The sequence below is a fragment of the Myotis yumanensis genome, unplaced genomic scaffold (assembly GCF_028538775.1).
Source record: "Myotis yumanensis isolate MYYU_CA2020_CCGP unplaced genomic scaffold, mMyoYum1.0.hap1 SCAF_5, whole genome shotgun sequence".
NCBI classification, from domain to species: Eukaryota; Metazoa; Chordata; class Mammalia; order Chiroptera; family Vespertilionidae; genus Myotis; species Myotis yumanensis.
This window is the reverse complement of record NW_027223756.1, coordinates 45,807,887-45,952,065: the sequence shown is the minus strand read 5'-3', so window position 1 is coordinate 45,952,065 and position 144,179 is coordinate 45,807,887. Positions and strand designations below refer to the sequence as shown.

Genomic DNA, 144,179 nt, shown 5'->3' with positions numbered 1-144,179 from the left:
CTCAGAGACCCGCCCCGAGCAAGCCCAGAGGATTCGAGGGTTCGTAAAAAACCGAGAATCCATTTGCAGCCCGCGTGGCGTGTGACTGCGTACCTCTGGTTTTGGTGCCTCCGTAGCTCCCACTCAGTCTCACTGCGCTTCTTTCTTTTCTTCCAGTTGTAGATCTCCCACTGGGCCAACTTCCCCATGGTTCTGAGTGGCGGTTGTTTACTTCATAGTTGATAGTTTCAATGATGCTGTGAGAGAGCAGCACACACAGGTCCGCTCCCTATGCCGCCATCTTGGTTCTCTCCTGATGGGAATTCTAACTGAACCCATAGCCTCATGTGTACCTACTCTTTGAACTTGCCAGTTGTTTGTGTGTGCGCATATCTGTATGTACTGAGACAATAATCCTTTGATGATAGGATTATAGGAATGTCTGGTAGGTCTCGAATGAGTACTGTAGGCAACTGATATGGTTGATGTGAACCTTGGGGCTCACAAACAACTGTTTATAGATGATACAGAAGTATTTGAATATATTAAAATTTATAATGACTACACTTAGAATTAATTAACAGTAATAACAATTTACAGGCAAATATAAATCCTAGAGGAAGTGACTTTACCATAGCCATACAATAGTGTCAGAGATAGAATTTGACTCCACATCATTCAGATTCCAAAGTGAGAGGGAAAATTATCCCAAGTGATTTTCTAGTTTTTAAGAATGTAGTTAATTTCTGACCCATGGAAAATTAAATTTTATATAATCTTAAAAGATTGGAAGTGCATTAACTTTTATATTAATAGTGCTTATCTTTGAATTACACGTTCAAGGACACATTGTATTTATTTTATAACCTATATTTTTTCAAGTATTCTAGATGAATGATAATTTTACTAATCATGAATATAAAATGTATAATATTTGGAGTTGCTTCAACAGGGAGACAAACTGAGGAAAATATTCATTATATCTCCATTATTAGGTCCAATAACTATAATCAAATCAAAATACACCCCTTTTTCATTTTAACTCATGGTATGAAATCTTATCCATGCTCACATTAAAATAACTACAATTCTTATTTATATGAGGAAAGTGTTGGCCAATTTTAGAAGCAAGTATTGCATTATTGAAAAATACTGAATATTTTGTCTCGTGAGTGAATATATCAGCAACATAATTTTAAACTACATTTTAAGGCCATTTATTTGGTCTTGAACACTATTGACTTGTTTTGAGCTAAGCACCTTGTCAAAATCAATTGATCATATATGTATGTGGATCTATTTCTTGACTCTCATTTCTATTCCACTGATGTATATGGACAGCTCTACACCAATGCCATGGTATTTGTTTTCTGTGGAATTATAGTAATCCTTGAAATCCTTGAAAACTTTGTCCTTCTTAGTCAACATTAATTGCTATTTAAGTTCTTTATCATTCACATACATTTTATAATTAGTTTTGTGATTTTCTAAAAGTCCTACAAGATTTTGATTGATGTCATGTTGAATCTATAAAAATATTGCCAAGAATTTACATTTTAACAACATTTAAAAAACTGTGACCCAGCTGGTGTGGCTCAGTGGTTGAGTGTCAAACCATGAGCCAAGTGGTTATGGTTCGATTCTTGGTCAGGGCACATGCCCAGGTTGAGTTGGGTGTGCAGGAGGCAGCCAATCAATGATTCTCTCTCATCAATGTTTTTATCTCTCCCTCTTCCTTCTTCTCTGAAATAAATAAAAATATATTTTTAAAAAACTGTGATTCAGATATTCCTTGAATTTCAGCAGGGAAAAGTAGTAGTTTGTTGTATAGGTCTTGGATACATTCTGACAAAATTGTCTCTGGATATTTCAAATTTTTGATGCTATTTTAATAGCCTTTATCATTTTTAGTTTCCATCTGTTGTTGATAGATATAGATATATAATTGATTTTATATATCCTGAAACTTGCAAAAATTGCTTAATAGTTTTAGTGGATTTCTGTAAATTGCTAAGGGCTTCCTATCTAGACACAGGTTTCTTTATAGTGGCACTGTTGATATTTAGAGTGGGATAAGTCTTTGTTGGGAGGAACTGTCCTGTGCATTGGGGGATGCTTAGCAGCACGGCTGGCCTGTACCTACTGGATGTTAGTAAACATCCCCCAGTTGTAAGAACAAAATTCAACTAAAAATGTCTCCAGATATTGCCAAATGTCCTGGGTAGATGGAAAGAGAAGGAATTACCAGTGATGTACATAGACAATCACGTTTCTTCAAATACCACACCCCCAATAAAACATCATACATTATACTTCTACATCTGCTATAAATCCAATAATGCATTGTTATTACTACTCTAACCAGTACATTATAAATTTTATTTTAGACAGTTATTTAGAAAAAAAGGAGAAAGAGATTGATGGAAAGAGATTCATGATATAGTTACCCAGCTTTTAACCACTTCTGGGAACTTTTCATTCCTTTATATGTAGCTTCAGATTTACATTTGGTATCATAGTCCTTCTGACTGAAGAACCTGTCAGAAGACAGATTATTTTGGTTCCGACCCAGTATTACAACCCTTCCTTATTATTCTGGTTAGGACTTCCATACAATATGGCAATACTTGAAACAATGAGAGAATATTAGGCAACACTCATTTATAGCACAGTTTTTGACCACTACAAATAAGTGTTACCTAATATGTGTGCATTAAGAGAATGCTGTTGTTGTTTTTCCCCAGAAAGAGGCACTCAAATGTTATGTGTATTAAAAGAAATATTACAATGAAGGCGGCTTTGTTTGTTCTTCTTTTAGTAATCAATTTAACTAACTAACAAGAGAAGATTATTTTCTAAAAACATTCACCCTTACTTCACATAGTCACTGTAGATGGCTAGCCAGTGGGCACAATTAAATTAGAGCAGTTTCAAAGAAATATTTTTAATTTCTGTCCTCGTTATAAAGTTGATTTCTCCATTCTCTTATATTGAGAGAAAATTGGCAATGGAACATTAAAATCAGTTTGCTCCTCTGGAATCTCAGGGGGAAAAATACAAAACAAAAACCTTGAGGCAATATACCAGCATTGACTCAATATGCTGACAGATTTAAATTTGTGCTACTTCCGTATTCAATTTGTCTCTTGTTATTATTAACACATATTTTCTGGGTTTTATAAATTGGAGCAATATTAGCTATACAGGTGAAGCCATTTGCTTCTTCCTGGAATATATTTCACCATTTCCTTTTCATTTCCTGGTTTTCTGACTTAATACCCAGCTTAGAATACACTTTACAATAGACTCTATTTTCAATCTGCTAGGGATTCAGGGACGTGTCAAGATCAGATTTTTTAAGCAAAGGTTGAGTTGCATGTTTTAATAACTTTAGTTGCAAAAGTGATAAGCTATCTGCTACGGAAAATCAGTGGGTTCTCCATTCTGATGTGCACTCAAGGAACAACAGCCTTTCTCTGCAGATACCGGAGCCTCTCTGATATGGTGCATCAACTCCTTGAGTTTATTTGGTAGCAAAGTATTTCAAAGTCAGGGGAGAGAAGAGAACGTGAGCAAAGTATTACTTTTATACTTTGTGTGCAAGGTAAAGTAAGCCAAGAGTTACTCATTTAAGAATTATTTTTGATCAATCAAAAAGTAATATCACTGGAGATGATTTTTGAAATGATAACCTAAAAGGTGAAATCAATCTATTACAAATGGGAATATACTGTGAATCACCAGACATTTCACCTGATTCTAGGGTGATTTGGGTTATTTGTGTGTCCTTCCACAGCAGGGCATTGCTGTGGGCCTTGTAATGTAGAGCATGAAGAAAGCCCCAAAGCAGTGGCAGAAGGATTCCACTTAAAATATAACACATGGCAATGGCTTCCCTCAGCTCTATGATTTCCAAGTAGAAAATAAGTATGTGAGATTTTAGATTGAAAGAAGAAACTTGCACTATGGTATGATGTTATATAGTCCTCAGGTCAGTAATCATGAAGGCAATTCCTTGAAAATCACCTTCTGCTTTCTATACCCTCATACCTCAAGTTGTATCTTGTATTTTAGTTCCTTCTTTTCCTATGAAAGTGTGTCAGATAGAAAGCTTGCACCAGTAATCCTTAGCTCCAAAATCTATGTTTCATAGAGGGTCTGCTATTTTATCTCTCGCAACTGTCTCTTGGAGAAAATATGTCTATAGTTAGTTGTCCAAGGTGTGTGGCCACCTTATTGGAAGAGTTACTAGTTTTAGAATCAGTAGATTAAAGTTTGAGACATCTATAGGTTATTCTTGCTCATCCTTTGCCTGAATCTAAGTTTGCATTGCCATTAACTACTGAGAATTTCCTTTTTCCTTGGAAGAAACTAGTTTCCATTCTATATGACAGTCTATCCATATTTGGCCATACTTAAAGCAAAGGCTACGGTATATCCTTGAGACATTGTCCCATTAAGAATTGATAATTCCAATGCCTTTTTACTATGTAATGACTTTGAAGCCTATGTATTCTCCTATACCAACTTGTAGGCTTTGAGACATTGTCAAATTCCTTTAAAATTAAGTTTAAAATATAAAAGAATCTTAAAAGAGAGAGTAACTGGCATTTTGTTATTCTCATAAGGAGCCTTCTTATCTACACTAATAAAAGAGAAACATGGTAATTAGCGTACGACCGCTACCCTTCCCATTGGCTAATCAGTGAGTATATGCAAATTAACTGTCAGCCAAGATGGCGGCCGGCAGCCAGGCAGCTGATGCGAACAGGGAGGCTTGCTTCCTTCAGTGACAGAGGTCTCCAACGTTCCCCGCCGGCCTCTGAGCTTCAGTTGGAAACATAGTAACATTTACAGAAGATAAACAAAAGCCCAGAAACCTCCTGTCAGTCAGCCGGGATCTCAGAGCTGGAGTCGCAACATTGTTTCGAATACAGAAAACAAAGGCCAGAAACCTGCTTTCAGCCGAGCCTCAGAGAGAAAGCCGGCTCTCAGCTCCAGTGACAGCCATAGAAGGTAAATAAATGCCAGAATAAAAAAAAAAGAAAAAAAGGAGAGGTTTGGAGCTTCAGTCGCCCGCCAGCCTGAAAACGGCCCTCAGCCCCTCACCCAGACTGGCCAGGCACCCCAGTGGGGACCCCCACCCTGAAGCAACAAGATGGCGGCTAACTTGCATACTGAAGGCAGGCGGCAGCAGGCAAGGCTGTCTGCGGTCTGGGACCCGGATCTGTGACCCTGCCGGGCGGGATCAGCGGAGCCTCGAGGCCTCCCGGCACCGGGATCAGCGTGACAGGGGGCAGCGCCCCAACCCCCTGATCAGCCCTGCTCTGTGGGTGATAGAGGGCGGCGCCCCAACCCCCTGATTGCCCTGCGGCTCTGTGGGTGATAGAGGGTGGCGCCCCAACCCCCTGATTGCCCTGCGGCTCTGTGTGTGACAGGGGGCAGCGCCCCAACCCCCTGATCAGCCCTGCTCTGTGGGTGATAGAGGGCGGCGCCCCAACCCCCTGATTGCCCTGCGGCTCTGTGTGTGACAGTGGTGGCACCCCAACCCCCCCACGGGCCCTGCTCTATGTGAGACGGGGTAGAGCCATACCTCCCCATCGGCCCTGCCCTGAGTGTGACAGGGTGTGGTGCCTCAACTACCCGCCCCCCCCCCCCCCACGGGCCCTGCTCTGTATGTGACAGGGGGCGGTGCCCCAGCTCCCCTATTGGCCCTACTTTGTGCGTGACAGGGGGGAGCTCCTCAACCCCCTGATTGGCCCTGCTCTGTGTGTGACAGGGGGCAGCTCCCCAACCCCCTGATCGGCCCTGCTCTGTGCATGACACGGGGGAGCTCCCAAAACCCCTGATTGACCCTGCTCTGTGCATGACAAGGGGGAGCTCCCCAAACCCCTGATGGTCCCTGCTCTGTGTGTGACAGGGGGCAGCGCCCCAACCCCCTGATTGGCCCTGCTCTGTGTGTGACAGGGTACGGAGCCCCAACCCCCCTGATGGTCCCTGCTCTGTGCGTGGCAGGGGGTGGCGCCGCAACTTCCCTATCGACCCTGCCTTGAGTGTGACAGAGGGCGGTGCCCCAACCCCCCAATCAGCCCTACCCTGAGCGTGACTGAGGGTGGCATTGCAACCTCCCAATCCGCCCTGCTCCGTGCATGACGGGGCGGCGCCCCAACTCCCCAATCATCCCTGCTCTGAGCCTGACCAGGGGCTGCACCTAGGGATTGGGCCTGCCCTCTGCCACCCAGGAGCAGGCCTAAGCCAGCAGGTCGTTATCTCCCGAGGGGTCCCAGACTGGGAGAGGGCACAGGATGGGCTGAGGGACCCCCTTTCCCCCCGAGTGCACAAATTTTTGTGCATCGGGCCTCTAGTATTTTATAAAACAATAACTTGGGTGTCCTCAGAAATGTTCTAAAAAATCTATGGAATGAGGAGGCAGCTTACAAGAAAAGTAAGTGAGAGAACCCAGTACGTGAGTAAAATAAGAAAATCACTTATGGAAACTCAAAATAAAAGAGCAAAATGTATTCCATAAGCATGACAACAGGCACATTTTTTATTAACATAAAGAAAACAAAACCATTCTTCTTTTCTATACTACTAATATCAGACTAAAAATATCCAAAAGATCTTTGATAGAATATGAACTGAGTGAATTGATTTGTGGATGGAGAGAGAGAGGGCAGGGAAAACGTACAAACCAAGTATTTTTATGCTGTAGCAAATATACGATTCACATGCAAATACACAAATCCATACATTGCTGGCAATTTTTACCCATCATAAATATTTTAATTAACTGAGAATAAAGTAGAAATGTACCCATCAAAAGTGCATTTGTAGTATAGCAGTGTACCTTTATCATTAGAGAGCTATGCAGAAATAAATATGCACAGTATGCCCTGTATGCCTATAGCAATGACCTTGCTGGGTGTTTTTATTGGGCAAAAAGAAGAGGCATTATCAGAGTATTTCCAGGGAGACCACCTCCTCCATCAAAAGGAAAATCATCAAGGCTCAGCCAGGCGGAAAAGATTGGATGAAAATAATGATGATTATTATCACTATTATTTCCTTCACTAAAGATAGAGCCTATAATAAGGGCACTCTCTGATGAGGAAGGAGTTGGTGCCTTGATTCTCTAATTTGAATAGTATGTCATATATTTTTGCTCAAGTTGAAATAAAACTTTCTAAATGTTTCCTCCTATTATATGTGAAATGTGCTCTTAATTTTTAAAACTATGTAAAATACTATTTTAAGAACTATAAGTAGGATCTTATATAGTTTTAACAACTAAGAATATGATTGCTTAAAAATAAAGCTAGACCCCACTAATTAGTGAAGCAAATAAATTTGTTTAGAAAATAGGTGGACATAGAAGGTAGGCAATCAAGTAAAGCTTCTTTATCTTGTCATATGAGAATCTTTAAATGTAATGAATTGAGGTAAAAAAAAAATAAGTAATTTTCTGCACTCCATCTGTAAGCTATCACAAATGAGTAATTGGGCTGCTTACTCTAGTAAGTTTTGACAGTAATATGATTTGGCAAGCAGGCAAAGGATTATTTTTTCTTTGCCCAGAGGCGATTGTCTTTAAACACATGTTATTTCCAAAGGCTTCACAGATATATTTTAATTTAAATTTTTACTAAGTCTTAAATTTAAAAACTAGTGTCAGATGAGCATTAAAATTTTCTCTATGTGCTTTTCACTCAAGTCAACAGCTAAGGTCAAAGAAAGTCACAAAGGATTTATCAAGTTGAAATGGAACACATTCTTGGTGCTGTCAGTGTCTAGTTATCAGGTTATGTCTGATCACGATTAGTTTATCAAGTGTGAAAGTTCACATTCTGCTTCCTTCAACACCATGATTACAAATCATGTATATAATGTTAAATATAAATCCATGATTCTTCAGATGGTTAAAATTTTTACCTCGTATTCTCAATTTTATGATAAATCAAATATAAATAAATTCTAGAGTCTGCCTTAGAATACCTAAGATATACACATTTCAAGAAGAGCCTCATTTTAATGTTTCTAAATGGTGAACGCAATCCTATGTAATAAAAGTTCAGTGACTGAATGGTGGAACGACCAGTCAACCAGTCGCTATGAAGTGCACTTACCACCAGGGGGCAGACCCTCAATGCAAGAGCTGCCCCCTGGTGGTCAGTGCACTACCACAGTGGGAGTGCTGCTTGGCTGACTGGGATGCAATGCTGCTCCTGCTGAGAACCCCGGGGAGAAACCTGGACTGTGATCCTTGCCTCCTTACCCCAGGCTCCTCCTCACTCCCTGCTGTCTCCTCCAGACGCCCACAGGCTGTGCAGCAGGACCACTGCTGGGCTCACAGAGTTGACCCCGGAGGCTGGGAGGCAGGTTTGTGGCCACTGGGGGACTGAAGCCTACTCTACCACCTCTCAGTGCTATTGTCCCTGGGCCCAGCCCGGACTGGGTCCCCTGTAGAGGTGAGTGCTTCGGCTCCACGGAAGATGCCAGACCAGGGAGCAGACACTCAGAGGGCAGGTCCACAGCTGCTCCACATACTGGGATGAGCAACGCTCCCACAGCTGGCCATTCCTGCAAGCTACACCCCCCACCAGTGCAGGAATCCCATGTACCCGGCCTCTAGTATTTTATAATGAACTAGAGGCCCAGTGCACAAAATTTGTGCATGGGGGGTGGTCCCTCAGCCTAGCCTGCACCCGCTCCAATCTGGGACACCTTGGGGGGTGTCCGACTACCAGCAGTCGGACATCCCTCTCACAATCCGGGACCGCTGGCTCCTAACTGCTCGCCTGCCTGCCTGCCTGATTGCCCCTAACCCCTCGGCCTGCCTTCCTGATCGTCCTTAACTTGCTCCCCTGCCAGCCTGATTGCCCCTACCTTGCCCCCTTGCTGACCTGATCATCCCTACCTTGCCCCCTGCTGGCCTGATCACCCCTACCTTGCACCCCTGCCAGCCTGATTGCCCCCACCTTGCTCCCTTGCTGTCCTGATCAACCTTAACTTGCTCTCCTGCTGGCCTGATCTCCCCTAACTTGCTCCCCTGCCGGCCTGATCGCCCCTAACCACCTCTGCCTCAGCCCCCCACTTAAGCCGCAGTCTGGCCTCCCTCTGCGGGAGGCAACCTGGCAGATCAAGGGAAGGCACCGCCCCCATTTCCCTGATGCTGTTGCCACTGCTGGCCTGAGCCTCGGCCCTTGCAGCCGCTGCGGCTTTGTCTGGAAGGACATCCAGAAGACATCTGCCCTAATTCGCATATTACCCTTTTATTAGTATAGATAATATTTAATAGTAGATTCTTCAGGAAAGATGTGTGTTATATACCGACAATCCACATACTATTTCAGTATAGTAAGAAGCCAAGAAAACTCCTTGCAATGGGAAACTAAGACAGATGGTTGATACAACTGGCCTCATCTAGCACCCTGACTCACTTGCCTCCTTCTCCCTGGTATGTCCATTTCCTTTATCATTAAGCCCCGAGGACAATGAGGTTCTGATCAGCATCAAGTAATCTTAGGAACAAAACCTCAAGTCTGTTGATCCCAGAGACAGAGTTATGGTCAAACTAGAGATGACATCTAGGACTCAGTTTCAGTTCCAGGCCCAGAAAAGCAGCAAAATCAAACAATACAGCCCTGACTGGTATTTTGCTGTGGTTAAATCATTGGCCTGCACACCAAAGGGTGGTGGGTTCGATTCCTGATCAAAAGCATTTACCTGGGTTGTGGGTTTGCTCCCTGTCCCCTGGTTGAGGCAGGTGTGGAAGGCAACAAATCAATGATCAATGTATGTCTCTCACATCAATCTCTTTCTCTTTCTCTCTCTCATGTCTCCCTCCCACACTTCCACTGTCTTTGGAAAACAATGGAAAGAATATCCTCCTATGAGGATTAACAACAACAACAAAAACAGATGGTGATGCCATGACCAGATGCAATGGCCAACGACCAATTACTACAGACCGCAACCCTGACTCTAATATGCTCATTTTAATGAATCACCATATTTAAGGATACACCTGGAAAGCAGATGAATATTTTATTGAGATCCTCCCCTGAGACCTCCTGTAAAATTTCTGCTTTTAGAAAACAGATTAAACCCCTTAAGACAAAGGGCCCATTTCCCTACTTCTCCCTCGAGCACGCTCATGCCTTCTGTCTTCAGGCCTGGATCTTTGCTTTCTTTCTCCTAAGCTCTAAGTATCCCCAAGAGACTTGCAAGCAGCTCATCCAAGGCTAACCCCCTGAACCTGTCTCTATGGGACCTTCTTTTGCCTCTGTAACTTGTTTCCTGAGTCCATGCAGCCCAGCTGGTTCACTTCTTCTGGCTTTCTTTCTAAAAGTCCAAAGCAGCTCTTGGAGGACCCTGCACGATTCTTCCTTTTTACTGTACTTTTGATTTGCTTGCTAAGTAAGCTTCCTCTTATGCTGGAGTTTTTGGCTCTGAATTCTTTCTTTGCCAAACCCCAGAACCAAGATCCAACATTGCCACCAACATTTCAACTATTCTAATGCATTATCACTTGTTGGTTAAGATCTTGATCACATTTTTAAAATTGCAAATATCTTGGGAATCTCTGTATATTTTTCAGGACAACCTGAAAACCCCTTTTCAACTAATGGTTGAAAGGAAGTTTCATCCTCAGTGCTGCTCCATGAAACTCAGGTTCCATTACTTCTCTGTGTGGTGGTTACATTCGGCGACTTTACACAGAAGAGTAGAGATATAAGGAGACACATATCTATTAGCCAACATCTTTGATCGTCATAAGGTATAGGACAACCATTATTTTTAATTCAGAAAGGCCTCTTGAAGCCTATCTTTAACTCTGAAAGGCATACTACTCATCAGTTTTCCCAGAGTATTTCATTTTTCTCATTACACAAAAGTAGGGAATGAAAAAGTAACATAGGTCCTTCTAGGAGAGTACTTCCAAAGTATACCTTAAAATTCATTAATGGTTAATTAATGTAGCAAGGATTATAGAATGTAGAAATCATAATTATTTTTTAATTCAAATAGAAAAGACTATATTTTTAAAAAATAGTTAAATTCAGAATTCCATATTAGAAGGCATCACCCAAGGTAAGTATGCTTTGGTCCACTATAATGGTACTGTTATAATATAAAATATGTTCTCAATGTGGGCAATAGAAAAATATAGTAGAAAGCAAAGCCACTTGCTGAAACCGGTTTGGCTCAGTGGCTAGAGCGTTGGCCTGCAGACTGAAAGGTCCCAGGTTCGATTCCGGTCAAGGGCATGTACCTGGGTTGCAGGCACATCCCCAGTGGGAGATGTGCAGGAGGCAGCTGATCGATGTTTCTCTCTCATCGATGTTTCTAACTCTCTATCCCTCTCCCTTCCTCTCTGTAAAAAATCAATAAAAATATATATTTTTTAAAAAAGCCACTAACCTAGAACATGTAATGAGACAATTTAGAATCTGTTCTTAAAAGAACTGTTCACCACAATCAAGAGTGAACATACACACATAAAAACAGAAAGATACAAAAATATTTTCAAATTTAAATTTTCTATTGAAGGAATGAAATTAACTTTTACTGAATATCTAACATGGTGCAGATTATACTATAATGCTTTAATATGTTTACCCAAAATGTATTACGTTTTCAGTACTTAAGAATGAGGCCCAGCGATTTCGGTAGCTTATGCTTAACAGGCTTCCTGATTTTCTAAGTCAGAACTTAAACCTGTGCGTGTCCACCGATTTTACCACACTGGTCTGAAGTCCAAAGCACTTATTCTCAGCCAAGAGTTTTATCTTCTTTTTGGTCCCAAGCCCACCAACATCATCTGTGACCATCTTCTGTCAATTTAAAAATTTTAAATATAGCCCGATATAGTGAAACCAATGGAGTATTTTAGATGCATTTATAAAATATCACATGTGTGTGTCTAAATATGTATATACATAGATGCATATACCTATGTATGCAATCTGACTTAATTCTGTCTAGACTCAACTATAATCAAGGCATAGTCTTAGTTTAAATTATCAGAATCATCACTATAGATGGGCACATCATGGTGATTGCTCTGGCTCTGTGCTATTAAGGGAAACGACACCTGCTCTAACTAATTCAGAGAAGTATCAGGTAGGAGAAGGCAGGGGATTCACCAGGTGATGGTAATTAGAACCTAAGGCAGGCAATCACGCACTCAAGTGAATGTAGGCTGACTTCTAAACACAGCACGGAGTTCAGGACAACAGGGCCCAGCTCCCCACTTCTGCATTCAAACCCTACTCCCTCAAATTTCTTGAATTTTCTTCTATTTGCAATGTGTTTTTATATTCCTTTTAATCAGATCCCTCATTTATAGAGAGTGCAGAAAAAGAATAACCCAGAGTATGCTTGATATATAAGAGAAATTCTTGGCAAATAAACTGGGCGTTTTTAAAAAATATATATTCAGTTGGGTCCCCTTAATGTGCTGGTCCTGTTCTTTATTCCCCATGTCTCCTGCCTCTTGGAGATATTTTTTTCTCTCATCTTCCTTGAAAACTTCAATGAGAAGATCAGGGAAGATGACCATCTTGGGAGCTGAGCAGTTTTTCTCAGTTTACCTCTTGTCCATTGCTGTTTTGGCACAAAGGTATTTTTAAGTCTCAAAAATTCAGTCTCTTTTTCTCCAGTCTGTGGATATTTTGACAATGCACTTCTCATAGAAACATAGTCAGCTAGTCATTAATTTTATGAAACTAGCTGCATGTGCTAATTTTATGTCATATTTATATGTCCTTTATAGACATCATTCTGGCATTTGCTAAATTTCCTTATTACAAACATGGACCCCTCTTAACTTTAACATAGGCACATTAAACATATAAGATTTCATGGAAGAGCCACATAATTGTACAATTTACCTATGCATAGTCTCAAATTGTAAGATATACTGGTTGCCCCAACCTCAACAGAATTTAATCTGTTCAGAGTTCCCTAACAAACTCCGTGGCTCTGATATTTGCATGCAGTATTTTTGAGGAATACTGTAGGAAACAGCACCATTATAGTGGACATAGTAAAATTAAGTTAACATTGTAACCATACTACTCACCTTCACTCACACATCTAGAACTTTGTTCAACATTATAATAAAGAGCCTTTTCTTTCATGATCCATGCTATCTTTATGCCATCTCCTCCCCTCCTAATTGCTGTCAATTATTGAACTTCTAGTTATTATCCCAAATTTAAACAAATGTTTTGATAATTGGTCTGAAGTTTTCCTGTTCGTGTTATAGTTTGGCACCAGTGTATGTGATATGAGTAATATATGGCTTATCCATCCCAAACTATGGCCTCTTTGTTGAATTTCTCTTCTTTATGACAACTCATCTCCCAGCTCTCATGATCAGAGTCTCAAAGAAACTTCCTGATCCTAGTAAATTAACTATATCCTATATAATAAAAGGCTATTATGCAAATTGTCCCCTCCACCAGGAGTTCCACCAGGGGGTGGGGCCGGATGGCCAACTGCTCATGGCTCCTCCCCCAGGCCGACCCGGCCCAATCAGCCCCTATCAGGGCAGACCGGCCAGGCCCCACCTGTGCACGAATTTGTGCACCGAGCCTCTAGTTATTTATATAAAAGAGCAAATAGAGACCATCACATCACATAGGATTATTCTCCTACTTTCAGCTGCTATATAATGAGATCTGTGTCATATGTCCCTGTCCTATCCTTTCTCCTTTCTGAAAAGAGGAATTGTTGCTTCCCTAAGAAATTTGCTGTGTGCCATCCTTGCTCTGCAATCAAATTTGAACACACACACACACACACACACACACACACATCAATATCACTAAAGCCAAGATATGATTACCATTTCTAAATTGACTTTAATTCACAAAGTAATTGTAAAACTATTGTCCACTATAGTTTTTGAAAATACTGTTTTTGAATTTTGTTTTACCACATTTTACTGCTTTCTCTCCTACCTTCACAATCTACTTTGTATTTTCTCCCTCCTTTCTCTAGCTGTCACATAAAGGAGCAATACAATGATTGGTTCTAGGTCTTTTTCTCTTCTTACTTACTCATGTGTTCCCTAAGGAAAATGAAATTATGCTGGAACTTCACTACTTAGCAATATCAAATTGCTAATATTTTTTTTTATCTCTAGTCTGGACGTGGCTTCTGAGATTTAGTTGTATAAATCTATCTTTTTAATCACACTACTAGAGTATTTTACAGTCCTCTTGTTTATTATTCTCTCCTCAGCCAACATTGGCTCTCTTCCAAAGTGTTCTGTATCACTGAATTTTACTATCATGCATGCTCTTCTGTTTACCTCCCCATTTAGGATGTTCTTTACACCAGTGTATTTACCACTTAGAATTTTTAATGCTCTGTTCCCTTCCCCTTCCCTGATTTTTAATCTTTTCCCCAAGAACAAATTAATCCTGGACAAGACAGTACGTAAGTATTTATATTATTTATTTTGTTTGCTGTTTCTTTGTCACATATGATGGGTTTGTCATAAACAGAAAAGCTGCTCATTTGTCACATATGAGTTTGCCAAAAAATCACATACATTTGAAGACATCTTGCATCTGTATGATCATGTTCTTCTACTCCATAAAAAAAGAAAATAAGTCCTATTAGGTTAATATGTGTAGAAAACCTCTCTTATTGCCCAAGAAATGCTTCCCCACACACACAAATCAGTAGAGCCTTTTAACATTCCTGTGCAATACTTAATAATTTTTCCTACATGTTTTTAACCGATATTAAAAATATTTGACTCTAAAACAATTGAGTAGCTTACATTTTATAAGAAGATGTTTTCAATGTTTACCAAAAAACAATAATCTATGTACATTAGAAAATAAGCTTCGTATAACTTTTAAAAAATTAAAAATTGTTTTTTATTTCCTTTGCATATATACTCAGAAATGGAATTGTTGGCTCATTAGGTAGTTATATTTTTAATATTTTGAGGAACATCCATACTGCCTTCCATAGTGGCTGAACCAATTTGCATTTCCTCCAACAGTGTAGAAGGGTTCTCCACATCCTTGTCAACGTGCTATCTCTTGTCTTTTTATGATAGCCATTCTAACAGGTGTGAGGTCAGATCTTATTGTGGTTCTGATTTGCATTTCTCTGATGATTAATGATGTTGAACATCTTTTCATGTACCTGTTGACTATTGGATATCTCTTTGGAAAAAATATTCATTTAGTTTCTCTGCCCATTTTTTAATCATGTTTTAGTTTCATTGTTATTGTTAAGCTGTATGAGTTCTTAATATATTTTAGGTGTTAATCCCTTACCTGATATATAGTCTTTCTAAACTTTATAGATTATATGTCAAATATATTTCAATGAAAAAATTAAAACATAATTTTTATACAATACAATAGTAGCTATTAAGTGAAATAAAGATTAAATTAAATTAATAAAAATTAATGGAACTTTTTTTAAAAGGAAAAATCACTAGTTAATAAGCCTAAGTATTAATTTGAATTTTTCCAAATTTTTTATATAATGTATTTTCTAAAAGCATCTCAAAAATTAATTTTACCATTACAAACCATGGAAAAGTAGCCTGGAGACACCAATGGGTATAAATGTTAAAATACATAAAAATCTGTATAGCTAGAAGTGAGAAAAAAGATATAGCTAAGCTTTCATTTTGATAATGATAGTCTAACCATAATTGTTATTGTGAACAGGCCATAGACTTCACACTGTGTGGTTTAAGAAAATTATATTTTAATCGTGATGTGTAGTTATTAGCATACTTCTAACGAAGAACATAGGAAGAGTAGGATAAATTATATTTTAGGAATATCATTTCAATTTTCTTCATTCAGGAAACTCATTATTCATGGAACATGATTTGGAGCTTCTGTGGTATTTATAAAGCAGTTGGCATATATTTGAAGTAAATATATATGTCAAATTTCTTAATCTAATTCTGACAAGCAAGACTTGTGGATATAAAGATCCATAAAATTTATATATACATATATATATATATAAATGTGGACTCCACCCTCATGACTTCATCTAATCCTAATTACTTACCAAACACCTCATCTCCTAATACCATGACATTGTGGGGTAGGATGTTTACATGTGAATTTGAGGGGACACAAATTTTCAGTCCATAACATAAAGTGAACTTCCTCAGGGATATTTTTTTTCCTCCTCTGACTCACCTTTGTGTATCTAGAATTAAAAGAAAGTGTAGCACAAAGTAGGAACTCAAATATTAGTTAAGTGAAAGAATAAATGACCATCTGGTGATTATCTTAGAGCACTGTTATTCTCTTAAACAGTTTATAAGGATGTTGCCAGCCCAGGGATAAATAGAGCAATCATTGCTAAACAAGAATAGAGTATTCTGGGCACTGCTTGACACCTGATAAAATCAGAGTATATGGGCTTGGGTCTTAGAAAGCTACATTTTTTAAATGATAGAGTCTGAATGTTGAACATTATAGTGAAACTTACACATACTGGCTCTTGCATCACCATTCTCTTCTTCAAAAAATCCCAAATGATCCATTTTCAAGCCCTTTCAGCAAATTTATAAAAACCTAAATTCATTAGTGTTTCAAATAGCTAGAGTGAGGGTGCTGGCATTCTTAATTTCTCCATTCATATCCACTTCAGACTTGGCTTTAGCTTCTTTCTCCCATGAAACTTTAAACTTTCTAGGCACTGATGGGACAGATATATCATTGGTTCTCATCGTCATAGGCTTATGCCCACATATTCTCATTTTTTCCACCTATAGCATCTTCCTCTATGTTTAAAAATGACATGTTCTGCTTAGTCATGGGCTGTAATGTTCATAAAAGCACTATACTAGTAACTCCATTAGATTTGGTGAAAGATACATACTTCAAACCCATAGTACTTTTAAGTTTTCTGTATCTACTAGAAGGGTACCTACCTTGATTTAGGAATACATACTCTGACATAGAGATACATTCTTATTTAGTAGAGATTTCTATTATTCCTGGGAAGATCCAGCTCTTGATGTTTTAAAAGTAAAATTTACCAAAAAGAAAGTTACAAAAGATAATCTTCATGTAATCCTGACTCACTCACAATAACATTTAGCTTCTTCATTTTCCTGAATTATCCTCGATAATACATTTCACTTTTGGACAATAGTCAGTTTCTTACTCTGAGTCCAGATAATAATCTAAATGCCAGTATTCAAATACAGTCCGCTCCTTGCTAGCTGCATCCCATCAGGGTGGTTACTTCTGTTACTTGTGCTCTTTCTGTTTGTTTCCTCCTGATGAGTGGAGGATTTTATGGTCTGTATGAATTGATAAATAAAACGTGGTTAAGAAAGTGCTTGGCACATGGTATGAGCTCTTCAGATATTGTTATGTTAATAAGCTCACTATCAACTATTGTCACCTACACCATTTAGCTAGTCTCTCCATTTCTCTGGAGGAAATTCTAGTTATGCAGTACTCATTTATCAGTCTTTACCCCAAAATATCACATCCATTTTCTTCCTCCCTTTCTAAGCACTTAGCCATTTTCTTATCAAATTATATTCTCCTTTTCATATGCCCAAGATTAAGATCATAATATAGTTTTCTGAATTAAAACAGAGAATTCAATTTACGTTTAAAATTGTAAACATTTTAAATGCAGAATACATTTCAAATCAAATTCGACATATTTATAAGGATTTGCTACTAAAATTTGGGGGTTCTGGTTTCTATATGTGATCATATTTGTTTACTGTGTTGTTAAATGATCTATATACTGACTGATCTTGTGTGTGCACCTGGTTCGTGTCTCAATTCCTGAGTAAATGGTTTCTGGCACAGTTGTAGATTTGTCCATTTTATTTGTCATTATCTTAATTTTTGCTTTATATTATACTCAACTGTTTAAATATTAATTTGGGCAGTAATTTAAGAATATGATTTATCTCTAATATATATTTATCTTAACATCTACTCTGACATTATTAAAGTTAAATTATTTTCTGTTAATATTTTCTAACTGAATTGTTTTATATTTAATTTCCACTTTACCATTAATATGTTTGTATTGTAAAAGTAATAAGAGATATGAAAATTATCCTCTAAAGTCCCTCTTATAATCAGCTAGTTAAATCCATATATATTTATGATAATTACTGACAATTTAGATTTCTTGCTTCTGCTTTATTTTGTATTTTTTATTTGCCATGTCATTTTTGTGTCTTGTGTGTGGGGGGGGGGGGGTACAGAGGGGATTGGTTCTCATTATCTTTTTTTCCTGCTTTTAATTGTTTTGAGGGTGTTGTTGTTGTTTTTTAATATGTCTGAGGAAATATTTCTCTTTTCTACATTTTTAGAAGTTAAATATTTGAATGTATTTTATATCTCTTCTTATATGTTAGCATGTATTCCTGACTAAAAATATTGTAAAATCAACCAATCTCTCTGTTTTCCTCCCCAACAGTGCATGACCACAAGTACAACAGAATGCTAATTTATAATCCCTATATTCTCTTTCAATGTCATGTTATTTTTTATAATATATCAGTTATTATATTTAAGGTGATACTCTCATAACTATACAATTAGTAGTATTTGTTAAAAAGAAAAAAAATTGATTATTATTTAGATTTATCCAAACACTTAAATTTATTCTCCATCTCAGCATTATGTGTCACATCCTAGTTTCGTGGGGCTAGATTTCTGCTTTATTATTTTTTCAGCAAAGTTCTGGAAGTGTCAAATTCAGTGTTTGCTGAAAATATATATTTGCACGTTCTTTAATGATAATTTAGCTGTAGCATTGGTTACATTTACATGTTTATTTTTATTTGTTTTTTATCTTTTCAAGTTCTCTACAACATAACTAGTTGTAGATTTCCTTTTATTTCTTTGCTGATGTGTATTATCTTGCTCATAATTACTTCACTGTGCTCAACATAGGTGTGAAAACCTTTCTATAATTTTCAAATTCTACAGCAATTCTGGAACCTATCTTTTCGCTAATTTTCTGATGTTTAATCAATCTGATTTTAACTTTGAAGAATAAAATATCTCCAAACTGAGGTTTTATGTTTTATATTTAAGTTTATTTGATAGAACTTTAACCACACTTTAATGTTTCAAATTAGTTTATATGACTTGTTCCATTGTCTATTTTCATAATTTATGATATCCTTTTGATTCTTAATGTCATCTATTTGCACCATCTCTCCCTCCTCCTCTTTTTAAATCAATAACATTAGTAATATAATTAATGTTTACAAAAAACACTTGGGTTTTGATAACAACTTATATTACATTTTTTTCTATTTCCTGTATTTTTATGCTTACCTATAGTAATTGATTCCTTCCTCTTTTTTATAAGGTCTTAAATGTATGTCTTATGAATTCTCAGTGTTACTACTTTCTCATATAAGAATTTAAGGTAAAGTTTCCTCTAATCTCTACTTCATATGTATCGCACACCATTTGTATAGACTTTTTTATATCAAATTCTACTTAACGTCATTATTAAGGAGATAGAAGGGCTAGATAGAGACGGATGGGACCACAGGAGCTGGGAAATGGGGCGTTGCAGATGCTGACAGAGTACAACTTCCTGATCAAGCCCTGTTCTGACTAAAAACACAGAGACAGACAAAATCATCTAGAATTAGACCCAACAAGGCAGAAGTTACTAAGGCAACACAGCTGGGCAAGAAAAGAAGGGTACACAAGGGAGACATAAGCTTTAAAATGTACAGATATTACTAAGACAGGCAGCTTGCAGACAACTAATCATGAGGCTATGAGACTTATAACCAATCCCAAGGATGTTACAAAGGCAGAATTCTTTGAAAGGACCAACCAGGAGCTAGCAAAGCATGTATCTACCCCTAGACAAAAAGCACCTGCTCTCTTCTTCTCTCTCCGCCTCTCTCTGGAATACACTGGGTTCTGGGGATGTGCTCCCCTGGGCCCAAGTGGCTTACGGGCATGTAGGACTCCTCACATGGACCAATGGACTTCAATTAGCTTGGATGCTGAACTACACCTGGCTGCAATGTGGAACAGAAGCTCAGGACACTGGTCTGCTCCTGGAACCCCAGCTGCACCTTTCCCAGGACTGGCTTCTCTCAGTAATCTTTGCTTCCACCTACCATTTTTGTCCACAAATCCATTCTTCGGTTTTGCAAGTCAACAAACTTGGACACAAATACAACATTTTGGTTTTATTTTGACTTACTTGACTTATGAATATTGATATGTATCTTTTTTAAATTTTGAAGTGATTTATTTTTGTTTCTATTTCTATATTAGATATTTACATTCTGACCAGCCATCTAGATACTGGTTCTGCAAACTTTGTTGATATTTGATGGTTGGATATATGTTATTTTTTATATATATCCCCTAGGATGACTTGATGAAAACAACCTGACATTGTTGAGAGCAGTATTCTAGATCAAATTAGTTGTTCAAAGCTTTTTATATGACTGTTTTTGTTTGGTTTAATTGGAAGATAATTTATCTATTTCTAAGAGACATGTTAAAACTCTTTATGAAAATATATGTTCTGATTTCTAGTTTCTAAGAAAGTTGACAATTTGCTTTATAGTTTGGATGATTAGGCTAATATAGGTATACGTTATACATCCTTGGTAAGTTGAAACTTTAATCAGTATGTATTGACTCTCTCAATCTTGCAAAGTAGTGCTTTAAAATAAAAACCCACCCACTTTCATCTAAGTACTACTCAGAATAGAAAATTGCACGAATCAAAAATAAAGGCTCACAAATTGTAAAACTGTATTTTTTTTTTCTTTCCTTTTGAAAGTGATGGGTCTCGTGATTTCTCTACAGTTTGTCTCCCAAGTTGGAAATGCTCTGGGGAGCAGTCATCATACGGCCATTTGAATCACCTGGTGTGAAAGAATGGAAGCTGGCAATGAGAAGTCATAAGAGACCCTGCTACCTGAAGGCAGAGCCAATGCATTCATCTGACCTTGCTTTAGTTATGGTCAATAAAGTTTACTCTAGAGCCAAATGAAAATATTTTCACTGCTTTCTTAAGAATGTATGACGGGGAACTTTTAATGAATTTTTCTTTAAATTCTTGAAAACAGCTGGCCCCAGCAATGCAATCCTAATGAAAGCGGCATGATTTCTGGCAGCATGTACTGGTCAATTATGGATTGCTGTAAGCGGCCATTTTATCTAAATTTAAACCAATATAATATAAAAAAAAACCTGATAGTGGGTCATTTTTAATGTTTAAAAGAAAATATACACAATCAGACTCAAAGATGTATTATACCTTTTAAATCTTGTTAAAATATAATACTGCATATAATTTCAAGTTTAAAGATTTACCAAAATTACTATGAAATGATTTATGTTCACCAAGTCACATATTTTTTGATAAAATAATCACTATTTGAGAAAATAAAATTTTAATATATAAAAATAAATTGAGACCAAATTGATTATCTTCTCAGATACCATTCTTAAAGAAGCAAGTTAATGCCTTCAATAGATTAAACATGTGTTTACTTACATGACACTACCTGCTATTTCCTACTGAATTATGCAAATATGATTGCACATGATGAGCTCCATAAGTTCCCTCCTTTTCTTGGAATTTTTGCTAATGAAGATGTGAATAATAGGGAAAAAACTGAATTCATGGAATAAGAAAGTGGTAAGAATGAATTAGTTTTATTTTTAACTTTTTTTATTATTCTGGTATATGCACAACCGTAAGTTTTTAAAAAATATTTAAATATGGGAAAATGTTCCACAAAGCCCTTGTATCTCATACTGTATGTTATCAAAAAGCAAAAATTATAATTGGTGTTCAAGCTTTACAAATAAAATTACACATGTAAATGACCTATCACTCACCATATAAAATTTAAAGTTAAAAATAATGTGCCTCCTAAATTGAGGTCAACTTATAATTGGCAACTGACTGTTCACACCCTGATTTTAGATATATGCAGGCTCCACTCACAACACTTTCTGTCAAAATTTAAAATTGGAAGCAGTAACACTTCATAAATTCATCAAAGGGTATGTTGTAGGAAGGGTAAATTGTCACCAAAAAATAAAGACAGTATGGGTTTTATGTTTATTAGAAGCACATTCACATTTGTTTAATTGTGGAAAATAAGTTAATTTTTAAGTTAATACTGTAAAGAGCACTATGTCACACACTTGGTGCTGTACATTCATACAAATGATGGATTGCATTTATTGCTTCTCTCTCTTTTTCTACTTCTATGCCTCTACTTCTCTTCCTATCTCTATCTTTACTTTGAAAACCAGACAAGATAAGTAGGATATAAAATTGGGTATTAATGGATCCATCTTTTGAAAATACTAGCATATTTTTATGAGAGAATCTATTTACTACTCAATATATTTAGCTTTGAAAATATATTATGCAGTCTGCAACTTCTAAAAAGAAAATATTGTAGGTAGACATCAAGAAGACTCCTGCAATAGTCCTGGCCTGAGAAGTGTAGCTTCTCAAGGAGAAAGCTTTGCGGGGAATCGAGAGGGTGAGGGGAAATGGGAAATGGGTAGGAGGAATGGGTGGAGATCACCAGCCTTACTTAGTTCCAAATTCCCATATTTTTACTGTAGAGTTCGTATTTTCTTTTCACCACTAAACATGCTTTATGAACAGGCAGAGATTACAACATAAATTAATGCTTTCATGTATTCAATGCTGTTTTTTTTAATATAGCAGTTGCTGTACATCAAATGGTAGACATAAGTGGCAGAATGACGTTTATGAAGGAAGGTAGTGGGCAGGAGAAAAGAGGAATATAATCCCAGGAATATTATTGTGAAAAGGAGCTTCTAAATTTTGCAGTGTGCCCATTGGGTGATTCATGGACAAGCCATTATTTCAGTGGTTTCAGGCTCCAAACAAAAGAAAGAAATACAGGTATATTTTTTAAAATGGGAGAGAATATACCATTTGTCATATTTCTACTGGTTTCACTTAAATTCATGATGTAATGCTAACTATTATACTCAGTGATAAAACAGAGAGGCTAATCAGTAAATACTTCTTTTTCATAAAACTTTTCTAGCTTATGGAAATTATAGTTGTAAAATTGTGTGAATTTACTGTTTTCTGCTTCTCTTCTAATATATACTGCCAATAACCTCTTCCAAGTCTCAAATTATTGCTTAGTTTGAATTCATTTTAATTTATGTTTGTCACTCTGAAATTGTAGTGAATTATCTGTGAACTGTCATTTACTCTGAGTACCAAATAGTTTCTTTAGTTCACTGTTTTAATGCTTAGCTAGATTCAGTCTCATACCACAATATATTTCAATATTACTATTAAAAATGATAACACATAGCTTCTATAATCATATTATTTCAATAGATAGCACATTAAATTGAACTTACTAAAGTCCAAAAACTAAAACTGAGATAAATTTTAAAAACAATTAGAAACTTTAATGACATAAACTTTTGCTCATTTACCTACTAATTGTGAATTAAAATTATTCTGCTACTTAATTTTAGGAATTCATTAGTAGTGGTATGAAATTGCTATCTAGCAGCATCAGTACAGTATTAAAATTGCCTTAATGAGTACAAATGAAACAATCTATTTTCTATACTTAGTTTTATATTGAAATAATAAATCATAGAATAAATTATTGTTTATTGGTTCAAAAGATATTAAAGGTAGGGCAAGTTAATGAAAGAAAAAAATTAAAAATGAATATTATATTAAAAATTATGTCCTTATGAACAAAAATTATTTTCATATTTTTTGGAAATAAACTACTTTCAGTTATAAAATTATCAATTAATGATTATATAATGGTTCACTGTTCCAATAGACTGTTTTCTGTGTGTAGCTATTAATATGCATTATATGCATACATGACCAACTTTTACTAAAAAATATTTCAAGCAGTATATAGTATATGAGGTGAACACTGTATAAAGTAAGATTTTGTCTTTTAATAATCTAAAGGTGAAAACAAATCACAGAATCTATTAATCCACTGAATCTATTGATAATTACTTCCTAGTCCCAAGAAAAATAAATAACTATTTAAGATGTATCTATTCCTATGGCATTGTACTTTAAAATTAACTTTTAGGGAATGGACAGATTAGTGCTCATGTGAAGTTAAATACTTAACAGAGCTCTGGCCTCAAGGTTTTCCCTCCCAGAAGGATATCTGTACAAAATTGGTAATATGGGGAGCACTGTTCGCAAAAAATTCTGATGTGAGGCTGAAGATAGACATTTTCCTGGAGATAAGCAATGTCTTCGAGGCAGGGAAAGCGGTGAGCCTGGATCCTGGGCATTGCTCCCCCTGAAAAGCTGGATGGGTGTAGACTCATTTTGGTTGTGTGGGTTGCCGTGAGTAATTTTTTTCTCAAAGTGGGAAAAGGAGATCCTGTTTGTCAAGGAAAATATCTGCATGAATAATCTAAAATTTAATATTGTAGTTGGTTTTCTTTCTAAGGGTAAAGCATCTGTTGATGACATAACTGGCACCATCCCCATAAAGACAAATTTCCTGAAAAGCATGTCTTACATATGGCACTAGCTGATAGTGTGTGGAAGTCCATAGAGCTCTCTCCCTGATACTGGGAGAGGAGCAAGCAGCAATGGCAAGTAAAGGAAGTTCGTGTGCTATGGGATACACTTAAGCTCTCATAATAAAGGCATGACTCAGTGGTTGAGCATTGACCTATGAACCAGCAGGTCATGGTTCAATTCCCAGTCAAGGCACATGCCCGGGTTGTGGGCTCGATGCCCAGTTGGACATGCAGGAGGCAGCTGACCAGTGAGTCTCTCTCATCATTGATGTTTCTATCTCTCTCTCCCTCTCCCTTCTTCTCTGAAATCAATAAAATACGTTTTTAAAAAATCATGCATAAACTTAATTGTTCAGGAGATTTCATTCCAGGTCTGCATCCTCTTCCTCTGGGACTCATGAGACTGAGCAGTTCTAAGGAGACAGGCCATTGCATTCCGACTCCTGTGTGAGAATCTGTAGCATTTGTCATGAGGATGACTGATGTTTCAGCCGTGATTCGACAAGATTTTACCAGTTTCTTTGGAAATGTTCTCTATCTTAACTATATCACTGTCAATATACAGGTTGTGATAGTGATACAGTTTAGAAAGATGTTATCTTTAGGGGACACTGTTAGGGACATATGAAATCTCTTTGTATTGTTTCTTATAGGTCCATGTGAATATGCAATTATCTAAATAATTTAAAAACAAAAAAAACAAAAAAAAAAAACGGTATCCAAGGCTTAGCACTTTTTGAACAAGCAGTCAATATCCTACAAATACCAAACAATCAGGCCCAGTCCCTTGTCATGCTTGCCTCTAAGGCAGCGGTTCTCAACCTGTGGGTCGAGACCCCTTTGGGGGTCGAACGACCCTTTCACAGGGGTCGCCTAAGACCATCAGAAAACACATATATAATTACATATTGTTTTGTGATTAATCACTATGCTTTAATTATATTCAATTTGTAACAATGAAATTGGGGGTCACCACAACATGAGGAACTGTATTAAAGGGTCGCAGCATTAGGAAGGTTGAGAACCACTGCTCTAGGGTGTAAGCCCATGCAGAAGAGCCTTGACATACCTTGTTGCCTGTGTAGCTGCAAAAACTACTCAGCAGAAGGAGACGTGTAACCGTGTACTCTGGCACACTCACAAGATGTGCAGAGATGCTCATGGCCTTGGCAGAGTACCTCTCCCAAAGCTCTATATCTTTCAATGTACTATTTGCTTGAGTTATAAATATGTTTCTGAAATGTGTCCTTTAAAAAGTTTTTGAATTTGCTTCAAATCCAAAGAGGCTCTGCTTTCTTTGTATTTTTGCCTGGCTGCCGTGGCTCAGTGGTTGAGCATTGACCCACAAACCAGAAGAGGTCAAGGTTCCATTCCCAGTGAGGGTACATGCTCAAGTTGAGGGCTCAATCCCCAGTGTTGGGCGTGTAGGAGGCAGCTGATCAATGATTCTCTCTCATCTCTCTCTCTCTCTCTCTTTCTCTCTCTCTCTCTCTCTCTCATCATGCCAGCACAGCCAAGGGTTTGGTTCGGTGAGCCTGAGGGGGGGCGGCGAAGGATGTAAAAAAGACAGATAGAGAGAATAAGCTGGTGGATCTCCTGTGCCTAGTTGAGGCCACAGAGAGAGATCCAGACAGCAAGCTGAGCCTTTATTTTATAGCCAGAGGTAAACAAGGTAGTGGTCACCATAATTACAATGTTCTTGTGTGTTTCCCTTGTTTTGGCAGCACTTGCTGCACCTCCCACAGCCCATTAGCTGCCCAGATAAGATCTAGGGAGCTCATAAGGTCAAGCCTAATTATGCTAAGAGGGACGTGCCCTCTAAGCTGGGACTTGTTTGTGGCTTTGCCAACAGGTCAGTCCGAGGCTTAACCCTGTAGCCGCTCTCTACACTCTCTCTCTCTGAAATCAATAAAAAAATATATTTTAAAAAATATTTTTGTATTTAATTTGGTGAATAAATTCTCAGTCTGACCTTTGTCAGACCACCTTGGTTTTGTGCATGTTGATAGCCCTAAAGTCTCAGCAAAGTACCTTTTTTTATGACCCAGCACCGGAGTTTATAATTGGCCTCCTCTTAGAAGGCGCACTTCTGTTTTACTGCACAGTGAGAGCAGGTTGTTTGGGATCACAGATTCACAGAGGTAGGACTTCTGTCAGATTTTCCACCCAAGCCCAGGGTTTTGTATCCTTTTCTTCACATCTTGTGGGACTTAAACACTAAATTTCAATTCCACTCATTTTGGAGATGCCCTGAGAGCAAAGGCTGCTGCTTATCTTTCTTAATTCTTGGCTTCATGGTTTTGCTTATTTTATTTCTTTTGTCTGTACATTACTTGATATTTTTCCAGTTTATTATTTAAAAATACATCTTACTTAAAAATGTTAGTCGTTATCAAAGAAAAAGTAATTCAAGGCTTCTACCTCTCATAATATTGGTATAGATGGCACTCCTGTACTTATTTTATAAGATATTGCAAAATATAAAGCCTGAAGAACTTCTCATAACACAGTATTAGATTTAACACCATGGGAGATTTCATGGTTAGTTCATTTTTCTCTCTCTAACTCACATAAGTGATTCCACAAGAAAGGAACAATATTATCTTTGTTTCATATGCTCTGCTACTGACAGTTTAGCTAGGACATAAGTTTATAGATTAAGGAAGCCATGGAACTGGTAAAATACCAACAATTTTCCTTTTCTTCCTTCCCAGGATTGTCTAAAGTTTCTTGGTGTAACTGCATGTGAATTCCTGATCATTTTTCTCTTATAGGCTGTTTAGTAGTTAGAATGTGTGTTTATGTATTTGTACACAAAGAGGGAAATCAAATAATTTATATTAATGTTGAAATAAATTCAGTGAAGGTTTTGTTAGAAGCCTTTTTTGTCTATTACAGTTATTATAAGGGCAAAATAAAAAAGGGACACTTTTTAAAAGTTTAGTCTTCGAGCTACTTGCTGTTTAACTTGTTTAAACTTTGGAGAAGCACGTGGAAGAAAAAGACTTAAACACTAGTAAGAAATAGACTAATTATTCTAAATCCAGAGATGGCAAATTAAGACTATGCAAAATGTATTCTGCTGAAGAAGGACAATTTCATAAGATATAAAATCCTTTTAAATGAAAACAATAATTTGCAAGGAAAAGAGAAACATTTTCAAATACTTTGGATCCAAACAAAAAAGGGCTTGGAATCTTTGATCCATGCCCTATGAGCTAAATTGGATTTGACAAACAATATAAACTCTATGATGTACAGTTTTCTTACCTTTAAAATGTGAGTAATGATACCTAATAGTTTTGTTATAAGGATTTTTTACAATAACACATAAATACTTAGTAAACACTGTAAGACCTTAGTAAATAGTAACTGAGATGTATTATTTTAATATTTCAATTATTATGAATATCTCATAGTGTTGCTGAAAGCAAAAATTAAATGTGTCATTTAAAGTATAGCCCTAACCGGTTTGGCTTAGTGGATAGAGCGTCGGCCTGCAGACTGAAGGGTCCCAGGTTCGATTCCGGTCAAGGGCATGTACCTTGGTTGCGGGCATATCCCCAGTAGGGGGTGTGCAGGAGGCAGCTGATCAATGTTTCTCTCTCTCTCATTGATGTTTCTAACTCTCTATCCATCTCCCTTTCTCTCTGTAAAAATAATCAATAAAATATATTTTTTTAAAAAAATAAATAAAATAAAGTGTAGCTCTTTTTTCTTAAATATATATTTTTTCTTTTATTGTTCCTAATTTGCCTATATTTATCAGTAATAATATCATCCTCTATAATTAGCAAAAAAACTTTTATGGAAAAAATATCATTAAAATAAAATGTGCTTGATTTGTTTTAGGATTGAATTTTAAATTACTACAGACATTAGGACCAATTTTATTTGTCCATTTTTGAGGTGTAGAAAATTTAGGTAACTTGTATGTATGTACACAATTAATATGTGAAAGATGTGGAGTACACACTTGAAAAAACTCACAGAGCTTGCACTGTTCAACTGAAATGTTACAGCTCTCTTGGCTTGCAAGCACCCAAATTGAGGATGTAAATTATAATGAAATCCTTAGTAGTCAGAATATAGTCATCAGCATGTTCCTGTCAATCTGGCTTTAAAAAACCTTTTGCTAATTCATTTGCATATTCTTGGTTAGTCCAGAATTTTGTCAGTTCTTTTCATTATTATTGCACATGTTCTTGATGGTGAAAAACAACTTTTAAATGCTTTTAATATCACACACTTTAAAGTAGAATTTCCCAATTTCATAAGATAAAATGTGTATAATTCTAGGCCAGTCCTGATTAGCTTGCATATCAGAACATGAAATTTATCTAATAATTTAATGTTATAACTGGAGAAATTAGATATACATTCCAAAACAAGTGGGGTGTTTGTTTGTTTTTTGTGTGTGGTGGTGGCTTTTTAAAAATATTACTTACTGATATATTAGTGTTCTCATTCCCATTTATTCTCAAAATTTATTTTTCCCCCCTATAAGCAGCAAGATATTCCTTGAAAAGTCAGCAGTATGATTCTTCAGTTACTGCTTGTATAGTGTCTAACTTAGGGACCTTGCTTTCTAACTTACTCAAATGAGGAAATAAAGATTTCCATAGGATAAGCCATCTTGAGAAAGAAAAATTAGTTTATGAAAGTCTGGGGAAAAATATTTTTTTTATTGACTTCAAACATAGAAGTTATAAGTTTTTGTTTGTTTGTTTTAAATATATTTTATTGATTTTTTACAGAGAGAAAGGGAGAGGGAAAGAGAGTTAGAAACATCGATGAGAGAGAAACATCAATTTAGCTGCCTCCTGCACACTCCCTACTGGGGATGTGCCTGCAATCAAGATATATGCCCTTGACTGGAATTGAACCTGGGACCCTCCAGTCCGCAGGCTGACACTCTATCCACTGAGCCAAACCAGTCAGGGTGAGTTATGAGTTTTTGAGTTTTGTTTTGTTTTGGCTTCTGAGGAAGTAGTTTTTAAAAATGTAAGTGAAAAGAATATCTAAATTGTGGATAATGCATTACTTCATATTTGCAAAATCCTTAAAATGTAAAATGTTGAGGAATTACTTGATTTTTAAATTAGTTTGAATAAATGGTAATTGACTTGTTTAATTTCATGCTATTTAACGTAAGCAGTATAATCATTATTGATAAAAAGTAAACATGTTTTATACTCATGAATTATGTTCAGTTAGCACAAAAATCACTGAGTTCCTTCTATAACTATAAAGCACATTGGGGTTATTCTGAGATTAATTTCCTTTGGTGGAATAAATATAGCAGTGACGTCATAAAGAATACTTTAAGGACTATAGACAGACCATTTGGTTGAAGATATAACTGAGTTAACTGTCAAGTCCTCTCTCTTTTTTAGTTGCTGGGTAGCTATCAAAGGCTCAGTAAATTTCCATCTATGGAAAAGTATAATCTATTGATTTATACACACTCATGAGATAGGAAGACTCACAGATGGGAAAATTGAGACATTACAGATTTAGATGTGCTTTTTTCTTGAGTGGAAATATAAGGAGGCTACAAAGTATCTGATATTATGCCAAAAAATAGTTCTTGAAAACTGATTTAAAAATTAAGAATCTGCTTATTCTCATTTTTAATTTAATGAAGAGACTTAAATGTATTCTTAATGATATTTTAATGTAAGAAACTTTTTAAAGTTTTGAATTTTCAATTCTAATGTCTTATAGTTTGATTTGCGTTTTCCTGATGCTTTTTTTATCCTGAATTCCACCTCATTTGATGGACTACAGATTAGATAATAATGTTGTATCGATATTAGTCTCCTGGTATTAATTGTTCTATGATTACTTATGAGAATGTCCTCTTAGAATGAACACATTGAGGAATTTAGAAGTAAAGGATCACATGAAAGTATTATATAGTCAACAACTTGATCTTAATGTTTAGAAATGTAATCTTTATATGCATATATTATTTTATGATTCCTTTATCTATAAATAGCTTTAGCTGATACATAAGAGATAGAATAATAAAGCGAAGGAGCTAAAATACAGACAATTTGTGACTCTGGTAAAAGACATGACCATAAAGGTCTTGACATGTACTGCAATTTACTGATGTTTGTGAACTCAAGCTTCTCATCATTGCTGGATTCTGATGGTTTTAATTTCTTGCCAGCTCATATTCTGCCATAGTTCCCAAATATAAAGTTAAAATTTTTACTTAGAATAGTGACAACTGAAACAAATAAATTAAATATTTGACCATATAATTTAGTAATCAAATTATATTTAGCTATACTTCCTTTTTTAAAAATATTTTTTATTGATTTCAGAGAGGAAGGGAGAGAGAGAGAAACATCAATGATGAGAGAGAATCATTGATTGGCTGCCTCTTACACAACCCTATACTGGGGATCCACCCCGAAAGCTAGGCGTGTGCCCTCACTGGGAATTGAACCTTGACATTCTGGTTCCTAGGTCCACACTTAACCTCTGAGCCACACCGATCAGGTTAGCTGTACTTCCTTTACTTATTAATCACCATTTTATAGTTTTATTTTACACTAGAGGGTCCCTAGGCCTGGCCGCTGATCAGGGTCGATCGGGGCCTTCCTTCCCCCAGCTGCTGACTGCCAGCCAGGGCCTTCCTTCTTTCCGTGCCACCCCTGGCAGTCAGCCCACGTCATAGTGAGCAGTCGAACTCCTGATTGGTCGAACTCCCAAAGGGACAATTTGCATGTTAGCCTTTTATTATATAGGATTAGGTGATTTTTTTTCTCAATAATCTTTTGAGCTAAAATATTCTATGGGGTTTTTACAATTAAATTATATATGTTAGTAGGAAGCTGAGCTATCATAGAAAGAATAAAATTTGCAAATTGATATAGTATTATTTTCATTTTTTACTAAGCACACACACATATGTATATAATTTATTAACTATCATTTTTCTCACTATTTGGAATCTTGCTTTAATTTTAAATAACCACTTTAATTATTACTTTCCCTTATTGATCTTTCCTCCTACAAGCAAAATTAAGTAGGTTTACTAAATACTAAAGTGGACAAAACCAAAGATTTGATGTTAACACTATATATAGGGTATTCCTCCAAAATGTATATACATACTTTGAATAATTATAAAGGTAGTATTTATTAAAATACATTTCAGTTTCAAAATTCAACTACCAGCTGTTACAGTGTGTGTGTGTGTGTGTGTGTGTGTGTATTATTAGGACACCCTATATATTATAGTCTTCATTCTCTTATATATCATGCGAATGAGAAATGAATAAGAACAGAATAAAAAGCCAAAATAAAGAAAGTGAAATATGGCCACAGATATTTAGCATGTTTTATTTGAAAGTATTAATGCCAGCCAATCCTGTGTAATAAAGTGACTTAAATATAGTGTAAGGATAAAGCAAAAAAAAAGTCATACTTTAAATTATAATTATAAGCAAAAGAGTAAAGCATGGAGATTTGATTTGTATCAAAAATTGTGTCCCTTAATAAATAACACACAGAGTTAGAATTTTCAACCAAGCATAAATGAATCAGGAGGCTTTGGGTAGAAGTAACTGATAAAGATTTAGTCAAGGACCTGAGGATTTGCAAACCATAATCATAGCTAGACAAAAATCCCAATGTGTGTCAAAGAAGGAAGAAAAGTTAAAATATTTTAACATAAGAAACTTTTCTAAAGTTTCCAATTTTAGATCATAACTTTCTTATAATAAAAGGTACATTCTTAAAATTAATCAACCCTGCATTCTTTGTCTTAATATTGGTTCATATCAATTAGATATCAGGTTTTCTGGATGATAGATACAAGGTGGTCTGGAAGTGGGTACCAGGAAGTCTTGTCAAGTCCTGTGGTCTGGGTAATGGATGTCAAGTTGTCTGGATATGTGAGTGTTTTAGGGGGTCATGAGAGGGTTATTTGGAGGTCTGATGTATAACTAGGCAATGATGCAGAAAAGGAAAGTTCAAAAGTTTAAGTTCTCAGGCTACTTTATACAAGAATAGAATATTTTTCTCATAATTCAACCTACTCGATTTAGGTAATTTAGCAGCTTGATTATAGTGACTCTGTTTTATTTCTTCACTCTATCAGAATTTTCTTTATATAGATTTAAACTGTATTTATTTACTTATTTATTGTTGACCCTATTATAAATATCCCCATTCACCTCACCTTTGACCCCTCTACCCAACCTTGGCTCCTCCCTCCCTCTGGCTTTTATCACGGTTGCCCATAGTTTAATCCTTAATTATTGTGATAAGCTTTTTGTGATTTGATTATAATTATAAAGGTATGTTTCTATTGGGAAACATTACTAATTGAAATTTCCTATCTATATTTGAGAGTAAAATTAAAATAATTTTACATTATTCCATACCTGTTTTTTCCTTACATAATTAATCATGCAAATAAACTAATAACACTGAAAAAGAATATGTTATATTTTTATACACAATATTACTGAAAATAGATGTATGTTTTTATTTTTTTAATATATTTTATTGATTTTTTACAGAGAGGAAAGGAGAAGGATAGAGAGTTAGAAACATCGATGAGAGAGAAACACGGATCAGTTGCCTCCTGCACATCTCCCACTGGGGATGTGCCCGCAACCCAGGTACATGCCCTTGACCGGAATCGAACCTGGGACCCTTCAGTCTGCAGGCTGACGCTCTATCCACTGAGCCAAACCAGTTAGGGCTAGATGTATTTTTTTTAAATATATTTTATTGATTTTCACAGAGAGGAAGGGAGAGAGACAGAGAGTTAGAAACATCGATGAGAGAGAAACACCGATCAGCTGCCTCCTGCACACCCCCTACTGGGGATGTGCCCCCAACCCAGGCACATGCCCTTGACCGGAATCGAACCTGGGACCCTCCAGTCCACAGGCTGATGCTCCATCCACTGAGCCAAACTGGCTTTGGCAAGATGTATGTTTTTAATCAAACATAATATAATTTTATTTTTAAAATCTTGGACTATTCAAAAAATTGGGAGGCTTCCAAATACTGTCTTATTTTAACTTTGATTTTATATATGCAAATTCATATGATAAAGACTATGTTAAACTCTATATACATATACGTGTCTGGAAAATAATCTATAATAATAAAAGGCCAAAAGCATGACGACCGGAACGACCGATGACCGGTTGCCTGCTGGGCCAGCTCCTACCCTCCCCCCACTGGCGGCGCAGCAGAACCCGGGCCAGGCAGAGGCCGGAGAGGCACGTCCCGCACCCCGCCAGTTTCTCAGACCCCCCCGCCAGCGTGGAGGCCACAGATGCCAGTGCTTTGTTTTCTGCCACATCTCCGTCGTGGCCCTGCGCTGCCCGGGCAGCAGTTTTGCATGCCAGTTTCTTCGCCTAGTCTCCACCCGAAGCCCGCCCGCCGCTCAGATACCGAGCCTGGGACTCGCTGCGGGGCAGGCCCAGATGCTCCTTTCCGCCCCCAAGGGTCCGGTGGCCCCTGCAGCACCTGAGCATGCGACCCGCCCCTGGGAGGGTGGGTCTGGGCTGGGGATCCACAGCCCCTCCCCCGCACCGTCCCACCCCGCAGTGGGGGAGGGGGTGCCTCGCTCAGTTCCAGGCCCTGTCCCCACCCCCAACACTGGCACCTGGCCCCATGAGTGGCTGCTGCTCCCCTCGGCCTTCTGGCTGCTGGCCCAGGAGGAGAGGAGAGGAGAGGAAGAGGGAAGCAGCTGGCCTGCCCCAAAACTCTCCCTCCCCCTGAGCCTCCTTGCCCCCCTCTGCCGAAGGGACCCCGCCCCTGACACACCTTTGTCTGGATTGCCGCCAGGCTGACTGCCAAGGCATCAGGCAGTAGACGACCCAGGGTCGCCATGACAAAGAGGTCATGGAGGGTCAAGACACCGCCTCTGGTTGAAGCAGGTGCTGTGGGAGCAAAGGGACCAGAAGAAATGGTTGTGTCCAACAGCCATCCAACTCCACACGTGGTGTGCGCATTAGTCATCGTTAGAGCCGGATTTAGCACTGGTGTGCCCCGTTTTAAGCAGACCCCCCAAGCAGACGTACCGTGTTGATAATTCACTTTACTACAGAAAGAATGCACAAAGATTCTTGAAATAAGCAAAATATTTTGCAACTCATAGTACTAAACGTTTAAACATCATTAAAAATAATCGCTATGAGTAAAGGGAATTGATATTAGCAAAATTGAATATACCCAATTCAAAATGTCATTCAGAAATGCATCCACTATGTAAAATCAAAGTATGGGATCTAGGGTTTGGAAAAAGCAACTTTACTCCACTCTACCTGCGCATCCCCTCAGCCTTATGCTTTGCACAAAAGTCTCAATAAAGAGATGGAGCAGCAGGAAAAATAATGCCTCATGGCACTGAAATTTATCAGTTTCTTCAACAAATATTTATAAAAGTTGTATTAACTTTGTGCCTGTATTATAGAAACACAATATCTTCAAAGGGCTTACAGTCTCTGTGCGTTCCCGGTAGGGTAAACCCGTGAACAGCCAAAGAGGGAGCAGGTTCCAATACAATTCTTATTATAAAAATTACTGAGTAAAAAACTGTCCTCACTCTCCCTCTAGAACAAGAATTAAAAGGAGCAAATAAATATAATGAATGAATCCGAACTCCTTTGGGGACCCCAACCTTCAGGAACTAACACAGGTTTTGTGAGGCCTAAAGTTTACTGAAACTGAAGGTCTAATTTTTTGGGGGGGAGGGGGCGCAGTTAATGAGGTTGAAAAATGACTTTATTTAGAATAAGAAAATAAATTAGAAATAACTGTAGGCTTGGGGAATCTGTCCCTTTCTCTTTTAAATCATTTCAGGCAGATTATCCAAAATGCTGCTGGTTGCAACTTGCTTGCTCTCTCCCCCAGAACAAATCCAGCCCTCACAGGGGCTCTGAAGCTTCCTTAGCTTTACCATAAAAATAAAAATAAATAAATAAAACATTTCAACAATACTCCTTTCTGGACAAAATCCTTTCTTTATAAATTTTTAAATTTTATCAAAGTAGTAAATACATAGTTCATAATGTATCCTTTATTTTCCCTAATAGGTGTGTGGTGTAGTGGTATATCATTGTTGTTTTTATTCTACTGTTGACAGTATTATAGATGTCTCCCATTTCCCCCCCTGTACCCTCCTCCATCCAGCCATCCCACCTCTAGCCATCACCACACTTTTATCTATGTCCATCCCCCTCCCCTCTGACCTCTGTCAGTCCCTCCCATCCTATATAATAAGAGGCTAATATGCAAATGGACCAAATGGTGGAACAACCGGTTGCTATGATGCACAATGACCACCAGGGGGCAGACAATGCAGGAGCTGCCCCCTGGTGGTCAGTGCACTCCCATAGGGGGAGTGCTGCTCAGCCAGAAACCCTGAGCTGGGCTCACGGCTGATGAGTGCGGCAGTGGTGGTGGAAACCTCTCCCGCCTCCTCAGCAGTGCTAAGGATGTCTGACTGCCAGCTTAGGGGAGCAGGCCTAAGCTGGCAGTTGGACATCCCCCGAGGGCTCCCGGACTGCAAAAGGGCACAGACCTGGCTGAGCGACCCCCGCATATGCACGAATTTTGTGCACCGGGCTTCTAGTTTTAAATACAGATTAAAGCTTTAAAAATATAGAAATACTTTGATAAAAATGAAATCATTAAAATACTTTATTTAAAATACTTTACCAATAAAATAAATCTTTAGTGCTGTTGAAAAAGAAACCTGCCCAACGTGGGGTCACTTGCTTCCAAAAAAACAAACCAAGACAATACAGTTTCAGCCTCTACCAGGAGTGGAATTTAAAGTTGAGATTTTCTGATCAATTTTAGTGAAGTAATCGGCCTGCTAAGACCTCTGCAGCCCTTCCCCCAAAGATAAGTGATCTTACCTGAAATAATTGTTTATTTTCTCTTGCTAATAATTTTCTTGTTCTTCCTATAAAAACCTTCCCCAGTTTTGTCCAATTCCTTGGAGCCCCTCTCTGTTCACTAGATGGGATGCTGCTTGTTTCCTGAATTGTTGCATAAAGCCATTTAGATCTTTAAATCCATTTAGTTGAATTTTATTTTTTAATGGTGCATAGAATTGTAAAAGCTTTTATTTATTTATTTATTTATTTATTTATTTATTTATTTAGTGTGTGTGTGTGTGTGTGTTTGGGGATATAATTTCTAATGTATTTCCTGTAAAAACGAAGGAAACCTTATTTAAAATGGAATCTAGAAGTCCTAGGGGGGAGCTGTCACCCACTAGCTATTCCTTGCTACCCCTACCTACCAATATGGAAGAAGGAAGATAAGAATTATTTTGACAAAGAAATACATGTTTCCCATAGGAATTTCGTCTCTTGCTTTTAAGCAAAGGAGGAAGATCCCTTCCTGCTTCAGCAGTGCACCAAGCACCTTTCACAACAAATGAGAAACTACCACAACCTCAAACTCTTATTCTCTACTAAACTTTTGTTCAAAACAACCCTCCACAATTGTATCCTGAAACCTAATGAAAGGTAACCTTTCTCCTTGTCTCTTTGAACTTGCCTCTGGTTTGCAATGCCTCGCTTGTCCCCGATTGCAATTCCCTGCTAATCCTGAATAAACTGACTTTGCTGGTAAAATAACTGGCTATTTTATATTTGATGTTGACATTCTATATACTGACTATGGCCAGCCTGACTTATTTGGAGAGGCTTATAACTGAAAATTATAGTACATCTTTTTTTGAACAAATAAAAGCAACTTGGACAAATTCTTTTTTCCTCTCAAATGAGATATTCAGAGTACTCCCAAAGAACAAGAGAAGCACTTTTCTCCAAGGAAGCTACATTTAACATTGCCTTTTAAAGACCAAAGGGACATTCTTTCTAGTAATACAAGTTGATAATAAAATACAAATAGAAAAATCACTCCAGGCTATTACAAAATATACCAGCATGGAGTGATGTTGTTTTTCCCATAGCTTATAAAAAGTCAAAATCCCACTTGTTTCCATTTTTTTTCAAAGACTTAATAAAAACCAAACAAAGTCTGCTCAAGTTTATTTCCTTCTCTGCATTATCTCCCACAATTGTCACAAACTGCAGTCTTCTAAACTCTTAATCTGAAAAACAGAACTCTGGAATATTTATTTATAAGTTTAAAAATAAAATAAAGCAATTTATTTATATTCTATCAAATTTATATTCTATCAAAAGGATCTGAATTTAATCGGTTAGTTTTATACAAAGTTAAAAAGTGTGTGCAGAGATAATGAATATATATAAGCAATTCAAAAATACATAAGAATATTAACATGCATATATGAAGGTATATATGACATGAAATCATAATGATCAATAAAAATGTTTAAATTTAATCTCCTTAAATATATAAAGTTATTATCTATGTATATAAAAGCCTAAGCGACTGGCTGACCAGCCAGTAGGTATGATGCATACTGACCACCAGGTGGCAGACACTCAATGCAGGAGCTGCCAAGCTGTGGTCACTTGGCAGCAGTGGTTCTCCGATGACGCACCCAGAACCAGAGAGGAGGTTGTCCGATTCGAGGTGCATCACCTGAGAACTGCCCTCTCACAATCTGGGATCCCTTGGGGGATGTCGGAGAGCTGGTTTCGGCCCAATCCCTGCAGGCCAGGTCAAGGGACCCCACCAGTGCACAAATCCGTGCACCAGGCCTCTAGTTAACTTAGAAAGGTAGAGTCAATATGATAATACATTTAATTATGTTGCCAATTACTTTTTCCTATTGTGCATATTTGATGTTTAGCCTGATATATACTGACATGATTCATGAAGAAGATTAAATTGTTATTGTTTTATATAATTTCTCATGTAGATTTATGTTGTTATTCCTGTTGCATAAACATTTTAATGAATTTGTGTAGGGTAAAGAAATGAAAACATTTTAACCAATCAAGACATAAAAACGTAAAATCTAAATCCATTTTTCTCTGGTGGATTTATGGGCCACCTTAATTGTGTTCACTGTTTTTAAAGGCAATAATTACTTTCTTGGCAACTAGATTGAATATATCTCAGATCAAACTGATAATTAGAAGTTATGACAAAATATTTTTTATAACTTCCTGCCACATTGGTAGCTTCTGTTGAAAAATTACATAGAGGCCTGGTGCACAAAATTCATGCACGGGAGGGGGGTCCCTCAGCCCGGCCTGCACCCTGTCCAATCCAGAACCCTTCGGGGGGATATCAGACTGCCGGTTTAGGCCTGATTTCACACCAGCAGTCGGACATCCCTTGCAATTCGGGACTGCTGTCTCCTAACCACTCACCTGCCTGCCTGCCTGATTGCCCCTAACCACTCTGCCTGCCAGCCTGATCGCCCCTAACTGTCCCCGCACTGGCCTGATTGCCCCCAAATGCCCCCCCTGCCAGCCTGATTGGGGTTGGGGGGCAAATTTGGGGTGGGGCCGGCCATGGGGAGGGGCTGTGGTCCGTGGGCCAGCCATCCATGCCCCCAAATGGGGTGGGGGGTGCCGGTCGGGGGCCAGTGGCTTGGGGGAGGAGCCATGGGTAGTTGGCTGGCCAGCCCAGGCTCTGATTGGGGTGGGGGAGGCCTATCTGGGGTGGGGCCGGGCAGGGGGAGGGGCTGCAGGAGATTGGCTGGCCATCCCTGCCCCCTATTGGGGTGGGGGGATCAGGTGCAGGGCCAGCCTGGGGACGGGCTGCAGAAGGTTGGCCGCCCAGCCCCACCCCCTATTGGGGTGAGGGGGTGCGATCAGGGGCAGCAGCCACAGGGAGGGGCTGTGGGCCTATTGTGGTAGGGCAGGCTGATCGAGGGCGGGGCTGGCTGGGGGCACGTTTTGACTGCTGGCCCGCTCTATTTTTTTTGGCAACTTCACGACTTTTATTTGTGGTGCCTGTACTATGTCTCAAAAATACCTTCTCCCCCTGCCCGGGACAGTGTTGGGGAGGGGGAAGCAAAAAATAGAAGATGTCCCTCTCTATTGCACACGGACCCTATATACAGGCCCACCTGGCCCAGGCCAGTGGGATGTTTGGCATATTCTCAGATCCCTCCTTAGGGGCTGGAGGGGTGACTGGTGGCAGCACACGTGGGAGGGGACCTCTGCCTGGCCACTCTGGTCCTGGCTACTGGTCCTGGCACTTCCTGCTCTTTGGTTCCTTCCTGGTCCTGCCTGCAGCCCTGATCCCCCTACTGGCTCAGCCTCCCATCTCCATCCTGGCCTCAGATGGCCCGATTGGCTCCTGGGGGCTCTGTCCTCCCCTCCCAGCCTGGAGGTCCCAAGGGGAGGTTATGGCTTCTCAGAGACTCCCCAGCAGCCCTGTCACTCGTGTTCACATAGGGGAAGGAGTGCATGTGGCAGAAGCAGCTGTATAAATGCGGGTGCAGGGGCAAGTCCTCCGGGGTCACTTGGACAGTTTGCTGCTGACGGGGATCAGGGCCGCGTTCTCCTGCTTGAGATGCTAATTGTCAGCTCGTAGGTTGGACAGGCCCTTCAGCTCCTCTTCCAGCTCAGTGGCCTTGCGCTCCAGGGCCCTTCGCTCAAATCTCTCCAGCTCCAGGAGGGCCGGCCTCTCTGCAAAGTGCTCCTGCCTCTGCGTGGTGCGCTCCTGCTCCACCTTGAGCTGCGCCAGCCCCAGTGTGGTCTGGGTCAGGTCCTCACGATGTCTCTAATTCTCAACACACAGCTTTGCGTAGAGCTTTCTGAAGCCTCCCTAGGGCTCTTCTGATTCAGGCTGGGGTTTAGGTCTTGCTGCCTCTGGAGGAGAAGGACTGGATTCTGGGCTGACATCGGCTGGCCTTGCCACCTCCCCCTTCGCAGGCCCTCCTCTCTTTGCCAACTCTGTGGTGCTCCCTGGAGGCCTGTGGTTCCTGTCCCTGCCAGTCAGGCGCCTCTACTCTTTGGGCAGGGCCATCAGAATTCTCAACCCCATGGACTCGGGGCTGGCAGGAAGGGTCAAGGCTCTGTGCACCCTACTCTTGATCAGGATGGGAGAGTCCGATCAGGGGCAGGCTGGCATGTGGGGGGGGGGCTGTGAGGTTGGCTGCTGGCCCCAACCCCTGATCAGCAGGTTAGCTGGCTACAGAGGGCATCAGAGCAACCAGCTCATCAGGGCCATCTTCTGTGTCTGTGGGGCTGGGGCTGGGTTCCAGACCCCCTGCGGGCTTGTGTCTCTGCTGGCTCCAGCCCCAGCAGCCCAGTGCCACAGCCACGGGGCTGGGGCTGGGGCTGGGGCTGGGGTCCAGATCCCCCTGCGGAGTTGTTCTCTCCAGCTCTGGGCCACACCTGCATGTTGTTCTCTCAGGCTCAGGGCCACACCTGGCCCCGTCTTCCTGAGTTGGTCGTGACCGTTATGGCGTCCTGACCTAATTTGCATATTATATATCTATATCTATATCTATTTTTTTTTTTTTTTAAATATATTTTATTGATTTTTTACAGAGAAGAAGGAAGAGGGACAGAGAGTTAGAAACATCGATGAAAGAGATCAATCAGCTGCCTCCTGCACGTCCCCTACTGGGGATGTGCCTGCAACCAAGGTACATGCCCTTGACCGGAATCGAACCTGGGACCCTTGAGTCCGCAGGCCGACGCTCTATCCACTGAGCCAAACCGGTTCGGCTATATCTATATCTATATCTATATCTATATCTATCTATATCTATCTATTTTATTGATTTTGGAGAGGAAGGGAGAGGGAGAGAGAGATAGAAACATCAATGATGAGAGAAAATCATTGATTGACTGCCTCCTGAACGCCCCCTACTGGGGATAGATCCAGTAACCCGGCCATATGCCTTTAAGAGTAATCAAAGCTGGGACCCTTTAATCGGTAGGCTGACACTCTACCCACCGAGCCAAACTGGCTAGGGCATCTATTTTTTGTCTTTTAAAACTAAATTTTTTTAATACAACTGGCTTTTACAGACATCAGTCTAAAAGAGATACTACATTACCATTTTAATCTATTATTTTTATACTAGAGGCCTGGTGCTCAAATTCATGCACAGGTAGGGTCTCTAAGCCAGGCCAGCGATCAGGGCCGATCGGGGCCTTCCAACTACCGGTCATGGCCTTCTTTTCTTGGCTGCAGGTTGCCGGCTGCTGACCGGGGCCTTCCTTCATTCTGCGCCACTTTCCCCGGATGCCGGCTGCCAGTTGGGGCCTTCCTTATTTCCACATCACCCCTGGTGGTCAGCACACATCATAGTGAGCGATCGAACGCTTAGTCTCTGGTCGAACTCCCGAGGAGACACTTTGCATATTAGCCTTTTATATATATTGATTTTTAATATTGAGGTAAAAATAATTTAGAAATGGTTTACATTTATGCATGCAATAAACATCACTATATGAACTATGTATAAATTTAAAAATATAAATGGTATATATATATATATATATTTATATATACACACATATTTTATATATATATATATATATATATGTATATTATTATCCTACTAGAGGAAGTGGATCCCTCAGCTGGGCCTGTTCCCTCTCACAGTCTGGGACCCCTCGGGGGATGTCCCTGCTAGCTTAGGCCCACTCCCCAGGGGACTGGGCCTAAGCTGGCAGTCAGACATTCCCCTGGCAGCCTGGGAGCCCTTGGGGGGTGTCCAACTGATGGCTTAGGCCCACTCCCTCAAGCCACAGTCGGACATCCTTAATGCTGTAAGGGAGGCAGGAGAGGCTCCCACCACTGCTGCTGCGCTGGCCAACCATGAGCCCGACTTCTGGCTGAGTGGCGCTCTTCCTATGGGAGTGCACTGACCACCAGGGGGCAGTTTCTGCTTTGAGCATCTGCCCCCTGGTGATCAGTACATGTCATAGAGACCAGTCATTTCACTGTTAGGGTCAATTTGCATATTAGCCTTTTATTATATACTAGAGGCCTGGTGCAGAAAAATTTGTGCACTGGGTGGGGGTCCCTCAGCCGAGCCTGTGACCTCTCAGAGTCTGGGACCCCTCGGGGGATGACCACCTGCTGGTTTAGGCCCGCTCCCCGGGGGATTGGGCCTAAGCTGGCAGTCAGACATCCCTCTGGCAGCCCGGCAGTCCTCGGGGGATGTCCACTTGCCAGCGGGGAGCAGACCTAAGCTGCAGTCGGACATCCTTAGTGCTGCTGAGGAGGCAGGAGAGGCTCCCACCACCACCACTGTACTGGCAGCCGTCAGCCTGGCTTGTGGCTGAGCAGAGCTCCCCCTGTGGGAGCGCACTGACCACCAGGAGGCAGCTCCTGCATTGAGCATCTGGCCCCTGGTGGTCAGTGTGTGTCATCGTGACCAGTCATTCCTAGTCGTTCTGCCGTTAGGGTCAATTTGCATATTACCCTTTTATTATATAGGAGGATATAATAAAAGGCTAATTTGCAAATAGACTGAATGGCAGAACAACTGAACAACTGGTCACTATGATGTGCACTGACCACCAGGTGGCACGTGCGGAACATGGCGGGCCGGCAGCAGGTGGCAGAGCACGGAACATGGCGGGCATCGGCCATGGCAGGATGGTGGAACAGGTGAGCGGGGGCGCCAGAGCAAGGTGGGGCACTGGTCGCGGTCATTGGAGCAAGCCTCTGGTGGTTACTGAAAATTCTTTGCTCTTGTGTACCATGGCCCTGCCCAGCGCTGCCAGCACAGGACCCACTCACACCGGCCCCGATCGCCCTTGAGGGCTTCTCTAACTCCCCCTGCTCCTGAGGGGTGATTAGGGCAGCAGCCACTGCTTGCACCCACTGATGGTGCCAGCCCCACTTGCACCCACTGCTGGCGCTGGCCCCAATCGCTCCACACCATCGCGGGTGCAAGTAGGGCTGGCACCATCAGTGGATGGGAGCAATGGTGGTGGGAGCTGGGCTGCTGGAAGACAGGGGACTGGAAGCTGCCATGGGAGGGGCCAGAAAGGGGAGTAGAGGATGGACCAAAACCCACCTCTCTGCCCACTGCAGCCTTGCAGCCTACAGTTCCTTTCACGGTGCACAAATTTGTGCACTTGGCCCCTCGTATATGTATAATTAATGGGAGAAGAATGTGTACCCTCAACCTTTTGGATTATGATAGAAAAGTGCAGGAAGCCTGGGTATTGCTTTTGATTTTATTTATTTGTTTCTTCCCCCCCGCCCCCCCAACAATAGTCATTTCTCTTTGAAGCTCATTATTCAAAGTTCAATATATTAATAATTTTTATTAGTTTTGTGTAATATTTTTTCACTATTTCTATAAAATGAATATATTTATAATATTTAGGAAATTTCAAAATACCTTCCAATTTAGTAGTTCCTTTGAGATATACTTATTATTCTTCATTAAATTTCTATCAATTCCTTGGATAATCTAATACAACATATTCTAAGCCTCAGAGGATTGTCTTATCTTCATATTAAATTTGTTTAATCCATCTTTGGTATCCAATATAATAAAAGCCTAATATGCAAATTGTCCCCTTGACCAGGAGTTTGACTGCTCACTATGACGTGCGCTGACCATGAGGGAGCAGCATGGAACATGGCAGGTGTCGGCGACGTGGCGCCGGCAGCGGGCGGCAGTGGAGGCGCTGCTGGCCCCAATGGGCTCCGATAAGAGCAGGACCGCGGCAGGATGGTGGAGCAGGTGAGCAGGCAACAACAGGCCTAGGCAGGTGCAAGTGGGGCCCAATTGCACTGCCAATCACCCTGCAGATGTTGACCAGTGGCAGTGGCGTGGGGCAGGGCCACTGCCCAGCTCCCGGGAGGGGGGCACGTGGGGTCCTGGGGGCCCAGGTGCTGCCCAGAGCCCAGAGGTCAGCTGGGACCTGCCCTTCCATGTGAGACGCTCACTCTTCCATCACTGGCCAGACCTAGGGACCACACCCATGCAGGAATTTCATGCACTGGGCCTCTATTATTTATATACCAGTAAAAGCTTACCCACATGCCTTGCTTTTTTATAGCAATTCATCGTACACTTATAGGATATCAGATATGGAAATTAATTGAGAATATCCTGCAGGCATCTTTCTTTCTAGTAAGACAGAGAGAAGAATTTATGTCCAAATATTATTTCTGCAATACCTTTCTGAATGAGTTGGTTAGTAAAACATACGTTATCTATGAAAATTCTTACACTTTTATCTTTGTGATCTAAATGACTTTTTTCTATGTGGCAAATATTTCTTTTGCAAGATGAAGAAACATCTGTTTTATTTTGATTTTATGTTTCCTGTGCTAAAATGGAAGTTTCAAATATATTAAAAAGGATTGAATTACTGGTGAAATTTTCATAATAAGAGGATTCACTAAAACTTAATTTAAACCTCATGCTGTTACCAGGAACTTCTTAAACAAAAGTAAAGACATGGACTTGCTTAGTGAACAGCAGCCTTTGGCTTTTGAACAATGATTTAGAGGGAGCAATAACATAATAGAGTTTTTAAAAAAGGTTTTAAAATAGGAAGTCTGCATTTAACAAGAAACTCATCAGAGGAAGAAAAGATGTGTATTGTATGGAAAGAATCCTCCCATAAAATATCTGTAATTCTAAATAAGATGATGAAAAACATATGCTGTTAAATAGATATTTGTGCTAAAAAAAAAAAAAGCAGTTGAAAAGAAAACCACAAGAGCCAGTTATAAAGAAGAAACAAAAACCATAAAAATCTTAGAAGAATCCATAGGCAGCAAAATATCAGACATATGTCATACTAATATCTTTACCGATACAGCTCCTAGGACAATGGAAACTAAGGAGAAAATAAACAAATGGGACTACATCAAAATAAAAAGCTTCTGCACAGCAAAAGAAACCATCAACAAAAACAACAAGAAAGCCCACTGCATGGGAGAACATATTTGCCAATGTTATCTCCGATCAAGGTTTAATCTCCAACAGTTATAGGAAACTCATACAACTTAACAAAAGGAAGATAAACAATTCAATAAAAAATGGGTAAAGGACCTAAATAGACACTTTTTGAAAGTGGATATACAGAAGGTCAAGAGACATATGAAAACATACTCAAAGTCACTAATCATCCAAAAGATGCAAATCAAAATGACCATGAGGTACCATCTCACACCTGTCAGAATGGCTATCATCAACAAATCAACAAACAACAAGTGCTAGTGAGGATGTGGAGAAAAAGGAACCCTTATGCATTGTTAGTTGGAATGCAGACTGGTGTAGTCACTGTGGAAAACGATATGGAATTTCCTCAAAAAATTAAAAATGGAACTTCCATTTGACCCAGTAATCCCACTTCTAGGAATATATCACAAGAAAACAGAAACACCAATCAGAAAGGATATATGCAACCTTATGTTAATAGCAGCACAATTCACCATAGCTAAGATTTGGAAACAGTCTAAGTGCCCATCAGCAGACGAGTGGATTAAAAAGCTATGGTTCATCTAAACAATGGAATACTATGCTACTGTAAAAAAAGAAAGAACTCTTACCATTCACAACAGCATGGATGGACCTGGAGAGCATTATGCTAAACTAAATAACTCAGTCAGAGAAAGATAAATATCACATGACCTCACTTTATGATAAATACTAGAGGCACAGTGCACGAATTCGTGCATGGGTGGAGTCCCTCGGCTTGGCTGGCAATCAGGGTCAATTGGAGCCGTCTCGCCCAGTCCCAATCGTGGCCAATTGGGCTGGTTGCCTGGCCGGGGAAGGACCATGGGAGGGCTCCAGGTGTGTCTGGCCCTCTAGCCCAGACCCGATTGGCTGGACCCCAGAAGGAAGCTAACCTACTGGTCAGAGTGTCTGGTGGTCAGACACTCTGGTGGTCAGTGTGCGTCATAGCCATTGGCTGAGCGGGCGACCGGTCAACCGATCAGTTGGACAGTTAGCATATTATGCTTTTATTATATAGGTTCATAATAAACTGATGAACAAAAATAGGTCCAGAGACATAGAAGCATTGACCACACCATCAAACCTCAGAGAGAAGGCAGGATAGGGTGAGAGGAATGGGAATAAGAGGTCAACCAAAGGACTTGTATGCATTCATATAAGCATAACCAATGGACACAGACAGTGAGGGGATGAGGGCTTGTGCTGGAGGATGGAGTGAGTGGGGAAAGGTTAATAGGGGAAAAAGGAGATATATGTAATGCTTTCAACAATGAAGAATTTTGTTAAAAATGTCAAAGAAATCAGAGTTGGGTTCATTTAATTTGGGGGTTGTACAGCCAGAGAGAAACAATACATAAGACCTTGGTCTGTTGATGGGGAATTATGATATCCCTGCATGAGGCCAGACTCTAAAAATTATACATCTTAAGGGGAAGACTGAGTTAGAAAAAGACTCTTACCTAGCAAAGGGAATAAGAAGAAAACTTTCTGCCTGAACCCCAGTACCAGGTGGGAGAAAATTTAACTAAAAATGCATAACCAGTATCCTACAGTCATAGGATTAATATAAGAGAGGCTCTGGGATGCTAGTCTTCCTAAGAATAAAGCCAAAGCAGCATGCGTCCTCTCTAAGGAAAATTCCCTCCACTAAGGTTCATGAGGATTCCCAAAAAGAATGATTAGCCAAATATGAGCACATAATTTAAAAATCACAAAGCACATTGTGAAAAATATATTATTTCTAGACTAGAGGTCTGGTGCATGAAAGTCCTGCATGGGTGGGAGGTCACTCAGCCCAACCTGCACCCTCTCACAGGCCAGGGCCCCTCACTCCTTATCACCGGCCTGCTTGCTGCTCCTTAGTGCTGCAGAGGAGGTGGGAAAGGCTCTCGCCACAACCACTGCACTCACCAGCTGTGAGCCCGGATTCTGGCTGAGTGGGGGAGCACACTGACCACCAGGGGGCAGCTCCTGCATTGCGCATCTGCCCCCTGGTGGTCAGTGTGCATCATAGCAACCAGTTGTTCTGGTCATTCTGCCATAACGGTCACTTAGGCTTTTATTATATAGACTAGTAGCCCGGTGCACGAAATTCGTGCACTGGGGTGGGGGGGGAGAAGGGGCCCCTCAGTCTGGCCTTCACCCTCTCCAATCTGAGACCCCTCAGGGAATGTCCAACTACCTGTTTGTGCCCGCACTTTTAACAGATAACAGCTCCATTGTTGTTCCTTTCTTATGCTTAAAACCATTGGAATTAGTAGGTATTCAAAGTGTGTATACATTTTGGGGACACACCCTGTATATCTCTAGTCAGTGGTGAAAGAAACCAACAGCATATTTGGAACCCCCAGACAGGGAACCTTGCTCATTCCCCACATGTCTCCCCACTTCACTTTCCACCTTCGTGGGCAGCAGGAGAATCAACGTTTTCTCTCATTAATTCGGGAAAGCACGTCCTGTCACCCATTGCCCGGCAGGAGTGCACTAGGCCCCAAGGAAGCGAGGCTCAGTCAGGGCAGCCTTCACTCATGGGTGCTGGCACCCAAAGTGCACATTCCTCCTCTACAGTCGCCCCGACTATCCCACTGTTTCACTGAGAGGACGGAATTCCTCTCTGCCTCTGGGCTCTTGATCTTGAACGCTGACAAAAGGCACCTCAGAGAAGGCCGCCCACACCCACCAGGTGTGTCTGTCTGCACCTGCTCCTGCCTCAGCACCTGCATTAACTCCCCAGAGGTGATCTCATAGCTGCACTGGCCTCCATGGGAACAGGACATCACCACTCCGCCCTTTCACTGTCATCTCACAGGCGCCCACTCTCAGCACCCAGAACACCCAGACATTCTCCAAAGGATGTGAGCGCATCAGAGGGGATGTGTGCACATCCTGTGGGAGTATTAGGCATGCCGGGTTGATGACAGTGCGGTAGAGAGGCGGGGGGAACTTGTGCACGCCTTGGTTTGCAACTGTTGCAGGCGCCGGAGGGTGACAGTGTGCTGGAGGATGTTCGCACACCAGGGGGGTATGTGCACACCGGAGCCCTCTGGCTTTGCAGATCCGCAAACCCCCATGGTGCGGCCAGGAAGACATCAGTCTGGCCCGCCACAGTGGCTGTCCCTGCTATCCTGCACCTTCTGGGCTAGGAGGCGGATCTTGCGCAGTCACTCCTGGGTGCTCATGGCTGCCTCCCCGCCGTGAAGGGTCACGGATTCGAGTCCTGGGACCTTGCACAGCCTCAAGCCCTGCCCCCTGCCTGGCAGGGTCACAGATCCGAGTCCCAGACTACAGACAGTCTCCCGTGGTGCCCCCCACCCGGCAGGGTCACAGATCCAGGTCCCGGACTGTGGACAGCCTCCTGCGGTGCCCCCTGCCCAGCAGGGTCACAGATCCAGGTCCTGGGACCACGGACAGCCTCAAGCACTGCCGCCCCACTCTCGAGGACATGGATCCAGGTCACAGACCGCAGACAGCCGCAAGCACTGCCCCCCGCTTGGCAGGGTCACAGATCCAGGTCCCCGGACAGCGGACAGCCTCAAGCACTGCCCCCACCTGGCAGGGTCACAGATCCGGGTCCCAGACCGCAGACAGCCTTGCCTGCTGCCGCCTGCCTTCAGTATGCAAATTAGCCGCCATCTTGTTGCTTCAGGTGGGGGTCCCCACTGGGGTGCCTGGCCAGTCTAGGTGAGGGGCTGAGGGCTGTTTTCAGGCTGACGGGTGACTGAAGCTCCAAACTTCTCCTTTTTTTCTTTTTTTTTATTCTGGCATTTATTTACCTTCTATGGCTGTCACTGGAGCTGAGAGCTGGCTTTCTCTCTGAGGCTCGGCTGCTGAAAGCAGGTTTCTGGCCTTTGTTTACCTTCTGTATTTGAAACTTTGTTGCGACTCCAGCTCTGAGATCCCGGCTGACTGAAAACAGGTTATTGGGGTTTTGTTTAGCTTCTATATTTGTTACAATGTTTCAAACTGCAAGCTCAGAGGCTGGCAGCGGCAGGCGGGGAACATTGGAGTCCTCCGTCACTGAAGCAAGCAAACCTCCTGTTAGCTTTAAGCTGCCTGGCTGCCGGCCGCCATCTTGGCTGGCAGTTAATTTGCATATCGCCCCGATTAGCCAATGGGAAGGGTAGCGGAGGTACGGCTAATTACCATGTTTCTCTTTTATTAGATAGGATAGGGTCTTGTCCCAAAAATTAAAAACAAAAAGTCATTGTTGGATATTTGAATGAGGAGGATTTGGAAAGAAAGTCAGGGCAATGTCATTGTTGATTTCCGGGGAATTATTATTGATATGAAGAAATATATTTGAGAATCACTGGATTGGGAATCATGTCTGCATGTTTGTGGCTTGCTCTCAGAGTGTCAGGAGAGAAAGAGGGAGAGGGAGAATAAAGCAGCAAGAGTAAAAAGGAAAAATATGCCAAAATGGTGAATCCCTGTGAGGAGTATATGACAATCCTTTTTACTGTACTTGTAACTATTCTAAACATTTGAAATTACTTCAAACTAAATTATTTTTTAACAAAACAAAATTAACAGTTAGTATAAGATCTCAGAATTGTGTTTATCCTTAGGGAGATAAGGATTAAAAAGAGCATGAGGAGAGCTTTGGGGGTGCTGGTGATGTTGGTATTAGTCTTGGTAACAGAAGTATGTTCAATTTGTGAAAATGCATCAAGCTGTATGCTTATGACTAGTATAATTTATATGATTATTAACATTATAAATTTATAAAAATAAAAAATGTCTTCCAATCATTTTACTACTAAAGGAAAATTTATTTAAGACTTGGGACCGTTTTTTGCCCTGATTCTTTCATCATTTAAATGCTTTAATCTGGATCTTACATCTCTCATCACTGGTATTGCTTAACATATGTAATAAACACCAGTCAGCTTCCGTGAGGATAATCTGGAGAGCTTGCTGAGCTATTTAGACATATTAGAGTAGTACCAACTAATTAATTGCTCTCAGTATCTGACTTGACTTTATTTTTTTGGCCCTGGCACTTGATTTAATTGGAAGATACAAGATGAAAAAATAAGACAGAATATATATGACCTGATTTATATTGCCTGGATTGATTTGATTAACTTTTCCAACTAGGTGGAACACCTTTTATCCCTCAGCACTTTATTTACATAATTCTAAAACTGGCAACCCACTCAAATTGGAAATTTTCCTTAGGAAATGTGGAATCTACATTCAGCAATCTCTTGTCCAATACATGGGGTTGTGCATTGAAATTCCTTGTAGCTGAATATTGCTTAATTCAAGACCAACTAGAACAATCCAATAAAATACAGGAATGGTATGTTTGTTTGGAAGTAATTCAGCAGATATATATTTACTAGGGGCCCAGTGCATGAATTTGTGCACCTTGAAAAGAACTGTAGGCCACGAGGCTGCGGTAGGCATAAGGGTGGGTCTCACCCATCCTCTGGGTCCCCTCCCGGCCCTGCCTACCATGGCCCCTGGTCCCCTGTCTGCAGGCAGCCCTGCTCCCGCCACCATGAAGTATGGGCACAGGAAAATGAGGACATGCTATTTAGCAGCTGCCAGTCATCTTAATGATTTTAATATCTCTCCTGTGATATATATATCATATCTTAGCATATATAAGCTAAGGTGCCATTCATCATTAACCGTAATAGTCTATAAAACATCTTTTGACCTTTGCTTTACATTGTCATTTTCATAATGATTAATTCATAGTTCAGATTAGCCTTTATTTTGGTCACCTGAAGATTTTAAAAATTCAAGTTAGCCTTTGTTTGTTTTTTTACAGGATCAATAAGACTCATAAAATTTTTTAAAACTTAATCATTTTATTGTTACTTTTTCTGTTTTACTATAAAACAGAATATTTTCTGATGAATAAACTGGTTTTGCAGGTTTTTCCATTAATTGTGACAATGACATAAAGTAGTGAGGATGCAACTTCATCACTGTCACTGTTAATGCTACCAGAGCTCTGTGATAAGCACGTCCTCACTGAATAGAGCATTTCAGTTGTAGAAAGAAATGCTTGCCTGGTTTCTCTAATTATTGGTCAATAAACTGAACTCTTTTCTTCTGCTATGAATAAATATTGTGCTATTTTCTTTGAAATAGATTGGGTTCATGAGTAGTCAAAGGGCTTAGGACCAGTGATCTACTTTGGATTTCTGCGGAAGGATCATCTATTAGTCCTTCCTAAGGGAGTGTCACCGTGTATGCATGAAATAGGTTTTATATTGCCGAGGAAGCAACTTTATTTTCAATGATTTTATTTTTATTTTATTTACTGATCCCTCTTCATTTTCAAAATTAATCATAACAGACTCCTACTGATTTGAGTAGTTTTCCTAATAAAACATACATGTATTATTTTGGTTTTTACTTGAAAGAAGTGCAAAACACTATTTTTGAGGAACTTACAATATACATGTGTAAATGAGCAATAATACATGTCAGAAAGATTACAGTCTGCATAATTATAGTGTCCTTTGAAAATGTCTCTATGAAATTATTTTCCTTTCTAATGAGATAAGGATTAAAAAAAAAGAATTCTTAGTTTATGTGGTGCCTGCCTGATAATAAGGTTCTGTCATTACTACAGATAGTTATCATTTTGGTAAATTATTTCTCCCTTCTTGCATGTGTAGATTTTTTTCAGTGGATGCACCTGACTTATGAGTGTCTTGTAAAGAAAAAGAAAATGACACAACTTCAAGGGTCTGTTAGCTGGAATATTTTTTTCCAATTATCTCTGTCAGCACAGAGAGAAATAATGTTAATTCTGACCTGAAGATATGGTTCAAGGATCTTCTCTTCACTCACTCTCTCCCAAGATTCTCATTGATCTTTTTAAAGTGAAGGACACTTAGCAAAGAGTTTCTTCAGTAAGTCCATATTTTTTTCAAGTTTTCAAATTCCAAGTACATTTTTTTGCTGTTAGTGATACTGGAAGCACCAGGTAATTGGCATTGTTGTGCTTGTCCTCATTATCACTGTAGATTTTGAAAAACAACTTAGCATAAGTGGAAGATTCCAAGTTAACTGTCAATTATATTCTTATTGAACAGAAAGAACATCTGGCTTTCTAAACTCCTGATTAGAGCCTTAAACCTGAAATGAATATGTTAAAGTACATGGCCATTTCACAAACTTGAGTGCAAATATTAAATGAGATACAATATCAATTTGCAATTTCTTATGCAAAAAAGCTTTTTGTGGGGAGGAAAAAAAAATTTTATTTGTAAAGAATCACTGTTACATGAAAAATGCATAAAAATACTAACTTTATAATGACAACTTACATATGCTTTAAGACTTCTCAGATATAATAGAATTTACAATTACCATTGATTATACATCTGTGAATGGGAAGCCATATGTTGGACCTGCTTATTCTAGTAAATTAAACATTATAAAGCCCAGGGCCATTACAAAATCTGTATCAAAAATCATAAAAATGAGCACACTGTCTGGTCCCAGAAACAAATAAGGACGTGCACAAAAACACAGGCCTAGGATATTTCATAATATCATTTATAAAAGTAATATTTGTAAAAAGGCAAAATGTTTGTAATAAATGACTACATATGATTTTTAGCACATCTATATGATGCAATGTATACTTTATATTTGATTACCATCACCTTAACTTATTTTGTAAAAGTACATTTAGCATGAAATATCAACATGATATATTATGTATAAAAAGTTACAAATAACATGTATAAAATATGTTTCTGTGTAATTTTAATATTTATTTTTAAAATCTGGAGGATAATATGCAAAATATATTTTCAGAAGTAGCAATATTGTTGATTTTAACTTGCCTTTTGATTGTGTATTTATGAACTTACAATAGTTAAACTAAGATTCAGTAATAATGATAATAATACTTTTATTACAATTATATTAATGACTAGGGGCCCAGTGCATGAATTCATGCACCTTGAAAGGAACTGTGGGCCGAGAGGCTGTGGTAGGCACAGGGGCAGGTCTCGGCCCATCCTCTGCACCCTGACCTGGACCCTCCTGCCATGGCCCTCAGCCCCCTCTCTGCCATCAGCCCTGCCCCCACTGCACCACTCCCACGTGCTGATGGCACCAGCTCCGCTCACATCTACTGATAGTGCAGAGAGATTGAGGCCAGCACCAGCAGTGGGTGCAAGCGGGGCCAGCTCCATCAAAGGGTGCGAGCACTGGTTACTGGCCCCAATCACCCCTCAGGATCAGGGGGAGTTGGAGAATCCCTGAGAGGCAATTGGGCCGGCAGCCGCTGCTTGCACCTGCTGATGGCGCCGAGCAATCGGGCCAGTGCCGGGCACCAGCAGCTGGTGCAAGTGGCAGCTCCGGCACTGGCAGTGGGTGCAAGTGGGGCTGTTGCCAGCAGCAGGTGGGGGCACCAGGCAGGACCGCGCACGTGGGAGCAAAGAATTTTCAGTAACCACCAGAGGCTCGCCCTTATGAGAGTAACCTGCACCCCACCTTGGTCTGATGCCCCAGCTCACCATCCCCCTGCGGCCGATACCCGCCATGTTCTGCGCTCTGCTGCCTGCTGCTGATACCCGCCATGTTCTGCACGTGCCCCCTGGTGGTAAGCGCATGTCATAGCAACCAATTGTTCAGTTCTGCCATTCGGTCTATTTGCATACTAGGGTTTTATATATATTGACTAGAGGCCCAGTGCACAAAAATTTGTGCACCCAGGGGGGTCCCTCAGCCAGGCCTGTGCCCTCTCCCAGTCTGGGACCCCTCTGGGGATGTCCACCTGCTGACTTAGGCCCGCTCCCCTGAGGATTGGGCCTAAGCTGGCAGTCAGACATCTCTCAGGCAGCCCAGGAGCCCTTGGGGGATGTCCACTTGCCAGCAGGAGGACATAGAATAGAGGCCTGGTGCATGGGTGTGGGCCGGCTGGTTTGCCCTGAAGGGTGTCCCGGATCAGGGTGGGGGTCCCACTGGGGTGCCTGGCCAGCCTGGGTGAGGGGCTGAGGGCAGTTTTCAGGTTGGCCACAGCCCCTTCAGGGTGGGGGTCCCCGCTGGGGTGCCTGGCCAGCCTGGATGAGGGGCTGAGAGCCATTTTCAGGCTTGCCACACCCCCTTCAGGGTGGGGGTTCCTGCTGGGGTGCCTGGCCAGCCTGGGTGAGGGGGTGATGGCTGTTTGCAGGCTGGCCACAGCCCCCAGCCACCCAAGATCCCAGTGGAGACTGGCTGGAAGCAGGTATCTGGATTTATTTATCTTCTATAATTGAAACTTTGTTGCCTTGATCGGAGGCCATAGCCAGCCAGGGCAGGCAGGAAGCTTGGCTTCCTCCATCACCGAGGCAACCAAGCCTCCTGCTTGCTCCAGCTCCGTGTCTGCTGGCCGCCATCTTGGTTGGGTTAATTTGTATATAGTTGGTCTGATTGGCTGGTGGGCATGGCTTGGGGCGTAGCAGAGGTGCAGTCAATTTGCATGTTTCTCTTTTATTAGATTAGATAAGCACACAGCTCTAGTGCTCTTAATTTTTCTAGTATTTCCCAATCATTTTTCTGAAATGCACACAGATAAAATATAGTAACTTTAGAACAGTCTTAGTTAAGCTGTAAAGATTTCCAAACATCAATGTAGGACAAGGAGAAAAATTATCTTACCCTTTCACAATTCTATTCAGATTGATTAAATACACATTTCAGGGATGATTTTAAATATTAAGTATTTAGATACTTCAAAGAAAAAATATTTTCAAATCTTATGATGATAAATTTGAGCTTGCTTCTATAAACATAATTTTTTAGTATTAAGTTTTGTGCTTATAATGGTTACACCCAACTGAAGCTTTTAAAATTGTTCACATTCTGAGAGACTAAATTGATAAGAAACTGTACATGTAGATAGGTGATAGCTAATGACAAAAGAATATCAATCAGTTTTCCCCTAACTTACATAAAGTGTTTTTATCTCAATTAGAATTTTGCCATCTCTAGTTCTTAAAATTATATTTTCAGGGTGAAAAATTTCCATAGTTCTATCAGCCTTTTTATCTCCTTAATTGAACACCATAATGATGAAATTAACTATGATAATACAAATTAAAATATGAATACAAGTAATTTTCCACCAAAAATTGAGTAATGAAATAAAGTTCTTTCTTTAAGTGTACATAGATACTGTTATACTAGTTTTAATAACTCATCTTTATAAATGAAATTATAATACCATTCAAAAGATAACATTGGAGCTTTTTAAAACTCACTCAAAGTTGATTTTTGCTCTGAATCCATAAAATTTGTCAGACATGTTCCTATATTTTAACACAGTAGTTTTAATTACATTTATTCAAGCACTCAAATTTTTCACTTTACGAATCTTTTTGGAGACAAAAAACTATTTTTCCTGACCTATAAATTAGTCATTCTCAAAATATTTTAAAATATTTTGATTATAACCTTTTAATAAACCTTTTCCTGTGGATGGCAATGAACTTTAGCAGAAATTGTAGAGAGTACTAGGTAATTTTTTCTCATCAAACTGAAAACTGTATAGGCTATATAAAATTAAATGTTGATATAATTAACTCATATAACATCATTTAAATCATGACATATAAGAGCTTCTCTATGAATAAAACTATGTTATACTTTAGCTAGAGGCCTGGTGCATGAAATTTGTGCATGGGTAGGGTCCCTAGGCCTGGCAGTCAATCTGTGGGGCATCCAGTGGGGCAATCTGGGGGCCTCCACTAGCACCCACCTTAGCCAGCCTGGCATCGCCTGCTAACTGGCCCTGCCTCCCCCTCCACCGCTGCCAGTCACCTCCCTCTGTGAGGTTACCAGCGGGGTGATCGGGGGTCCCCCGCTGGCACCCGCCTTGGCTGGCTTGGGGCCTGAGGGCTGGGGGCAGCTCCTGTGTTGAGCATCTGCTCCCTGGTGGTCAGTGCATGTCATAGTGACCGGTTGCTCCACTGGTTGTTCCAGCGTTTGGTAGATTTGCATTTTAGGCTTTTATTATATAGGACTAGAGGCCTGGTGCACAAAATTTGTGCACAGGGGTGGGGTCAGTCCCTCAACCCAGCCTGTAGCCTCTCGCAATTTGGGACCACTGGCTCCTAACTGCTTGCCTATCTTCCTGACTGATCACCCCTAACCGCCTCTGCCTGCCGGCCCGATGCCCCTAACTGCTCCCCTGCAGGCCTGATCACCCCTAACTGCCCTCCCCTGCCAGCCTGATTGCCCCAAACTGCACTCCCTGCTGGTCTGATCACCCCTAACTGCCCTCCCCTGCTGGCGTGATCACCCCTAACCACCACCAACCTGCTGTGTGTGTCCTGGGTGCGGGTATCTGGCTACCTCCTCCCTCCTGTCAGAGTCTGGGGCACGCCGCGGGACCCAGAGTCAAGTCCCCGCCCACCTGCGTGTGCCTTGAAATTGCGTGAGACCCAGACCTGGCCGGCCCCACCCCCGTCAAGCCCCGCCTGCGCATCAGGTCCCTGGTCAGCACCGGGCGGGGATGCAGCATCAGTCACATCCCCGGCTGGCACTGGGCCTCTACGCAGCCTCCTGCTGATCGGTTGTTACGGCGTGAAGGCGTGATGTCTATTTGCATATTAGCCTTTTATTATTATAGATATGAGTTTTATTTTTTTCAGGACTAAGAGTACTTTAAAAGAGAATAGGTTCTGCCCACACACCCAGTCATGTATGTATAAGGGTTGGAGTAAGAGATACTAAGGAAAACCTAGCTTCTCTAGTAATCTATATATATATAAAACCCTAATATGCAAATAGACCAAATGGTGTGACCTTAGAACTTGACTATTATTGACTCATCAGTTGGCAAAGGTAGATGTCAGTTAGTATTAGACTATGTTCTATATCCAGGAACAACATTTGAGTTTTACCCATTATGCAGGGTATTCAGTGCCACAATTAGAAACCCATGTATTTAAATATATATAATATACAAAATTTATATATAATATATACATACCATGTTTATATGTATATAAACTATATACATACTACATATAACATTTATAAACACTCTGCTACACTCTCACCATTCAGATATAGAGTTCTTATTTCTACATGTGCAACATCTAAAATATGGTATATAGTAGGTTAATAAAAAGCAAGTTATCCCATTTAACCTGTGACAGGCACACATATGTCATAAAAGATGATCTTGCTCAACACACCTCCATAGGAAGTGAATAATTATTAACAACATTCTCCAATTGATCTTGATTATTGAGTGAGGCTGGCCATCAGTTACTGCTGCTGCTCCTCTCCCAGGGATCTCTCTCGCACTGGAAAACAGTGATTACCAAAATCTTCACATGCTCCTTTTAAAAATGTGGCCTCAGAATTAGATATTCAATCAGTGAAACTGGTGATTGTATTTAAAATTTGAACAATACCAACAAGACAAACACATGGCTTTCAAATTTTAACTTAAAAAAATATTTCTCAAGCCCGGCCAGCAAGGCTCAGAGGTTGAGCGTCGACCTATGAGCCAAGAGGTCAGGATTGGATACCTGGTCAGGGCACATGCTCAGGTTGTGGGCTTGATCCCCAGTGTAGGCTGTGCAGGAGGCAGCAGCCCATCAATGATCCTCTCTCATCACTGATGTTTCTATCTCTCTCCCTCTCCCTTCCTCTCTCTGAAATCAATTAAAACAACATTAAAAAAATACTTCTCAGAATTATAGACCTATACATAAAAATAATTAGTCCAACTTTAATATTGTCTATCTGACCATCATAGAATCTTAGAGCTGTATAGCTTTCAGAATAATTCTAATTATCTCATTTGTATAGATTCAAAGTCAATAAGATTAAGTGAATTCCTCAAGGTCACACAGCTCATTAGAACCTGCTCTTTGACCCAGATCTTGTCTTTGATGAATAATCTTTTAACATCAAACCTCTTTTATAGCACTAAGCCATGCATTGTCCTCATTTCATTTCCTACAGTTAAACACCACCCAAACATCTCTACCATAGCATAAAAAAACTAGATTTATCTAACAAATTTATTTATATAAAAATTATAGTAGAGCATAATAGTGGATATTTATTATGTACAGTTTATATGCATTTCAATTATATTATATTTGTTCTTATTCTCTCTGTCATAAAGAGATTAAAAGAAATAAAGATAACCTGGTTAAGTTAAACTAACAGAAACTGAGTATCTTTATTATACTCATCAATCTCTAAAGCCTGTTAAGTTAGTGCTTCTTTAGAGCTGGACTGGTTGTAGAGGATAGATAGTCATTGGAAACCACTCAAGAGACTCTGTTTTGCCCTTGTTAAAACTATGTAAGACATTTTTCACAGTTCAATGCAATATTATAGCATCAAGTTTGTTTACAAAACATAAGACTCAACATATTAAATGTGATGTTACGTTCACCTTCACGAGTTTGGTCATATCTAATTCATTACAGGGAAAACTTTTTTTTTTTTTTTATGGCTGAGGAAAGCAAATTGAAGTAGATAAGTAAAAATGAATGCCTTCCATGAGGGTATGATTTCTATAGGTCTGGCATAATAAAATGCCACAATCTAGTTGGCATAAACAGTAGGGATGTATTTTCTCAGTTTTGGAAGCTAAAAGTCTGAGATGGAGGTGTCAGCAGGTTGGTTTCCTCTGGAGGCCTCTCTCCTTGGCTTGCAGTTGGAACTCCTTCTCACTGTGTTTTCACGTGACCTTTCCTCTGTGCTTGGGCATCCCTGGTGTCTCTTTCTGTGCGTCCTAATTTCCTCTTCTTAAGTCAAATGGATGAGAGCCCACCCTAAGGACCTCATTTTAACTTAATTAACTTCTTAACAGTCCTGACTCCAAATACAGTTATATTCTAAGGTACGGAAGGTTAGAGTTTCAATCTATGAATTTTAGAAATATAATTCAATTCATATCAACCAATAGATTGTTCTTTATAATATACATGAGAAACAATTATATCTTGAATATAAAATAAAATTTACAATAAGGTAGCTAATTATATCCAGGCTATTTTTAATCTAAGTTCACCTTATTTTATATTTTTATGTTAAAAAATATAGCATGTAAGGAAGGAAAAGAGAAAATCCAGAAATAAAAAGCTTGTATCATTGACCTGTTTTCCAAAACTTTTAACCTGAAAATGCTGGTACTAGTATACCATTAATTACCTTCATCTCAGTGGCAGAAATGTAAAGACTGCAGCAAATGATAAGGGCTTTGGAATTTTCCACCACTCCTTGTGATATAAATTAAACTGCTAAGCAAGAAAGTATTTTAACATTATATATTTTTTCAAATAAACAAAAGAAGTAATGAATATTTACCTTGCCACTGACATTTTCAAAGAACAAACAAATGACCCAGAAACTGAGGGGAAAAAAGAAGTTGCTGAATAACTTTTATCATCTTTTTTCCCCCACACATTTTCAATATGGCATTACAGAGATTCCTTTGTTGCCTGTCACACAACTTGACCTAAGCCAGATCATAATGCATGAGGATGTTAGTATTTCAAAAGCACTTTGTCATTTCAGATAATATATTGGAAAAGATGTATAATTTTCAAAGGTTGCTAGCCTTTTGATATGTTTCAGCAGTAATGCTGTATTTATTTGATCAATAGACTGAACATTATTAAAACGAGTTCATACTTGAATGCTTCAGTTTTTCCCACTATTGTGATTATTCATTAATATAAAATTATAGGAACACTTTTGAATTTCAGCTGAAATAGTTGCTCATATTCCAGAAATAAGAAAATATAATGTTATAATTTAATATTCTTAGATTAATATAACTTTATGTAAATAGGAAAATATATAATTGCCAGCTTTTATTATAGTATTTATTAGCTAGTAACTTAAATGTCAGTAAAATCACTTCTCCATATCTTTCTAAATGTTTATTGGGTTATCCTTTTTAAATGTTGCATTAATCATTAGTAAAATTGTCTTTATAGAAACCTGATATTTTAAATATTTTGATGGATTGTATAGGACTCCACCAGTTCTCATAAAAATGTAGTAAAATTATTATTGCCTGTCTTAATAAAATATATTTGGTAAATTATCAACTCAGTTATAAAGTATTCATAAGGGTAATGATTCTTTTGGGGGAAACTAATGTGATATCTGCTATCTTTCTTGATCATTCTAAGATATTTTAAGAAAAAGTTCCGGTATTTTGTAGGAATTTAGTTTTGTAATTTTAGAAATGCACTCTATATACAACTGTACATTTAAAAACATGCTGGGTATTAAAGTTATTTCACTATATTTTTTATCCTGTTATTATAATTTTTTCATCTTGTTTCTACAGTTTACCTTTGAAGTAATGAGATGACTTTGTTAAACAAACAGAAACAGGTGATCCCAGAATAAGACCATATCCCATACACAAAAAGTGCATCGTAGCATCCTAATCCCTACTGGGACTTTATGCTGCTACTTCCTGAATCATAACTCTAGTGCAGATTTGTGACTAATAGTAATCATTTTGTTATTTTCATCAATAATTCATTATCTAATTATATATATATATATATATATATATATATATAATGGATTTTTTGTTAACAGTATAATTTTAGAAGAAAAATTATTCTCATATATATTCAAATAAAAGCCAACATCTGCAAATATATGGAATCTCACTTTTTTTTTCTTTTCTCTATCTTGCACTCATTGCTTTTGTCTCTTTACTGCTTCAGATTTTATTTTCATTTATTTTCTCAATTTCAGTTTGTTTTTCCTCACAGACTCTGTTTTCCTCAAAGGAAATATGTTATCTTGGCATATTTCCCCTGTGTCTCTGGCAGGTTCTCTTGCTGTCTCATTTGGGGAAGCTGGGTTTCCCCCTGGGCTCTGACTGTTTCATTACCTTGCCAAGATGTTCTTTGCTCTTTCGCTCTTCCTTTCTTTATCTCTGAGGAGAAACTGTTTTTAACCTTTTTCCTTTGTCCAACTCTTAACAATGAACCACATATTTTTGGGCATACAAATAAGAATATCACCTTGAGAATCATAGGGAGATGACTTTCAGTAGCCAACACCACACTGGACATAGTACCTGTAGTCTTCTTGAAGAAGTCTCCATTAAGATGGTGACATCTCCCCTTGTCCTTTCTACCACATTTCAGTGATTCTTGAGAGAACCCACAATCTTCCATTTACTTTTGTGTCTATGTGTGTCTGTTTGGCTCTATGAAAATGCACTCATATCCCAAGCCTAAAAATTAAATCTTAGAGGCTATACAATCCAATACATGGAATAGAGAAGATACTGACATCATTAGGCAAAGGCATTATCATTTGATTCTGTCACTTGAGGACACTAACAGGGTTCATAAGGAAGCAAAGAAAGACCCTAATTTCCAATAAACGTTTCCTGTTTGCTACCAATCAGCATGATATCATCCAATCAGCATGATATCACCAATGTCATAGACCAGTGATGCCTTTTGTAGTAAATAGGCAATTACAATTCCGGCAGCAAGGGTTGGGGAACTAATGTGGTCCCGAGTAGGACAGTGAAGATTATTTCTGGTCAAACTAGAAGAGGGAAAACTGCCCGGCCGGCGTGGTTCAGTGGTTAAATGTCAACCACCTAAGAGCCAGGAGGTCTAGCTTTGGTTCCCCGACAGGGCACACGCTCGGGTTATAGGCTCAAGTGCAGGAGGCAGGAGGCAGCTGATCAATGATTCTCATCATTGATGTTTCCGTCTCTCTCTCTCTCTCCTTTACTCTCTGTAATCAATAAAAAAAATTTTTTTTTTAAAAAGAGGAAAAACTGCCTTTAATGGTTTTTACTAATAGGCATAGGGGGGAAAAACAACACATTTACCAGGTTAATATCTACACATCAGATATCAGGAGCTTTGTTAATTTGATCCAATACTAAAACCACATTTAAGACAATAGCTGCAATTGGTTTGACCAATTGAATTTTCAATAATCCACTTTCATTCTCTAATATCCATCTGACTTCTGCACAAGTCAAAGAGGTGAATTGAATGAACATATGAAGGGATTCACCTCCTCTGCTTCCTGATTGTGGCACAGTCCCTGTAATCCCTCCAGTAACATGGTCTTACCTTTGATTGACTGGCCAACCGTAGCAGTCATTTGATCTTTTCTGCTGTAACAGTTTCCACTCTGTGAATCAGGGAATTCTGTCTGTTGCTGGATACATTTATTCCAATTATGCATTATGAGTAGGAAATAGCCACAGATTGCATTCAGGGTCCTACTGGTCTCATGGTTAGGTAGTCTCAAATCAAACTCTTTTGATTATCTGACTTCCATAAGTCTCTACTCTGACAGATGGACTATAGTGGCATTTGGGATTTCAGTTTAGAATGCTGTAAGGTATCCTCAAATATTTTTTTATTTTTCAGTACACAACCATCCTGGTAAATAATGTCAGGTTCCTTAGTGGAAGGCTAAGGAAAGATTTACATTATAATTTTCTTTTCCGTGTAGCAGGGTACTTCCTCAAGAAGACCATAGAATCTCTATGGTGTTAATTGTCTTAAATCTGGAAATAGTTTGGTGGGCAGTGACTCACTATTGTTGTGATTTAGTCATACTTCTCCAGTTCAATAGCTTGGAGCTTTTCCACTTATATAATTTTTTTTTTTAAAAAAGCCTCAGTAAGATGCCATCTATCTCAATTTTAGGGACACTATGATTAGTTAGCTAATTCTATAGATCAAGTCATCACTACTGCATGTACCTACTTAGCCTTGCATTAATCACAACTACCATATCTTTAGCAACTAAATATTGCCTCTTGACCCTTGTCACCCTGGGACTGATCATCTGAGTTAAATTCAATGGCAGAGTTTTGCACTATAATTTCTGACCTACAGACAAGAGCCAACAAAGAGTTTTGAGGATGTTGGGACTCCCTTTACAAATATATTTACCAAAGCCTCATAAAGCAATAGTCTCTGGACTTTTACAAGGGACATAGTTTGGGAGAATTAGAAGATAAATCTACTCTAACATTCAAATGCCTCTAATCCTATGGATAACATCTTTAGGATATACCAAGGAAGTTATAGCTTTTTAAATTTCATTTAATATAGGTTACCTTTGAGTCTAGATTTTGTTCAACATACCAAGAAAACTGTTAGAGCCATTTCCATTCACCCTAGCGAACATATTAAGCTTAGAATTCCTTTTAATATATCCCTATTAGTGGCTGCAGCCTGATACAACACTGTGTTTCTATCATTCTGACACAAACTATTAGTATCTATCCCAAAACACCAAAACGTTTGCTCCACATTTCTACTGATGTAATTTGACATAACCTTGCTATTTTGGGTGTGTATTTGGTACACTTTTTACCTTTTCCTCTGGAACATGGCAGTACTTGAGTCTGATTATAGGTCTAGCAGGAAGAGGCTATAGAAATGGGTCCTGAGATGATCAGAGGTCTCCTAGAAGACAACTACCCCAGGGAAGGCAATTAATGACTTTTCAGACTAGCAGAGACATTCCTTAAAGAAGAGAAGAAAGTCTGGTTCTACAGGCAAAGAGAATCAGAAGGAATTTGGGAGTTCATTGCCTCCAGCTTCATGAGATTTTGCTCATATGCCTCATTCCAATTTCCAGGGCCTCATTTTTCCCCCAATTCATGTCCTATCTTCATAATAATAAACCCTACCAAGTTATAAATTACATTTGTGTTATGATCCAGCCACTCACAGATTTAGACTCTGTGTTTAGCATTCAGAAATAGCAGCCCTGTAGCTACGGGAAACATGATTATTTAGCACGATCGCAGAAGCTTTCTTTTTTCCTACCCAAGCCTTTAATCTTGGCATTTGAAGCATTTGAAGCACTGAGCTTATGAGGAGTCTTTTGTCCCCCAGGTCTCCAGTGCTCGTAGTAGCAACCAAATAATTGCATTACCTTAAATCTTCTAACTAAAATATTCTATGACAGTGACTATTTGTTTACCCCAAGTTTTACTTTACATAATAATTTAATTGTATCTACCTATAATTAAATGAGAAATTTGTGTGTAAATTGAAAAGTTACATGCCACTATTCGTTTCTTTTCTCTAACATTACCTATTGCATATTTAGTCACTTTGCTTCATAATTAGAATATTACTTAAATAAAATATCTGCATATTTTATCATCATGAATGATTTTAAAAATTCAGGGTGAGTAAATAAACAAATAGGAAAAAGCTAATTTTCAATTAATCTGTGCCTGGTAAAGAAAACCTCATTGGTAAGGAGGATCTACTACCAAAACAATAAAAGTTATGACCTCTCAGTTCTAGTTTTCACATATTTTTACATATAAATTTTTTGACTATGACTTCATGCTTTAAAAAAAAATGCTTATACATTTTTACTTGATAACCAAGAATGAAGGAATTGAAACATGACAACCTAGTTCTACCTAATCCGTGGAATCTGATAGACTTATAAATCCTGAACTTTTTTTTCCCATGATGATCATGGTAATGAGAAGGCCTACAAAACATATAACACATTGAAAGCAATTTCACAAACATTTCTGGGTAACATACTAGTAGTGATCATACAAATCATAAATACCTGGATGGCAATGAGTGGTGATAGTTGATTATGCCTTTCCACTTCCACAGAAGGAAAATCTCAGTTTTAGTTCTTTCTTCAGAGTATTATCAGTAGTTAAAGGCTATGATGACTTCATTACAAGTATCCTTCATTGTTTTACATACACATGCAGATAGAGATAGATTGTGGCTTAACTGACATTAGACAAACCTATTCAATAATCTGAAATTAGGCATTATATTTTAGAAAGCACCAATTGAAATTTTAATGCATTCTGCGTTTATTTTCTTGACTATTTCTATTATATATCCAAGTGTTCTCTGTGTTACCTCATACTCCATTTGAGAATTACATTGGAAGTTAAGCTTTAGTCAGTTTCTGTAGTTTAATTAATTAGTTGTTAAACTTAGTCATTGCTGCTTCCCCAATGAATTACCAGATTTTTTAAGGCTGTCCAAATGGCTAAATGTATAATAAATCCTACATTTCAACACAGTTCACGTAGGTAATTATGCTACTTTATCAACCTTGTTCTTCCCAAATCATGGAAAATTTCCGCTTATTCTCATAGTCATTACATTTTTGAACTTTAAAGACTATATTACCTTATTGGTATTGAGTCCAATTCTGACCTTTCCAGTTAATGTAATTTTAACACAAGGAGCTGTGTAATAATCTTTAGTTATTTTGCAACCATACCAAAATTGTGAAAATACACATTATTTAAGTGTTGCCTTCTGTTGTTTCAGTAGTATAGCCTAGGTTGCAGTTATTACCAATGAACCTCTTATTTGCTAGAATGAAAAATGAAGCATATTTTCTGAATTGTAACAATGTAAGAAGACTGTAAGAACAAAACATTAAAATACTAGAAGGTGAATGATTTCTGTGGTCTAACTGTCCCAGCTGCAAGCTGTGAATATGGATTGTGTTACTTAACTATATAACCAGTAGGCATCCAACCTTTTGCTTCCTTGTTAAAAAATATGCCGTTCAATATGCAGAGGGACAGCTGGAAGCAGGTTCCTCCTTCCATCACTTGACTTATGTTTACCTTCAAGCCTCAAAATCAAATAATCCAGGGTGCCACTGTTATTGATATTTCCTCTTTTCAAATATTTCTTTCTTTGTTGTTGAAGACACATATTTCCAAATATTTTTAAGATAGTCATACAGAAAATCCTCTGTGAATTTCCTCAATGTGTGCAACCTTTAGCACTTGTCAGTTTAAACAAGGGCAAAGTTGCATTGATTCTTGTTTGTTATAATTTTCATGCAAGTAATCAGGTGTTACAGAATATTTTACATACAAATGAGCCCACTCCTAATAGAAACCAGGAATTCTGTCAATCAAGAGGCGGGGTGAAAGGGAAATCTTTCAAATGTGTTGGATACTCTTCACTGAATTATACAATAAGTGATTGCAGAATGTGAGAGTAAGCAGTAACAGCCTGAATTGAAGCCAGTGGTAGATAACAGAGTTATATGCGACATTTTCAGTGAATGGCAGTCAACATATTGGATAATGTCATGAATGAAATGTTGATGTAGACTTTCATTTTCCAAGTTGCTCAATCAAGCCAAATGCAATAAGAAAGTTCTCATTACATTGTTTAAAAACCAGTTTTTGAAAACAAAATAAAAGCAAGCTATGTCATTTTTCTCAAATCCATAAATAAAAGTGAAGGATATTACAAATAAATACAAATGTTTTCTTATATTACTAAATATATATCACTAATATAAATTTTAAATATGAATAAACAATAACCTTATTAAATTTATGAGTGATGGAAGAGAAAAATGGTCATATGCCGGGGTTCTTGTTCCGGCATTAAGAAGGGCTCAGGAATCTGGAGAAGGCTGTGCGTAGATTAAATAGAAGTCCAGAGGCGAAGCATAATTTTGAAAGGCATTTGGGGGTCAGAGGAGCCTAGTTTAAAGGAAACTAAGATCTAAGTTCTAAGTTCTCCTCATCTCAGGACCCTGTGCTTTTTATTAACACAAATTTTCCTGAGGTGAAATGGAGATATACACTTCAAAGGGTATACACAAGCATTGTCAGATTTGGGGGAATTAGCCTACTGCTGTTCAGGTGTTTGGCCAGTAGGAGGCAATAACATGTAGATTAAGATGCCCTGAGCTGTCTGGCAGCCAGCAATCAATTTAATGTACCCTATTCAGGTTTGGGGAAATGCCCTCTCAGCCATTCCCAACAGGTGACTACATGTGTGACTCAGCCCTTGTTGAGTCCCCAAGTTCCATCAACCTTTTGAGGAAACTCTTGAAATTATGACATGCTAGAATTGGCTTCTGGCAGTCAAATTCACTTCAAAATAAGAATTGATAGTAACACATACTTAAAAATTGTTATAAAATTCATTTATATAGTTAAATTAAATGTATCATTAATTGAAAGTAAAATTATGAAGACATTCAAAGAAATTTTATTATTATACAAATCAGAAAGCACAGCCCTAACTGGTTTGGCTCAATGGATAGAGGATCAGCCCTCAGACTGAAGGGCCCCGGGTTCCATTCTGGTCAAGGGCATGCGCCTTGTTTGCTGGCTCCATCCCCAGTAGGAGGCATGCAGGAAGCAGCTGATTGATGTTTCTCTCTCATTGATGTTTCTAACTCTCTATCCTTCTCCCTTCCTCTCTGTAAAAATCAATTATATTTATATATATATTAAAGCACCAATAAATGCTATAGAAGATAAGCAAAATTGTTTTAATTTTTACCTAGAAAGGGGCTTCTGTGGGTGTGTTGCTGTTAGGACAGCAGAGACCAGTACATAAGCTACATAAAGGGAGGAATACAACCTGTTGTGTGAATTGCCATGTTTAATGAAATAAGAAGTTTCAACCTTTACATATAATGAGAAGAATGTTGATAAATGCAGTTTTAGTGTCCAGTCATCCAGTATAATTAGAAGATGTTCTTTTAAAATTACATATTGTTCCTTTGTTTTCATTTCCCTTTTTAAAAATCATTATACTAGTATGTTAGCCTCCAGTTGACAGAGCCTTGTTATTTTTAGGTGAGCGGGAAGATAGTAAACAGGAAGTGAGGTACTATCTGAAAAATAGAAGGAGTATGGAACCTCATTACCCAACACCCTGCCATGAACTAGATGGAGTTCTTCATTATGTGACTCTACTGTACAAAGGGCTATCCATTTAGTTGTTTACTATTAGAACTATTAAAATATGGTAGTTAAAAATTAAATTAAAATTCTCAAATAAGGTTCACATTACTATCAAACAGGTGTATGAGTATACATACTGGAAACTTATTGCATTACACTAATTATAATTAAATTGTAAGCTGTTACCACCATTAATAGTAAATCATAATATTCAAAAGCATACTGATGAAATGGTAATAATATTTATGTTTTGACTCATAAAATATATATATATATATATATATATATATATAATCATTTTTCTTATTCCCACCAAATACGTAATAGTAAATTCCTTACTTAGCAAAATGAGAGATTTACCAGGGATATAAAATTGAATAAAACAATATCCCTGTTCTTAATACAGCTGTATGTACTACAGGAGGCAGATATGCTAAAAAAACAAGTTACAATATTTTGTAATAACTTTTCTAAGAGGATAACAGGGCTATAAGCAGAGTGTGATGAACAAGAGGGAGTGGTCGGCTCTGGGGCAGGTCTGGGGCTGTGGTTTCGGGGAAGTATTTGGGGAAGTATTAGAAGGATCCATGTTTCTAAGCAGTGTGGTGAGGAAAGCCGGGAGAAAAGAATTTGAATTTGGGACCCTCTAACTTATGGCTGTCAAAGGTCCTTTTAGAATTGTAACTACTTTGGTAATCTTTATCAGTACTGAATAGCTATTCGCAGTTGCTATATATTTCACTCACGCTGAATCCTGATGGCGTAAGAACCCCATCATGTAAGAGAAGTCAAACTTTTAAACCTAAGTACAGAGAAGATTTCTAATAGTCTTTGAATTGTTTGGCAATGAAATCTGATTCAGTTAAACTAAATATAGCTAAAATGGTTATGTCCTGTTAAATATATGTAGTCTTAAGTGTATTAATATGATTTAGAAATAGAAGTTTTATAATTTATCAAAACCAGATTATATTCAACACTTGCTCAAATAATTCCTTCCAAAATCTCTGGCAGTTAGTAAATATTTACTTTGTTGATAGATGGCAGAACTAGAAAAGATAAAAGAAGTCCCTATATCATGGGACTTACAGTTACAGTGGAAAATGTAGAAATTAAGTCTATTATAATAAAAATGAATAAAATATATTTTATAAATCTACCAAGAATAATAACATGATATGTGGAGAGTATATGATATAGGGGGGAGGGAATGGCGCTCAGGATTCTTCAGCAGACTCCTCCTTGGGTCTTTTTTCTAAGAAAAAAGAGGATAACAGAATTCTATATTTATGTGAGAGTCTTCAGGTAGAAAGAAGCTGGAGGCTATTGGAGGATCCATTTAAGTCAGTTCTTTAGGAAGCTATGTGTTCACCTAAAAACAGAAAGCCAGAGTGAGAAGTGACAAGCATTTGAGACAAAAAAGCAATAAAAATAAATAAATAAATAGAACTATTTTATCAATCAATGCCATTTAATTATTGTTTGGCATTGTTAAATGTAAAATGAGACCTTTATCTTTCAATAGATTTATTTACCTTAAAAATCACCTACTTAAAACAACAAATGTAAAAACATTACTATAAAAAGAATAATAAAGAACTCTAATTGTATAAAATAATAGACACTACTAGTAAAAGGTTGTTTATATACTAATTTTAAATTTATAAATGATCCAAAATTACAGTTTTTATTTATTTATTTAATCTTTATTGTTGAGATTATTAAAGATGTCCCTCTTTTTCCCCCCATTGCCCCCCGTCCACCTGGTTCCCACCCTGTCTGTGGTCACCCTATTGTCTGTGTCCATAGGTAATGCATATATGCATAGAAGATCTTTGCTTAATCTCTTCCCCCCTTCCTTCTGAGAATTATCAGTCTGTTTCATTACCATAACTATGATTCTATTTTATTCACCAGTTTATTCTGTTCATTAGATTTCTTATTCATTTATTTTTATTTTTAGATTCAGTTGTTGATAGGTATGTATTTGTTGCCATTTTGTTGTTCATATTTTTAATCTTTCTTCTTTCTCTTCTTAAAGAATACCCCTCAACATTTCATATAAAACTGGTTTGGTGGTGATGATCTCCTTTATAACTTTTTCTTGTCTGTGAAGCTCTTTAACTGAACTTCAGTTCTGAATGATAGCTTTGCTGGGTACAATAATCTTGTTTGTAGGTCCTTGCTATTCATCACTTTGAATATTTCTTGCCACTTCCTTCTGGCCTGCATATTTTTTGTTGAGAAATCCGCTGACAGTTGTATGGGTGCTCCCTTTTAGCTAACTAACTGCTTTTCTCTTGCTGCTTTTAAGATTCTCTCTATGTCTTTATTCCTTGGCATTTTATTTTGATTTTAATATATTTTATTGATTTTTTTACAGAGAGGAAGGGAGAGGGATAGAGAGTTAGAAACATTGATGAGAGAGAAACACCGATCAGCTGCCTCCTGCACACTCCCTACTGGGGATGTGCCCACAACCAAGGTACATGCCCTTGACTAGAATCGATCCTGGGACCCTTGAGTCTGCAGACTGACACTCTATCCACTGAGCCAAACCGGTTAGGGCATATCCCTTGGCATTTTAATTATGATGTGTCTTGGTGTGGTCCTCTTTGGGTTCCTCTTGTTTGGGACTCTCTGTGCTTCCTGGACTTGTAAGTCTATTTCTTTCACCAGGTAGGGGAAGTTTTCTGTCATTATTTCTTCAAATAGGTTTTCAGTATCTTATTATCTCTCTTCTTCTGGCACCCCCATAATTCAAATGTTGGTACACTTGAAGTTGTTCCAGAGGCTCCTTACACTATCTTCATACTTTTGGATTCTTATTTCTTTTTGTGCTCTTCTGGCTGGGTGTTTTTTGCTTCCTCATATTTCAAACTGTTGATTTGGTTCTTGGAATCCTCTACTCTACTCTTGAATCCCTGTATATTATTTTTTATTTCAGTCAGTGTATGCTTAATTTCTGATTGGTTCTTTTCTATTTTTTTGGCAATCTTACTAAGATTCTTGAAAGTCTCACTAAGTCCCTTGGAGGTTTCTGGAATATTCTTGAGTAACCTATAACCATGGTTTTGAACGCTATATCCAATAGTTTGCTTTCTTCCATTTTTTTTCATTTGTGTCATGTTGTGTGTGTGTGTGTTTTGTTTTTGTTTCCACATTTTGGCTGCTTCCCTGTGTTTGTTTTTATTTACTGGGTAGAGCTCTATGTCTCCTTGAGTTGATAGAGTGGCCTTGTGTAGTTGATGTCTTATAGGGTCCAGTGGCTCAGCCTCCCTAGTCACCTGAGCTGAGAACTCTAGGTGCACCCCTTTGTGCACAGTCTTATAGTTGAGACTTGATTGCTGTTGGTGTCACTGGGAGGAATTGACCTCCAGGCCAATTGGCTGTGAGGACCAGTTGCAACTACAGTGGGAGAGCTCCTATGCAGGAGACAGCCCTATGGAGCAGGACTTGCTTCAGTGGGGCTTTGGTGTTCACTGAGTCTTCCCCTTGCATGCATCTCTTATGGAAGTGTAGAATTGTAATCTGGTATGGTCTGACACTGACCACTGGGTACACTGGTTCTTGAGTCTCCAGGGAGGTATAAAGTCAACCACTGCCTGGGGCCACCCAGCAGGAGCTAAAGAGAGATCTGCATATTCCTCCTTTTTATTTTAGGTTTGAAAGTGCCCAGATGAGGTTCAGCTATGAAACAAATCAGGCTGGTGCCGGGTCTTGGGCCTTTTATTGATAGGTTTGGGGCTCCCTGACCCAGCTGCAACTTGTCTGAGAGGTTTTAGCCTGAGCAAGGACAGGCCATTCATATGCAAATGTCACTGCACACAGCTTAGGTGGGGTTGTAAATTGGTAAAGGCAAGGTCTTAGGAAATCATCAGGGTGAAGCAAACAGAAATGGCTGCCAGTCAGCCCTGCTACCAGGGAGGTCCCAGCGTAGGAACAATGATCCCTATGAGCAATTCTGTCTGAGAGAAAGTTGCCCCCAATATCCTGCCCTGATGCCAGACAATCTAATTCCTCCTCATATGTGTCTCTGTCCCCCAAAGCCTTGCCCTGGTTCTGGAGCTCAGAGTAAGCAGGCTTTTTACATTTAGTTCATGATGCTAGCCTTGTAAGAGGAACAACTGAATGTCCAGCAGCCTCTGTGTCACTGAGCCCCAATGCACACTAGTTTTTGCAGCCTATAGTTACAGGGACTTCTCTTCCCAGCTCTGGGACCCTGGGTTGGTGGTCCAGGGTGTGGCAGGGACCCCTTGCTCTTTTGGGCAGCATCCACAGAGGCAATCTCCCTTCCAATTAAAAAAGTGGCACACGTCCGTACCAGACCAGCTGCTTCCTCGCCTCCGCACCTTGTACCAGTCTCAGTGTGCTTTCTTCTCTACTTTTCTACCACTACTTGTAATACTTCCATTCAGCCAGCTTTCTGGTGGTTCTGGATGATGGTTGTTCTGTATTTTAGTTGTAATTTTGATGTGGTTGTGGGAGGCAGTGAGTACAGTTTCTTACCTACACCACCATTTTGGTTCCTCCATATAATTTTTATTTAAATGTATTTATTTACATTTTAGAATGTAATGTAATAAAATTATTTAAAATTTAAAAAGAATTATTTTAAAACCAAAATTTAAAAATTACATTGTTCTAAGACATAATTATAGTTTATTCAATTAAACACCTTATTTATTTTATTGTTGTGGAAATTTAAAGATATATATGCAGCAATATTGATTTTCTGCATTGGAATATGTTAATTAACTCCTTATGTCACAATCCTTTCTATTTTCTTTTGCAGTCATTCTTCACTTATTCTTTTTTGTTTTTTTCTTTTATTTTTTAAAAAATATTTTTACAATATATTTTTAGTGATTTCAGAGAAGAAGGGAGAGGGAGATAGAAACTTTAATTACAGAGAATCATCAATAGGCTACCTCCTGCATGCCCCCTAATGGGGGTAGAGTCTGCAACTCCAGCATTTGCCCTGACCTGGAATCAAACCATGACCTCCTGGCTCATAGGTCAACACTCAAACACTGAGCCACAGAGGCTGGGCCATTCTTCACTAATTCTGAAAAAATAAAATTCAATTTTCAACTTCCAATTCATTTAGGGTATATATCTTGCATTACTATTATTATTATTTTGTTGTTGTTAATTCTTGCTTGAGGATATGCCCTTCATTGATCTTTAGAGGGAGTGGAAAGGGGATAGGGAGAAGAAATGAGAGAAAGAAAGAGAGACACATCAATGTGAGAGAGACATATCGATTGGTTACCTCCGACTTGCACCCCAACCAGGGATGGGATCGAACCCACAACCCACGTAAGTGCCCCTGACCTGGAATCGAACCTGCAACCCTTTGGTGCCCAGACCAATGTTCTAACCATTTAGCAACACCAACTAGGGCCTGACCATATTATTTAATGATACATCTTTGTGATGTGAGTGTATATATGTGTGCATGTGTGAGTATAAGATATATATATGTACCTTGATGTAGGCATATATGTTTCTATACCTTGATGTAAACATATTTGTTTACAAATATGTATCCTATATAATAAAAGTCTAATATACTAAGTGTCCAGTTGTTCGATCGGCCATTCAAAGTGTAATATGCTAATGGTATGCTTAGGCCGCTCAACCTCTCGCTATGACATGCACTGACCACCAGGCGGACAGACAGTTGACTGGTCGACCAGTCGCTATCACGTGCACTGACCACCAGGGGGCAGGCAGTCAACCAGTCGACCAGTCACTATGATGTGATCTGACCACCAGAGGGCAGATGCTCCGACTGGTAGGTTAGTTTGCTGCTGGGGTCTAGCCTATCAGGACTGAGCAAGATAGGCCTGACACGCCCTGGATCCCTCCTGCAGTCCCTCCCTTGCTGGCCAACCACCTGCATCCCTCCTTGGCCCTGATTGTGCACCAGTGGGGTCCCTCGACCTGGCCTGTGCCCTCTCACAATCCAGGACCCCTGAAGGAATGTCAGAGAGCTGGTTTTGGCCTGATGGTGGAACGACCGGTTGCAATGACACATCACTGACCACCAGGGGCCAGATGCTCAGCGCAGGACCTGCCCCCTGGTGGTCAGTGTGCTCCCACAGGGGAAGTGCCACTCAGCCAGAAGCTGGGCTCACAGCTGATGAGTGCAGCGGCAGTGGTGGGAGCCTCTCCTGCCTCCACGGCAGCGCTAAGGATGTCCAACTGCGGGCTTAGGCCCCCTCCCCGCAGGCTTAGGCCCCCTCCTAAGCCATCAGTCGGACATCCCCCAAGGGCTCCTGGACTGTGAGAGGGCGCATGCCAGGCTAAGGGACACCTCCCCCAAGTGCACAAATTTCATGCACCAGGCCTCTAGTATAAACATAATAAGCTATAGATGTTCAATTTTAAACCCTTGTATTCTATATTAATTTTTTTTTCTACATTAATTTTTTATTCCAGAATAGCATAGCACTACCAACTAGGTACTTAAATCAATACACATTTATCTTACCATTTCTGAAGGTAAGGAAATAGGGCATGAGTCATCGCTGGGTTTTTTGCTCTAAGTCTTACCAGACAGATGTCAAAGAGTTGGCTGGGGCTGTGTTCTCATCTAATGTGTGTGTTCCTCAAGCGCATTTAGTTGTTGCAGTTCCCTTGTAATTGTAGGAATGAAGTCTCCATTTGTTTTTTCCCCCCCGAGTGTCTGCTGTGGGCTGCTCAGCTCCTAGACCTTGCTCCTTGACTCTCACAGCACGACAGTTTACTTCTTTACAACCAGGAGGAGAATCTCTCTCTAGTCTGGTGTGATGGACAGTCTTTCTGACATAATCATGTAATAATCAGAGGAGCTTTTATTCCATTATATTTACAGTTTGCCCTCATACCCAAGAAGTGGAAGTTATTCAGTTGCATACACCAGATTAGAGAATCCCAGAGGAGAAAATCCCAGAAGCCACCTTAAAGTCTACCTATTTATGTGACTGGAGATGAGTCTTTTTATATAGAAGAAAGTGGCTCTCTAGGATAATGAAATAATCTTTATAAACCTCCCTGAAAAAAATTTAAAGCCATATTATGGCTATTATTTTGCACTATATTTCAATATATTATTACATATTAGTCTATTAATCATCTACACAAAAGAAAATGAGTGGTATTATGGGCTTCCTGAAGTTACTCTATTTTTCATGGATTCTATAGTGCAGATCAAGTGAATCAAAGCAAATAAATAAATAGGGTTATTTTTCTTTGCTTTTTTGTAAAAAAAAGAAAATGCTTTCCAAAATTCCTGTGGCAGATTCTGACTGTGTCTTTTTCTAAGCCCTCTGCAATGGAATTGATTTAAAATTCTTTTGTGGCAACAAATCCCAGCTGCCTGAAACCACCTGCCTTTACAGTTGAAGAGAGCTTAGGTGAATGAGAGGATACCTGAAAGGAATGTTTTGTTATGAAAATGCCAATAATTTTAATGTAAAATAATCCAAAGCTATCAACATGGTAATACAGTACATATGAATTTTTTTAAAAAGACAACTAGAAAGGGGTTATTAATATGTAGATACTATTAATTCATGGTACTCTAAGTATAAAGCATCATATATTTCAGTTTTGTATTGCTTCTCTTTAAGGGGATGGTGATTAGAGTTCCATTATGCCTAAAAGTGACTAAAAATATGCTACTGTCAAAGTAACCCCAGTTCATTAAGAAAGTGTAATATAATTAAGTATAGGATAATATGTTAAAAGCACCAGACCTAATACTAGAATGCTTATTGCTGCTATTTCTAGTCATGTCTATTTTTTTTTTTTTTTTTGCCTAAATGAATGTCCTAGTTTAGTAAGAAATAGCCAGACAACATCAAAAGATCAAAAGTATTTGAAGCATTGACTGATGTCAGGGCAGACATACAGGGCAGATCCAACAGGTTAGTAAAAGATAAAAGCTGCATGAGAGTTTATAATTTTTAAAAGCTAAAGTAATACAATAATCTAAAAATGCACTTGTTCTCTCCATTTATTTGTGCACCATGATGATAGGTAATGTAAGAGACAAAAAATTTGAGAAAAATATATTTACATGTACATGCTTGGAATTCAGAAGAATTAAGACAATATACACTTATAATTTTCACTAATGTAGCAAGTTTATTTTGAATATCTCTGCATATTTTGATATCTTATACCTCTCATAAACAAAATATTATTTTAGTTTATTATTCTATTCCTCAGACAGTGTTTGTTATACATGATCAAAATGTATCTCATTAGAGAGTGACACTGCTTTGCATTAGTTGTACTCAAAGCCTCCTTGGGCATTATACAAAAGAAAAAGCAAATGACAGTTGGTGTCAACACTAAACAGCTTAGGGCAAACTATTTCCTCAAAACCTATGTAATTTAATTGAAATGCAATATTTCATGAATATTAGAAAAGTAGGCTTTATTAAAAATGGCAAGGAAAAGTGAATGCATGACTGTTTAGAGTAACAAGCAATACAAATTTATTCATTCAATACATCACTGAATTATTTAAAACTCAGCCTAAGCACAAGGTCATGGAATAATTTTGGCAAGTAGGCATTTTGCATGATGCATTTCCATAATTCCCCTGCATCTATAAAGTTAATCACAACTTTGGCATGGAGACCTTTTTCTTGTAGTCAGAGAGCCAGATAAAGACTTCAATTCAAAATTAAAGCCAAACCAAACTATTAACACTTGACATAGAAAAAATATGTACATATGTATGAAGAGAAAGACTCTTAACTAGTAACTTTAAGACCTGTAAGCAAAATAAAAGAAAGTTGATCTTTCCATAACTCTAAATTTTTATTTTACTTCAGCAGAAGTGATGTGTAGAATAAATATTAAATTCTCAGACATTAATAGAATCTACATATTTATATAAAAGACTTTAAATAAATCCTCTTAGTAAGTCACTGCAGGAATAATTGAAGTTCTTCATTACTGTTGCAGTGTTTTTGATCTGCTGCATTTCTTTCTGATCCTCAAGCATCTCTTTCTTTCTGCTTATAGTACCAATCTGTTCTTGCATAGTGTTCACTTTTTTCATTAGAGTCCTTAGACATCAATCATAGTTATTAAAATTCCTGGTCTCCACCATCTCGGGCATATCTGTGTCCAGTTCTGTAGCTAGCTGAGTCTCTTCAAAATGCGCTTGTTTGCCTTTTAGTGTGCCTTTTACTTTTTTTTTGGTTGAAAGCTGGATATGAAGTGCTGGGTTAAAGGAATGGAGGGACATAGGCCTGTAGTGTGAGGTTCTGTGTTTATGGGGCAAGAAATTATAAGCTGTGTTTGCTGTCAGCTGTAGCTGTAGGGGTCAGGACTAAAAGGTTTCCCTGTGTGCTTGTTTTTGTCTCCCTATTATATTTGGGTTCCCCTGTAGATGTCTTAAAGAGAGACTGAAAAGTGCAGCTCTTCAGCTGTCTTCTGTTGTTATACTGTAGCACTATTGATGCGGTAGCAAGGCCTGGGGAATGGAAAGCATATTAGGATCCTATGGTCAGCCTTTCAGTGAGCTCTGCCCCTGGGCTGTGATCTTCAGAAGCACTTCTCACCTTAGGGGAGACAGGAAGACTGGATAGGGCTGGAGTAGGGGATTGCCCTTCCCCAGGTCAGTCAGGATCTGGTAAAACCCCAGTTGGTTAGGCTCTGATAAAATAGTTTCTGTGGAGGGAAGCCTCGTTAAAAAGAACAAAATGCTTTATTTAGGCTTACCTCAAAGTGGCTACTTTCCCCTTTCCTGTGCAAGAAATAGGGAATTTTTCCTCAATCTTCACCGCAAGATCATGGTAGTCCTCTTAGAAGTAAAACTTACAAAAGTATGAGGCCCGAAGATCAGATGCCCCCTGGAATGTCTACCTCCCAAACTTGCCACACTGGACCACCAACATTTCATCAGTTATAGATTGATATTCTTTCCCTTTCCACCAATTCAGATAAGGTTCTGCTAAAGTAGTTTCCCCAGAAGTGTTAGCACTTGTTACTTCAGGAATGTTTCAGAATGGTTCCATTGCCTTCCATTCTGATGGAGGAGTTGCAGTCTCCTGCTATTTCTCCTTGCTGTTCTGTCAGCTTTGCCTTATGTAGTTTGATACTGTGATGTTAATTCATACATTTTAAGAATTGTCATGCCTTCTTGGAGAATTGACCTCTTCCTTTATTATAATATAATGCCTTCTTTATTCCTGATAAATTTCCTTACTTTTATGTCCATGCTGTCTAAACTTAATATAGCTGTGCCTGCTTTTTTGTGATTAGTGTTAGTTAGCATGGTATATTTTTCTGCATTTATTTTTAATGTATATATGTCTTTATTCTTAAAGTGAGTTTTTTATATATCATTGGGTCTTTCTTTGGATCCACTTTTATAATCTGTCTTTTAATTGGTGCATTTATGCCTCAGATATTCAGAATGACTATTGGTATACTGGTAGTTGAAGTAATATTATTTTTGTTACTATGTTCTATTTATTTCCCTTGTTCTTTACACCAATTTGTTGTCTTCCACTTTTTTGCCTTTTGTGGTTTTAATTAAGCATTGTATATAATTCAGTTTTCTCTCTTTTCTTAGTATTACAGTCATACTTTTTTTTAGTAGTTGCCCTAGAGCCGTGGTCGGCAAACCAAGGCTCGCGAGCCACATGTGGCTCTTTGGCCCCTTGAGTGTGGCTGTTCCACAAAATACCATGTGCGGGCGCGCACGTACAGTGTGATTGAAACTTCGTGGCCCATGTGCAGAAGTCGGTATTTTGTGGAAGAGCCACACTCAAGGGGCCAAAGAGCCGCATGTGGCTCACGAGCCGCGGTTTACTGAGCCGCAGTTTGCGGACCACTGCCTAGACTTTGCAATATACATTTACAAGTAAGCCAAACCCACTTTCAATTAACATTACACCACTTTAAGGGTAGTGTATCTTATAATATCAAAATAATTTTAATTCCTTTTATTCATTGTAGCATTGTTGTCATTCCTTTTATATATAAGAATACATCAGCATATATGTATGATAAACATAAGCATTCATAAACAAATACATTGCTGTTATTATTTTGAACAAATTGTTATTTGTTAGGTAAATTAAGAATAAGAGCTCAGCCAACATGAGTCAGTGGTTGAGCATCAACATATGAACCAGGAAGTCATGGCTTGATTCCCTATCAGGGCACATACCCAGGTTGCAGGCTCAATCCCCAGTAGGAGTCATGCAGGAGGCAGCCAATAAATGATTCTCTCTCATCATTGATGTTTCTATCTCTCTCTCTCTCCTTCTCCCTTCATTTCTGAAATTAATAAAAATATATTTTAAAAAAGAAACATTCAATTTTAAAAATAGTTGTGCTATTAAAAATTATGACTCTGAAAAGATTTGCTTATAACATCGGATCAACATTTTAATTGGGGGGTATCTATTATAGGGTTATCATGCATAAAAATGTCCAGAATAGTTATTTTAAGAAGTACATTATTGGTTACTTACTAGTTGGAATTTGCACGGTAGTATATGTGTATATTTTTACACATATAGATACATATATTTTTTTAAAATAATGTTTGTGCATTAAACATTCTGGAAACCTAGTCTTTGAACTATTCATTCTAGCCTAAATTATCTACTTATATCAGTATGTGACTGAGGTTACTTTTTAAAATATATAGCTAAGTATGTCTACATGTATTGTGAAGAAACATACTTAGCCACATGATATTTAAAAAAAAATAAATTAATTTTAAAACAATTATACATATATCTCAGTAAATACATTGAAAACTTTGCTTGACGGAGAGTATTTACTTGGCTTAAATCTAAGATAAAATGGTTAGTATTTTCAGATCATTTCAGCCCAAAGTATGCTGCGTTGGCATATTGATTACTTGGAGTTAAAGGCACTTGAGAAATAGCATGTATGAAAATAGTTCTCTGACCCTGCCTTTCTTCCTGAGAGCAGGAGATAAGACTTATGTGAAGATGCTCTCCCTGTACTGGCAGGAAGGAAGACATTACCAGAAATGGGGATTTGGGGCTAATAAATCTGTAAAAGCAAATCTTGTTAAGCTAACCTTTATCTTCCTAGTTACTTCTCCACAATTTACTACCTCTAGCCCAAACCCGTTGTCCTGTCATTTCTCTACAAACGTATTATTCTTTGTTGAAGATGCTGTTAAAGCTGGAAGTCTAAGCCACCATTTTGAGTTTCTTTTGGTTTACATTTCTCCTGTGAGATATGTACTACACACTATTTGTTTTTCTCTTGTGAATCTGCCTTTGTGTTACAAGAGTCTCAGCCAAGAAATCAGAAGAGTATAGGGAGAATTATTTTCCCCTGCTACAGGAGAACCCACAGAGGCAGACAGCACGCTAAAGCACATTTGCCTTAGGGTAACTTACAGAATTGGTTTGGGCTTTGATTTTCCTTGTTTTTCAGGCTTCTGGGAATGAAAACCAAGGGGAAGGTCAAATAGGAGACAAAACCCTTATAGCTGAGATCCCACAGATATATCCCCTTGGAAGCAAGCAAATGCCACCTCTCAATCTTAAGTAACTGCAAGGGAAGTGGTACTGCACCATCATGAACTTAAATTAATTATCCATGTGAAGTTAGCATCATAAACATTCCCTCATGTGGTCCTGGTCTAATGGTTGCCTGTAACTAATATCTAGAATTTACAAATGTATAAGTTAAAGCCCAGAACATATTTACCAGAGTAGGTACTATATTATTTATAGATTCCTCAGTTTGGATAACCAAGGAAGAAAATGATTATATAACATTAGACTTTTACATCATTTTTATAATGAGATCCAACTTTTTGAAGCCATAAACACCATTAATCTTCATATTATACAATGTTTAATACTAAAGCTGTTCTGATTATACAATGAGCAAATACTAACTTTATAAACAATAATAATAACGAAGTAATTTAGGAAATGTAAAAACAAAATAGCACTAAAACACTGATGAAAGTCAGCAAATGGTGTTATTATTTGGAGGAGGAAAAAGAAACTGACAAATGTTAGATTTTGTTAAATTTATTTTGGTGAAAAAGTGTAGTTATGTTTTATTTGATTTAATTATGGCATTTCAGTTCTCCATAAAAAGATGTTTCTAAATGTGTTTTAGTTGGTAAAGAAAAAAAAATCGCTGTTACACAACAGTAACTGGTATGGCAAAGGGAAGTTTTAAAATAGATTGCTGATTCATATTTTAAGTATAGTTGTTCATTATGATTTATGTTGAATAGAAACTATGACTAAAGTGATGTTTTAACACTCAAAACATATATCTGAAAGCTCTCATAAACCTATTTTCAATAAACTTACTGAAGATTGTGCTCTTAATTTGTAAATGAATAAACTGAAACTTGCTTATTAAATCATGATGCTAAAAATGGCAGCAAAGATAGTCAACTTTACCTTCTAGTCACGGTTTTAAACTTTGCATGATATTTCAAATGATTATTTGAAAAATAATTGGAGTAGTGTCATAAATGTTATTCTTTGATTACCATTAGTCTTGCATCAATAATTTTAAGCCCTAACAGGTTTGGCTCAGTGGATAGAACACCAGCCTGTGGACTGAAGGGTCCCAGGTTTGATTCTGGTCAAAGGCATATACCTTGGTTGTGGGCACATCCCCAATAGGGGGTGTGCAGGAGGCAGCTCATCAATATTTCTCTCTCATCAATGTTTCTAACTCTCTATCCCTCTGCCTTCCTCTCTGTAAAAAAATCAATAAAATATATTTAATAATAATAATAATAATAATTTTGAGAAAAAAGTTTTATTGTGTTATTACAAAAGTGCATTAATGATCAGATTTAAAAGCAGTTTTTAAAGTATCAATGGAATGCAATCTACACTAATAAAAGAGAAACATGGTAATTAGCGTACGACCGCTACCCTTCCCATTGGCTAATCAGCATATCCTTATGCAAATTAACTGTCAGCCAAGATGGCGGCCGGCAGCCAGGCAGCTGGAAGTGAACATGAGGCTTGCTTGCTTGCTGCAGGGACTGTGGGCTCCGCTGATCCCGTCTGCAGCGCTGCGCTGCCGGCCTCTCAGCCGGCAGTTTGAAACTTTGTAACAAATATAGCCAGCCGGGATCTCAGAGCTGAAGTTATACATTGTTTCGATTATAGAACGCAAACAAACCAGCAGCGGAGGCCTCAGAGCTAGAGCCAGAGCTAAAGCTGGTCCAGAATAAAAAAGAAAAAAAAAGAAAAAAAAAGAAAAAAAGGAGCGGTTGGGAGATTCCGTCAATCGCCAGCCTTAAGGCAGCCCTCAGCCCTCACCCAGACTGGCCAGGCACCCCAGTGGGGACCCCCACCCTGATCCAGGACACCCTTCAGGGCAAACCAGCTGGCCCCCAGGCCTCTATCCTATATAGTAAAAGGGTAATATGCCTCCCAGCACCGGGATCAGCGGAGCCGGGAGGCCTCCTGGCACCGGATCAGCGTGACAGGGTGCGGCGTCCCAACCCCCTGATCGGCCCTGCTCTGTGTGTGATAGGGTAGAGCCATAACCTCCCCATCCGCCCTGCCCTGAGTGTGACAGTGGCAGCGCCCCAACCCCCTGATCGGCCCTGCTCTGTGGGTGATAGAGGACGGCGCCCCAACTCCCTGATCCGCCCTGCTCGGTGTGTGACAGGGGGGAGCTCCCCAACCCTCTGATGGGCCCTGCTCTGTGCGTGACAGGGGGCAGCGCCCCAACCCCCTGATTGGCCCAGCGCCCCAACCCCCTGATTGGCCCTGCTCTGTGCGTGACAGTGGGTGGCGCCGCAACCTCCCCATCGACCCTGCCTTGAGTGTGACAGGGGCTGCACCTAGGGATTGGGCCTGCCCTCTGCCACCCGGGTCTGGCCTAAGCCAGCAGTTTGTTATCTCCGGAGGGGTCCCAGACTGTGAGAGGGCACAGGCCGGGCTGAGGGACCCCCCCTTCCCCCCCGAGTGCACAAATTTTTGTGCACCGGGCCTCTAGTCTATAATAATAAAAGCACAATATGCTAATTAGACGGGACAGCCGAACAACCTTCTGGACATCATTTGGGATGTCCTTCCTGATGAAGCCGTGGCAGCAGGGGCAGAGGCAGAGGAGGTTAGGGGCAATCAGGCAGGCAGGCAGAGTGGTTAGGGGCAATGAGGCAGGCAGGCAGAGTGGTTAGGGGTGATCTGGCAGGCAGGCAAGTGGTTAGGGGTGATCTAGCAGGCAGGCAGGCGAGTGGTTAGGAGCCAGCGGTCCTGGATTGCGAGAAGGTGCAGGCTGAGTTGAGGGACTCCCTCCCCCCCCCCCCCCCCCACCTCCAGTGCATGAATTTCGTGCACTGGACCTTTAGTTAAGGAAATAAAAATCATCAGTCTAACAATATTAAGAGAATTCAGGCAGAGACCCAGTAAGGAGAGTAACTGGAAGCAATATGAAACGGTTGGCTAAAAAAACTAATAGTATATATTCTACAATTCATGATTTTCCCCAAACTCTCACATGAGGAATTTAAGTGATTATGTTTTACAGATTATGAATTTAAAATATCTAAGAAATTGTAGGGAGAGCTAGTATAGGAAAAGTAACCATTTGTTGAACATTCACAAAATATACTTATTACTATAAATACTTTATAGTACCTAAACTAAAAATCAGTTTTATAATATAGCCATTACATTATTTATTCTAATGTTGCTCTAGTTCTGATTCAAAATATTAATTTTCCCCATTTGGTTAACCAGGGGAGCAGCCCTGCACTTCTTCAAACTTTAGGTACTTAGTTCACAGAGAACTGGACACAGCAGAAATTGAACTCATGTTATCTGTCTTTAAGTGGATTATACTATAGAAAGAGAGAATTATTGATCAACCATCTTATAATGTAATCTAACTGTTCTCTCCTTTGACCATGTTCTTATCAAACCACAAGAGGATGAAAGGGAATATGCAAGGGATTCCCAGAAATGAGTGTGGATATGAGTAGTGTTCAAAATGTAAACATTTATAGCAACTTTCAGGAGAATATTGATGTTGGAGTAAGTTTCTTCTTGATCCTGTTCGACTACACCAACTGTGGGGTCTCAGTTTGCCTGCCAGGAACTGGACCTTCATGGATGCCGGGTATTAAATGGAGAAGACAGGAGAAGTCATAGGCATATAGGAGAGTCTTTATTACAGACCAAGTAGCCATTGCTAACAAGGAGCCATCAGACAAAACAGTTCAAAGTAGCTACACAAAGGCAGCGCTTGCTAATATAATAGCAAACACAGGAGCCATCACATAAAGCAGTCCAGCAAACACAGGAACCATACCAAGCAGTCGCACAGCAGCTGGTCAACAACACATCTTTATACCAACCTAGACAAAAGAGGCTTCTTGCCAAATAGTGACATCAATATTTGGGTTATAGAAAAGTATGCCCGCACAATGCATACAGTACAATTGCTCTGTCCTTGTTTTTGCACCTGCATGTGACAACTTGGCCTTGAACATCCGGCGTACTTTGATTAGGGTTCCCACAATTGAGAATGTATTTATTCAATACTGCAGGGAATCTTTTTTATGTCTATATTTGAGTTATCCATGTATAACTATGAATTAATATCAATGTCAAAAACTTCATTAATGTAAAGACAGTTGTCTACATTAAGAAAGTATATCTAAGAAATAGTTTTTTGTGCTTTAAATAACCACGATGATAAGTAAACACATACTAAATATAATTTAAACCATATCTAATTTCTCATTGGCTCAAGTTTATCATAGCATATAAAGAGTGTAATGGTAGAGATATAAAGTATTTTTAAAAGAAAATACAATAAAGGAAATAAGTATTGACACCTAACAAACTTCTCAAAGAAGAGCTTATAAATGCAAGTGTATGTAACCAGAAATGATGTCTGAAGGTAGGAATTGGAGCATTTGAATTTGTTTCATTTTTAGGGAGTGAGAAAAAATTACATGTGTATCATGAGTTTATAAAAATCATTAAAATCATCTGCCTGAAACAAATCTTAATATACTTTATTAATTGGCTTTGGTTGGTTAGTTTGCTGTAATTGCATGAGCTGGTAAATCTCCTTCAGAAATTGGTGATTTGCCTAATATTTCTGCTTTTTATTACCTTATTTACATATAATTTGAGGGGAAGTTTGTTTCATAATGTACCTCTTTACATGGGCTCTAATTACTGATTATCTTTATTATTATTATCATTATTATTGCTTAGTTTCTATGTTTGCTTATTTTTATTACATTTCATAACTTCTTTTTACCTTATTTTCACAATATCTTGCTTGCTTTTGTAAATTTTTAAACAGAATATATCTTGTCTGTAGACTTAAAGAACTTAGTACCTTTTATTTTTACTTTGCAACTATTGTAAGACCTTAAGCCAGAATATAACCAAAATGGAGCCTGTAAAGTAATTTAAATAGCTAAAAGTATATTTGTCTTGATGCCTGTACTCTGGGGAACCTGTAGGCAGCAATAGATGACTTCCTTACACAATAGTAGCCACAAGGACAGGAGGTCACAGAGAGTCTGCTCATGCCAGTAGTTAGGGGCTTTAGATTTCACATCCCATTACTTCTTTGGCAAATGTTTCATTTTCTCCTTTTATCTCTATCTTATAACAAATAACCGTTAGAGAATTTCAGAAGAATTTCATACTTACTTTAGGGGCAGGATGGTAAAAAATAACCTATGAGAAAGTAAATTAACTTTTATAAGAATAGATTAATACAGTAGAAAGAAAAAGGATACATCATTTAAAGGGATCTGCAGACATATAGGTCCGGCCACTGTGGTTCAGTGGTTGAGCATTGACCTTTGAACCAGGAGGTCACAGTTCAATTCCTGGTCAGGGCACATGCCCAGGTTGCTGGTTCGATTCTCAGTGTGGGGCGTGCAGGAGGCAGCCATGACACTCTCTCATCATTGATGTTTCTATCTCTCTCTCCTTCTCCCTTCCTCTCTGAAATCAATAAGAAAATGTTTTGTTGTGTTTTTTTTTTTTTTTAAAGAAAAGAAAAATAGGAAGATAGTCTTGGAAATGCAGAAGTTGTTAATATTTATTAGTCAATAAAAGCCTGTCATATTTTTTCCTCCTACTTAAATATGATCAGCTAAGTTCATAGTATGCTCACGAATATCATTAATGTGGGGATTCTTCTTCCCATACCAAGGTTCCAGAAATGGGTTCCAAATAAGACTTTCCCAGGGAGCTTACCAGTCTTCATAGAACTAATAGTACTAATATCTAATTGCAGATGGAAAAATATGATTTTGTTTGGGACTATAAGAAAAATAAACGTGTGTGTGTGTGTGTGTGTGTGTGTGTGTGTGTGTGTTCATGTCCGTGTGTTAATAGGAAAATAGATCTGAGCTCCAAAAACTTATTAAGAAAGGATATATGGGGTACAGCCATTTGGTCATTAGGGTCAATCACTACCAACTTTCATTATATCTAGTAAATAATCCAAGGCTACTGGTCAGAATCATACAATTTCAAAATTGGAACTTGAAAAATAAAAAAGGATATTCTCACAAATCTATTAATTTACATATACAAGTTTTAAAACTTAACTGATATTTTAAATTATTTCATGGATTTAAAGAAAATACATATATATAAAATATGATCCAAATCCTCTGGCAATTATATTTCCTTATTTATTATTAGTCACTTTATTAAAAAATAAGAAGAAATTGAATTTCCAGACAATTCTTTAAGTATTTTAATTATAGGAATTATAAAATTGCAGACAATGATAGGAATATTAAGTATTGTAGGAATTATATATATATATTTTTTGTATCTAAGGGGGAAATATTTTATGAAATTCTTATAAAAGAAATCCTATAAATGGCATTTTAAAGTCTAATTAACCTTTATTAATCACAAATCATTAATAAAAAATCCAGACCTATTTATATACAATCTTCCCACAAATTTTTGGCTACACCACTAATGAGAGGCCATGGAGCTCAGTTTAAAAATCACATCTCAAATCGTAAAAAATTGAAAATTAGTTTAGCAGTTTCTTTTTTTTTTTAATATATGTTTTATTGATTTTTTTACAGAGAGAAAGGGAGAGGGATAGAGAGAAACATCGATGATAGAGAAACATCGATCAGCTGCCTCTTGCACACCCCCTACTGGGGATGTGCCCGCAACCAAGGAACATGCCTTTGACCAGAATCGAACCCGGGACCCTTGAGTCCGCAGGCCGACACTCTATCCACTGAGCCAAATCGGTTAGGGCAGTTTAGCAGTTTCTTAATGCAAAGGACGTTTCAATATCTTCAATGTAGAGGGTCATGGGAAACACATCAGTCTTTCCAGTGAAGCCATAGCAGAACTTTGCCTTATAGGTAAAGACTCATTATGAATATATGGGCTCAACCAAAGACTAAGAACAAAACTGAAACAGACCCACTCTAAAGCTTTAAATTCAAGACTATAAGTTAAAGGTGTGCAGCCAAAAGTCTGGCTGTCTGCTTGAACAGAAATAAATTATCTTCAGTGAAAGATAAAAGAGTAGTTTTAATAATATATCATTCAAAATATCTAGTTAGCTATAAAAATGACTAGATGTATAAGGGAGTAAGAAAATATGACTAATGGACAGTAGAAAATGATTAAAAAATTTCAAGATAAACTAGAGATAGAAATTAGCAGGCAGAGAGTTTGAAGCAGTTATTGTAAGTATGTTCAAATACTGAAAGGAAAAAAATCTTCATTAAAAAATAGAAAAAATTTAAAAACAACAAAATGGAAACTTTAGAAAATTGAAATTAAAATTTATTGGATGTGACTAATAGGATATTGATGATAGGGGGAAAAAAGCATCAGTGACACTGTACATAGATCAATAGAAAGTATTCAGTATGAACTATATAGAGAAAAACAGATTAAAAATGAAGAAATTAGATGTCAGTATACAGTAGGTCTATTATATGTGTAATTGGATTCACAGGAGAGGAGAGAGAAAATATGAGATAGAAAAAGATTAATATATATTTTTCAAATAAATAATGACAAGATGTCCAAAATATGAAGGAAAACATAAATATATATATTTTCATAGCTCAGGAATTCTAAAACAGGCTAAATGAAAATAAAATCACAATTAGATATATTATAATTTAATCACTTAAAAAGAGATAACAATAAATATTTTGAAAGCAGCAGAGGAAAAACACATTATATATAAAAAAAATAATATAAATGCCAATGACATTCTCACAAATAAAAAATAATTTCAGCACCAAATGGACCAACATTTTTAATGGATGCATAGTAAAAACAAACAAAAACAACAATGCTATATATAATAATTCTGAAAAATTAATTTCAGGTAGGTCCATTTATTTTCTGTTGAACCTATTCACAATAGTACTTCTAATTGAATGGTGAGAGTAGGATTGCAGGAACAAATGAAAGGTGACGGATTCTATATCTTCACTACCAGGTTTAGCTGCAGATGACCTTTTGTTCTTTCTCTGCTTTCCCATTGTTCCACAGAGCTTGTGCCGATCAGAACAAGAACTGTTAGGTATCTGTCATGTAGCATTAATAATATCTCATCTCTTATGACATTGACCTACAAACAAATGGCAACTAAAAACTACATAATTCAGGCTTAAACATGTGATTTCAATAATGACAGTCAGATACCTAAAAATATTGAATCCATACAAACCCTAGATCAAGAACAGTCTCTGTCATGGGATAATAATAGATACTCTGAATATGTGAGTGATGATTGTTGGTAAGCCTCAATTGAAAAATAGTCTTCAAAAATGTTTTTAACCTTATATTAAGTGTACCTTTTTATCTCTTATAATATGGCTTGTCTTAAAGTTTATTTTATCTGATATTAACATAGACACACTAGCTTTATTATGTTTAATGTTTGCATGAATGCACTTTTATATCATTTTACTTTCAAACTATTTGTGTCTTTATAATTACAATGCTTATAGCAAAAAGAATATTGGTGTCTAGCTTATTATTATTTTTAAATTTGGGCTAGTAATCTGTACTTTTAATTGAGTTACTAATTCTATTCATATATGCTATAATTATAATGTAATTGGAGTCATGTCACCATTCTTCTGTCATCTATCTAAATATCTATCTATCTTTTATCTATATTTTTATTCACTTATTTATTTTTGTTTGTTTATCTCCTTTTCTTTTTTCTCTTGCATTGATCAAATATTTTTTAACATTTCACTAAATTTCCTTTCTGTTCTACCATTCTGTATCTATTTCCTGGTTGCTCCTGGGATTATTTATGTACTCTTAACTTATCACAGTTAATATTTTAGTGTTTTAAGCAAAATGTAAGCAATAGTATTTATTTACCTTAAATTTGTTGTGTCATATATTTTACATCTATATTATGTGAAAAAAAAACTAACCATAATTTATTATATTTTTTATTAAATTATTAGTTGTATATTAAAGTAGAGAAGAAACAAAAAGTTAGCATTTCTCATTTATCCAACGTATTATTCTATCTAGTATCTTTTTTTTTTTTTTTTTTTATTGATTTTTTACAGAGAGGAAGGGAGAGAGTTAGAGAGTTAGAAACATCGATGAGCGAGAAACATCGACCAGCTGCCTCCTGCACATCTCCCACTCGGGATGTGCCCGCAACCCAGGTACATGCCCTTGACCGGAATCGAACCTGGGACCTTCCAGTCCGCAGGCCGACGCTCTATCCACTGAGCCAAACCGGTTTCGGCTTATCTAGTATCTTTACTCTGTCCTCTGGTCAATTCCATCTGGGGTCATATGCAGTGGTTCCCCTTTCTGTTTGACATCAAATTTCCAATGCCTCATGGAATGTCATTTTCCTATGACTGTCCCTTTTGGATAATCCCTGCCATGATAATTCAGCAAAGAAGTCTTTTTGTTGTTGTTGTTTGGGTTTTGTCAATAGAAGGGTATTGAAATGAAGCAAGACCTGAGAACCACTATTCTACCCTGGAATTCAAAATTTACAATGCATTCCTTCTTTTTTATCTTCCTTTATTCCATCCTTTCATTGCTTTTCCCTCTTTCTTCCAACAAATATTTATACTACATTTATTATATATAAAATATAATTCTGATAATAGAACAGTGAGCAAGAGAATAACAAACTCTCTGTTGTCATATAGCTTTTTTAGATGGGAGGTTAGAATTAAATAAGAATAACCACAACAAACGGTATTGTGTGTGTGTGTGGGGGGGGGGGGGGCGGAGGGCGGTTGTTAAATTGAAGTTAAAATTGTGAATCTGCACTTGGACCCCAGAGTGGATCTGAGGTTGAAATGCGGATGAGAAGAAAGGAAGAATAAAAAAAACAGGATGAGGTGAGAGTTGATAAGGCTGGTGATTATTTTACATGGGGCAGTTTTGAATGACATCTCTGAGGAAGCACCATTTGAGAAACACTGATGGGAGACACTGGGAATATCTGAGGAAGTTTCTCTGGGACGAAGATCTCAAGAGCAAAGTTCTATGAAAGGTGCATACACAGATTTATAGGACGTTATACCTTATTTTAAATTCAGTGAGAAGCTGCAGGAGAGTTTTGTGCTTTCGAAGCATCACCCCAGACAAGGAGTTCTATCTAACTGCCTGCAATAAGAGATTGTGCAATTGAAGCTGTATTATGTAGGTACAACTGACAGTACAGTACATGGTGATGGATCGTAATAGTAGGAAGAGGAAAACCAAAGGTTCTCATGTTTGGGAATGAGCACCTGGGTGAATAATGGTGCAATTGATGGTGACAAAAGCAGGGAGGAAGAAGCTAGGCTCTAACCTTGTAGAGTTGAAACAAGGAGTTTGGAGACATTATGTCTAAATGTCCCATTAGATATCCAAATAAAAACCAAGAAGGAGGTCAGAGCACATCTAATATATGAATTTGAAGCTCAGGGGAGAGTCATGACCAGAGAAATATATATACTTATCATCAGTCGCTTATCTGTGTCATGTGGAACATGAGTGAAGATAAGGATGGAAGTTAGTGAAGGGCTTTGAATGCAAGAATAAAATTATTTTAGGAAAGAGAGAATCATTAAAGGATTAAAGTATTTAAAGCAGGCAAGGTGAAATAAATACTTTTATGATTTTGTTAATTTAATATTATCACTATATAAATGGTGTTAATGTCATTGAATAGTATATATTTCCAGAAAATTATGTGGAAAGTAACATGCAAAAAGAAGGTAAAAGCTTTTCTCTGGTGATAGGATTATAAGCATAGTTGTTTTTTGTAGTTGTTTTTTTTTCATTTGTTCTTTCAAAATAAATACATGTGTTGTGTTGTGTGTGTGTTTTTTTTAAAGCACATTGTTTGTAAAACAGTTCATTGTGAAGATTAATCTGTTAGTAGTATGCAGGATAAATTATCATCAACTAGGGGCACATTGAGACACTATAGGTAAACCACCATTTGGAAAGTTAGTGAATCATTGGCTCTTGCAATAATATAGAAAAAGCTTCCTGTTATGCAAAAAGATTTTGTTGTTTGTTTGTTTGTTTGGGAAATTTTAAAAAGTTATATCTTGGAGCAAATCACCACACAGACTTGGAGTTTTGATAATGAATAAGTACTTCTGGGCTTTGACTTAATAATTGGCAAACTAAAACCTGATTAAAGGCATCTACCAATCCCACACGTGCAAATGTGTGATTAAAAGTGACTGGAAAAACAAACAAACAGATATGTAACCATGTTTTTTTTTTTTTTTTTTTTTTTTTTGTTTTTTTGTTTTTTTTATTTTCCTCTTAAAGTATTACAAAGGGTATTACATAAGTATCCTTTTTCCCCCCCCCCGCCCTTGACAAACCACTACCCTCCCTTACCCCCCAGTGTCTTATGTCCATTAGTTATGCTTATATGCATGCATACAAGTCCTTCGGTTGATCTCTTACTCCCCTCCCTCCTGCCCCCCAACTCTCTCTGGCCTTCCCACTGCAGTTTGACAATCAGTTTGAGGCAGCTCTGCCTCTGTATCTATTATTGTTCAAAAGTTTGTAATGGTCTTTATTATCCATGAATGAGTGAGATCATGTGGTATTTTTCCTTCATTGACTGGCTTGTTTCACTTAGCATAATGCTCTCCAGTTCCATCCATGATGTTGCAAATGGTAGGAGTTCCTTCTTTTTAACAGCAGCATAGTATTCCATCGTGTAGATGTACCACAGTTTTCTAATCCATTCATCTACTGATGGGCACTTAGGCTGTTTCCAGATCTTAGCTATGGTGAATTGTGCTGCTATGAACATCTGGGTGCATATATCCTTTCTGATAGGTGTTTCTGGTTTCTTGGGATATATTCCTAGTAGTGGGATCACAGGGTCAAATGGGAGTTCCATTTCCAATTTTTTGAGGAACCTCCATACTGCCTTCCATAGTGGCTGCACCAGTCTGCATTCCCACCAGCAGTGCACAAGTGTTCCTTTTTCTCCACATCCTCTCCAGCACTTGTCGTTTGTTGATTTGTTGATGATGGCCATTCTGACAGGTGTGAGATGGTACCTCATTGTTGTTTTGATTTGCATCTCTCGGATGATTAGTGACTTTGAGCATGTTTTCATATGTCTCTTGGCTTTCTGAATGTCCTCTTTTGAAAGGTGTCTATTTAGATCCTTTGCCCATTTTTTGATTGGATTGTTTATCTTCTTTTTGTTAAGTTGTATGAGTTCCCTATAAATTTTGGAGATTAAGCCCTTATCCGATATGACGTTGGCAAATATGTTTTCCCACGAGGTGGGTTTTCTTGTTGTTTTGTTGATGGTTTCTTTTGCTGTGCAGAAGCTTTTTATTTTGATGTAGTCCCATTTGTTCAGTTTCTCTTTAGTTTCAACTGCCCTAGGAGCTGTATCAGTGAAGAAATTGTTTTGGCATATGTCTGAGATTTTGTTGCCTTTGTATTCTTCTAGAATTTTTATGGTTTCCTGTCGTACATTTAAGTCCTTTATCCATTTTGAGTTTATTCTTGTGTATGGTGTAAGTTGGTGGTCTAGTTTCATTTTCTTGCATATGTCTGTCCAATTTTCCCAACACCATTTATTGAAGAGACTATCTTGGCTCCATTGTATGTTCATGCCTCCTTTGTCAAAAATTAATTGAGCATATTGGTTCGGGCTAATTTCTGGACTCTCTATTCTATTCCACTGATCTATATGTCTGTTCTTGTGCCAGTACCAGGCAGTTTTGAGAACAGTGGCTTTGTAATACAGCTTGATATCTGGCATTGAGATCCCACCTACTTTGTTCTTTCTCAGGATCGTTGCAGCTATTCGGGGTCTTTTTTTATTCCAGATGAATTTTTGGAGAGTTCGTTCTAGATCTTTGAAGAAGGCCATTGGTATTTTAATGGGAAGTGCGTTGAATGTATAGATTGCTTTGGGTAGTATGGACATTTTAATGATGTTGATTCTACCAATCCAAGAACATGGTATGTTCTTCCATCTGTTTATGTCTTCCTCTATCTCTTTTTTCAACGTCCTGTAGTTTTCTGAGTAGAGGTCTTTAACCTCTTTAGTTAAGTTTATTCCTAGGTATCTTAATTTTTTTGGTGCGATGGTAAATGGGATTGTTTTTCTGATCTCCCTTTCTGAAAGTTCACTGTTGGTGTATAGAAATGCCTCAGATTTCTTGGGGTTAATTTTGTATCCTGCTACATTGCCAAATTCATGTATTAAGTCTAGTAGCTTTTTGATGGAGTCTCTAGGGTTTTGTATGTATAATATCATGTCATCTGCAAATAAGGACAGTTTTACTTCCTCTTTTCCAATTTGGATGCCTTTTATTCCTTCTTCTTGCCTAATTGCAATGGCTAATACTTCCAGTACTATGTTGAACAGGAGTGGTGAGAGTGGGCATCCCTGTCTTGTTCCTGTTCTTAGGGGAAATGGTGTTAGTTTTTGTCCATTGAGTATGATGTTGGCTGTGGGCCTGTCATATATGGCTTTTATTATGTTGAGGTATGATCCTTCTATTCCCACCTTTCTGAGAGTTTTTATCAAAAATGGGTGTTGGATTTTGTCGAATGCTTTTTCTGCATCAATTGATATGACCATGTGGTTTTTTTCTTTCAATTTGTTTATGTGATGTATCACATTTATTGATTTACGGATGTTGTACCATCCTTGCGTCTCTGGGATGAATCCTACTTGGTCATGGTGTATGATCCTTCTGATGTACTGCTGGATCCGATTTGCTAAGATTTTGTTGAGGATTTTGGCATCTATGTTCATGAGGGATATTGGCCTGTAATTCTCTTTCATTGTGATGTCTTTACCTGGTTTTGGTATTAGGGTGATGCTGGCTTCATAGAATGAGCTTGGAAGCGTTCCTTCCTCTTGAATTTTTTGTAGTAGTCTGAGGAGGGTAGGTTTTAGTTCTTCCTTGAATGTTTGGTAGAACTCCCCTGTGAAGCCGTCTGGCCCTGGGCTTTTGTTTGCTGGAAGCTTTCTGATGACTGCTTCAATTTCTTCCATAGTTATTGGCCTATTGAGGTTTTTAGATTCTTCCTGATTGAGTTTTGGAATGTTGTATTTTTCTAGGAATTTGTCCATTTCCTCCAGGTTGTCCAGTTTGTTGGAGTAGAGTTGCTCGTAGTATTGTTTAACAATCATTTGTATTTCTGTGGGGTCTGTTGTTATTTCGCCTCTATCATTTCTGATTTGGTTTATTTGGGACCTCTCTCTTTGCTTCTTGGTGAGCCTGGCTAGGGGTTTGTCAATCTTGTTTATCCTTTCAAAGAACCAGCTCTTGGTTTCATTGATTTTCTGTATTGTTTTTTTGGTCTCTATTTCATTGATTTCTGCTCTAATCTTTATTATCTCCTTCCTTCTGCTCACTCTGGGGTTTTCTTGTTGCTCTCTTTCTAATTCTTTGAGTTGTAGAGTTAGATGATTGACTACCATTTTTTCTTGTTTTTTGAGATAGGCCTGTAGAGCTATAAACTTCCCTCTCAGGACTGCTTTCATTGTGTCCCAGAGGTTTTGGATTGTTGTGTTTTCATTGTCATTAGTGTCCAGGATGTTTTTAATTTCTTCTTTGATGTCATCGGTAACCCAATCAATATTTAATAACATGCTATTCAGCTTCCAAGTGTTTGAGTATTTTGGGTTGTTTTTATTGTAGTTTATTTCTAACATTATGCCATCGTGGTCTGTGAAGAAGCTTTTTATGATTTCAATCTTCTTGAATTTGTGGAGACTTTGCTTGTGACCCAATATGTGGTCTATTTTTGAATATGTCCCATGAGCACCTGAGAGGAATGTATATTCCGCAGCTGTGGGGTGAAGTGTTCTGAAGATGTCAATTAAGTCCATCTGATCTAGTGAGTCATTTAGGATTGCTGTTTCTTTGCTGAGTTTTTGTCTAGCGGATTTATCCAGTGATGTCAGTGGTGTATTAAAGTCCCCTACTATGATTGTATTGTTGTCGATCTCTCCCCTGAAATCTTCCAGAAGTTTTCTTATGTATGTGGGTGCTCCTGCATTGGGTGCATATATGTTTACCAGGGTTATATCTTCTTGTTGTATTGATCCCTTTAGTATTATGAAGTGGCCTTCCTTATCTCTGGTTATGGCCTTCACTTTGAGATGTACTTTGTCAGATATAAGTATTGCTACCCCAGCTTTCTTTTCCTTTCCATTTGCGTGAAAGATATTTTTCCATCCCTTCACTTTCAGTCTGTGTGAGTCCCTTCTAATGAGGTGGGTCTCTTGTAGACAGCAGATGTATGGGTCATGTTTTTTTATCCATTCAGCCACTCGATGTCTTTTGGTTGGAGCATTTAGTCCATTTACATTTAAAGTTATTATTGAAAGGTATTTGTTTGTAGCCATTTCTTTTTGTGTGTGTGTGTGTGGCTGTTTTCTTTCTGAGCTTGATATTTCTTCTTTTTACACCAGTCCCTTTAGCATTTCTTGCATGGCTGGCTTGGTGGTGATAAACTCCCTTAGCCCTTTTTTGTCTGTGAAGCTTCTTATTTCCCCTTCAATTTTGAATGATAGCCTTGCTGGATAGAGTATTCTTGGATTCAGTCCTTTGCTTTGCATCACTTTGTAGATTTCCGTCCATTCTTTTCTGGCCTGATGTGTTTCTGTTGAGAAATCATTTGATAATCTAATGGGAGATCCCTTGTATGTTACTTTCCGTCTCTCTCTTGCAGCCTGTAAGATTCTCTCTTTATCCTGAACATTTGCCATGGTAATTATGATGTGTCTTGGTGTGGGTCTTTTCGGGTTCACCTTGTTTGGGACTCTCTGGGCTTGTGTGACTTTTTTCTTCCCCACCTCAGGGAAGTTTTCTGATATTATTTCTTCGAATAGGTTTTCTAATCCATGTTCATCTTTCTGTTGTTCTGGCACCCCTATTATTCGTATGTTGTTTCGTTTCATGTTGTCCCAAAGCTCCCTTAGGCTCTCCTCCTGTCTTTTAATTTTTTTCTCCATTTGCCGTACAGTTTGAGTGTGTTTTGCTTCCTTGTCTTCTAATTCACTAATTCGGTCCTCCGCTTCTCCCAGTCTACTGTTGATACTTTCAATGGAGTTTTTTATTGAAGCTATGTCACTCTTCATTTCTTCTTGGGACTTACTTAAGTTGTTGATTTTTTCATCTGTTTCTTCTAGCTTCTTGCATAAGTAGTTGAGTTTTTCATCTGTTTCTTCTTGCTTCTTGAACATCTGGTGCATGTACTCTAGGAACCTTATTCTGAATTCTTTTTCCGTCATGTTGCATATCTCTGTCTCACTTAGCTGCTTTTCTGGCGAGTCCTCCTTTTCTTTCCTTTGGGGGTTTCTTTGCCTACCCATGTTTGATCTCGCTGACATATGTAGATGTTGAGGTGTTCAGTGGCTGCTCCCTGGGTGGCAGGGGCTCCTTGGGTTGTGGTTGCTGCTCAGACGGTTGCGGTAGCAGCTGCTTTCCAGTTGGCAGCAGCTCCTCTGGTGGGTGTTGTTCACAGCTGTGTTGGCTCTTCTGGCTGGTGGGGGGAGGCTTCACGTACAGTTGCTGTTCCACAGACAGAGGGTGTGGTGATCAGGAGGCTGTGGTGATCAGGAGGCTGCGGTGATCAGGGGGCTGCTGTTGCTTGGATCTGCTGCGTTGATTTAAAGGCACAAAATACAACAGAGCAAGGCACAACGTACCAGGCACTGAACACAAGTATATTCACAATATTAATAACTCCAAATAAAGGTGACCAACCGAATTAAGAGAATTAGGGGATAAGGGAGAAAGAAGAGAAGAAGATAAAAGAGAGAACAGAAAAGAAAAATGAGAAAAAAACAAACAAAAAAGGAGTGCAAAAATAGAATTGGGAAAAAAGAGGGGGGAAAAAAGAGAGCGAAAAAAGAGAATGAAGTAGAAGTGGGGAAAAGACTCCCCGTATGAGGAGCAAACTCCAATAGAACTGCCACTAATCTCAACAAATTCCAGCAACAGATCCCTGGAGATGAATGCAAACTACAAACCACCAATAATATCCAGAGGGGTAAGGGAAAACAGAAGCACAAAAATAGCTGGGGTGGGGTGGGGGAGGGAAGGGAAAAACCAGCAGAAAAAAAAAAAAGAAAAAGAAAAAGAAAAAGAAAAACAACCTCACAACCAGTCCTAAAAAAGAAGAAAAAACACAAAACAAAACAAACAAACAAATTAAAAAAAAAAAAAAAAAAAAAAAAAAAAAAAAAAAAGCCCAATATATTCAACAATCAAGAAAACAATAGAAAGATAAGAGAGAAAAAAAAATGGTTGGAAAGTGAAGAAGGATAAAGAATAGGTGTATAAGGATTTAGAGCAGTAGATTGGAAATAGGATATATAAGTAGGGTGGAATTAGACAGGGGGTAAAAAGAGGGAATTGGGAAGGTCTGGAGCAGGAATAGGGTAAGAGAAACAGGACACCAAAAGGGGAAAAGTAAGGAAGAGGGTTTTAGCAAAGAGGTGGAATTGAGATAGGGAAAATTAATGCTAAAGGAACGATGAAAATAGAATGGAGAACACTAATCCCCCAAAAAAATAAAGAGAAAATAAAATGGCACTTTAAAAAATGGTAAAATGGTAGGAGTAATAATACTGGTTAAAAATAAAAATGTGGTAATTGAAAGGGTAAAATCAGGTGATGGAAAAAGAAGAAAAAGAGAAAAAAAAATTGGTTTCTTAGTAAAAAGGTGAAAAAATTAAAAAGAAAAAGAAAAAATTTGCAGTAGTGATGGTCTTTCGGTTCTTCTACTCTTCAGCCTGGTTCGCCTTGGTCCTGCCAGGTATTTAGGAGAGTGTTGCCTGCATTACACTGTTCCTCCGTGTTGTAAATCACAGTCCTGATTTTAAAGCAGGCCGTATTTGTGATCCAGTCTGCCTTAATTTGTATTCCCCTAAGAGTCAGTTTGTGGCTCAACCTCTGGGTGGCAGTGTTTTTGGGTTGGCCTCTGGGGCTATACAGCTTCTCTATCCTTTTTTAATCCTTACCCTGCTCTGTGTTGTTGGTGGGACTGAAAATCCCTCTATAGGCCAGACCCTGGTAACTCCCAGGGACTAATCAGCTTGTTTTAGTCCTTTATCTCATACAGGGTGGAATCTGGGTGTGGCTGTGCTCCTTGCCTGGGGGGCTGGGGGGAGGAATTCCACCCTCTGGAGGAATGGCTGCCCCAGTCCTGGGCCCAGGGGGGTCTCAGCACTCAATTCGCTGCCACCTCCTCCGGCTCCCCCTCTTTCCTCAGCCTCTCCCCAGATTCCCCTCGTCTGCACCTTCACCCTCTCTTCAGCACAGGTGAGTGTCTGTATCCGAACTGTCCTATGAGCAGGGTTCAGTGAAAACAAAGAAACAGACAAACGCCGGCCGGCCGGCCGCGGAAACGCTCCTCTTACCGGTCTGGGAAACGCTCCTCTTACCAGCACTGCATGGTCTGGGAAACGCTCCTCTCTTATGGGCACTGCACGGTCTGATCAGTTCCTCAGGATGCCCCCTTTAGTCTCAGTTCTCCGCAATCACAAAATCCAAATCTCAAATCTCCTGGCGCCAGCAAACCCGCGGAACTCCTTACCCTGGTCAGGGTCTGTGTCTGTCCCAAGAGACGCGGCTGTCTGCCATGCGGTCTCCCTCCGACCCTCTGGGCTCAGGTCTGGCAAACTTTCCTGCCCAGATCCCTGGTTTTTAACCTTTCCAGGGGAGGTCTGCCCTTCCAGGCTGCAAGCCGTCTCACCAGCTGAGTAAATTTGCCAATTCGGGGTGGGTGTTATTAGTTTCAGCTGCTTACTCCGTTTGCTCCGGGACAAGACCTGGGACGCGTCTGCCTATATCGCCGCCATCTTCCCTTCTCCCCCTTCCTTTTAAATGTTGAACTCTGAGGGAGGGTCAGAGGTAGAGAGATCAAGGTGAAAGTTAGAGGAGGAAGTCCAGATATGTAACCATGTTGATTAGTTTCAATTTGATTCAGAATGACAATGTTCAAAGGAGTCCATAAAGATATCAGGCAATGATACTACTTTCACCGTGTTCAGTAACACCCGCCTCCCACCTTGCATTATTTCATACCTGCTTCTGAATCATCATCAAACATCCCATGTATTTACATCCACTCACACTCAGGTGGTGACCCAGTTCCTCCTTCACTGTCAAAACAGCAGCAATAACAAGAGTCCACACACTCTCACTGCCACATCTCCTACTTACCAATAGCTGGATATATTGTATTCTTGCATGTTATCATACTTGAACTATCCATGACTGTGCCTAAATTCAATCATTTCTGGTTTTCTCCTTTGTACATAGGCCCAGGAATGCCTTTGGGCTCTCTCTTATATCAACAATTATTTGCTGTTTGTGGACAGTTCCCATCATCATAAAAACATAATGTTGTTATCCCATTCTTTAAAAAAAAGCACACACACAAACATTATTTTTGAACCACCAGCTGTCACAGCTGTTTCCATTTGCTGAAGAAATAATTATCTGTGCTAACCACTTCCAAATTCTCACATTTTTTCTCTCTTAAATCCAATAGAATCATGATTTTGTTCCCAGAGTTCCACATAAATGTCACCAAAGATTTCTACGTGGTTGAATCTCCTATCAATTTTCCCTTCTCAATATAATTGATTTATTAGCATTTGACAGTTTAACCTATTCACCCTAGATGTGCTACTTCCCTTGGATATCAGAGCGCTACTCTCTCCTATTCTTGTTTTTGTTTTTCCTACCTTGCTGGTAGCTCCTCTCACTCCTGAAAGGGCGAGGGCTAGGCCCTCCATCTTGCCCCAGGGTAAGGGCTACGCCCTCCATCTTGCCCCAGGGTAAGTGCTCCATCTTACCTTGGCCATGTGCTTGGCAAGGAGCTTCTTCCTGGAAGTCTAAGCCTCTGCTAGCCACACCCAGGAACAAGACACCGACTTGCGCTTGGCCAATCGGCAAGGCCACAGCCCTTTCTCCTCTCCTTACTCCAACCCCCTGTAAAACCACTCCACACAGAGTTCTCTCTCTCTCTGCTTCCTGCTGCTGTGTCAGCAAGGTCGGGGAGCCGAGCTAGCTCGAATAAAGACTCTTATGCTTTTGCATCGGACATGGCTGGCTCCCTGATGTGGTTTCTTGGGGATCCTGAAATCTGGGCATAACAACTCCACCCTCTTAACATTGGTGCAATCCAGAGCTCTGACCCTGGGCCACTTATCCTATGTACTGGCTTTGAATATTATTTATTTGATTTCAGCTGCCACATTCTTACTTCCTGCTTAGATCTTTTTTCCTTCATTCCAAACCCATATATGCAACTGGCTTTGTGATATCCCCATATCTCATACTCACATCAACTTCAGCCTGTCAGAACTAATGCACCCACTCCAAAACATCTGCTCTTCCCAATTCTTTCCCATCTCCTGTTTATACTGCTGGTTGGTTGGGTCAAAAATATTTAGACAATTGATTCCTTTCCCCCACTCCCACCCCTCATGCTCCATCTCAAAAATATATCTAAAGTGTTTCCACTTCTCACCACTTCCACCACTGAACCATCTCATCTCTGGCCTCTGGGCTCCACACACCATTAGGTAATCTTCCTCTTTTCGTTTTCTTTGACCATCTTCCCCCTCATTTTATTTGTCTTGTTGTATTGCAAATCAGCGAGCTGGACAAGACGCCTTAATCAACCAATTAGTTAGGAGTCATCTTTATTGTGTGCAGGTTCAGAGCAGATTACCTCTGTCAAATTCTGAACAAACACAGGAGGGAGTATTTCCTTTTTATATCCTTCTAGTTCTTTGAGTAAGTTATTTTTGTAGTCAGCGTGCAACCTTGAGTACATATCATATCTATATAGACACCTGTCACCTTGAGTATCATATCTATATAGGCACCTGGCATCAATATCAGCGTATCAGTTAGATGGCTAGCTTGCAAGGTCAAACAATTAAGTTTATCTTTTCTATTCAAGCAAAAAACAAAGTTATTTTACAGTCTAAAAATAATAGAGTTGACCCACAGAATAAGAGACTAAGAATAACAGAGTAGTTCAAACAGCAGTTTTTCAAAGGAGGGACCAGTATGCTTCAGCCTCTTTACAAATCAGCAACTCTTGCAGTTGATTTGAAATGTAAATCAGTCCTGCAACTAAGGAGGAAACTGGTCTTGCAAGGTGTGTCAGGCCATAACAACTGTGAACAATGCACTGCCCTGGGGGCGGGGAGGTCGTTATCGCTGGCCCCAGGACAGATTATCATCGGATATGACCTGGGCACCTCAACACCTGGGGGCCTTCCTGTAAGCCCATGAAAGGGGGCGGAACCATATCTTCAAGACAAAGACATCAGAAGGTTATAAAAAGTGAAACCCTCTGTGTGTTCTCTCTGATTTGGAAATTATTCCCAGAGTCCACTAGTGTTATAAACGGGGTCCCTCCCTTTCTCTAGGAAGCATGCTTGGTATTTCTTTGGTCTTCTGTAACACAACAACTTCTCATTTTATCCAGAGTAAAAGCACAATCCTTACAAATGGCCCCAAACGCCAATAGGAGCCAGTTCTTCATGACTTCCTCAACCTCCTCAGTCTCTCCTCTCTTTCTTAGCTAATATTAATAATAGGAAGGGAGCAAAGGGGAGGTCAGACATAAACATGGTCATCTGGGCAGCCGCACCAGGAAGCTGCAACTTCCCCTTCCCCAGGGAACCACAGTTCATTCCCTCCAGATCACTGGGGGTAGGGGTCCAACAAAGGGGGTGATGGGCACATGCACAGTGAAGTCAGGGTGACATAGGGAAAGTGCTTGTCAGTCTAACGTGGGAAAAAGATAATTGGCTAGGGCGTTGGAGCCACTATAGGTGTGCGATATCCTGAAGGTTAGTTGATTAAGCTCCCAGTTGTAATCTCCAGACAAAGACTTCTCTCTGTCTTGTTTCACTCCTGCTCCCTCGCATTATCTTGCTCTGTGACCTGCACTTGCCTCTGCGATAGCCAGCCATGTGACATTAGCAGCCACATGGCCCATGGCCGTGCAGACTGCACACACAATGAACTGTAGCTGGGAACACAAGCTAAGCAAACCAGATTCTGCACTGGACTGTGCTTTAATATCAATATGGAGCAGGAACTCCACAGTAGCTTTAATCCTAGACCTGATGAAGACAAGATTTTTGCATGGCAGGACCGAAGGAGATGGGACTTTGGAAGGGAACCCCCTTAATTTAACAGCATCAGTAAAGCTTTGCATGGTACTCATCCTCCTGTGGGGGCCTCAGGAAATTCTTTTCCTAGCAGCACCTTAAGAACTGCATTTCCACCTATAACAGGCGGGGACACAGAAGGCACCCCACTGAAATAGGAATTTTAGGGGATAGAGGCAGGTTTAGGGAATTTTTAGAATTGGGGCTTCATGGAAAAAACATAGGCCTACAGACTGGGAGAAATTACATTTCCATAAGAGAGCAGGGAGAAGGTACATTTCCATAACACAAGGGAGTGGCAACCATTACATTTACATAAGACAAGGGAACTGGGAGTAGCCAAAAGGTCTATACTTACAAAATAAAGAAGGAGGAAGAAAGCATGGAAGGAATAGGAAGACAATGAGGGAGGAGGGCTTCGGGAGATACTATAGTAACCAATTCAAAAGGAAATATTTACCAATCAGAAGGGCTATCAGGACACAGGGACTTGCAGCCTTTATAAACCATGGAAACAGGAAGTCAGCAGGACTCTTTTCCCCTCCCCACGTGGGAGTCTGTGCTGTGAGATTCTTTCCCCTTCCCCAGGTGAGAGTCTGTACTTGTTCTTCAATAAATCTTTACCTTTGCTATACCATCTTCAGTCCCTGGATTCATTCTTCCACTCCAATGGACAAAGAATCCGGGTAACCATCCTGCCCAGTCCAAAAATCACGTATCACCACCAATAACAATTATGCCATTATAACCTGTTTGCTCTTCTGCTAATACTTCAGACATACTCCCAGCTCCACACGTTGGCTGTGGCTGTTCCTTCTGCTTGGAAAGCTACACTCCACATATTAAATGGCCATCCTCCTTACCTGCTCCAGATTTTTACTGAAATCTTATTTTCTCAGGAACACTTTCTTTGGGATACCCTGATTAACCTATTTAAAATTATAACCCCACCTTTTCCCAGAACTCATAGCTCTATTCTATTCTACCTTTTATCCAGCATTGAAGATGTTCTAACATTACAGTCAGTCCGCATTGTTTGATATTTTATCTACTTGCTAAAGTATATCTGTAACCACAGAGTCAATACCCAAGGCATTGTCATGGTCATTAGGGGACCTGCACAGCGAGGAGGGAAATTTTAGTCACCTGCCATGCACATTCCCAGGTGAAGTCAATAAGGCATGTCCTTTTCATGGTATTTTAGTGCCACATTTTTATGTGGATTTTTTGTTGTTGGTGGTGGTGATTTTCCTGATTTAAATGGCCCTCAAGCATAATGCAGAAATTTTTTGTAGTGTACTTGTTTTAAAAGGCTGTGATGTGCCTTATGGAGAAAATTTGAGTGTTACATATGTCTTTAAACAGAAACACACATAAAACAGCTTATGCATTGACAATTTGACGTAAATGTGACCAGAGGCTCACATGAAACTAACTTGGTATTTCCTCTAGGAGCAATGGTGAATTACTATTTCAGTGTTCCCACTGACTTTATAGAACCTAACGTCCCTGAATTATGAGAATTCTTTGTATATGAATTTTACTGAATAGAATATAAGCTTCTTGATGGATAAACTATAACCTCCTTAATGGAAAATCACAGAACACATCTAATATTATTACAGTTTCACAAAGTTAAAAAAAACACTACATACACACATATATTCATTGACACACACCAAGGAAAACCTGTAAGAATTATGTTAATCATAGTTATTGTAAATAGGTTAAAAAAGTAAAGAAGTACTCAAAAACAATTTGTGTGATGGTTGACTATATGGTGGAGTTCACAGATTTTTATTTACTGGTAGTGGTATACTTAGTAATATATGGAGAGACTAACCTGGTAATCCTATCTCTATCTATCTATCTATCATCTATCATCTATCATCTTATTTATCAATTTAAATATTTCTTTTGAATTATAATTGCTTAAACAAAAAATCCTGGAGGACAAGTAATTTTCATTCATTGCATTTTCTTCCCATTCACCATTTATATAAATATATATTCTTTCACTAACTAGGTATGTAAGAGAGGAATAAAAAATGCTTCTGTAAATAGAAAGTAAACATTTAGCTGTTTTTAATAAAATTTTGTGGCAAATGATAGATACATCTACACTAATAAAAGAGAAACATGCAAATTAACTATCACTCTGCCACTCCGCTACACCCACCAGCCAATCAGAGTGACTATGCAAATTAACCCAACAAAGATGGCAGTTAATTTGCATACTCAGATGCAGAGCGAATACTGAAGACGACTGAAGATGGCGGCAGCCACAGAGCTGGAGAGAGCAGGAGGCTTGGGTTGCTCCTGGCGACAGAGAAAGCCAAGCTTTCCGCCGGCCCTGGACTCTGCTCAAGGACTGGTTGGGGGCCTGGGTCCCCAGGGGCAACCCAGGCTTCCAGCCAGCCCTGGCCTCCACTTGAGGAGCTGGAAAAAAAAAAAAGGAGGGGCTGGGAGCAGCCAGAGTGGAGAAGCCAGACCTCGCTGCTGTGGCCGGACCAAAGGTCTGGGTCCCGGGTGCCGGAGGAAAACTGGTGCTGGCAGCCAGGGGAAGGAAGGCTTATTAAGCGAATATTTGTGCAACAGGCCACTAGTTTATAATAATCACTTAGTAACTAAAAAATTTATCTTAAGATACACTCTTATTTCTCATATTTATGTCTATTATTTAGGAAAACATTTTAAATCTAAATCATTTAAGTAATTTTCTAAAAGCATTCTAATTTATGTCATACCTAGCCCAAGCCCTAAGGAATAATGTTACATTTTAGTTAAGCAAAAGTACAATAATTCTTTAGAACAATATACAATACTTCTCTTGAACAAGATATGGTACAGATAAAATCTCACATTGGCATTTGTCCCAGTTTGTCTTCAATATAAATTAAATCTCAGTCTTCTACTATTAATACTACAGATTTGTCTATAATAAAGCATATATTAATTCACACAAGTCATTAAGAGAGTAGGCATTAAATCTGTGCTTCATAATTCATACATATAGTAATATTATAGACAATCACATTCTGTGTAAGAGTGTTTAATGAAGTGTTATGCCTACCCTCCAATAATCTGAGTAGCCATGACATAACTACCAATTACTTGGTCAGTTATGAGTCTTGCTTAGAACCAAAATAAAGGACAAATATGTTTACCAAATTAAGAAATATATCTGTTTTGGATCAGATAAGAGATAATTAATCTAACATTCTAATTTAATCTAATGATTAATACACATCAATGCTTTTTAGCTGTTGTTGTTGTTAAGCCTCATCTGAGGATATTTTTCCATTGATTTTTGAGAGAGTGGAAGGGAGGGGGAGAGACAGACAGAAACATCAATTGGTTGCCTCACACATGTGCTCCTACCAGGGAGAGGTAAGTGCCTTGACCAGGAATCAAACACAGGACCCTCACTCTGAGAGTCAATACTCTATCTACTGAGCCAAACCAGCTAGGGCTACACATCTACAGTTTTATCTCATCTCTCTTAGAACATATTATATTCAGTATATGATTTTTTAAACAAAATTTTATATTCTCATTAGTAAAGAAGAGAAAAATGCTAGCTCTTTAAATGCACTGTGAAGTAAAATTATCTGTAACCTTCTTTTATAAATGTAAAATATTATTTCCTTTTTATTAAAAAAAATAGAACTCTAAAAATAATTGAAGTGTCCTTAGGCCATCAATAAAAATTAGCATATAATATTTTTCCATGAATTCTACAAGGCAAATAATAATAACACTCCTCTGGTTAAAAGAAAATAGTTTGAAAATATGTGGAAAGTATTGTGTAAATTTAGGACCTGCTGTGTTATAAGAATGGCATAAAAATCAATAATTGAGTAATGGTCATCATGCCATATACTAAATCCATTAAATTCTTATTTTATACAGTTACTATATTATGGTTTATATGCTGAAACATTTAAATAATATTTTCAAAGAAAATGGGATCTCCTGGAAATCAATTACACACGTTATGTTTTGCATTATACTTTTGACGGGGATGTGGTCTTTGGTGATGTATTTTTGAGGTCCCTGTGGCAGGATCTCTGTGGCATTTCTGTGAGTGGTGTTTGTCAGTCCAGGTAATCCATTAAAAGAGTTTATTTCCTCTTTGTCTAACAACAACAAAAGGACTTTTTAGAAAAGATTAATTTTACAATGTCAGGGAAAGGTATTTAGAAAATATATTACTTGAAATATCAATATAGTTGCTTAGAGATTAATGTATTTGTCATTGCAAAAGCCTACAATTTTTTGATTAATTTTTCAGTGCTCTAAAAAGATATTATGGAAATATTTTCTTTGTAGCATGTGTACTGTTTAGAACAGTTATTGGATTACTTTAGAACATTATTTGTTAGTGCTAAGAAAAGAGAAGTATTTTGATTAGTTATGTTGAAGCTTGTTTTGTAAAACAAGTGACAAGGTAATACTTTCATCTTGTTTTTACTCTTATTCTTTTGAAATGTTGTAAATTTATTAAAGCATAACAAAATAACACAGATTTTTTTCATGTAATTAGGTGTCCTTTACTCCAGCCATAGTGATGTTGAGAAATAACAAATGTATTCCCTTTTTTCAGTGAAAAATATTGAGCACATACTATATGCCAGGGGATGTTAGATTAATAAGAGAATTTTGTGGATAAATATATTGATAGATAATTAGATGATGATAGATAGATAGATAGATAGATAGAGACATAGATAAGTGGATAGAAGGATGATGAATGAGTGGATAGATAGATGGATGGAGGATGGATAGGTGGGTGGATGGGTGAATGGATAGAAACAGAAAAATAGATAAGAAGATTTTTAGAAGATTAAACCCCCCAAATATATAGTTGCGTTATTCTATGGGCAGAATGTACGTACATTAAAATTGTATGTTTTTGCATGTGTAGTTTTATAATTTGATAATACCTATAGGTTACTTTGACAAACACATATATGTATGTATATATGGATATCTAAACTATATTATACATTGAATATATATATTATACCTTTCATATGTATATACATATATATCTGGTATATATATATGTCTATATTCATAATTCATTATTTAATAACTCATATATTTACTGAATTAGCATTTAGACAAGCTAAGGATTAATTAGTAATTAAATATTTTCAAAATTAGTTTAACTGTATGTAAAATATGAATTTATTTATCTATTAGCCAATATTTTCAAAATTATTTTGTGCTATTTAATTTACTAAAAGTGCTTTGATTTCACCCAGGTTATCATTCCTATGTTGCGGCACATCTGTGTTTACCTTCCTCTATTCTCCATTTACTCTTATGTTAACAAGGAACATTTCACTCTAAGGTAGTATAGTTTTGGTGTTAGATTACATGGGTTAATGAAACCTTCTTAAAATACTTTCTGACTTTCTTAAGTATAAGAATATAAGTATTCTTATAAATGTAGCCAATATCTCATAGTTATTTTTAATAATGAGAATCATGTTAAATTTATGGATTATTCTGTGAAATGTTGACATGCTTAAAACATTCAAACTTCTCATCCAAAACATTGATGCTCTTAATATTTTTTAAGTCTACTCTTTATTCCATAGGGCAGTTGTGATTTTTTGTATATTAGTCCCACACATTTGCAGTCACTGTATTATTAGGTTGTTATTGTAGAAAGAATATATTTTCATTATTTTCTGAACTAATTATATCACTTTGATAACACAAAGACGCTACTAGGCTTATCAGCAAAATAAGTGTAGGATAATTTCTTGTAATTTTAGTAGATTATCTTATGTATTTCACCTGTACTGCCTATAAATAGCACACTTCTATTTTTTTATCAATTGGTGTATATTTTAAGATCTTCAAAGGCTAGAGTTTAATTTTAAGGTTAAAATTACAGTTTTACTATAAATCACTTATAATTCCCTGATTTCTATGAAAATGTTCCTTGTCATTTTTCTTTGAGTATTGGGACAAGTGTTGATTTTACATATAAATTTTATATCATCCTATCTGGTGTGACATTCAATATATAAACAATTGATACAGTAATTTAATATAAAAAATAAATATATGTATATATATTTTTAAATATAAATTTTCTTATAAACATACCAAATCATATATAGGGTGTCCCCCAAGAATATATACACACTTTAACAGCTGATAGCTCAGTTTTGAAAATGAAATGTATTTTAATAAACACTGCCTTTATAATTATTCAAAGTGCATGTATACATTTTTATGAAACCCTATATATGTTAAAACTTTCTACCAAATAAATAATAAAGGTTGTAGCATGAATCATTCATCAAAATATTCTAATAATTTTAGGCTGTTTAATAATCTCTAGAAATTGGTGATTTGATCTCTTGTTTGATACAATGAGCCATGATATCACAAAGAGAAAAGTTTCAAACTTTCCCAAGGCCTTCCTTATTAAGTTGATACTAGAGTTTCTTTAGGTGCCTAGGATGGGGTTTATGTCACTGAAGGGGGTGCTCTTTGCTAATAACAGTTGGTCTTTCCCAGTGAGATTCCATTTATTTCCATTAGATTGAAGAAATGATTTGCTGACAGAAATTGACTAGTCCAAACTAGGCTCTTCCTCATAGACCAGTGAAATATTATGGGTGAAGGAATGTCACTACTTGCTGGGATCCACATTTTAAAGACAAAAGACAGAACAAGGTTTCAGTTTGATTCCCTCCCCTGAGACTACTTGATATAGGGAACACTGCCTCAAACTTTGGGAATTTTTTTTCAAATACCACAAATCATTAGGCCATCGTATAAATATTTATCTGCCACCGTGGGCTCCAATAGATTTTCCAGAGGCAATCTGCATCCTATCAAGCTTCCACTTTGGCATTTCTTTTGAGGATTTACAGAATATGTAACTTTTCAACTTGGTATGGCAGCCCCTTTAGTCACAAAGGCTTTGAACCTGGAGGCAACTCCAGACAACTGAAATAAAGTGCCACAGCTGAGTCTATCTTCAGTGTCAATCCAGACACAAAATTTTTCTTAAAATTGCAGTGTTGCCCTAGCTGATTTGGCTCAGTGAATAGAGCATGGCCTGCAGACCAAAGGGCCCCAGGTTCAATTCCGGTCAAGGGCACATAGCTCAGTTGCAGGCTCCTCCCTGGCCCAGGCCCTGGTCAGGGCACGTGCAGGAAGGCAACCAATTAATGTGTTTCTCTCACATTGATATTTCTCTCTGTCTTTCCCTCTCTCTTCCACTCTCTCAAAAATCAAAAGAAAAATATCCTCTGGTGGTGATTAAAAAAAAATTGCAGTGTTTGTTTTCAGAAACCATGTAGAGGGGATTTGGAATTTTGGGATCAGAGTTAAGAATAAATTAGGTTTTTGTTAATCAATTTGGAATATATATCCCTTTATTTTCTGCACACTGACCATTTGTGCACAAAATGTTTCTGGTTTTTATAAGTTTAACCCATTAAACATTGTGAAAATATATCAATCATTTATCTATCTACTTTTCAAAGTAAATTGATTATATTTCTATTTATCCATATTCATTATTTTTATGAATTAATTTGTTTAGTGTGTCATTTAAGGTTTGGACCATACGCAGTCATGGGAGTTGCAATTCCTGTGTCTGATTCTGGAGCTAGATATCCACAGGGCAGACACTCAAGGAGAGAAGATGCATGTATGACAAGTTGAACAAGAACAAGATAGAATCCACAAACAAAACCTTGCATCCTAGAGGATGAACTGAAACCTCTGTAGGTGCTTGTCACCTCTTACATTTATGGTATGGGTGTCCTGCAGAAGAAAGGACACACACACACACACACACACACACACACCTGGCCCAGGAGTGAGAGAAGTTGAAAGAGGATCTGGAGGAAGGTAGAGCAGTTGCTGGGCTAACCACTGCCCAACACCAACATGGTGAGACAGCAGGTCAATAAGAATGTATGTGAACTATGAAATGGCTATGGCTTCACTTCCAGACTCCAAATCTCCCCAAAGAATATTTTTCATAGCCCACAGTAACTAAAAACATACAGATCAGTTCCCCCATTGGTGGGAAGGACACCACTGGAACACACACGCACACTAGTGGCAAAGGGAGACATGACAGAGATATGTAAGCAATGTAGACCTGCAACAGACAAGGAGGGTCCACAACAGAAGCCACTTCTTAGAAATTTCTTCCTACTTTCTGCTCTAAAACCCCTCCATTACTATCTCTCCTGGACTTCTCATCCATTTCTTTTCACAATGGCCTCTGCTGTTTCTGTAGCTACTCTCTAGAGTAGACCATCTGTGTTCCTGTGCTTATGGGAACATTCTTACCCCGGGGATTTCAAAGTTCCTTCCTCATTTCCTAAGAGGCCCTGCCTGCTACCCTAGCTGTAGGTAACACTCCTCTACAATAGCATTTCCTAACTTCCATTCTAAATACATTTTATCTTCCTAACATTGGTTACCATCTAACATACTATATATTGTACTTATTTACCTTGTATAATGGCTGTCTCTACCCATTAAATAGTAAGCTTAATGAAAATATTGTTTTTGCCTGTTTTTATTCACTTCTTTTTCCTAGTCTCTATGAGAGAGCCTGGCATACAGTATGTGAGGAATATTTTGTTGTTGTTGAGTGAATATACTTGGCTTGACTGTATACAAACTATAATTTGTAATACCAGAGGTATCTCATATATCTTACTTTAGTAAATAATGATTTTCTATGAAAAGAGGAATTTTGAATACATTGCTCCATTCCCTTTGTTTTATTTGTATGAATAAAATAGCAAAAAAGAAATTAAAATCAGGTTTGTTTATATACTTGGAACTATAAGTTTAGGCATGTTGTATGCAGTGAAATTCAGTATCCTTAAAAAACTTAATATAACTAAAGTATATATAATTTTTTGACAAGATATTTTTAAGTTTCCATTATTAAACAGTGGCTTTTTGTGCATAGCTGTATACTTCTATTTTCCTTATTATTATTTTAATTTAATTATTATAGTAGTCTCCTTACTATCTATATATATAAAAACCAGGGGCCATCACATCCAAAACAACCAAAAGGATGACCGAACAGGCTGAGTGGGGCTACAAAGCCGGCAGGGGGCTTAGTGTGGCCGACCAAACAACTGAGCAGCAGGCTGCATGGGGAGACCAGGCCGACAGGGGGGTTAGTGAGGGGTGAACAAATGATTGAGCAGCAGGCTGTGTGGTGCAACTAGGCCGGCAGGGGGGGTAGTGAGGGCTGACAAAACAACTGAGCACAGGCTGCATGGGGTGACCAGGCTGGCAGGGTGGTTAGTGAGAGATGACCAAACGACTGAGCAGCAGGCTGCATTAGGCAACCAGGCCAGCAGGGTGGTTAGTGAGGGGTGAACAAATGATTGAGCAGCAGGTTGTGTGAGGCAACCAGGCCAGCAGGGGGGTTAGTGAGAGATGACCAAACGACTGAGCAGCAGGCTGCGTGGGGCAACTAGGCTGAAAGGGGTGTTAGTGAGGAACAACCAAATGACTGAGCAGCAGGCTGCATTAGGCAACCAGGCCAGCAGGGGCTTAGTGAGAGATGACCAAATGACTGAGCAGCAGGCTACATGGGGTGACCAGGCTGGCAGGGGGGCAGTGAGGGGTGACCAGGCTAGCAAGGGGGACAGTTAGGGGTGACCAGGTTGGCAAGGGGGGCAGTTGGCGGGCGATCAGGCTGATGGGGGGGCCAGTTAGAGGCGATCAGGTCAGCAGACAGAGGTGGTTAGGGGTGATCAGGCTGGCAGGGGAACCAGTTAGGGGCAATCAGGCAGGCAGGCAGGTGAACAGTTAGGAGCCAACGGTCCTGGATTGTGAGAGGGATTGGGGCCTAAACTGGCAGTCGAACATCCCTTGAGTTGTCCCGGATTGGAAAAGGTGCTGGCTGGGCTGAGGGGACCCCTCCTCCGCATCACGAATTTCATGTACCAGGCCTCTAGTTCATAATATAAACATTTACTTATGCCAGAATTTACACTTACTTTACAGTGAGGTTTTGTTTTTGTTTTTTTGTATGCAGCAATGCAGCACTATTTAACCAATAACATTGTTTACTCTTTACTTCTCATTGTACAGTCTACAGAAATTATTTTATATTCAGCATAACAAAGAAAAATAAACCTCATTAGTAGCCTTGTGTTTCTAATTTTTTATCTAAATAAATTACTGTCAAATGCACACCTGTTTATCTTAAACACAGTGTTGAAACATGTGTGTGTGTGTGTGTGTGTGTGTGTGTGTGTGTATCCAGGTAAGTTGTAAAGTCCAGGTTAATCTGACTTCTAGTTCCTGAAATTTATCTTTCACCATGTATTTATTGCATTATTTCTCTTGAAATAATTCTCCTGAATTTGTTTTCTGATTCCTTAGATGCAATCCTGAATACAAGATAGGGGATTAAACATTTTTTGAGAAATTATACATGTGTATATTTATGTGTCTGTAACAGGGATATGAAACAGTTTGATTAACATGAAAAATATGTTACTTTCCCCTTTTGAAAACTGGACACTTAAAATACGTTAAAAGACATGACCAAATTTGCTTTTACCCCAGATTGCTTTGAGTATGGGACAGATAAAATCCTATTGTTCAATTCAGATACATAATAAGAATGACAAGAATTAGAGTAGTTATATACTCATCCTGTTTGCCTATATGGTATCCCATTAAAATTTTTCTCTTTTAAACAATATCTTTACTTCTATCCTCAAGCTATCTTTTCTCATTTTATCATGAAGGGAAAAATACCTGGCTAACAACACTGGGAAGACAAAGTTATTAACTGAGAATGTAATAGGCATCTTTCTGTATCCTACAGAGACATGTACAATGAAAACAAAATCAATTGTGAGATACGAAGGCATTGTTCTACAACTCCATAATTTCTGCAGATTTGTTGTTGATTTGTTTCAACAGCAAATTCAGTAATGTGTTATCTGAGAAACAAGAGTGCCAGGCCTATAGATTTGACAGAGTTAGGTTCTTGGAATGAGAGTTGTCCAAAGCTAAACTGTTAGAAATCAACTTCCAAATGGAAGAACATATATTTTAAAAAAGGAATTACAGCAGTAGAGCTTTGCAGTAGAGCTTTACAGGTTGGGGCAAAAGTAGTTTTAGAGTTGTGAGTACTCCAAGCACACAGTTTATTCTTGTATTATTATTTATTAATGTTTGTATTATTTTCCATACGGACAACTTTAAGCCTACTTTTGTCCCACCCGGTGATCCAATAAGTCAATATACCCTACTAGGAAGAAAAGGAAATTATCAAAGGTAAGCAGTGTATAGTATAGGATTGAAACGAATCTGAAAAATAAATTGATTCCAGACTGTTGGTTTTACTTGAGAAAATGAAAGTTTGTATGGGGAAAGAAAGATAAGGAGTAACAACTTCCCATTAAAGTGGATGCAAATTACCTTTTTTTTCTATATAGTTTCAATTTTTACCACTTTTGTTCTCTTCTCAGCCAATCCATTATGCAATATTATTTTAATCTATTATTTCAAGACTAACTGCTCCTTTTTCTTACCTGTACCATGCATGTTTTTTTCTCAGAATTCTTCATGCATATATGTTTAATTTCCCAAATGCATATTTTATTTTTGTAATTCACACAATACTGTGCTAGACACATTTGATATATTTAATTTAATATAAGCACACTTCTGTTCAATGACTATGAACTTTTGAAAAATTAGGCCCCAGATAAATAGAATAAACATTTTTCAAATAAAGGATTCTTTCATCATTAGGAAAGCAAATAATAAAAATCAAAATTTACTTTTACTGACTATTGGCTTCACATATCAGAAACAAAGTTTGATTTCCTGGTTGCAACACTTGCAGTTTTAACAACACGTAGTTGGAGGCTGCATTTGTAATTTCTTCTTTCTCAACTATGTGTGTGTTCTGGCACTATTATTTGTCTTAAGTCAAACATTTTTTTCCTCAAAATTAGGTCAAGAATACGTTTTAACCAGTAAAATATTTTGAACAATATGCATACTCTTTGAAGTCTACTGTATTTTATAACAGAAGCTATGAATATTTAATTTCAATTATAAATGGAACAAATTATAATACTAAAGCATTAGCTGATTAATATTATTGTATTCCAATAACTAGCTGAATTTTTATTAATCCTCACTGGAGGATATTTTTTCACTGATTTTTTTAGAGAGAGTGGAAGGGGCGGGAGAGACAGAGAGAAACATTGATGTGAGAGAGACACATTGGTTGGATGCCTTCCGCAGGCACCTGGACCAGAACCAGGTATCAAGCCTGCAACCCAGGTACATACCCTTGACCCGAATTGAACTGAAACCCTTCAGTCTGCAGGCCAATGCTCTATTCACTGAGCTAAACTAGCTAGGGCTAAACTTTTTATATTTAACTAAAGTGTATTTGATTTTTGGAGTTTATAAACTTAATTTTGTGGTATTATATGTTTAATAAAACTGTTGCTCATATTGTTCTTAGAAATATTTTAGTTCTAAGATTATATTCCTTGATTTTTTCAAGTTTTAAAACATATGGATGAAATAATTGAGACTCAAATATATTAATTTATTTGCCCATGATCATACAGGTAGCCAGTAAGAAACAAAATTATTCTTTGTACTTTTTTGTTTTTAAATGTTTCAGTGAAACAAAATTATCAGTGTTCCAGTATCCCAACTACTGATTATTTCCTACCTGTCACTAAAATATTTCATGAATCAATATATATTGATGTCGATCTGAAATATGTTTAGCACTATTGTGAAAGGTAACTAGGTGTTTGATTATTAATTATCTCAAGTTTTGTTGTGTTAAACTTTGTCTAAATTCTTAAGTTTGCTTTTCACTTTCTTACTTAAGGTCTTATCACTAGTATACCTCTGAAAATCCCAAGTCAAGAAAGTTGTTGTACCACGTTCTATGAGGGATAAAAGGTCTTTTGTGTGCCAGTGTGTGATATTGACCTGAGGCTTAGAGAAGAGGGAATGCAATCTCTTCTGCACCTACTCTATTTCATTCCATATTTACCTGGCTTACTGACTATGTGCTCTGAATGGACACCTGGCCAAAAAATTCTAGGCAATTCAATGTTTTAGATCTCTGACATGGCAATTCATCCTCTAAGTGTTAATTGTTCAGAAATAAAAAATAATTATTATTTGCAGATCATTGGATCTTAAAGTACTGAAACAGTTAAAAACAAAAAAGTACTAAGAATAAATACAAATATTTTAAAAATATTCTCCACATTGGATTTATAAAATAATCTAAATTAAATAATCAATGAATGTTAACAAATTAAGATTTACTGAATTATATTTATATTGTGCTGTATCTTTGTTTATTTTTATTACATTATAAGATTTAACAAGTAATAGAAATTTTGTCAAACCAAGACAATAAGGCACATACTATAAATTGAAGTTGGCTATTGGATTCCATCATTTTACCTTACCAAGTTATCTCATAGTATATCTGATCTCATCTCAACACACAAACACATACACATATACACATACACACCTTCCCACACACATACATACTAGTACTCCACACATACTCAGCGTGGTCCATAGAAGTCTTAGGAGTCAGAGCATGCAAAACAAATGAAAAACTCTGTTTCTGAAATTCTAGGGACACTTTAAAACCTACTAAACTCCATCCACCCTTGAAGATGCTATCCATTCCAGATATTTCAAGATTTGAAAGAGAAGGTGATGAGCATTTATTACATCAGTTCACTGATCACTGAGCAGTGGCTTAAGGGAAGATGAGCTTGGCCTGAAAGACAATGATAAAATCACGACCAATTTGTTTTCTGGCTCAAGTCCTCTCTGTTCTGTTACTGTCGTGTGATGTATGTCATTTCACAATGTGAAGGATTGTTAAAAATTAACATTAATATTAAGAAATTTTCTGTCTCCACATATGATACAAGAAAAGAGTTTAGCACATACCTGTGTCCTTTGTATTAGAAAATTATGGTTACTACCTACGTATATGATGTGATATAAAATTACTCATGTGTATAGTGTGACTGAAAACATCTAATGTGTAAGACTTGGTTATCACCTGCCATCCCGTATATGTGCTTAATCTATCTAGTGCTTAGCCATTATTTTCAGACCCTGAAGTTACATCAGAGACACTGTCTTCTGCCAAAAGAGTAATCTCACATGAATGTGAAATGAATATGACATCTCAGGTCATTATACATAGATATTTTATCTGACTATTGCTGCTACCAAATTGTCAAGATGACTATTTTTATGATTTTCTGAGTTTATGAAAAAAACATTATGTAGTATTCATTTTGTTTTTAGCCATAGAGTACCTTTGAATTTATTTTTAAAAATTTTTATATTAAATGAAACTAAATTTTATTATGCATTATTTTATACTTATAAAGTGATTTCACAAAGCTTCCTAATAAACTCATAAGTTAGGACATATTATATCAAAGTTAAGACATCTTACACTGTGAAGGATCCTGAGTTTTTAAGAACACAGGCCATCTTATAGGGAGAAAACCAAGGGTCAAAGAATTTCCCATTATGATATTTAATGGGGGCTGTAAACTGTAGCTTGAGCTGAGGCCACAGTTCCTACACAAATGGGTTTGTTCCAGGGAGTGTGGCATGGCCACAACACTCCTTAAATACTAGTATACAGATAGGATACTTTCAACTGAGTCAGTGAAATGATATAAATCATAACAATAAATAGGGAAAATTAATTATCAAGGCCTTTAGAAAGGTTGTGAGGGTTGGGATGCAACCCAAGAGAAGGGACTGCAAAGAAAACAAAAATAAACATGTGATTGGGTAAGAAAAACAAGAAAGTACGAGGAAAATTGTAGTTTCCAAGCTGATAGGTCCCTGGGACTCAATAGAGATCCCCCTATATACTAAACTTAATAAAGAAAAACATTTTTCAAACACATAAATCAATGAATCTGAAGCTGATCCTCTTGCTTTTTTCCCCTCTAAAGGATTGTTTTAGGACTTAGTTAAGCTAAATAGAAGATATTTTCTGCTGAGGCCTGAAAAAGGGCAGAGACTTTCATTTAATACAAATGGGATTGAAGTGAGGAAGTTTACTTCATTTGTATAACATACCAAAATATGATGCTGGTAGAAGCATAGTTTCAGAATTCTGATGCATTACTTTATGGCATACTCCTTCTATGGTACATGTTCCTACAAACATAGCATTACTGATTGACTCCCCTGCAGGAGTTATTTTCCTGAATTTTGTAATTCTAATTGATAAGGTAGTATTACCATACTACCATACTAATGTTACCTTTAAAATAGCTATAACATCTATGGATTTTTTTTTTTTTTTGGTAGCTGCCAGTGTCAAAAAGAGATTGAAAAAGAGATGATCGATGATGATTAGTCATTTTTTTCACTTAATCAAAGCACATATTTTTAACTAAATTCTGCTGGAACAATGGGTTCTCTCGCATTTCAGGAAAGACAATCTCTGTAAGTTGGTATGTGGCTCATTCTGATAGTGATATATGGGCTTGTTCTATTTCTCCTAAATATTGGGTGTCTGCAAAAAAATTCATATGAATAAAGTGTTCTTTCCTCAAAAATGTTCTAGAACTACCATTTTAAATTACACATACTTGAAATTATATTTGGACATCTTAATAGAACTTTCTGTTGCTTTATTTGTTTGCTGATAGGATAGCTGCAGTTTATGAGAAAATTCACCCATGCTGTGCATTAAAAAAAAAAAAGATGTTTCAAATTGCCTTTGAGATAAAATAAGCAGTTGAGTCTCTAATTCATAGCCAATTAGAATTAGAGAACATGAGATTACCATCATTTTGTTTTTATTGTTTTAATGGAGAGGAAAGAACTTCAGGCACAGAAGTTAGGACTTTGCATCCAAAACCACTGTAGGAGTTACTCCCAAAGTAGAAACTAGAATACAGATCCACAAACTTCCAACTCACAGTACCACACTGCCCCTGTATGCATATTGACTCATTAGGCGCACAGCTACTGATGAGGAAACCACTATTATTGTACTCTTTTTTTTTTTTTCCAGGAAGTTTCACAGTAAAAAGTTAATTTGTTTTGATCTGTGAAAATACAATGCTTATTTAAGGTCTATAAAGTCCTAAATATTTGCCATCTCCTTAGAGATGATATTTGCCATCGTTGTTCAGCAAAAGTTCCAAATAAGCAGGACTTTCTGAAGGCATCTCCCTTACTCCAAAATGAAGGCCTAAAATGTCAAAAAATTCTTTGACTAGCAATCCAAATGCTGGTATTGTGCTCATTTTAGAGATGAGGAGGCTGAGATGTATAACATTTATGTAATTTGTTCAAGGTCATGCAGCAAATAAGTATGGTAGCTAGGATGTGAACGAAAGGAGCAGTGTGGCTACAAATTCTCTGATTTTTATTGCAAGGGTATGTGTAATGTAAAATTGTAATAAAAATTTCATCAATCCCAGTTACTGATTCAAAGTTTGGAGGACATAGCAGCCACCATCCTATATATTAAAGATGTATTATGCAAATTGATCATCATGCCCTCGTACAAGATGGCCACCCCAGGTGGTCACAAGATGGCCACCACAAGATGGCTGGCAGGGGAGGGTAGTTGGGGGTGACCAGGCCTGCAGGGGAGGGCAGTTGGGATCAATCAGGCTGGCAGGGGAGCAGTTAGGCATCAATCAGGCTGGCAGGGAAGTGGTTAGGGGGTGATCAGGCAGGCAGGCAGAAGGAGTTAGGAGCAATTAGGCAGGCAGGCAGGTCAGCGGTTGGGAGCCAGCAGTCCCGGATTGTGAGAGGGATGTCCGACTGCTGGTTTAGGCCCAATCCTTATGGGGTTCCAGATTGGAGAGGGTGCAGGTTGGGCTGAGGGACCCCCCTGCACCCAGTGCACAAATTTTGTGCACCGGGCCTCTAGTGAAAAATAAAGCCTCAAGTAGATTGTCTTTTGTAAAACCATAAAATGCTATACTGAAATAACTGACAGCATCATAGGGACAGTAATTATATACATGTGTACACACACATGAGTTTTTCATATATATGTATATGTAGTCCACACAAATATATAAATTAAGATATTGTGATATCTTTCCAATTTAACTGATGTAGGTCCTCTTAAGTTGAAGTCCTGTTCCTACAGGTGTCATTAAAATCCAAATTTTTTAGTTCATAGTGGAATTTGATTTAATTATGAAATAAACTTATATCACAATAGGCTCAACTTTTCAAAAGTAACTGAATTGGAATGTTAAAGCAAACAAGTATTCTTTTTAAAAATAATGTGAATATCTATAATGTATGAACTTAATACCTCAAACTCAGTGCAAGTCTTTCTCTTCTCTGGGAAAGGAATTAAGAGGCACTGCAATCCATTTGTGATTGTTGAATACATATGCATACATGCGTGTATAAACACACTGCAGGGTGTCAAAGGAGATAATAGGCAAATCAGATCTAGATAGCTTAAGAGGCTAAAATTCAGTCTTTGAAGCAGAGTCTCAGAGGAAAGCATATTATTTAATGATAAAAGAGCAGACTCAGTATGATGCTTCCATTTGCCTGTTGAAAGCAACATCACTGATATTGTTGGTGCTGCCTCCTTATGCCCACCATATCACCCCATCACATTTTGAAGTTACTAAAGTTACTCATAGTTACTAATAACAAATAGCAGTTCAAAATAAAAGCTAAATTAGCCCTTTGCCAACTTTAATATCCAGAAATGTCTTTCTCGAGGACCTGGGACCATCTCTTTGAAATAGTAATCATCAAGGAAAATAGGGTTCTTACCTGCTCATTTCTTTGGAAGGGTAGAAGCCTAACTTCGGTGAGTGCCTTGCTCCAAAAGGCAAGCTATCTCCTGTCACAAAGATGGGAGAAGTTTGTTTTTCTTTGGATTAAGCCAATTAACAAAAACAGATGGACACCCCTAAGGCCAGATAAATCTAGGATGAACTTGGTGTGACAAATGGTCTGTTATGTCCTCTTACTTGAGGACTAGTCATTGCCCTGAGAACACATATACAACGGGCCATATCTGTGTGGCTGTACACAAGGGTGAGACTTCTTTGCAATATCTCATTGAATTGTCCAGAATACACAGAACATTCTGGTTCAATGCCTATTTAATAATAAAAGTTATTTTCTTTCTCTTCTACCTTTTTGGAGAGCTGTTCTGTTTGGGGAGGAGATGTTGATTCTAATTATATTTTCTCAACAGGGGTCACATTATAAAAAAAAAAGAAAATTTACTATTCCTTATTTGATATAGACATTTTAATTGTAAATTCAGTGTAATACAGTAAATATAAATATATAACTATAACATACTCATGTTTAACTCTTGAATTGTATTCTTAATGAAGGCATTTTGCTGAAAAAAATATCAACTTTTTATATTATACAAAAGTTGGACCTCCAATGATTTTTAAACAATTAATTTAAAGAAATACTTGTTTTTCACTGAACATTTGGATTCATACTGTCAATGTGTGTTTTTTTCTTAAAGATATATTAATTAGATTTATAAAACAGAATAGCAATAGCTTCTTTTCTCCCTGAAGTTGATTCATGAAATAACTTGTATTGTTTGATCATGTAACTTTGATGTTAATATTTGTATATCTTTCCTGGGTCAAGACACAAGTCCTTGAAGCAGAGGAAATAGAAGTTTCCACAAGCCAGCTATGCTCTATTGCCCATTGCACTAGACATGCCTCGTGATGAGTGAGGACTATCGAGTGCTATGTACAACCTTCTGAAGCCGGACATAATTATATCAGTGAACATGAGATATTATAGATATTTCCAAGTATGGAATCTGTGAAACTAGATAATATAATTTTAAAAACCAAAATTAAAGTTCACTTTACACTACCCTGTTACCAACAGTGATGATACATAAATTTTCAGTGAAAATATAGGGACTTTTAAGAAAAATTACTTCTTTATCCTGACCCAAATTAACATTGTAACACAACTCTGACACTATTACCTGTTAAAATTATCAGAGGGAGCCTACCTAGATTTAATCTTCCTTATGTCTTTAGACATGGGGAATTGGTAAAATAATTAACAACTTAATTATGACACTATACATGGGTCTTAAATGAGGCAATCTATCTATGAACCCTAATCAAGCACAGTGATGTTAACTAACCATGGACTCTGGGCAGTTATTTAACCTTCCTGACCTTCAAATTCCACAATTATGAACTCAGAAGACTAAAAGTACTTTTCTTTCTTCACCCCAATGTTCTTTGTTTATTCATTTGTTTTTATTATTATTTTATTTTCCCTAAAAATCAAATGAGATACTCTATGTAAAAGCAACTTTTTATGTTTCAAGTACAATACCAATATTATTACTTATATTTATCCTCCTTCAAGCTAATTGGTCCATAAATGCTAATACCCATCCTTTGCTTCTATAGAGGTATTTGAGATTTCCAGTATTCAGTAGTTCTAGACTCTTTTCTGAACTTTATTGGCTCTAAGACTTGACCAACCCGAGATTAACCTAAGCAAGAGAATGTCAGAGAGTCTGCATTTCATTAATGTTAGAAGAATTTGCTTAAAAGCAGTTGAGATTCCCCCTTTTGGCTGTACTATCAAAGGCCCTACCTAGCCATTGTAATTTGTCTATTCCTTGTTATGTTTTAAAAATTCTTGGATATATTCTCTGTTTCTATCCAAGGGCATGCTCATATGCATGCATTTACACATTAATGAAAGATAGGACATCCTAGACATGAAACAGTGCAATTACAATTAGAGACAGACAGCCTTCTGATCCACTCCAGGAAATTTCTTAAGTCCTTTTACACATGGAGAGTCATATGGAGATGAAATTTGTGCATGCCATGTAAATCTTCAAATAGGATTTGAATGGAAGCAGGATAAGTGCTGACGTGCCCATCTAAGAAGGTGGCGGTGCTGCCCACAGACATGTGGAATGATGAGAAACCTGAGCAGTCCTGTCCAGCAATCACCTTTACCTACCGCTTCAGTTAATCTTTAGGAGATATATTATTTTGATTTGTGCAGATATTCATCTTTCCCAAAATGCATTGAGACAGGTAGCGATAGCAATACTAAAAAAATGCAATAGAAGCCAAAACAAAGCATCTGTATCAGAGGTATAAGGAAAGGCAGACCACCCTCATAAGCCATGAATGAGTTTGTAACTGTTTATTCAGCTTTAAAGCAGTCAAGAGGAAAGGGTGGAACATGGTTACTATAGAACTGTCCTCATCTAAAAGGAAAGAACATGAGTTCCTGAGGGGAACTAAGCTATACCTTGCATGCTTCAACCAAAGCAAGACAGAAAAAACTCAAAACCTCACCTGGGCTTTGTCTAAAGAGCACAGAATAATAGCATGTTTTTTTCTACAATCTTTCTAAAGATAATTAAGTGACAGATTTCATATGACTAGACAGAATATAACTTCTTTAGACAACAAACAAGGGCATACTATATTTTTTAAAAAGCTCAGAAAGCTTATGTCTATGTGGTCAGGCTTTTAGGGATAGACAGACAATAACTAAAGGAGTGGCTAGATTGGATATCATCCAAACCATTTGACACAGATAATTTCTTCATTCCGGTATATTTATTAGGACCGGAGAACAATACAGAATAATGTATTCTCAGATGAGAGGCTAGGACATTGACTTTCTGAAATGCTGATGGAAGGTTCATTCATATGCATTAAAAATCAGACAATGAATAAATATAATCAAGAGTTCCTCAAGAATTGATGGCTGGTTCAATTTAGTCTCATAGATGGGACAAAGTAGTTGCTGGAGATCATGTCAAGCTATATTTTAAGTACACATTTCTTCTGCACATGCAAATTTAATCAGGTTAGCATAAAATCTCCAGGGAAGTCATTTCAGTGTATGAGTATTTCTCCTTGATAACTCAGATTTCAAGATGCATGTTATTATTATTTCTGAACAAAAATTACCGTATCTCTGTACCGAGCTTGTAATTCTCTTTTTATCATTCAAAGTGTAGTACTTATATGGTTATGAGATGGGCAATATTTAAAATAGTGATTTTAAAAAGAAAGTTGTATAAACTGCAAATACCCACTAAGAACAACTTTTATCTGCTTTATTAGAGCACACCCAAATAGTGAAGAAGACAAATTAGTTCTGATATATACAAGAGTGGTATAATCTCAAAATTTAGAAATACAGCACTGTGTTCAGGTTTATTATAACATCATCATTTCCACTTCTTCCTAGATTATGTTTCCCGGCTTCGCTTCCTATTGGTGTGGCCATGTGATTGAGCTCTATTCAACCGAAGGTGAATGGAAGTAACTATTCCTCTCCAACCCCTCCCCCATTAAAAATCATGTTCCACTCATGATCCTGTGTGCCCTTTACCCTCTGCCAGCTGGAAGTGGCTGCCCAGGGCTATCTTGGAGGACACATGGAGGCAGTATAGGGACTCTGAATATGGAACAGAGCACTTTTCCCCACCTGTATCTGCCTTGAGCTGCATACCTGAGTGAAGAATAAAACTATTGTTTGGAGACATTACACATTTAGGGGTGTATTTGATACTGTTAGCCTGTTCAATTCATTCAAGTTTCCTGCATAAGAGATCCAGCTTCTATTTGAGATGCATTCCGTGTCTTTGTATTTCTACTAGTATATATCTGTGAAAACCAGTCTTTAAATTAGTTTTCATACCCTAGTTGGTTTTGCTGAGTGGATAGAGCGTCAGCCTGAGGACTGAAGGATTCCAGGTTCGATTCTGGTCAAGGGCACATGCCCGGGTTGCAGGCTCTATCCCCAGTAGGGGGCGTGCAGGAGGCTGCTGATCAATGATTCCCTCTCAACATTGATGTTTCTATCTCTCTCTCCCTCTCCCTTCTTCTCTCTGAAATCAATAAAAAGTATATTTAAAAAATTGTTTTCACATGTGGATTAGTTCAGTTGTAGCTCCTATTCCCCCGCGTACTAGTATTTGACCTCATCTCTTCACTGTCCTTATGCCCTAAACACTCTGGCCTTTTGTTCCTCATTTATACCACATTCATTTCTGCTTTAGAATTCCTACACTTAATTCTCCCATCGATGTTCTTCTTTCTTTCCAGTTCTCTTTGCATGACTGACCTCTCATCTTTCATTTATTAGCTCCAATGTCATCATATCTGAGAGTTTTCTTTGCTCACAGTAATGTAGAACCCACCACTTGACTTCCCATACCTATCATTGTGCTTATTATCTTCAGGATAGCTTTTCCATCGCTTGCTTTTGTTTGGGTTGTGTGTATGAGTATGTATGTGAGTGTAAATCTAGCCTCCAAAATGACAAAGACTTTGTCTTTTTTATTCCCCAACTTCCTTAGATAGACAATTCCTGGCACATAGTAAGAATTTAATAAATACATTTTTAATTCAATATGAACACTGTTTTTTCAAAGATAGACCAAAAGATAAAGACTTATATTGTTAAAGCCAGTAGATGTTTAATTAATATTTTAGTGTAATGGCAGTTTATCTTCAGGTATTACTGAGCAAACTAATTTATTTACCATAGATCCGCATTACTGTATATAGGGAAATAAAGAAGCAAATATTGAGTGTGGCTGAAATTCCATAAAATTTTTATAGGTACCTATTTAACATTTCATAAAAATTGAAAAGAAACTATATTGCTTTATACATGCCATAACCTCATAGTTAATGAAGAGTTTACTGCCTCTGAAGAAAGTAATTAAAAAGATGACTTATTCATTGATTTTGTTATAAGATTCAATGAACTTTTAAATATAGTATTATTGTATTTTGAAATAATGGAACTATGTGAAACATGTTTAAATTATCTAAGTATCAAAGTGATGATGTCTTTTAGTCAAACTTGGTAAAATATTCACATCTTTAGGAAAATGTGTAAAATTGCATTTAATATGAGTATATATTTTTGCATAAATGGTTTACAAAATGAATCGTTGAACATGAAACTTTAAACCTGATTAATTTGTAATTAATTTCTGTTCACATTCACTACATTTTAAATAGGTTTTATTATTAATAAGACAAATACATTTTAATTGCAAAGTACATATATTCAGAAAATCAATTTTTAAAATGTAAGCAACATATGTGTTAAGAATAAACACATTTTAAAGAGATAAAAATGATGAAGAAGATATTGTTTTAAGTGGAGAAAGTTATTGAATCTTTCAATGTGAGATACATTTTATTTCTGGGTTTTGCAACTATACAGGAAATCAAGAAACACACACTTCTATAACATGGTCTATGTGGGAAAATAGAATTTTCCATTTTCCATCTTTCTACTCACATATGTATACTTCTCTTTATTTATATACTTTAAACAATTTAGTACAGACTTACTTTTCTCAAATTGAAATAAATACTAGAAAAAGCAAAAAAGTCAGGATTACCATATTCTAAGAATTTATAGTTTACTTATGTAACCAATGAATAGATGAATAATAGAACAACATACTTAATGTGGTTCTATATGTTATATAGAAATAATATGATATAAGTACCACATGACATAATGTGGTACTTATATGTTATTGAAGATGTGAAGAATATGGGAAAATAGATTTACTTTGGGCAATTGATAAAGATTATGTAGAAGGATTTTCATCATCTGACTACTAAAGTAACAAAAACTTATAAGTTCCTGTTTGAGAAAAAAATGTATTGAAGATAAAGATATGTCTTCCTTATAGAAAGAGCAACATTTTAATTAAGGAAAGGTATTATGAAGTACTTTTTTTTTTTTTTTAATATATTTTATTGATTTTTTACAGAGAGGAAGGGAGAGAGATAGATAGTTAGAAACATCGATGGGAGAGAAACATCGATCAGCTGCCTCCTGCACATCTCCCACTGGGGATGTGCCCGCAACCCAGGTACATGCCCTTGACCGGAATCGAACCTGGGACCTTTCAGTCCGCAGGCCGATGCTCTATCCACTGAGCCAAACCGGTTTAGGCATGAAGTACTTTTTTAAAACTCAGAAATACTTTCTTTGTTCAGGTAAATTATTTAACTTCCTTCTGTCAGTTGAAAATGAATTTATTACCATAGGAAGAACATTGATTCATTAGTCAGTTCAAGAAACTTTTCTCAATGAGATTAAGTTTTATTAAACTCTCTATCATAAAAGATACACCTAGCTATTCCTATTTCTGTGGTTACTTTCCATTCAACAGAAATAAATAAGAACTCTTGTTATTGACTAGTTTTATTATAGAGATTGACTTGTCTAAATAGTAAATATTTTTATTTTATGAATGTCAGTGCTTATAAAATAAATTTTAATAGTTGTGGAATATCATAAACCACAGTAAATGCAGTAAATAGTGACAGTTTATAAATGTAAACAGTGTAATTCACTTCAAATATAAATGACTTGAAATTACTGTTTTTACATGGTAGTGCCTTAAACTGAATTATTTTCTCATAAATATTATTTAAAACCCCAAAGTGATTTATGGTATTTAAAAACAGCTGCTCTCTCCTGTGTTTCTTCTACATTGCTAAAAAATAAAAGGTCTTTAGGAAGTTTCAAAATCTAATTATGTATTTATGTTTGTTTAAGTGCTAACTTGTTTTTCAATAGCTTTTTAGCATGTTAAAGATAAACCAATATCTTAAGAGCCTTAAAAGCAGTATGTTAATGGGTGTATGATAAGGAAATATCTAGTTCTGCCATATTTTTTTCTCTAAATTAGTGGTAATATTGCTTTATTTTCTCCTTACAAACATCTTTAGTGAAGGGAGCTGACGACTCTCTATAGGTGCAAGTGAGGATGTTTACTAAAAAATATGAAAAGAACTTGCATCATTAGTGTTGCTCCTTTATGCCCTTCCTTTCCATAGCTTGAGTAATTCAACTGCACCAGGAGTTATACATTCTCCCTAGCTTAGCCACAGCCTCATGTTTTTTTACAACCAATATTTATTCATTTTTTTGATCATCTGACTGCAAAAGGTTAAAACCATCTTAATAACTCTTTTCCCACTTTTCCCTCTTGCTCCATTCACACATAATGAATTATTCTTATAATTGAATTGGATTTGTATGTGTTCACTCTTGTGACTAAAATGTATAATACCAAGTAAGACTCAGGATTGTGACTTATACCTCATATTTTACTTCATAATTTTGCACTTCATACTATTGTTGGCTTGTTACGCTGCTGTAATACCATCTCAGTTTATACCAGTCCTATCTAGGTTCCCAAAGTCCTGAAGGGAGGAACTATACAACTTTGTCAACAAACACAACTCTTTCCTCCTAGAAACTAATTAGCTATGGACTCTCCAGGGCCCGACCGCCTTGCCAGGACCCAGACCTCCATCCATGGCTCAGACCTACATCTGGGTCCCTGACCTTCATGCCTGGGACAAGACCTCGAACCCAGTATCCAATTCTTTTTAAGGATCCAGAAGTCCTTAGTAGTTCAGACCACCGTTCCATGATCCTGAGGTCAAGCCCTTGACCCAGACATCCACCGGGATGCAGAACACATACCAATGCCCAGACCTCCATCCCAGGACCAGAATGCCATCCGGAGCTCAGAACTATATCCAGGTCACAGACCTGCATGGCAGTACTGGCCCAGAAGGCAATCCTGGGGCTCAGGCCTTGAACCAAGAATACAGTTCGGTATTGGGGACCCTTAGTTCAGACCACCATTATTTCAGACCACCAGTCAGACTTCAACCCAGGGCCCAAACCTCCCTCAGGGGGTCGACTGACCTCCCAGGACCCAGACCTGCATTCGGGGTTCAGACCTACATCTGGGGCCCCCACCCTGATGCTAGCTCTCAGAGGCCATCCTGGGGCCCAGTCCTCAAATGCAGTATCCAGTCCTTTATTGGGGTGCAGCCTCCATCATTCCATGTCCCAGAGGTCCAGCACCTGACTCAGACCTCCACCCGGGGCTCCAAACTGCCTTCAAGTACCCAGACCACCATCCGGGGTTTAGACCTTGATCCCGGTCCCTGACCTTCATACCAGGGCCAAGATCTCGAACCCAGTATCCAGTACTTTTTAAGGATCCAGACTTCCACAGTAGTTCAGATGACCATTCCATGACCCTGAGGTCCTGCCCCTGACCCTGACCTCAACAAGGGGCCCAGAATGCCCTCCAATGCCCAGACCTCCATTCCAGGACCAGACCTCCATCCAAGGCTCAGACCTACATCCGTGTCCCAGACCTTGATGCCAGTTCACAGAAGGTCATCCCCGGGCCCAGTACTCCAAGGCAGTATCCAGTCCTTTATCTGGGTCCAGCCTCCACAGTAGTCTACATCACTATTCCATGTCTCAGAGGTCCAGCCCCTCACCAGATCTCCACCTGGGGCCCAATACCGCCCCCCGCCAGTGCCCAGAACTGTGTCCTAGGACCAAACCTCCATCCAGGGCTCATACTAACATCTGGGTCCCAGACCTTCATGCCAGGGCAGAGAAGGCCATACTGGGACCCAGTCCTCGAACACAGTATCCAGTCCTTTATCAAAGGAGTCTAGACATCCACAGTAGACCAGATCACCATTCCATGATCCAGAGGTCCTGTCCTTGACCCTGACCTCCATCACGGGCCCAAGAGCCCCCTCCCGTGACCGAGACCTCCATCCAGGCCCCAGATCTTCATGCTGGGACCCAGAAGCCCATCCTGGGGCCCAGACCTCAAATCCAGTATCTAGTCTTTTATGGGGGTCCAGATCTTCACAGTAGTCCAAACCACCATTCCATGACCTAAAGGTCTAGGCCCTAACCCACACGTCCACTCGAGGCCCTGACCACCCTCCAGTGCCCAGACCTACTTCCCAGAATCCAGACCTCCATCCTGGGCTCAGACCTACATCCTGGTCTCTGACCTTCATGTAGGGCCCTGACCTTGAGCCCAGTATCTAGTCCTTTTAAAAGGTCCAGACCTCCAGAGTATTTCAGATCACCATTCCCAGACCTCTTCCCAGGGCCCAGACTGCCCTCCAGTGTCCAGACCTATGTCCCAGGACCAGACCTCCCTCCAGGGCTCAGACCTACATCGGGGACCCAGACCTTGAACCAAGAATACAGTCTGGTATTGAGGGCCTGGACCTACATCCTTAGTTCAGACCACCATTCCATGAACCAGAGTTTAAGCCCACCAGGTAGCAGACCTCCCTTTGGGACTGACCACCCTCCCAGGACTGTGACTTCCATCAGGGGTTCAGACTTACTTCCAGGTCCCATACCTTGATGCCAGTTCCGAGAAGGCCATCCAAGGGCCCAGTCATCAAAGGCAGTATCCAGGCCTTTATCGGGGTCCATCCTCCACAGTAGTCCACACCACCATTCCATATCCCAGAGCTCCAGCCCCTGAAACAGTCCTCCATCTAGGGCCCAATACACCCCTCCAGTGCCCAGACCTCCATCCCAGGACCAGACCTCCATTCAGGGCTCACACCTACATCCGGGTCCCAGACCTTCATGCCAGGGCAGAGAAGGCCAACCCGGGGCCAAGTGTTCAACCCAGTATCCAGTCCTTTATAGCAGTTCAGACATCCACAGTAGTCCAGACCACCATTCCATGATCCAGAGGTCCTTCCCCTGACCAAGGCCTCCAACCCAGGCCCAAGAGCACCTTCCAGTGCCAAGACCTCAGTCCCAGGACCCAGACCACCATCTGGGGCTCAGACCTCCATCCCTGTCCCTGACCTTCATGCCGGGATCCAGACTCAAACCCAGTATTCAGTCCTTTTTAATACACAGTATTTCAGACCACCATTACATGACCCTGAGGTCAAGCCCCTGACAAAGACCTCCATCCGGGGCCCAGACCACCCTACAATGCCCAGACCTCTGTCCCAGAACCAGACCTCCATCTGGGGCTCAAACCTATATCTGGGTCCCAGACCTTGATGCCAGTTCCCAGAAGGCCATCCCAGGACCCAGTCCTCAAAGGCAGTATCCAGTCCCCTATTAGGGTCCACCCTCCCCAGTTGTGTACAACACCATTCCATGTCCCAGAGTTCTAGCCCCTGATCCAGACCTCCTCCTGGTGTCCAAGACCTCACTCCAGTGCCCAGACCTCTGTCCCAGGACCAGTCCTCTATCTGGAGCTCAGACCTCCATCCAGGCCCCAGATCTTCATGCCAGGGCCCAGACCTCGAACATAATATCCAGTCATTTTTTTAAGGTTCCAGACCTCCACAGTGGTTCAGACCACCATTCATTGGCCCTGGGGTCCTACCCCTGACCCAGACCTCAACCCGGTACACAGATCGTCCTCCAGTGCCTGGACCCCTAGATCAGACCTGGATCCGGGGCTCAGACCTACATCTGGGTGTCAGACCTTGATGCCAGTTCCCAGAAGGCCATCCCAGGACCCAGTCCTCAAAGGCAGTATCCAGTCCCCTATTAGAGTCCACCCTCCACAGTTGTGTACAACACCATTCCATGTCCCAGAGGTCCAGCCCTTGATCCAGACCTCCTCCTGGTGCCCAAGACCTCACTCCAGTGCCCAGACCTCCATCCCAGGACCAGACCTACATCCGGGGCTCAGACCTACATCCGGACCTCAGACCCGCATAGCAGTGCCCAGAAGGCCAGTCCAGGGCCCTGTCCTCAAACACAGAATCCAGTGTTGTATCAGCAGGCCAGATCTTCATCCATAGTCCAGAACATCATTCCATAACCCACAGGTCAAGCCCATGTGCCAGATCTTCTCCCAAGAGCCAGACTTCCCTCTGGGGCCCTACCACTCTCCCAGGACCCAGACCTCCATGCAGGGCTCAGACCTACATGCGGGCCCCAGATCTTCATGCTGGTGCCCTGAAGTTCATCCCAGGGCCCAGACCTCAAACCCAGTATCCATTTCTTTATTGGGTCCAGACCTGCACAGTAGTCAGAACACCATTCCATGACCTAGAGGTCTAGGCCCTTACCCCCACCTTGACCCGGGGCGCGTACCACCCTCCAGTGCTCAGACTTCCATCCCAGGACCAGACCTCCATCCAAGGCTCAGACCTACATCGGGTTCCAGACCTTCATTCCACAACCCAGAAGGCTATCTCAGATCCAGACCTAAAACACAAAATCCAGTGTTGTATCAGGCGGCCAGATTTCCATCCCAGGACCCGGACCTCCAACTGGCTCCCAGACCTCAAACCAAGAATACAGTCTGGTATTGGGGGCCCAGACCTAGATCCTTAGTTCAGACCACCATTCCATGACCCAGAGTTCCAGCCCAGCAGCCAGACCTCTCCCCAGGGCCGAGACCTCCCTTAGGGGACTGACCGCCCTCCCAAGACCGAGACCTCCATCCGGCGTTCAGACCTACATCCGGGTCCCTTACCTTCATGCTGGGGCCCAGACCTGGAACCCAGTATCCAGTCCTCTTTTAAGGGTCCAGACCTCCACAGTAGTTCAGACCACCATTCCTTGACCCTGAGGTCAATCCCCAGACCCAGACTTCACCTGGGACCCAGACTGCCCTTCAGTGCCCAGACCTCTATCCCTGGACCAGACCTCCATCTGGGGCTCAGAACTACATCTGGGTCCCAGACCTGCATGGCAGTGCACAGAAGTCCATCCCGGGGCCCAGACCTTGAACCAAGAATACAGTCCAATATTGGGGGCCCAGTCCTACATCCTTAGTTCAGAACACCATTCCTGACCCAGAGGTCCAGCCCACCAACCAGACTTCCCCCAGGGCCCAGACCTCTACCTGGGATCCAGACCACCCTCCCAGACCCTCATCTGGGTCTCAAACTTACATCCATCCTAAAAACTGACCAGAGATTGTGGCAACCGTTAGATAATGTGTTCATTTTCCACATTAAATGTTTACTCTCAGAAGTACTTGAATCTATTATTTCTACAGGTAGACATGTTCTCAATACAAACCTGTCTCTACTATAGATAAAATCAGAAGATATAATGATAGATTTTAATTAAAAAGCAAGGGACAGCACATTAATAATAAACTCCTTTAAAGAAAAACATGTTTCATAAGGTTTTCTAGGTTGTGAACTTAACAACGACATTACCTATATGCCCTGATTATTCTTTTAAAATACACATGAATTTTTAAAATGGAATCATTAAAAATAACAGACAAAAGACACAGTCTTTGAGAGTTTCTATTGTTAAATAAAAAATAATATAATTTACTAGACCAATGGCACATAAAAACATGAATTATAGCCCTGACCGGTTTGGCTCAGTGGATGGAGCGTCGGCCTGCAGACTGAAGGGTCTCGGGTTCGATTCTGGTCAAGGGCATGTACCTTGGTTGCGGGCACATCCCCAGTGGGAGGTGTGCAGGATGCAGCTGATCGATGTTTCTCTCTCATCGATGTTTCTAACTCTCTATCCCTCTCCCTTCCTCTCTGTGAAAAATCAATAAAATATATTTTAAAAATGTTTTTAAAAAACACATGAATTATAACAATATATTACATTATCTTCAAGAGCCACCTGAATTTTTATATACTACATACAAGGAAGATGCATGTCATATATAAAAAAATAGATAGAAATGTATGTGTATTGGAATAGAATTGATTTTCCTTTTATCTTTACTCTGTTAACGTATTGAATGGTATTTATAGGTTTTGTTTTTTCATCTTACCTTGCCAATTCTTAGGATAAAATCAACTTTTCATGTTGAATCATTTATTTTTTATACTGCTACAGTCAATCATTAATAATTTGTTAATGATGTTAGGAGTTTTGTTGAGGAAGAAATTAACTGTGTTATTCTTGCCTGACAAAGTTTCTAAGGTTTTTTGTTTGTTTGTTTTGTATGAAGGAGATTGGGCTCCATTGAAAGATATGGAGAGTATTTCCTCTTGTACATTATCTTACAAGCTTTAGAAAGCTTTGGATTTATATGCTCCAAGAACATCTGATAGGACCTTGTGTTTTCCTTTTGAGTTTTTTAATGAATATTTCAATTTATTTAGAATTTGTAGAGATAGGTGTTCTGTGATTCATATTCAAATTATGTTTTTTTTTTTCTAGAAAGTTTGGTATTTCATGGAAGCTTTTAAAATCCTATATAATAAAGAGCTAATTTGCTAATTAGACCAAACAACAGAATGACCATCGGGATGACCTTTTGGACAACATCCGGACGACCTTCCGGGCGAAGCTGAGGCTGTGAGGGCAGGCCAAGGCAGCTACGGCTGTGAGGACCGAGCCCTTTCCTTTGCACACATTTTATGCATTGGGCCTCTAGAATTATTATAATACTAATTTTCATATGCAGCAGTCTCTGCTGTATTATTACTAATATTATATTTTATGTTTCTTCTTTTTTTATTCTTGTTCAATCTAGCCAGAGATTCTCTTATCTTATTTTAGTTTTTCAAAGAACAAATTTTGCATTTATTCTTTTTCTATTATATTTGTTTACTACTCCTTTGTTTTCTAATCTTATCCCTACAAATGCCTTTATTCTTTGTCTTTCTGGGCTAAATCATTGTCATTGTCTGCAAAGATAACACATTTACAATACTAATTCTTTCTTTGGCAACACAATTTTGAAATAAAATAAGAATACTTTTTATTTCTAGAAATCTTATTCTTAGATTAAATTTGTCTTTGTATACCTAACTAGAGCCCCATTGTAAAAAAACCTGTGCACTGGAGGGATACCTCAGCCTGGCCTGCACCATCCAGGAGCCCTCAACTCCCCCTGGGGAGTGGACCTAAGCCAGTAGTCGGTCATCTTTAGCTCTGTCACGGAGGCGGGACAGGCTTCCGCCACCGCCACAGCTCAGGGCTTCTGGCTGAGCAGTGCTCCCCCTGTGGGAGTGCACTGACCACTAGGGGGCAGCTCCCGCATTGAGCGTCTGACCCCTCATGGTTAGTGTGCATCATAGCAACCAGTTGTTCTGCAGTTTGGTCGATTTGCATATTAGCTTTTTATTATTTAGGATAATTCTTGTCTGCTGGCGTATTTTGTGATTGCATTATATATTTTATTTAAATTCATTTAATTAAATTAATTATATGTTTTACTTAAATCATTGTTTTTTGAGGGTGCTTTGTGACCTCATAAATTAGCAAGACTATATATTTATTTCTTTAAATATAAACATGTCAAATTAGACACATACTCTCATCTATCAGAATTATTTTGGTTTATTTAGTACTGTCATCCAGAGTGCTCAGATATTTGATATCTGGATTTTGATTAAAATGTTCCTTAAGTGACTGATAAAAATTAAAAAAGTAAAAAAACAAAGGAAATGCTTTTGGTAATGTTATAGATATCTGTGGAATAACATTAATTCCTTCATCTTATATTTATGTATGGCCATTTAACTCATTAACATTACACATAACTCAAGTTTCTGTTCATGTTACCTCCAAAACTTCTGTGTTAATATAAAAGTACTATTGCTCAAGGAAAGTCCATGGGAGTGGTATATAAGTGTGTGTGGTATGAGCAGTGGGGGTGGGGGGGGGGGTTGTTAATTAATGTCTAGAGTTGAACTTTAAAAACTACAGAAACTAACACCTACTTTGCTTTTTTAAAAAAATAAGTATTTTATTGATTTTTTACAGAGAGAAGGGAGAGGGATAGAGAGTTACAAGCATCAATGAAAGAGAAACATCGATCACCTGCCTCCTGCACACTCCCTACTGGGTATATGCCCATAACCAAGGTACATGCCCTTGACTGGAATTGAACCTGGGACCCTTGAGCCCGCAGGCCAATGCTCTATCCACTGAGCCAAACCGGTTAGGGCGTACTTTGCTTTTTTAAAGTACATATTACAAAGTCAGTCACTCACAAAAAACACACACACACACAAACAACTTTTTATTTTATCTAGTCATTTTATAACATTTGAAGGTTAGCATCACATTTAAAGAAAAATAAATAGCAGATTTCTTTACATTTATCACATTCTATCATTTTGTCTCTACTTGATTATTTCTATAGCTCACTTTACATTTATTCAATATATCTGGTGAGTATTGCTTATGAAGGTGAAGGTCAATCCCAGTGGGGAGGTACAGTGCAGGAATGCATTGATCACCTGGCTCTGCTGGTGAGAATCTGACCCTTACCTGCTTGTTCCAATAGGCAATTGTGGAACTCTTGAAACTAGAATGACTGGAGGAATTATCAAGAGGAAAACTAATACTTCAGGTCAAAGAAGAGAAAAACTATTCAAATAAAGGCAAAAGAACTAATTTTATTATATAGGTCCAAATATATGCTATCTGTTGAGTGTGTGTATCTGTGTGTGTGTGTAACTTTAGGAATAATGATGAAGCTGTCAAATATTTTAAATGCAGATATGATGAGGTCAATTATAATTTATTCCAGTGAAGTAACTGATTATTGACATAATGCAATTATTTTCTTAGAAAAACATTTATTACAATACTAGAAGCCCATTGCAGGAGGATTCCTGAAATGAATCGGGCTTCCTCAGACCAATCGCACCTCCAAGCCCCACCCCCCAGGGCCGCACACAGGGGTCCCACGGGGCTTAGGCGGCTGGTTCGCTCCGCCAAGCCCCACCGCCCAGGGCCGCACACGGGGGTCCCAGCTGGCGGTAGGGCTTAGGTGGCCCACGGGGGCCCGGATGGAGGCTTGCACTGGCCCTCCCTGCCTGCAGTATGAAAATTAGCCACCATCTTGTTGGCGGTTAATTTGCATATCACACTGATTAGCCCATGGGAGGCGTAGCGAAGGTACGGTCAATTACCGTGTTTGTCTATTATTAGATAGGATGTCATTTTCAAAATAAATTAATACATTTAATAATTAAAATGTATTCATTTCTTATTTAAACATAAATGTAGATGGTAATGGGAAATGTTAAGAATATGTCTGTCACTACTAGTAAAAGGCAAACTTTCTTACAGGTAAATTTAATTATTTAATATTGCTAGAAAATTTCCCCAAGGTTGACTGTATGTACGCATTTCAGAATATAACTTTGACTAATTTAAATGGAGCAGTCTCACAGTGCACTCACCTACATTAAACTGACATTAATAGCGATAGTAAGAGCAAGGCCTAATGGTATGTTTCCCTAATCCACTGGAGGCCTGACCCTAATGGCCAAGAGCATTTCAATTATGTTTCATTGCTCTTCATTACATTTCCTCAGTATATGTGCTTGATGTGATCGCTTCTGCTTTCACAAGAGGAGACTTTTTGATAAGGGTTTGGAGTAACTGGGTTCTATATCATTTAATTCTAATGCGAAATCTCTTTAGCCTGTTTAAAATCAACCCTTCAGTGGAACTATTTTTTCTTCTTTGAACTATTACTGTTTTCTATTCTTGCATAGAATACGCAATTAATTTAATTGTTTACTCTCAATGTTAGATGTGCTTCTATAACACAGGATTGCACAAGGATTGCTTTTGTGAAAAAACAAAACAAAACAAAAAACAGAGGAGAAATGGCAGCAACCCAGATTAATAAGGTTACATTTGAACGACCTCTCATACCTTATGAAGATCTTTAGGCTAAAGCTGTAAGGGGTCCATTTAACTGAAGAATATATTTATTTCATATACATCAGAGGATGTGAGTCTTAGGTAAAATAGATGGTACAGGCAAATTCAATTGGTGAGCGGATATTATTCTATATATTATGCTGTAAAACAGAGAGACCAGGTGATGAAGATTAAAAGACGTATACATACCTATTCCTTCCTGATAGTGATAAAATGTCAGCAACAAAAACAGAGAATGATCAGCTGGTGTGAATGATGACAACACACACACACACACACACACACACACACACACATCCAAACCCTCAGAAGTAGTGCACATCTTGGTAAATAAAGCTCTTAGATGCTCTGGCAAAATGTCAGGTATCAGAAATAGAGATGGAACAATAATAGTCCCTCTGAGGGATCCAAAATAATGATAATAATTGGGTAGGTAGCTCACTGTCACTAGGTCATAGAATCAAGTTCACATGACTCTATCTATTGGTGAGTATAAGCAGGGAATAGAGTTTTTATGAAATAAATGTAGTTTGGCAGACCACAGGTTGTAGAAACTTGGAGGGACACGGAAATGTAAAATGTTTAAGCATCGATGTAAAAATAAGCAAAACTTCATATGATTACCATTTCTATACTATGTGTGTTTTTTACAAATAAACTTCTTTTAACTTTAAAATTGTTTTCCGGACTCATTTTTGTTGGTATGAATAGTTCTAGTTCATTTACCATGGTTGAGGGCACAGTTATATTAAGTGAAATAAAAAGGGGATAATATAAAAAATGCAAAGGGGAAATAACTGCAAATTCAGAATTTAAGCTCCTCTGTCTGGAAGAGGAGTGCAATCAGTGATGGCTTATATGGAGGATTTAAGGCTCAGTTTTATTTGTTAATAGTGGATGTAGAGTATGTTTATATACTTTACCCATTTTGTACATCTAAAATATTTCAAAATAAATAGATACTTTCTTGAAAATGTTTGACAATAACTAATAGATGAATGGCAGTGGTGTATATCATAGTTTCTTGAGGCTAACAATGGAACAGAATGCCACAAGGTAGGCTGGGAGAGGATCTGATATTAGAACTGAGGGCACTGAGGCATGTTTGCATCACAGCTCTGTGTATATTGAGTACTTTTTCCCCTTCCATCTTGGTCAGAGCTGAAATCTCTTTCCATGATGAAACATGCTTCAACCGACAAGGCGCAACATTAATGGATGTTAAATAAATATTTGTATTGTATAGAGCCTAGTAATTCTTTCACTAAAAGTACTTTCACAGCCCACTCATGATTACTCATTTGCAGTTGTGTATTTGTAGTGCTTGCAAATATAAAAGTATGTGTTTGTGTGTGTGTGTGTGTGTGTGTACATACACACTTTCACATTCAGTTCTGTGCACGTGTGACATACCTCATTCTGAAATATCTCTATTACCTCTTTTTTTTACCCAATTACCTCGAGCAAATAGAGATCCAGAATAGAATGTTACTATTTTTATTGTGTTTGTGAAGCCAAGAGATTATCAGGTGGCCTTCATATTAGAATATACTATAATTCTGTTTACATAATTGGCAATCTGTAAGGACAATTTAGTGTGTGGTAGAAATAGCACTTAACCTGAATCAGATAAAGGTTTAAGTTCTGTTTTCATTATCTGTGTCATTTTAGAGACTTCTATTAACTCTCCTGGTCTTTTATTTTTTAAACTTACAAAAGGAAGATACTGAACTAAATAACCCTGAAGCTACCTTATGGTGTGGATATTTATAATCCATTTTGATCAGTAAAGAGGATTTAAAGAAAAATAATAGAGTTAGTAGGAGATACAAAGATATGCTTACAAAGATAAGATTTTTTGTTAAAAGCAAATAAAATATTAACTTCCAAACTCCAGCCTTCAAAGTTAACAGTGCATATCTTTTAATTTTAAAATGTTCTGTTGAAAGAAACACAAATGCCCCTTTTGAAGTTTGAGATACAATATTTAAATGTCTTTTCCACCAGCCAATTTACAGCTGTATAACAGTTAGATTAGTCAGATAAGAGCTACTTATAGATTAGAGCTGCCTTTACTAAAACCCACTCTAAATGAAAGAAGCAATGATAAAGTATGAAAACCTTAGAGAAAAAAGTCGTCAGTCCAGAAACTACCTAGTTCAACATTAGTCTAACTATCAAACATTTATTTTCTTGCCTGCATGTCAGTACATGTGCATGTGCACAAAATGTCTGACGTTTCTGAAAGAAATAACTGCCCTTAATTGAAAGCCAGTATAACCATCTGCTTGCAGAGCAGCAATGTGAAGGCACAGTGCTGGCCTGTGGTACGTGTCCAAAACCCTAACTGAAATGTGCAAGGCACATATTCTTGCAAACGTGGGTTTTTAAAAATTTATCTATCTCTATATTGATTGATTGATTGATTGATTGATTGGTTTTTCCTGAATTTATTGGGGTGACATTGGTTAATAAAATTATATAAGTTTCAGATGTACATTGTGTTGTGTGTTCACCACCTCAAGTCAAGTCTCCATCCATCACTATTTATCTCCCCTTTACCCTCTCCTACCCCCTCCCTTTCCCTCTGGTAATTATCTTAATGTTGTTTGTTTTTGTTTCACTTAATCCCTTTGCCTTTTTCATTCAGCCCCCACCCCCCGCCCCCAACACACACACTCTTCTGACAGCTGTCAGTGTTTTCTCTGTATCTGTGAGTCTGTTTCTATGTTGTTTGTTATTTTGTTCATTAGATTCCACACATAAGTGAGATCATATGGTACTTGTCTCTCTCTGACTGGCTTATTTCACTTAGCATAATACTCGCAAATATGGTTTTAAATCAGAAACCAATTAGTGTGCTCTACATCTCCAAACTGATCTGGATTTTCATTACTTATATTATTAAATAAACAGATTCAAAGACTTAAAAATGATAATTTAAGGTGGAGCCTAGAACTTGTTCTTACTAATAATAAGCGCATTAATTGAGATCTACCAATTTTAGGGTAGGTTTTTCCTACTTATAAGACTTTACTCCCATCCCTTGACCTCCCTCAGTACCACTTTGTTCATCTCTATTTAGAGTTGCTGAAAGGATTGAACTTCTACCGAGTCCTGAGATTTTTCTCAGCACATATTATAAACTCAATGAAAGATCACTATTGTTTTATATTTTTTATATTATTACTCATAAGGTCTAGGTCATGCATCATGTCATTTCACAAAAGTAATAAATTACTTGTTAAAATTCAGTGAAATTGTATTCTTTGTCAGGCACTCAGCTAAGAACTTAACTTTTATTAACTCATTTAAATCTAGAAACCACCTTTTAAATATGCATTATCAGTATCCCCATCTCAAAGGTGGGAGGAGATTGAGGTTTAGAGATTATGAGCAAACTGGTCACAATCCTGCAGTTTGTAAGCCCTGAAGTTGAGTCCTGAGCCTGGCAGACCCCAGGGTTTGTTGTCCAAAGTATTAAATATACTGTCCTGCAAGAAGAACATCACTTAGAAAAGATCAGTGTAAAACGGATTTCAGTTATTTCCTTGGTGGGAATATAAGTGTGTATATGTTTAAAATTTTGTACTGGGCTCTTTCTGCACTTTTTTATCTTGCCTTCCTGTCTATTTTCTATTTTCCCTGTTGTTAGGTGTAAGACAGCATAAGTACATCTCTTATCATCTCGAGCCCAAAGCTAGTGCAGACCCAAGTGGGCCCAGAGCTCAGCCTCCACTTGTTCTTTGGAACTGTCTTCTTTTTTTTCACTACCCTTATCCCTGTGTGTAACTGCAAATGAGACTTATCTCTCAGCTCCTGGGGTTTCGCATGAAAACGGAAAACTTCAAGTCATCCAATGTTTACATCTTCATGGAAGACGAGAATCACCTTGATCTTCAAGTGTGATGCAATGAGAACAGTTATCACAGAAAGATTTTTAGTATGCAATTATTCTGTGTCTGTATATGTGTCTGTAATATATATATATATATATACTAGAGGCCCAGTGCTCAAAAATTTGTGCACTCAGAGGGGGGGGGAACCCTCAGCCTAGAGGCCCAGTGCTCAAAAATTTGTGCACTCAGAGGGGGGGGGAACCCTCAGCCTAGCCTGTGCCCTCTCGCAGTCTGGGACCCCTCGGGAGATAACGACCTGCTGGCTTAGGCCTGCTTCCGGGTGGCAGAGGGCAGGCCCAATTCCTAAGTGCAGCCCCTGGTCAGGCTCAGAGCAGGGCTGATTGGGGAGTTGGGGAGCCGCCCCGTCATGCACAGAGCAGGGCAGATCGGGAGGTTGCGATGCCACCCTCAGTCACGCTCAGGGTATGGCTGACTGGGGGGTTGGGACACCGCCCCCTATCACACTCAAGGCAGGGTCGATGGGGAGGTTGCGGCGCCACCACCTGTCACGCACAGAGCAGGGCCAATCAGGGGGTTGGGGCGCTGCCCCCTGTCACGCACAGAGCAGGGACCATCAGGGGGGTTGGGGCTCCATACCCTGTCACACACAGAGCAGGGCCAATCAGGGGGTTGGGGCGCTGCCCCCTGTCATGCACAGAGCAGGGCCCATCAGGGGGTTGGGGAGCTCCCCTGTGTCATGCACAGAGTAGGGCCGATAGGGGAGTTAGGGCACCACCCTCTATCACCCACAGAGCAGGGCCGAATCAGGGGGTTGGGGCGCCGCCACTGTCACACTCAGGGCAGAGCCGATGGGGAGGTTATGGCTCTACCCTGTCACACACAGAGCAGGGCTTGTGGTGGTGGTGGTGGGGGGGTGTTGGGGCGCCGCACCCTGTCACACACAGAGCCACAGGGCGATCAGGGGGTTTGGGCGCTGCCCCCTGTCACGTTGATCTGGTGCCAGGAGGCCTCGCGGCTCCGCTGATCCTGGTGCTGGGAGGCATATTACCCTTTTACTATATAGGATAGAGGCCTGGTGCACAGGTGGGGGCCGGCTGGTTTGCCCTGAAGGGTGTCCTGGATCAGGGTGGGGGTCCCACTGGGGTGCCTGCCCAGCCTGGATGAGGGGATGATGGCTGTTTGCAGCTGGTCACACACCCTTCAGGGTGGGGGTCCCCACTGGGGTACCTGGCCAGTCTGGGTGAGGAGCTGAGGGCTGCTTTCAGGCTGGCGGTTGTTGATTGAAGCTCCCAACCGTTCCTTTTTTTTATTTTATTCTGGGCCAGCTTTAGCTCTGGCTCTAGCTCTGAGAACAGGTATCTGGTTTGTTTCATTTCTATAATCGAAACAATGTATAACTCCAGCTCTGAGATCCCGGGCCTGTATTTGTTAGAATGTTTCAAACTGCCAGCTCAGAGGCCGGCAAGTCAGGCGGGGAACGTTGGAGTCTGCAGTCACTGGAGCAAGCAAGCCTCATGTTCACTTCCAGCTGCCTGGCTGCCGGCCGCCATCTTGGCTGACAGTTAATTTGCATAAGGATATGCTGATTAGCCAATGGGAAGGGTAGCGGTCGTACGCTAATTACCATGTTTCTCTTTTATTAGTGTAGATATATGTATATCACACTTATCAAATTTTAACAGACAACAGGGTGGTTGGGGCATGAGTGGGGGGGCAATAGGGTGATAAGGACACATATGTAATACTTTAATCAGTAAAGAAAAAAATTTTTATTCATGACTAAAATTAAAATCAATAGAAATTAAATATCCTATTTACATGTGTGAATATTCTATTATTCATGCCCTATCTCAAAGCTGTAATGAAAAGTTTTATATTGTTAAAGATCAAAATCCATCATATCATCATGTATTATATTTCTGTGGAATAAAAATACTTTTTAACATATAAACATTTGAAAGAAATAAATTAATGTCATTCTCCTTGACATTATGCTTATGTTTTTAATTTATACTGGAAAGTTTGAAAACAGAGAAATAAATTATGTGGCTGCCTCACATTAGTGTGAAAACCCCTCTGACACTTTAAAAATAACAACAGCACTCAGTTACTTAAATAATTCGTGGTGTTTGAAAAAAGCTCATTAGCACCTTGTAAATTTCCATATAGCCTGTTATAACTCCATTTCCAGAAAAGCTACCATAGCACAAAAACAAATCCCATGTGCAGTTAATAACTGAAAGATTCACTGACTGATTTTAAACAGAAGACACTGCGTAACAAAGAATAAATTCTCAACTTGCTATCTTGCTATGTAGGGCTGAAACATTACCAACAGGTATGCTAGTAATTTCCTTTCCTTTTCTTTCTTTTAACCTGTCTACCTCCTTGTGAAGATTAGCTATTTACTAGTTTCTGCAACTTAGTAGAGAATTCTATTGGAAATAAAGTTAGATTATTTTATCGTTTTGGATCACTTTCTATTAAAAGTACAATGCATTATTTTCCTGCAAATATGGCTTTTGCTAGTTTATTCTTTGACATAGATACTGAACAGTATTTCAGGATTCAATATGCACTATCAACCATTATTTGATTTAAAATTCAACAGATATATAAATTATGGGGAAGAGAGAGAATCTCTTTTACTCATGGAACTGCATTTTCACTCATGTAACCACAGGCTGAGCAAAACTTTGGCTGTGGAGGTTAGGATCCACAGCTGATGCCGAGGTGATGTGCACCCAGTTCTAAAGAAGGTCCTTAGGGATTCGTAGAGAGACAACAGAATTGATTCCTATTCTAACGACTACTTCCGTACAAGCCTATATATCCAGTTCCCACCGCCAAACTTCATGGTCAGATGACTGGGGAGAGAGAAAGGAACTTAGTTGGAGCTGAGAGTCACTTTCATCACTGAAAGCCTTTTGGGAATGCACTTGGAAAGGCTACTCCCATGCAGAAAGGTGAGGGGGCTGCAAAAGTATAATTCATAG

General features: G+C 38.8%; 1 pseudogene; it reads right to left on the bottom strand.

Moving 5' to 3' along the window:
• Positions 1-40,013: 40,013 nt before the first annotated feature.
• On the bottom strand, positions 40,014-130,221 carry LOC139011354 (protein phosphatase 1 regulatory subunit 12C pseudogene; annotated as a pseudogene).
• Positions 130,222-144,179: the final 13,958 nt, after the last annotated feature.